At 39.3% G+C, this 144,179-nt stretch overlaps 1 protein-coding gene and 2 pseudogenes across 1 annotated transcript; all 3 read left to right on the top strand.

Moving 5' to 3' along the window:
• Positions 1-5,220: 5,220 nt before the first annotated feature.
• Positions 5,221-6,747, top strand: LOC150012090 (RNA-splicing ligase RTCB pseudogene; annotated as a pseudogene).
• A 34,503-nt stretch (positions 6,748-41,250) lies between these two features.
• On the top strand, positions 41,251-42,118 carry LOC150012089 (exosome complex component RRP42 pseudogene; annotated as a pseudogene).
• A 1,614-nt stretch (positions 42,119-43,732) lies between these two features.
• WIF1 (Wnt inhibitory factor 1) lies at positions 43,733-122,624 on the top strand. Its single transcript, XM_090275638.1, has 10 exons — positions 43,733-44,253; positions 44,751-44,890; positions 90,202-90,310; positions 103,439-103,579; positions 104,532-104,627; positions 107,536-107,631; positions 111,945-112,040; positions 118,000-118,095; positions 118,598-118,693; positions 121,773-122,624. The coding sequence occupies exons 1-10, from the start codon at positions 44,106-44,108 to the stop codon at positions 121,892-121,894; spliced, it is 1,140 nt and encodes a 379-aa protein (XP_090131764.1). The 5' UTR covers positions 43,733-44,105; the 3' UTR covers positions 121,895-122,624.
• The last annotated feature ends 21,555 nt before the right edge of the window (positions 122,625-144,179 follow it).

Genomic DNA, 144,179 nt, shown 5'->3' with positions numbered 1-144,179 from the left:
TCTTAAGTAAGTCCCTTTGACATTTCATATAACAATGGCTTGGTAATGATGAACTCCTTTAGCTTCACCTTGTCTGGGAAGCACTTCATCTGCCCTTCCATTCCAAATGATAGCTTTGCTGGATAGAGTAATCCTGGTTGCAGGTTGCCTTTCATCACATTGAATACTGCTTGCTAGTCCCTTCCTGCCTGCAAAGTGTCCTCTGAGAAATAAGCTGATACTCCTATAGGCACCCCCTGTAGGCAACTTTCCGCCTCTCTCTTGGCGCCCCCAGGACTCTCTCTTTATCTTCCTTTGGCATCTCAATCATGATGCATCCTGATGTGGTCCTCTCTGGATCCAGGTCGCCCGTGGCCCTCCGTGCTTTCCAGGACCGGTATGTCCATCTCCTTCGCAAAATTTGGGAAGTTTTCCTCATTTTTTTCCAATTCTTGCTTCCTCATTCTGCACTGGTTGACTGTTTTTTCTTCCTTATGTTCCAAATCATTGATTTGAACTCTGGTTTCCTTCCGTTCACCATTGGTTTTGTGTGGATTTTCTTTTGTTTCACTTAGCATAGCCTTCACTTCTTCTGCTATGCTGCTATGCATTTGCCATACTCAAGCATATCTGTCAAGACTGTGAGCATCTTTATCACCAGTGATTTGAATTCTGCATCTGTTAGGTTGTCTGTCTCCTCATCTGTTATGTTGGCTATCTCCTCGTCACTTAGTTCTCCCACTGGAGCCTTGATCTGTTCCCCTTTTTGAGCCATACTTCTCTGTCTCCTCATTCTGACAGGCTCCTGTGCTTGTTTGCCTCCGCATTCCAGGTAGAGCTGTTGCTCCTGTTACATTGTAAGGGGCAGAGCCTTAGGGATTCATCAGTACAGGACAACCTGTTTCAGGTGGTGCTGTATGTGGGGGAGGGGGCCGAGAGGGAACAGTGCCACCTGCCCAGCACTTGCCCCTTTTCCAGGCACCTCTCCCGCTTCTGAACTGGATTGGCGCCCCTCTAGCTGCTGCCCTTGCCATCGTTCCCAGAGTGGATAGGTCTGCGGATGTTCTAGGACCATGGGGGCCCTTTAAACAAGCAGACTCTGCTGAGATACCTGCAGTTTCTGTCTCCATCCCAACCCCCACTGGTCTGCATAATCAGAAGCAATGAGGCTTGATTTTCCCTGGTGCTGGGACCCTGAGCTGGTAGGTCTGGTGAGGAGCTGTGAATGCTCCCCAGGTGTCCCTCCTGACTTTTTAAAACGTGTGACTGTGCTTTCTGCCAGCTTGCTACTGCTGCCACTGATGCTGCCACCACACCGAGTTCTCTGCATCCGGGCTCCACCCCTCCTACCTGTCTGGGTGAGTATTTCTTCTTTATATCTTTGTTTGTTGGACTTCCATGCAGTTTCATTTTCTGGAACTTCTGGTTGTTTCTAGTTTTGAGGTAGTTGTATTCCTTCTTAGTTGTGGAGGGAGACGCAGCATGTCTGTCTATGCCTTCATCTTGGCCAGAATTCTAGATGTGGACTGTTTTTATTCTCTGCAATAATTAAGAAGGAAAGTGTCCTGTTTCAATTAAACCATTCTTAGATGTTTACCATCTAATTATTAAAATTGAGAGCAACATAAGAACTTAACTTCCCTTCATGAAGGATGTGAAACCTAGGACTTCGGTTTCCTTTAATGAAGCTTCTCCTTTCTTCTCTGTTTTTTTTTTTTTTTCAATTAGTCTGTAATCATAAAATACATCATTGTCTTTGTGTTAAATAGTATAAATCATCTTTTCAAGTAATTTTATTTCAGATTTATACACTATTTGTATGTATTCAATTTAACTCTATATATTTAACTTATTTATTGCTCCATTCCCTTCAGCTACCACTCTTGTTCTCATGAATCTAAATTTTTATTAATAGGTTGGGGTTCTGAAACAGGCCATTAGGACATTTATTTGGGAGGACAATCTGGTTTCTGAGTCCTTGGACACCTAAAAATGAATGTCCATACATTTATTACTGAGTCATGGTCACTGTGGTAACAAGTTATGAGCAAGAGCAAGGTTTTTATATTTTAATCCTACTTCACAGACAGATAGGCGGGATTATTTTGTTTCTTAATGGCATCTGATTTATTTTATTTTATTTTACCATATGTTCATAGAAGATTTTCCTTATTTGATATATTTTTCTGGTTAATTAGGAGGAAATTTGGAAGAGCTTTTTTTTTTTATTGTATTTTTTGTCACCATCTTAAGCAGAAAGTGAGAATAGTTCTGTGATTCTACAGCTGGATTTGGCAGCCTCAGAGTATAAGCAAAGAACATGGATGTTAGAGATTTCCTAAGCTTGAAGCCTGGCAAATAGGCTATGGCACAAGTTTATATACTGATGAGAGAGTTCAGAGTGTTCAAACAAGAGCACTACTGGCAAGCTGTTTATAGAGTCATACTGGGTAGGAAGGTAAATGAAGTTGCAATAGGTAGCCATTCTGAAAGAACAGGGAATGTTAAAAACTGAATTTATTATTGGAAAAACTGTTAAGCTCAGTGAGATATTGTGATCAGAGAGGGAAATGTCAGAATTGGAAATCTCATCGCATGTTAGTTGCCCATATCCCTTAATTCAAAACATTCAAATTTTATTTGAATGCCACAGTCATTATCAGTTTGATGCCATTGGTCCATTATCGGATTTTCTTTCTTTTGTCGTATAATTTTTAAAAACCATTTTATTTCTGGCTCATGCAAATATTGTATTTGATGCTTATTTTTTATAAGTTAGACTCCTAACCAACTTTTTGGGCTTTCTTATTTCCTACCCTAGTTCTTATAAGAGGGATAAGATACCAATTTTCCCCTCTAAGAATAATGCTACCACTGTCTTAACCATGAACTCTGGCTTTTAAGTATTCATTCTCAATGTAACAAATATACCAAAATTTTTGTAAATATGCATATGCAGGAGAACAATGTGTATGTCAGTTATGGAGCGGAGAAGAGTTAAAAGAATAGACTAATGTTAACTTCAACTTGGTAAACACATACTTGTTATGCATGCCACAGAACATTTAGGGGGAAAAAAAGGTCTTCATGATTTCCCAATTATATAACTGTAGCTTCAGCTTCACTGGAGAGGACACTCCAGCGTCATCGCAAGATGTCGATTCAACACGGGAGGAGACAGATACCGTGTCACTCCCGAGTCGGACTGCACAGCCATTCTCGGCGGTGCAGATAGACTCTTAAGAAGCTACACCATCGTCTCTCGAGACGGACGGCTGCTGAGAGAGAATTGTGTTTTATAATTTATGTTTTACTGCATACCCTGCAAAAGATTTTATGGGCTGCTTAACTTTAGTTGTGACAAACTCTGGTGTTTAAGTTCCAGATTGTGTCCTTTCTACTATTCCACATTGCATCTTTATTTGTGTCTTATATGCCCTCTGAAACTGTAACTTCCTTGAGGGCAGGCACTCATTATATTTGTGGCTTAAATTTGCCTGAGTCCATGTGTTTACAAGGACTTGTGTAGAAAGAGGTTGTAACATGAAGAATTAATTTCATTGCTAGACTGTAATTCCTGCCCCTTTATATTTAAGCCCATTTTATTTTATTAATTAAATATAATACAAATATTTATATTTATATAATATTAAATGTGGTAAGAATACTGAAACCCATTAGAAATAAAGGAGGAAAATTTAAATTGGAATTACACCTGTGGTTCAAAATATTGTATCAGAAAAATATAAATATTCAAGCAAATCAAACCCTCCCCCAATAAACTATGTATGTAGTCATTGGCACTTGAACTCCTCTCTCTTTCCAGGTTTTAACTTCAATTTGTACCAAGCACACCCACACATAATTACAAAACTGGAAACATTCACTACCTATGGTTTTGTATCTCATTCTCACTCAAACATTGCATCTTTAGCATTCCCTAGGTTAGTCAGTATAGGTATACTGTTAGTCGTTCATAACTGCATACTAGTCTAACTTCCCCTGTTGTTGAACATGTACTTGGTTTCTAATGTTTTTGCTATTTAAATTATTCTGCAAAGAACAGTCTTACACCTAAGTCTCTGTCTGTATCTTTGATCATTTCCCTGGGATAAATCCCTGCATCAGCCAGGATTTTAGCAGGAAATTGATGGCATATTCCAAGTGTTTAACTCAATTTAATGCACATCTCTTCATTTCAAAAAGGGACTGATTACATGTGGTGTGGGCAGGGTTAAGGGAATCAACAAGGAAGGCTGAAGAACTGAGGCAGGGACTGGCCAACAAGCCCTTGCCTTTCCCAGACCTGAGGGAGAAGGGATGTGTGTGGCAGTGGGCAGAGGGGAGGAAACAGTATTTGTGGAGCACAGAAAAAGCCTCAGCTGAGCAATACTGGCTGCCTCGCAGGGAGCTGTGCTTCTCCAAGTATGGTCCTTGCACCAGCAGCATCAACAACACATGGAACCTATTAGAAATACAAATCCTCAGGCCCTACCCCATCCTACTGAATCAGAAACAAAGCACCTAGGTGATTCTGATGTGCTGAACTTTGAGAACCACTGGCTTCGAAGAACAAAACCACTCATAAAACCATGGAAGCAGAGTTGGGGGGCAGGGAGTCAGGTGGTAGGAAGTGAATGTCCCCAAATTTCCCTTCTTCTTCCCCCTCTCTCCTTTCACTGTCTTCATTGGCTAAACCTAAGCAGAAGCTAAAAAGCAGGGCAGCCCAGAGATTTAACACATGGATGAGAAATAGTAGGACCTAGAGAGGTGGTGTGTGATATGAAGGGGCAAAAAAAGAATAAACAGCCCAATCCCTAAACTTAGAATCACTGGATCAAAAACATAAACAATTTTATGCATTTAAATACATATCAGGAAGTTGTTTTTAACATAAAAAACTTAAAAATATACACTTAAAAAAAAGATTTTACTTATTTTTAGAGGGAGAGAAACATCAATGTGTGGTTGCCTCTTGTGTGTCCCCAACTGGGGACCTGGTCTGCAACCCAGGCATGTGCCCTGACTGGGAATTGAACCTGCAACACTTTGGTTCACAGGCCAGCGTTCAATCCACTGAGCCACACCAGCCAGAGCACAAACATACACTTTTACTAGCAATAGCTAAGACTGCCTATCTGATGGAATTCTTACTAACTTTAAATATAAGTGTTTTTGAAAAAGTCTGTTCTGATTTTGTAAATTAAAAATGGTATGTCAGTTGCTACGGTAGTCACCGCCATGAGTCACAACTACAATGATGAGCAGCAGTTCTTGGAAAAGATAGATAAAAACTGCTGGAGAATCAAGAAAGGCTTTGTGCCCAACATGCAGGTTGAAGGGATTTTCTATGTGAATGATGCTCTGGAAAAATTGATGTTTGAGGAATTAAGGAATGCCTGTTGAGGCAGGGGTGTTGATGGCTTCCTGCCTGCCATGAAACAAATTGGCAATGTGGCAGCCCTGCCCGGGATTGTTCATAGATCTATTGGACTTCCTGATGTGCATTCAGGTTATGGGTTTGCTATTGGGAATATGGCAGCCTTTGATATGAATGACCCTGAAGCAGTGGTGTCCCCAGGTGGCGTCGGATTTGACATCAACTGCGGTGTCCGCTTGCTCAGAACCAATTTAGATGAGAGCGACGTTCAGCTGGTGAAGGAGCAGCTTTCCCAGGCCATGTTTGACCACATTCCTGTTGGGGTGGGATCCAAAGGCATCATCCTGATGAATGCCAAAGACTTGGAAGAGGCCTTGGAGATGGGGGTGGACTGGTCGCTACAAGAAGGCTATGCCTGGGCTGAAGACAAGGAGCACTGTGAGGAGTATGGAAGGATGCTGCAGGCTGACCCCAATAAGGTCTCTGCAAGGGCTAAGAAGAGAGGCCTTCTCAGTTGGGGACCCTGGGAGCAGGTAACCACTATGCAGAAATCCAGGTTGTGGATGAGATTTTCAATGAGTATGCTGCTAAGAAGATGGGCATCGACCATAAAGGACAGGTGTGTGTGATGATCCACAGTGGAAGCAGAGGCTTGGGCCACCAAGTAGCCACAGATGCCCTGGTTGCTATGGAAAAAGCCATGAAGAGGGACAAGATCATAGTCAATGACCGTCAGTTGGCTTGTGCTCGAATCTCATCTCCAGAGGGCCAGGACTACCTGAAGGGGATGGCAGCAGCAGGAAACTATACCTGGGTCAACCACTCTTCCATGACCTTCTTAACCCGACAGGCTTTTGCCAAGATCTTCAACACAACCCCTAATGACTTGGACCTACACGTGATCTATGATGTTTCTCACAACATCGCCAAAGTGGAACAGCACGTGGTGGACAGAAAGGAACGGACCCTGTTGGTGCACAGGAAGGGATCCACCTGCACTTTCCCTCCGCACCACCCCCTCATTGCTGTTGATTACCAGCTCACTGGACAGCCAGTGCTCATTGGTGGCACCATGGGAACCTGTAGTTACGTTCTTACTGGCACTGAACAGGGCATGACTGAGACCTTTGGAACAACCTGTCACGGAGTGGGCCGTGCATTATCCCGAGCAAAATCTCGATGTAACTTAGATTTCCAGGACGTCTTGGACAAATTGGCAGACATGGGGATTGCAATTCGTGTTGCCTCCCCCAAACTGGTTATGGAAGAGGCTCCTGAGTCCTATAAAAATGTGACGGATGTGGTGAACACCTGCCATGATGCTGGAATCAGCAAGAAGGCCATTAAACTGAGGCCGATCCCTGTTATCAAAGGGTAGAACCCTGACTGTGGCCATCAGACTCCAGGGGCCCTTACCGAAGTGGAAGTGGACTGAAATGCTCACCAGACATCAAGACTCAGAGACCTGAAGGTCGCAAAGTGTGCAGCTGTCACTGCCCATTATGTAATGGCTTCAGGAGCCAGGGCTGTAAAATTACCTTCTGCGAGGAGTCATGTGGCCCCATTTTGGAATGGGGTGTTCATGCTTCCTCCCAGGTTATCCCACAGATTCTTAGGGAAATCTCTTAGGGGGTGGGGATAAGTCAAGAAACTGCCTTACTTGTTCACACAAGTCTTCAGTCATCAGAGTGCACTTCTTTACACCAAGCTCTCTTTACATCCTGAGGGGCGTCAGGATGAAGAACATTCTATTAAATGAGGTTTTAGAATGTTTCTTTCCCGCCTTTTATCACTTTGTCCATTCAGCCACCCTATTCTCTCCCTACACTGAGCAAAATCCGAAATAGCATTCTTACTTGGAAAGTACCCTCAGGGTCACACGTCAGGATGTTAGATGATTGGATAATGGGACACACTGAGGAGGGACTATGTGTGGCAGTGTAAGGATGGGGACACAAGAGGAAAAAATTTTTCATAGGCTTGCTGCCTTTCTCATACTAAATGTAAGGCAAGGTTTTGACTTAACCTGCTAGATGACAGCAGCTGGTGTCATTCATTAGCACTGCTCCGGCAGACTTTTCTTGAATAATAACTTGCCCAAGAGCAGCAGAGAACCCTCACATAATGCTGAGTGTCTTTACATGGGTGATCAGATAATCATAAAGGCAGGAAGTGACCACATCTGTGATGTTAGTCATTGCTCTGTTGACAGGTTGCCTAGTCTTGTGCCACCTAATTAGATTTCATGTTAATGTACTGTGACACCTCAAAGATGTTAAAATCATAGGTTACTAAAGCCTCTGTTGAGTCCAAGTAACCAGTCAAATAGAAAAATAATAAAGTTGCAATATGTTGTTTAAAAAAAATGGTATGTTTAATTTGCATAATGAGACTATTTTTAAAAACATGTTTATTGCCATTTGCATTCTTCTGGGATATTATCTATTTATGTCCTTCACTATTTTTTTTCTAATTTGAAAGAGCTCTTTTTCAATACTAAGATGATTTCCTCTTTTTCTGTCATAATTGTTGCAGGCCTTTTTTCTCAGATTGCCAATGGTCTTTTATTTTGGATGTACAAAAATTTTACATCATCAAATTTGTTATTCTTTTTTTTTAAGTACATTTTCTTAATTATGCTGTTACAGTTGTCCCATTTTTTTCCCCTCTCCACCCAGCACCACCCTTCTCTTTAGGAATGCCCTGCCCCTTAGTTCACAATGGGTTGTGTGTGCAAGTTCTTTGGCTTCTCCATTTTCTGTACATATGTTCTTAACACACACACCCCTTATTCTGTTCCTACCAATTATGCTTCTTAATCCCTGCATCTTTTCCCCCTTTCTCCCTCTTCCCCCTCCCAGCTGATAACCCTCCAAATGATCCCCATACCTATGATTCTGTTCCTATTCCGGTTTGCTTAGTTGGATTTTGTTTTCATTTTTTAAATTCAATTGGTGATAATTGTGAGTTTGTTGTCATTTTACTGTTTATGGTTTTGATCTTCTTTTTCTTGAATAAGTCCCTTTAACATTTCATGCAATAATGGCTTGGTGATGATGAACTCCTTTAGTTTTTACCTTGTCTGGGAAGCCCTTATCTGCCCTTCCATTCTAAGTGATGGCTTTGCTGCTTAGAGGAATCTTGTTTGTAGGTCCTTGCTTTTCATCGCTTTGAATACTTCTTGCCAGTTCCTTTTGCCTGAAAAGTTTCTTTTGAGAAATCAACTGATAGTCTTATGGGAACTCCTTTGTAGGTAACTCTCTTCTTTTCTCTTGCTGCTTTTATTTTTTTATTTTTTATTTTTTATTTTTTATTTTTTAAATGTTTTATTGATTATGCTGTTACAGTTGTCCCAATTTCTTTACCCTCTGCACACCTCCATCCAGTGGACCCCTCCCTCCAGTTGTCCCCTACTTTTAGTCCATTGGTTGTGCATATAGTTCTTCTCAGCCTCTTCCTGTCTACTCCATTCCCTCCTACTATGCTTCTTAATTCCTGTACCATCTCCCTCCCTTTCCCCCTTCCCCCTCCTTACTGACCTCCCCCCAATATGTTCCCCATACCTATAATTCTTTTTCCACTCTTGTTGCCTACTTAGTTTGCCTTTGTTTCAATTCCCTAGCTTTTGTTGTTGGTTCTTGTGATGCAGTTTTCATTTTAATGTTCATAGTTTTGATCCTCCTTCTTCTAAACCAGTCCCTTAAACATCTCATATAACAGTGGTTTGGATCTAATGACCTCCTTCAGTTTTACTTTGTCCTGGAAGCACTTTCTCTGAATAACAGTTTCGCTGGATAGAGTATTTGTGGCTGTAGGTTTTGGATTTTCATTACTTTGAATATTTCTTGCCAGTCCCTTCTTGCCTGCAGGGTCTCTTTTGAGAAATCTGCTGATAGTCTTATTGGGACCCCTTTGTCCATGATTCTTTTCTTCTCTCTTGCTGCTTTTAAGATTCTTTCTTTATCTCTAATTTTTGACATTTTGATTATAATGTGTCTTGGAGTGGTTCTCCCTGGGTCCAGTTTTTCTGGAACTCTCTGTGCTTCCTGGACCTGTAAATCTATTTCCTTCTGCAAGTTCGGGAAGTTCTGCTTCATTACTTTTTCACATAATTTTTCAATTTCTAGTTCTTCTTCTTCGCCCTCTGGCAATCCTATTATCTGAATGTTCGATTGCTTATAGCTGTCCCAGAGGTTCCTGATCTTCTCCTCACTTTCCTTACTTTTTGTTTCCTCTTTCTGCACTAGTTGTGTGTTTGTTCCTTCCCTATGTTCTGGTTTGTTGATTTGATCTCTGGATTTTATTTTCTCACCACTTGTCTCGTATGTGTTTTTGTTCTTTTCAGTATGAGTAGCTTTCGTTCCTTCCCTGTCTTGTTCCAAATCTTTTGTTAATCTGTAAGCCACCTAATAACTATAGCTCTGAACTGAGCCTCCAAAAGGTTTTTTATTTGTTCCTCTGTCAGGTCCCTCATCTGCTGCCTGGTGAGCTGTGTCACCGGGATTTCAATTGTTGTCTGCTTCATTCTAACAGATTTGTGTTTAGCTTTCTTCCTGGGCAGGCTATAGGGGGCAGAGCCCCGTGCACTCATCACTGCCCGGCGACTGGCAGCGATCAGTGACCCGTGGCGATCGGCGACCTTTTTCACCCATCTGCGGCTCTTTGTGTGGATTTCTGCCATTACTCTCCATGGAGAGGCCAGGAGGCTCCTTCCCCACAGCCTCACTGTTTAAGGCAATGAGGGGGTCTGCCTTTCCCAGCATTAGAATTGCAAGCTGCCAGGTCTCGACTGCAGCCGGGATTGCTCCCCTGGCGTTTCTCGCAGTCCCACCGCTATTCCCGAGGCTACCTCGGACAGCTCAGCCGGACCCTTCTGACCCGATTCTGATCTCGCCCCTCCTACCCGTCCAGACAACCACCGCTGGTTTATAACTTCATATGTTGGGCTTCCATGTAGTTTTATTTTCTGGAATTTCTAGTTATCTTTTGTTTTGAGGTAGTTGTGTTCCTTCTTAGTTGTAGAGGGAGACTGAGCGTGTCAGTCAAAGCCTCCATCTTGGCTGGAAGTCTCATCCTCTCTTGATGCTTTTAAGATTCTCTCTTTATCTTGAAACTTTGGCATTTTAATTATGATGTGTCTTGGTGTGGTCCTCTTTGGATCTAGCTTGTTTGGGACTCTCTGTGCTTCCTGGACTTGTATGTCTATTTCTTTTGCCAAATTAGGGAAGTTTCCTTTCATTATTTTTTCAAACAAGCTTTCGACTTCTTACTCTTCTTTTCCTTCTGGCACCCCTATGATTTAGATGTTGGTACGTTTAAAGTTGTCCCAGAGGTTCCTAAGCATCTCCTCTTTTTTTCCATTCTTGTTTCTTCTTTTTGTTCTGGTTGAATGTTTATTTCTTCCTTTCATTCCCAATCATTGATTTGAATCCCAGCTTCCTTCCTTCACTGTTGGCTCCCTGTATATTTTTCTTTATTTCACTTTGTGCAACTTTTACTTCTTCCTTTATTTTTGTGCCATACTCTATGAGTTCTCTGAGCATCCTTATCATGAGTGTTTTGAACTCTACATATGATAGGTTGGGTATCTCAATTTTGTTTAGGTCTTTTTCTGGAGTTTTGTTCTGTTCTTTTATTTAGGCCATATTTCTTTGCCTCCTCAATTTAGCAGCCTCCCTGTGTTTGTTTCTGTGTATTAGGCAGAGCCGTTTTTACTCCATTTCTTAGTAGCTAGTGGCCTATGTAGCAAAGGCACCTGTAAATTGTGTGGGGTGGAGCCTTAAGTAATTGCCAGGGAAGAGCTACCTGCTTCACTGCTGTGTGGTTCTGTTTGTAGTGGGGGATTCAGAGGGGACAACACCACTGCCTGACTTCTGGCAATTTGCCTGGCTCTTATCCTGTTTCCAGTCACTTCACCCACTTTCCATATGTGATTGGCACCCTCCAGTTGCTGTCCTGGGGCTGTGTATGTTTTAAGACCAAGCAGGCCCTTTAAGTGACAGAAATCTGGCAGTTTCTTCAGTCACCCTAACCCCCACTGGTTTTTACAGCTGGAGGTAAGGGGGATTTATCTTCCCAGTGTTGGAACTCTAGGCTGTGCTGTCTGGCCTGGGGTAGCACTGCTAACTCCCAGGTTGACGCTCCTGATTTTTATCCACCACATGTGAATGTGGGACCATCGCTGCTGCCACCACCACTTGTCCCAGCCCCACCACATCTCTGCCCCATCTTTGCATCCCCACCCCTCCTACTCATCTGGATGAATGTGTTTTCTTTAAATCCGTGGTTGTTGGACTTCCATATAGCTTAAGTTTTGGATGATTCTGAGTGTTATTTGGTTCTGAAATCTGGTTGTAATTCTTTCTATGGTTGTGTGAGGAAGCAAAGCATGTCTACCTTCATCTTGACCAGAAGTTCCAAATTTATTATTCTTATTCTTTGTGATGCGTTCTTTACTTGGTTAGCCCTTTTCTATTTAAAAATAATTTCTTTGGACCATGATGATGAACCATAACTTGGCTTCTATATCAGTTTCCTGTTATTGCTGTAACGAATTGCCTTATAATTTGTGGCTTAAAGCAATACACATGTATTATCTTACTGTTCTGGGGGTCCAAATTCCAAAATGGGTCTCCCTGGATTAAAATCAAGTCGTGGGCAGGGCTGTGTACCATCTGGAGGCTCTAGAAGAGTACCTGTTTCTTTGCCTCTTCCAGCTTCTAGAAGCTGCCTTCATGCCTTGGCTTGTGGTCCTTTCCTCTGTCTTCAAAGCACATCACTCTAATCTCTGCTTCAGTCATCACATCTTCTCCAACTGAGACTCTCCTGCCTCCCTTCTTTACTTATAAGGATCCTTCTGATCAAATTGGGCCCACATGGATAACAGAGGAAACTCTCACTGTGTCAAAATCCATAACTTAATTACACTGGAAAAGTCTTTTTTGCCATTTAAGGTAACATATTCACAGGTTTTGGAAATTAGGTCATGGACATCTTAGGGGACATTATTCTGCCTACTACAGCATCTAGCACTCCATCCTAGCTGCCTGCCCAGCATGTTCCAGTGTGGACACCCACCTAGGTAGATTGATCTTACCTCTTCTAAGAGATATTTTCCAGACACTCTTTCCAGGTTGACATTACCTTTTGTTAAAGACCATTTTATCATCCCTCTCCCTTTTTAAAAATCACCCACAGGATATTAAACTATTTTGTTGATGATGATAATTTTTCCCATAGTCCAAAGAGAGTTTCTGTGTCTGAATTCTCCAACTTCATAGTTTATTTTCCTTTATACTTACCATTGAGCTGAATTCCATAAACTATTTTGAATATCTACACCTAATGTATTTATGAAGCTAAATATCTGTTAATGTCACACTATCTCTTATATTTACAGTAACCTCCAATTTGCATCACACTCAAAACATAAAACCTCAATTTTAGAGGAGCTCATCATATTCCAATATTCGTGATTTAAGAAATGTATCCCTATTCATTGGAATAAACATTTACTTTTTCACTCATTAGCACTGTTCTTAGCGTTGGGGATATAAATAAAAATAGGACATCATCTTTGTCCTTAAGGTCAAGGGGAAAACATAGTTCCAATCACCTTTGTCATATTTTTTCAATTCTAAAATAAAATAAGAAGTTTATGTATTTGTCTTTTTTCTTAACACATAAGCTCATTGAGAACTTACAATCCATGTCTTCTATGTGTATTTGTGTATGCATGTTTATAGATGCACTACATATTCTGAAAAGAGAAGGTGGTAGAATAAGTTTATAATAATATAATTATTATATTGGTTCAAATCCTGGCTCTATCACTTATGTGTTCCATGATCTTATATGAATATTTAACTTCTATGAGCCATAGTTTACAGATTTGTAAAATGTGGGTGGGAGTACCCACCTTACCATGGCTTTATAAGGATTAAATGAGATAACAGATGTAAAAGCACTCAGAATAGCCTGGCATATAGTCAATCCTCAAATGTGTGGGTGAAGTCAAAATCTAAAGTGGAGATGGTTTCCTTATATTGCAGAATTATTAATAGCACACACTCTATAGCCAGGCTGCTTGGTTTAAAATCCCAGCTCTACCATTTACTAGTTGTATGATCTTGACTATAAAGTGGGGATTATAATAATTACTATTATTTGAGTGATCACAAAGGTTATATGAGTTGTATACTCTAAAACATGCAGCATGCTCAGAGGAGTACCTTTCAACTAGTAAATGCCATATAATTGTTGGCTGTAATTATATATCTCCCTAAACGTATAGTTCCTCAAAATAATGTATTGTAGATATGTTAGTTACATTAACTAACATAGTTTCTCAACAAGGTATTTCAGCTTCTAGTACAGTGTGATATGATGAAGAGACCAGAGTCCTGAGCTGACCCACATTTATAAGCAAGACTGAACAGCGCACTACTCCTGTGAATTGATATTCTCCTCTGTGTAATGTCAACACTATTCTCTGCCTAACCCAGGATGCTGTTATCATCACCACATTAAGAAATGTAAGTATCACAGATGATCTAGGTTTAAATCCTGATTACTGGATATTTTACCTTGGATTAGTCACTGAGCCTCTTGCTTTCCTTTCATTACATATAAATGTTCTGAAATGGAGAAAAATGATTTCTGTAGACTGCATCACAGTTCTTCCTAAGGTGCGGGAGAACTTTTTAACTTAGGAAAATATCTTAACAGTGAGTTGAAATGCAAGTGGACCAAAGAACATCTATTAAAAGTGGGAATTTTAACTAAACTGTGCTTTATGGAGAAGTAAACAGAAATTAGGGATAAGGGAGGACATGAGAGAAGGAAGAGAGGATCAAAGGGGCATGAGAACCTAGTAGGATGCTGGGGTCTGGAGAAAGCTAGCCAATAGAAATTTAGGGTGAACAAATACTTTTAGAAAAAAAGAATGTCTAATAGTCAAGTCAATGTTTGCATTTCTTTGACGTAATCCCTCTTTTGTTCTCCAAGATGTCACTGAAGTTTGCTATGTCTGCATTTATTTGTAAGTGCATGAGTGAGGAATAAAGAACCAGCAATGGGGAGTGTGACCTACCCCACATTCACTTCTTACTGACACTGTGTGGATCTAAGAGTATAATTTGAGAATGACAATAGATTCTAAATTTCAGGCGGCAACGAAAAGCAACATGCATGGTGGCCCAGAGAAGCATCTTTTCTATACTATATTAGAGGGGGTGACCTTAAGAGGCTGAGAAAAAATTACAACTGTCAGAACATGGAGGCAGCTAGAACGCACAACTGGACTTTTGGTATATGCATGACATGAGCATGTCCTCTGGTCCTGGCCGGGGCTTCCCAGAGGACATGCTGATGGACCTAGCCTGTTACCAGGGGAAATTTTAATGTACCTAGCCCAATATGTTAACTAACCTGGTGTGTGTGTGGTGGGGGGGAAGCAAGGAGATGCAAATGATCTACTGAATATGTTGATAAGCAGACTCACCCTTACTGAATGTGTGGTTGACAAGTATAAAAAAGGTGCCTGCAGAAGTGTGGGTGGGACTCCTACGGGTCCACGAGGAAGGACCGGAAGTTCCCATTCCTCGTTCCCCATTCCCTTGCTCCTATGGGCCCTAGAGTTGGTCCAGGGATTGCCTTTCCCCTCCCTCCCTTCCCCGCCCCTTTTCTGGTTGCCTGCTCCCACAGTGGTCTCTGGGTGATTTCTCAGAGCAAGGCTGCTCTGACAACAACTACCTTATTTCCTCCTGTTGTGGTAAAGACCAACTGTGAAATATCTCAAATATAGGGTTGGGTTTTTTTGGTTTGTTTGTTTATTGCTCTTAATTGATTTAACAAAAATGCATAAAGTGCCAAATAAGTGCCAGGTACTATCCTAGGTCCCGGGGATATAGCAGTGAACAGAACAGACAAAATGCTTGCTCACAGAACTTAGTTTTGGGGAATGCTGAGATGGGGAGAAGAGAGAATATTACGTGTGTAAGTAAAAGATATATCAGATGGCAATATTTGTTACAGATCAAAATAAAGCAGGGGAGGGAGATGGGCAGTATCAGAGCAGGGTTAGGGAGAGGGTATGACTTAAAGCAGGGACGGAAAGGAAACCCTTACTGCAAAAATGAATTTGAGCAAAAACCTGAAGAAGATGAGGAAGCAAGCCTTGTAGATGTCTGAGAGACAAACATTTCAGAAAGAGGAAATAATAGATGCTCTGACCTTGAGCTGGGAGTGTGACTGATGGGTTGGAAAATCAGTATGGCTAAAGGGACATGAACTAGGAGAAAGTTGTAGAAGAGGTCAGAGAGGTAGGGGGGAGGGAGTGCATGTGCAGGGAAAGGCACGATTGTACAGGCAGAGGTTCTGAACCCTGACTGCACATCAGAATTACTGGGGGAGCCAGCTCAAAGCAGTCAACCCTGATGTAATGGGGCTGGGATAAAACTTAGCATGGGTAGGTTTTAAAAGAGTCCCATGTGATTCTAGTGTGCAGCCAAGAGTGACAACCACTAATGTGAACAAAATAAGCAACTGAAATGGCCAGGATAAAAATTAAAAAAAAAAATGTGTTAGAGTTCATAAAAGTGCCTGGCACACAGCAGCTGCTAAACATTAGTATATTGCCATGCGTAAGTATTTTGCTATGGTTTCATAAAAATATTTGATATCAAAATTATAACAAAAATGCTGCATGTTTATAGTATATTTGGTAAAATTCTGTTTAATAGTATCCTTAAGTTTCTGATGGAAATTTATTGAATGATACCTAGTGAATTAGAAAATATGCATAGCCATATTTTGTTTCTGACTCCTGAATAATAGCTTAATGCTTATCTACAAAACCTTGCCTGGTATGGGAAATAATGCCTATCCATGATAAGCTGTATGAAACTTCTGTAAGGGTGATCAATAACAATCATTCTTGTTATATATCTAGACAGAAGTAAAATGAGCAAATCTTTTCTCTACTGGGCTATTTACAGTAATTCTCTGTGAATTGTTTTACTGTCATGTAAATTGTATGCCATTATATGGAGTGTACAAATTACTTCTCTCTCTCTTTGTCTTTTGTTTTTTGCAAAAAAGAAAGACAGAAAGAAAGAGAGAAAAAAAGACAAGAAGAAAGAAAGAAAGAGAGATAAAGAAAATGAAAATATTCTGTTAATAATGGAAAAGAGTCTTTTTGTTCTGGAGTATTTGAAAAATAGCTATAAAATTGTGAATTTCAATACAGTGTTTCAAATATGTAGTAACTCTGGGAACTCTATAAAACTGAAATCCACCCACAACTTTCCAGAACCTAATAGCCACATTCACCCCCTAAGTATTGTTATTTTTAAAATGTATGTATTACAATCACAAGACAAATTAGATTAATAGAAAAAAGAAAAATAGATCTTTGCAGTATGACACTGGTAATACAAATCCACAAGGAAAGCTATTTTTGTTTTAAAATGGGTAACTGAAATAAGTGATGAGCATTTCAGTTTATACAGAAAAAACTGTTTTAACATATTTCTTCCATTTCAATTTGTGATATTTCATTATGAAAAATGTCAAGAATATACAAAAGTAGATAGAATAGTATAATCATCATCCAGCTTAGAAAATTCTCTCTGCTAATATTCTTTAGCCTGAAATCAGTTTTCTCTGATATTAATAAAGCCTCCCTTGCTTTATTATGAATAGTGTCTGCTCAGTATATATTTTTTCTACCTTTTCACTTTTAACCTACCCAAGTCTTCATATTTAAAATAGATTGGATTTAAATAGACAACACTATTGAGTCTTTCATTTTAAATCCAATCTGACAATTTCTGCTGTTGCAATGGAATAGTTAGACATTTATAGTTAACAGAGTTAAAGATATGGTTAGCTTTAAGTCTGTTATTTTACCATTTGTTTTCTATTTGTTACATTCCTTTTCCCATTCTTTTAGATTGTATATTCCATTTTATCTCCATTATTAATTTATTAACTATATCTCTTTGTTTTATTTTTTTAGTGTTTTTTTTCTAGGATTTACAATATTCATCTTCAACTTAATAGTCTTCTTTCAAATAATATTGTACTACCTCACATATAATGAAGTCCTTATTACAGTGTACTTCTGTTTCCTCCTCATTCTTTGTGCTATTGCTGTTACATATTTTACTTTAATGTATTATAAACTTCACAATATATTATTAGTTTTGCTTCAAAGAGTCAATTATTTTTAAAGAGTATTTTAAAAAGAGAAACGATTATCTTACATTTATCCACATATATAGCATTTCTAATATTCCTCTGGTGTAATTTTGCAAATATAACTTCCTTTAATATTTCTTGTAATGCAGGTCTTCTGGTGACAAATATTTTTCAACTTTTGTTTTAGAAATTTTTGTTTTACTTTAATTTATTGAAGGGCACTTTTAATAACTATAGAATTTTAGGTTGACTTTTTTTCTTTCAGCATATTAAAATCAATTTACTCTAGCTTGAGTTGTTTTTAAAAGAAGTCTTAAGTTTATTCCCCTGTACATAATATACCTTTTACTCTCTACCTGCTTTGAAGATTTTTCTTTTTATAACTCATTTTCAGCAATTTGATTAAGATATGCTTTGGTGTAGTTTTCTTTGTATTTATCATGCTTGCAGTTTGTTGAGTTTCTTCTATCTATGACTTTATAGTTTTCATTTAATTTGGAAGTACTTCAGACATTCTTATTTCAAATATTTTTTTTCTTCCCTCTCTACCTCCCTCTTTCTAGAACTGCAATTACACATATGTAAGTCTGCTTAATATTGTTTCACAGATCACTGAGGGTCTTTTTTGTTTTTTCCTGTCTTTTTTTCTCTCTCTGTGCTTGTGGTTTACAAAATTTCTAAATGCTATTGTTACTAGACAACAATTGGGATCCCACTGCCTAACACCACCCTCTGGGCAAAATCCCAGAGGCAAAGTTTTGGTGATAAAGGAAAGAAGTCTTTATTCAAAAGCTTCACAATTTTGGAATAATAACTTTCCACATGCATTAATCACCTAAGCCTATCAATTAAGGCTAAACTCTTTAACATCTGATCTCTCCTATCATTTCCCCCTATTAGTTTTAATTGTCTTATTTCTATAGGGTTATTTTACAAACTAAAACAACATAAGATACAAAAGCTACACTGTTTTGGAATAATGGCAAGCTTCTGCCTCAGAGCCTGTTTCCTCTAGAACAGCCAAAAAAAGAATAACCCTGTCATCCTCTGCCAGGCCTGCCCAATCCTAAACTGTGTCATAAGTTCCTTCCCATCCAAAATGCCATCCACTGGGAAATGCTGGCAGCTGCAGCAGGATCATCCTGGCATTCACAAGGAAGACAGCCCAAGAGAGCCAGAGAGCCCTTCTTTTATTTCAAATCTTCTAGCCCATAATTCCATGTGCTCTGGAGGCATTCAAATTCTCAGCCAGTCCTGTCCTAGCCTGCTTTCCATTGCCTAGGCAAACTTCTCCTATGGCCCCTCCTACTTCTCCCCAGTGATCTGATCAGATTTCTCTATGTCACTTTGTCTTAAAATTTAGGGATCTTTTTTCTATAATACCTAAATCTACTCTTAAGCCCATTAAGTGAATTTTTATTTCAGAGATAGCATTTCTCAGTGTAAAAGTAAAATTGTACCTTTTATTGTAGCTGCCATCTCTCTCCTCATTATATTCATATTTTCCTTTATGCCCTTGAACATATTTTACTCGGTGCTTGAAAGCCATCATCTGTGAATTCCAGCATTTCTGTCAGTTCTTGATCATTTTCTCTTGACTCATTTGCCTTCTAATGTATGTATTATCTTTTTTATTTACATGCCTGATAATTTATTTTTAATTTGTTTTTTATTATTTTTCTATTTGGTAATTTTCTATTGGAAGCTAGACAGTATAAATTTAATTTTAGTGGTTGGGATTTACATTTTTTTCTTTAAATAGTGTTGAATCTTGTTTTTAAGGAAATTAACTTATGTTTATATTAGCTTGATTCTTTTGAATCTTGTTTTTAAGATTTGTTAAGAGTATATCTAAGGTAGTCTTCTTTAGAGCATGTTTAACCTTGCTCTTAATGAATTATCCTTCTGGGGTCTCTACCAAGTGCCTTAGCTGTTCAACTGGGTCTCATTACTCTGATTGGTTGGAACTCTCCTGGCTCTGTGTAACCTCTGGGAATTTTCCAACTTATAGTTAACCAGTGTTCTAAAATTTCCCCTCTGTGAATTTTCAGCTTAGTATTCAGAAACAGACTCAAGGGGACTTCTATGAAAAATTCTTGATCTTTTTCCCTCATAATCTGTCCTCTAAATTTTTGCTCCACTAATACTGGCTGCTTCAGTCTCCCCAGAGTCTGTCTCCTCAGAAACTATCTTATTCTACTTATATTTCCTCTCCCTGATCCATAGTGAGGAAAGTACCTTCAGAAAAAAGCCAGATCAGAGTTGGAGCCATTCTCATGGCACGGCTCCCTCCTGGCTTGTTAATTCCCTCAATAAACTTCGTTTTCTGCTCACTGCAAAAAGAAAAAAGAAAAAAGAAAAAAAAAAAGAAAGAAAATAGCCAGAGTGATCACTGGGCTTAAATAATTTGTTTTCCTTTTGGGGGGGTTTACAAACTTACACTTCCTATTGTCCAGCATCTTAAAACATATGTTTCTTATATTTTCTCCAATTTTCTAGTTGTTTGCAATGGAGGACAACTCCAGTACCAGTTACTTCATCAGAGCTTGCAGAGAAGGTTTTAGTTTCAATAATTATCTACTCCTGGCCAATCTCGTTTCACCTATATCTCCAGCTTCACTCCCACTTTTCCAAAATATATCACAGAAAGTACCACTTTTAATTGGTGGCAGGTGGAATGACTGCAAACTCAGTTATGAGTAACTACTTGAAGGTGTACTACTCAAAAGTTGATTATGTGCCACAGATGCTAGAATGTACAGTCTGGGCATTAGTACCTTCTTTATCTTGCCTTCAAATCTGTGGTTCAGTGGCAGTCAATAAAGTACTTTAAAAATTTTTTTAAATAATTTGAATTCACTGTGAAGCAATTTCTTAAAGTGATGATATTTATTTGGATCTTCTTTTAAAAAGCCAGCATACTGGATTTGAATTACAGATTCTTAGCATAGGTATCAATTAATAATTATCTAAATGTTATATTCTTGTTACTTACTTATGTAGCTTAATTGGTTGAGTAGCTGTTAGGCAAAAAAAAATTAAGGAGCTAATGATTAATCATTTTTACACCTATTGTTTGGGTATTTTCCAAATTAAGGCATTTATTAGTTAATGTTTCTCTTTTAACTGTTTTAATTGCCTACAATAATTGAACTAAACATTTCTACATGTTAAAGTAGTTTCCCAGAGTAGGTTCAGAAGACTGCAGAATAAATACTATAAATGGTAAAAAGCCTTTAACACCCTAGCCAAAACACTAACCTATTGTAAACACCTTATAAAAAACATGAGACATATTTTCTGTCAATAGAAGTGACATTACAGTACACTTTTCTTCTAGGAATGTAAATGATGTTATTAAGAAAACATTTTTGCTCTTTCTTAGTAAATTCAGGTGGTAGTATAATATGAATGCTCGTATTTTATTTTACGTTAGAGGTGTAATGCCAGCAATAAATGGAAATACTTAAAAATTCACAGAATTCTTCCATTTTAGCACAAAGCTAGTAAGGTGGTTGTAGTAAAAAATCCATAGAATTAAGTGGTTAGGTTTTAATTTAACTACCAATAAGCTGATGATTGAGATATAGTCCATTTATTGTCATGAATTCTAGAAAAATGTTTTTCTATTTACAGTCCTGACACTATCACAGGAGAATTGTGAGAATGAGTAGCTCAGTCACTAGAGATGAGAACTATACTGTCATCAGTGCACTGAATGTCACCAGTGGTTTTTGTGTCCTAGCTAGTTTAGTGGTTCTCAACACTGAGACCTAACGTTACTATTTTGGTTGTCTTGTTTTGTGTTTCATCTGTGGGTTTTTTTCCCCCATGTTTTTAAACATTTCAAATTTTACATACAGTAAAATTTGCTTTTTTTGATGTGCATGTCTGTAATGTTTGACAAATGCATTGAGTCGTGTTATCACTACCACATTCAAGATTCAGAACAGTTATCATTTTCCCCCAGCCCGCAAATTCCCTCATGTTGCCCCTTTGTAATAAACCTTGGGAACTCCTATCCTCTGGCAACCACTGATGTGCTCCCTGTTTTATAATGACTTTCCAGAATGTCACATGAATGAAATCACACAGTATATAGACAGACTTTACAGACTGACCAAAAGCTGCCTTTTTTAAAATAGATATTCTGTTATTCCCACTTTACTATCCACAAATAGAATCCAAAGACAACATTATCTACTCTAACACATATATTTTTAAAATAATAAATATATAAAGGAAACAAAAAATCAATTATAAAATAATATGTATTCAATTCTGGCCAAGATAGGGGCATAGGTAGACACACTGTGTCCCCTTTCACAACTAAGAAGGAATACATCTATTTCAAAAATTGTAAAATATCAACCAGAAATTCCAGAAAATTCAACAGAAGGGAAGTCCAGACAGGTATGAGGGGCAGAGCTGGGATGGAAAGGAAGCAGGGTGGCGCACAGGTGGTGGTGGCAGCACCAGCAGGCAGCAGTGTGGTGGCGACACTAGCAGCACCAGCGGTGGCTCCAGGGTTGTGACACCCACAGGCGGCACTGGTGGCAGCAGCACCTGCACCAGCAGCAGTGGCGCCAGCGGCAGTGGTAGCATAGAGGCTGGGGCAGGCTGGTGGAAAGTGCAGTCAAACATTAAAAAAGTCAGAATGGAAACCTGAGGAACTATCGCAGCCCTGGAGCAGAACTGACAGCTCACGTTTCCACTATGAGTGGAAAATAAAGCAACATTGCTTCTGACTGTGAAAACCAGTGGGGGTTGGGGTGGTGGTGGTAGCTCCCAGTCCCTCAGCAGAGTCCCTTTGTTTACTGGAAAAGGGTCGAGTGCTGAGAAGGCAACATTGTTCACTCTCAGACATCACCACCCCACATACAGCATCACAGCTCCACTCCTTACAACATAACAGGTGAGACAGTTCTACCTAAGACACAGAGGCAAACACAAGAAGCTGTCAAGATGAGAATACAGAGAAGTATGGCCTGAAAGGGGGCACAGATCAAGGTTCCATTGGGAGAACTAAGTAACAAGGAGATAGCCAACCTAACAGATGCATAGTTCAAAATGCTGGTGATAAGGATGCTCACAGACTTGACAGACAAGATTAGGTATGACAGAAAAGAAATGAAGTCTATACTAAGTGGAACAAAGGAAAATCTACATGAAACCAGTGGTGAAAAGAAGAAAACCAGGGTTCAAATAAATGATTTGGAACATAAGGAAGAAATAAACAGTCAAACAATACAGAATGAGAAAACAAGAATTGAAAAAAAATGAGAGGCTTAGGAACCTCTGGGACAACTTTAAACATGCCAACATTCAAATCATAGGGATGCCATAAGAATAGGAAGAGCAAGAAATTGAAAAATTATGTGAGAAAATAATGAAAAAAAACTTCTCTAATTTCGTGAAGGAAATAGACATACAAGTCCAGGAAGTGCAGAGTCCCAAACAAGTTGGACCCAAAGAGCACCACACCAAGATACATCATAATTAAAATGCCAAAGGTTAAAGAGAAAGAGAGGGTCTTAAAAGCAGTAAGAGAAAAGCAGAGAGTTACCTACAAAGGGGTGCCTATAAGACTATTAGCTGATTTCTCAAAAGAGACTTTGCAGGCAAGAAGGAACTGGCAAGAAGTATTCAAAGTAATGAAAAGCAAGGACTTAAAACCAAGATTATTCTCTCTAGCAAAGCTATCATTTAGAATGGAAAGGCAGATAAAGTGCTTCCCAGACAAGGCAGAGCTAAAGAAGTTCCTCACCACCAAGGCATTATTATATGAAGTGTTAAAAGGACTTACTTAAAAAATGATAAAAACTATGAACATTAAAATGACAACAAACTCACAACTATCAACAACTGAATCTGAAAAAAACAAAAACAAAAACAAACTAAGCAAACAACCAGAATAGAAACAGAATCATAGATGCTGAGATCATTTGAAGGGTTATCAGCTGGGCGGGGCAAGGGGGAAAAATGAGGAAATGATGCAGGGATTAAGAAGCATAATTTGTAGGTACAAAATAGGGAGATGTTAAGAATAGTACAGGAAAGGGTGAAGCCAAAGAACTTACATGCATGACCCATGGACATGAACTAAGGGGGGTGAGATTGCTAGAGGGTAGGAGGGTAAGTGGGTGTAGGGGAGCAAAGGTAAAAGAAATTGGGGCAACTGTAATAGCATAATCAATAAAATTTACTAAAAATAATACATATTCAAAATGGAAATGGTTGAGCACAGCTATTCTTGACATAATAAAGTTATCAGATGGTTGCATCTACTTTAATGAAAAAGTTTGACTTTAAGGGAAGTAAGAAGATCAGAAGCTTCTTTATATAAAAAGTACAGGGAAATGAAAAAAGCAGAGGTGGGATGTGATTTTTCCAAAACATGAATAATTCTTGGTAAAGATCCAAACAAAATCAAATACAATCTTACCACTCACAGAATTTTACTATTCTCAGTATTTGCATTTCTGGAAAATTCTGTGTATATTAAAAACTGTGTTTATATGTAAAATGGAGTTATATTTCTAGGTTCAGATAATTATGAATGAGTTGTCATCTATATGAATCTCCAGTGGGGTAATCAAAAGATGTGTAGACTTTGGGACGATTCATGTGTGGTCCTGTCTGGTACATAGGAGGACATCTACCATCCCTGGCTCACACCCTGTAAGATACCAATAATATCCTCACAAATTTCCAAAATGCCTGCTAGTGGGTGGCTGTTTGACTCATGGACTAAGATGAAGTAACTCTCATGCTATCCAATACTCTCATCTTGTATTAATGTTTAGCAAATTTTTGATTACCAATTTACTTCTGCACATACCTTTATACTAAGAAAGAGAAGACTTGGAGTGCAGACTTTTGCATTCTACTCTCCAGAAATACATTCTCCATAATAGAAAGTAGTAAAGTATCATTTTGGTTCATCCCAGTTCTGTTTTGAGTTGGTTGAGATCCTGCTCAACTTGAAAATAGCAAAACTGAGATTTGTCTGCGCAAAATTAACTTCCTATTTTGTGTTAACTCTACCACAGCATCACCCCCTCAATAGTTCTACTTCCACAATTAGTGAATCTCCCTTGAAGTTCTGAATGTGCTTTTTTAAACATTATTTAGGAGTGCATGTTTTTAAGGTTACTATGGGCACAAATTCTATTCAGTATTTTATCTAAATAAAGCCAGTCACATTATCTGGCATTTTTTTATTTTTATTATTCCTATGAACAGAGAAAAAATGTATCATGTTGAGATGGTCCAGGGAAAGATGCCTCAGGAAACCTGGGTACTTTCAAGAATGAGTGCAAGACAGAGAATGTAACTCTTATTTGGTTATCAGTTATTAATAAGGCAACTTCCATAATATATCTTATAAAATCCTTGGTACAACTTTTTAAATTATAAAGATTTTTGTTTACTTGTATATGGGAAGAGTTTTTAGAGTCCCAGTACCCCTTGATATTCTAGTTGTTGCTGCTAGAGTAGCACAGATGATGAAGCTAGACCTATACCTCCATTGTCCATTAATGGTAAAGTTCATTGCAATATCTAAAGGGCAAAGCAAAATTTCCTCCTAGGAGTAAATTATATTAGTGATAAATGTCCGAGGTATTTATGCCATTATAGTAGTCTAAGTTAAGAGTAAATTTTTTCCCTGGCTGTTGTGGCTCAGTGGGCCCTGGCTGGTGTAGCTCAGTGGAGTGGGCGCAGGACTGTGAACCAGAGGGTCGCTGTTCAATTCCCAGTCCTGGACATGCCTGAGTTACAAGCCAGGTCCCCAGTTGGGGGACGTGTGAGAGGTAATCTCACATTAATGTTTCTGTCCCTCTCTTTCTCCCTCCTTTCCCCTCTCTCCAAAAATAAATAACATTTTTTAAAAAAGAAAATAAGTAAAAAAAAAAAAAAATAGCAAACTTTTGCAGACTGCCTGTAGTAAGTTGGAAGAGGCTAGTAACTTATAATAAGGAACCAACCAAAGTCATTTGGATCCAAATATTGCATTGTCTTTTAACAAACCCTCATAAGATACCTATTGAATTTCAGGCACTTTATAGCCAGAAGTAGTACTTACAATGAATCTGAGTTGAAGTAGTTAATCAAACAGTGTCCTCAAATACATGAACTCAGTTGATGGGGAAGGAGAGGGAGGCTTTCTTGATTCCACAATCTTTGTTCTTTCCATTACTCTACACTGCTTCCCAAGTGGTACTAAAAGCTTAAAGAAAAGGAGAAATTTTGTGCAGACCATAACTATATTGTCAAGAGACTCCAGAAAGCATGTAATTCCTTGGTATTCTTGCAAAAAATGAGAGGTTTTTGTAAAACTTTATTTTAACAATCCTGTTGATAGTTAACCTTTAATAACGCCATTGCAGATTCCAAAACAGCCATCATTCATGCGGGAACATGCCATTTTGATTCAATCTCTTTACTTGAAAAAAACAACAACCATGAAACACCTTTCAAACAAAGGGAAGTAGCTTTACTACTTTTTCTTGTAAAAAATTTAAATAATACAATCAAATGATATAAAGAAGAAAGTGAAAATTTAGAATAACTTAACCATCTAAAGTTAATCACTGTTCACATAAGTAGTGTCCAGATACAGCAAATATGTTAAAATACATAGACATATTTTAACCATAGTGTAATTATACTCTTGATTATACTATAATTATCCATGCTGTTTTGCACCCCTTTTCAAATTTAAAGTAATGAGAACTTTTTATGTCAACAAATTCCATTAGACATCATTTTAACTTGCAGCATGACATTCCACTATATGTTCACTCACTTGTTCAATTTTGATGATCATTGTTCCTTAATTCCTTAATACTGTAAAGTTTGTCAAGAACATTCCTGTGTATATATGTTTTATGCATACCTAAGTATTTCATAAATTCTCAGAAATAAAAATTCTTGTTAAAGAGTACACCTATCTAAAATGTTGATACAAAATACTATATTTCTTTCTAGAAGGATTGCTCCAATTCCTACATTCACCAACAGCAAATGCTATCAATCGTCTTCATCTTTACTCTAGTAAAAGATAAATGAGAATATTTCATTGTTTTTATTTAATGAATTTTAAAATATTTATCAATTACACCTTACATTCTATATTATTTTGTGTTAGTTTCTGGTGTACAGCATAGTGTTTAGACAATCATATACTTTACAAAGTGTTTCCCCTGATATTTCCAATAGTCAACTGACTCCATACATAGTTATTACAGTATTATTGACTATATTTCTTATGCTGAACTTTATATCCCCATGATTTTGTGACTTCCAATCTGTACTTCTTAATTCCTTCATCTTTTTGACCCAGTGTCCCAACCCCACTCCTCTCTAGCAGCTATCAAGTCTGTTCTCTGTAGCTATGAGTCTGTTTCTGTTTTGTTTGTTCATATATGTTGTTCTTTAGGTTCCACATATAAGTAAAATCATTTATGGTATTTGTCTTTCTCTGACTGACTTATTTCACTTAGTATAATATTCTCTATTTCCATCCATGCTGTTGCAACTGGTAAGATTTTATTCTTTGTTATGGTGGAATATATACTATTCCATTGTATATATGTCTCACAGCTTTTTTTACTTACTTGTCTATTGATGGGCACTTGAGTTGCTCCCATAGGTTGGCTATTATAAATAACACTACAATGCACACAGGGATGCATATTTTTTTTAATTAGTGTTTTGGGTTTCTTTGCATACATACGCAGAAGTAGAAACACTGGGTCATAAGGCAGTTCCATTTTTAATATTTTGAGGAACTTCCATACTGTTCTCCACAGTGACTGTACCAATCTTCCTTCCCACCAACAGTGCTTGAGGGTTCCCTTGTCTCCACATCCTTGCCAGCACTTGTTGTTTGTTGATGATAGACATTCCAAGAAGTATGAGGTGATATTTCATTGAGGTTTTAATTAGTATTTCTCTAATAATTAGTGACATTGAGCATCTTTTTTATATCTGTTGGTTATGTCCTCTTTGAAGAAGTGTTCTTTTTTTTTTTTTTTCAGGCCCTTTATTCCTTTTTAAATTAGATTGTTTATTTTTTGGTGTTGAGTTGTGTGAGCTTTTTACAAATTTTAGATATTATCCCTTTATCACATGTATCATTGACAAATATGCTCTCCCATTCGGTGGGTTGTCTTTTCATTTTGTTGATGGTTTCCTGGCCTATGCAAAAGGTTTCAGTTTGATGTAGTCCTACTTGTTTATTTTTTCTTTTGTTTCTCTTGCCTGAGGAGATACATAAGAAAAAATATTACTAAGAGAAATGTCTGAGATTTTACTGCTTATGTCTTCTTCTTGGATTTTTATGGTATCAAGTCTTTTAAATATTTAATACATTTTGAGTTTATTCTTATATATGGTGTAAGAAGGTGGTCTAATTTTATTTTTTCTGCATGTATCTATCTAATTTTCTGAACACCATTTACTGAATAGACTGTCTTTACCACACTGTACATTCTTGCCTCCTTTGTCAAATATTAATTGACCACGTAGACATGGGCTCTCTTTTCTGTTCCATTTATCAATGTATCTGTTTTTATGCCAGTACCATGTTGTTCTGACTACTATAGTCTTGTAATATAGTTTGATAGCAGGTAGTGTGATTCCTCCAACTTTATTCTTGTTTCTCAAGATTGATGTGGCTACTTGGGTCTTTTGTGTTTCCATATACATTTTTTAAATATTTGTTCTAGTGCTGTGAAATACACCATTGGTATCTTGATAATATTTTCATTGAATATATAGATTGCTTTGGGTAGTATGGACATTTTAATAATATTACATCTTCTTATCCATGAGCACAATATATGCTTCTACTTACTTGTATCTTCTTCAATTTCTTTCTTCAGTATCTTATAATGTTTCAGGTATAGGTCCTTTACATTCTTGGTTAAATTATTCCTAGATACTTTATTTTTTGATGCAATTTTAAATGGGATTGTTTTCTTAGTTTTCCTTTCTGATAATTCATTATTGGTATATAAAAAATGTAATCTATTTGTGGAGATTTGTTTTGTATCATGTTCCTTTACTGAGTTTATTCATCAGTTCCAGTTGGGTTTTTTGTGTGAAATCTTTAGGATTCTCTACATACAGAATCATGTCATCTGCAAATCATGACAGTTTTAATTCTTCCTTTCCAATTTGGATGCCTTTTACTTCTTCCTCCTGTCTGAGTGCTGTGGCTAGGACTTTGATTACTATGTTAAATAATAGTGATGAAAGTGCACGTCCCTGTCTTGTTTGTGATCTTAAGGCATATGATTTCAGTTTTTCCCCATTGAGTATGATGATAGCTGTGGGTTTGTCAAATATGGCCATTATTATTTTGAACTATGTTTCCTCTATTTGCACTTTGCTGAGAGTTTTCTTTTAATTATAAATGGGTGCTGGATTTCATCAAAAGTTTTTCCTGCATCTATTGATATGATTTTAAGATTTTTTTATTCTTAATTTTGTTTATGTGGTGTATCAGGTTAATTGATTTGTGGATATTGTACCAACCTTGCATCTCAGAAATAAATCCCACTTAATCATGGCATGTGAGCTTTTTAATATACTGCTGGATTTGGTTTACTAATACTTTTTGAGTATTTTACATCTATGTTAATAGGGATATTGTCCTATAATTTTCTTTTTTTGTAGTGTCTTTATCTGGTTTTGGAGTTAGGATAATGCTAACCTCATAAAATGAACTTGGGTCTCTTGAAATTTTTGGAATAGCTTGAGAAGAATAAGTGTTTGTTCTTTGAATGCTTGGTAAAATTCACCATTGAAGCCATCTGGTCCAGAACTTTTGTTTGTTGGAAGTTTTTTGATTACTGCTTCAGTTTTATCAGTTGTAATTGGACTGTTCAGATTTTCCATTTCTTCCTGATTTCATTTTAGGAGACTGTATATTTCTAAGAATTTATCTATTTCTTTCATATTGTTCAGTCTGTTGGTATAGAGTTGTTCATAATATTTTCTTATAATTCTTTGTATATCTGTGATGTCAGTTGTTACTTCTCCTCTTTCATTTCTGATTTTATTTATTCAGGTCCTCTCATTTCCTTGGTGAGTCTTGTTAAAGGTTTATCAATCTTGTTTGCCTTTTCTAAGAACAAGTCTTGGTTTCATTGATATTTTGTAATTTTTTAGACTCTATTTTATTTATTTCTGCTCTGATCTTTCATTTCTTTTTTCTTCTCATTTTGGGCTTTGTTTGTTGTTTTTTTTCTAGTTCCTTTAAGTGTAAGGTTGGATTGCTTATTTGAGATTTTTCTTTTTTCTTTTCACCTGAGGACTTTTTTTCATTGCTTTTAGAGAGAGAGAATGGAGAGAAGAAGCGAGAGAGAGAACCATAGATGTGGGAGAGAAGCACCAATCAGCTGTCTTTCATATGTGCTCAGACTAGATATCAGCACCTAGACCAGGGATTGTATGCAACCAGATCAAGGGTCACAGCCACCTGGACCAGGGATCAAATCTGCAATGTGAGCATATGGCCAAACCAGGAACTGAACCTGCAATCTTTTTTTTTTTAAGTATATTTTATTGATTATGCTATTACAGTTGTCCCAATTTTCCCCCTTTGCCCCCATCCTCCCAGTACCCCCTTCCCTCAGGCAATCCCACTCTCCTTAGTTCATGTCCGTGGGTAGTGCATATAAGTTCTTTGACTTCTCCATTTCCTATCCTATTCTTAACATCCCCTTGTCTATTTTGTACCTACCAATTATGCTTCTTGATCACTGAACCTTTTCCCCATTCTCCCCATTCCCTCCCTGTTGATAACTCTCCATATGATCTCCATACCTATCGTTCTGTTCCTGGACTAGTTGTTTGCTTCGTTTGTTTCTGTTTTTGTTTTTTTAGATTCAGTTGTTGATAGTTGTGAGTTCTCATTTTATTTATTTATTTTTAATATGTTTTATTGATTATACTGTTACAGTTATCCCGATTTCCCTTCCCTCTGCTCCCCTCCATCAAGTGACCCCCCTCCCTCTAGTTGTCCCCCACTTTTAGTCCATGTCCATTGGTTGTGTATATAGTTCTTCTCAGCCTCTTCCTGTCTACTTCATTCCCTCCTACTATGCTTCTTAATTCCTGTACCATCTCCCTCCCTTACCCCCTTACACCTCCCTGCTGACCTCCCCCCAATATGTTCCCCATACCTATAGTTCTTTTTCCACTCTCGTTGCCTATTTAGTTTGCCTTTGTTTCAATTTTGTAGCTTGTTGTTGGTTCTTGTGTTGCAGTTTTCATTTTAGTGTTCATTGTTTTGATCCTCCTTTTTCTAAACCAGTCCCTTTAACATCTCATATAATAGTGGTTTGGATCTAATGAATTCTTTCAGTTTTATTTTGTCCTGGAAGCACTTTCTCTTCCCTTCTATTCTGAATGACAGTTTTGCTGGATAGAGTATTCGTGGTTGTAAGTTTTGGATTTTCATTACTTTGAATATTTCTTGCCAGTCCCTTCTTGCCTGCAGGGTCTCTTTTGAGAAGTCAGCTGATAGTCTAATTGGGACCCCTTTGTCCATGATTCTTTTCTTCTCTCTTGCTGCTTTTAAGATTCTTTCTTTATCTTTAACTTTTGACATTTTGATTATAATGTGTCTTGGAGTGGTTCTCCCTGGGTCCAGTTTTTCTGGAACTCTCTGTGCTTCCTGGACCTGTAAGTCTATTTCCTTCCCCAAATTGGGGAAGTTCTGCTTTATTATATTTTCACTTAATTTTTCAATTTCTAGTTCTTCTTCTTCGCCCTCTGACAATCCTATTATTCTTATGTTTGGTCTCTTACAGCTGTTCCAGAGGTTTCTGATCCTCTCCTCATTTTCCTTGCTTCCTGTTTCCTCTCTCTGCACTGGTTGGCTGTTTGTTCCTTCTCTATGTTCCGGTTTGTTGATTTGAACTCTGGATTTTATTTCCTCACCATCTGTCTTGTATGTGGTTTTGTTCTTTTCAGTATGAGTGTTTTTCAATCCTTTCTCGTCTTTTTCCAAATCTTTTGTTAATTCTTTAAGCCACCTGATAACAATGGCCCTGAACTGAGCCTCTGACAGGTTTCTTATTTGTTCATCTGTCAGAATCTTCACCTGTTGCCTGGTGAGCTGCGCCACCGGGATTTCTATAGTTGTCTGCCTCATTTTGACAGGTGCATTTTGCTTTCTTGGGCTGGCTATAGGGGGCAGTGCCTGTGTATTCATCTCAACCCAGCAAGCAGCGGCAATCCAAAACCTTTTTCGCCGTGCTGTGGTGCTTTGTCGTCACTACCCAGCGACCGGTGGCGATCTGCAACCTATTTCGCGGCACTGTGACACTTTGTGAGGGGGCGGGGGTCCAAGATGGATTCCTGCCGTTATTCTCCACTGGGAGACTCGGGTCTGTCCTCCTGCCCTCTGGGCCTCACTGTCTGAGGCAATGCCATGGCTGCTTTTCCCAGCGTTGGGGTGAGGAGCTGCTGGGGCTCAACTGCAGCCAGGATTGCTCTCCCTGCCGCTGTCCCTGGTGCTACTGCAAATAGCACCGCCCACCTTCGCTCCTCTTATCTGCCCTACAAGCGCCGCTGGTTTATAACTTCGTACGTTGGGCTTCTGTGTAGTTTTATTTTCTGGAATTTCTAGTTATCTTTTGTTTTGAGGTAGTATTCCTCTCTAGTTGTAGAGGGAGACTGAGCGTGTCTGTCTAAGCCTCGATCTTGGCCAGAAGTCCCTGTTCTCATTTTAATGTTCATAGTTTTGATCTTCTTTTTCTTAAATAAGTCCCTTTAACATTTCATATAATAATGGCTTGGTGATAATGTACTCCTTTAGCTTTACCTTGTCCGGGAAGCTCTTTATCACCCTTTGATTCTAAACGATAGCTTTGTGTGATAGAATAATCTTGGTTGTAGGTCCTTGCTTTTCATCACTTCTTGCCAGTCCCTTCTTTCTGGGTGAAGTTTCTTTTGAGAAATCAGCTGATAGTCTTATAGGTACCCCTTTGTAGGTAACTCTGGTTTTCTCTTACTGCTTTTAAGGTTCTCTCTTTAACCTTTGGCATTTTAATTACGATGTGTCTTGGTGTGATCCTCTTTGGGTCCAATTTATTTGGGACTCTCTGTGCTTCAGGACTTGTATGTCTATTTCCTTCATGAAATTAGAGAAGTTTTCTTTCATTATTTTTCAACTAAGTTTTCAATTTCTTGCTCTTCCTCTTCTCTTTCTGTCATCCCTATGATTTGCATGCGGACATTTTTGGAGATATCCCAGAGTCTTCTTTTTCTCTCAGTTTTCTGAATTCTTGTTTCTCCATTTTGTTCTAATGTTACTTGGGTAGGCTATGTAGATTCAAGGAAGGCTACCATAACATATGTTTCCCAGAGCCTTGCCTGTTTGAAGCAGCACTTCCTGGTCTTTGCTATTTAGTAGTTGCACCAGTGGTGAAATCAGTCTAGCATCAACACACGGAATTTGCAGGAATTCATTTTTGGTTACTTCTGCTATGATGTTAGCTACTTTGGCTGTGCAGGTAGACTGTGGAATCAATGGACTTGCAAACAGTTGAAGTATTCTACTTCCTTGGATTTTTTCACTTGTTTCCATATCATTTTGAGCCAAGGCTTGAAGCAGACGATCCAAGCATCCTTCTAAACTATCCTCAGTTCTGTCAACAGCTGTTATCTTCAGCTTCTTTAAGGTATCACTGAGATTATCCATGTTCCTCCTGAGGGTGAGGAGCCGGCTGGGAGAGGCGAAGGGCTCCGGTGCCGGCAGTGCGGCGCTGTGTCCTCCCTCTACGTGTGTTCCTCTGGCAGCCTGGGAGGGACCCCCGGGGTGCAGCCACTGGGGAGGAGCAGCAGCTTCTGCTTCTGCTTCTGCTGCTACTGTTGCTGCTGCTTCTCTGCTGTTTCTGCGGGCAGCCTGAACCTGCAATGTTTTGATTATGGGCCAACGCTCCAACCAACTGAGCCACACCAGCCAGGGAAAGATGTTTTTCATTTCATGAGGTAGCCCAAGAGTGCTATAAATTTCCCTTTTAGGACTGCTTTTGCTGTGTCCCATAGATTTTGGGTTGTTGTGTTCTTGTTTTCATTTATTTAAAGGTATTTTGATTTCTTCCTTGATGTCATTGTTAAACCATTCATTTTTTAGTAACATGTTATTTAGCCTCTGCGTGTTCGTGTTTTTGAGTTTTTTTCTTATGATTGATTGATTTCTAGTTTCATACCATTATGTTGTTCCATAGATCCCTTAGACCATCCTCATTTTTTAAATTCTTTTTTCTGCTCTGATTGGGCATTTTCTGCTACTTTGCCTTCCAAATCACTGGTTCGATCCTCTGCTTCATCTAAACTACTGTGTATTCCCTCTACTGTATTCTTCATTTCAGATATTATATTCTTTCTTTCTGACTGGTTCTTTTTCATGGTTTCTATGTCCTTTTTTATAGTGCTTACTTTCTCTTTGTTTAAGTTCTCAATGATTTCATCTACCCTACGCTAAGTTCCTTGAGCATCCTTACAACCATTGTTTTGAACTCTATCTGGTAGAATCTGGTAGATTGCTTGCCTCCATTTCATCTAGCTTTGGGCAGGGGGGTTCTTTTCTTTCATTTGGGGCATAGTTCTTTGTCTCCCCATTTTGGATGCCTCTTTGTATTTGTTTCTGTGCATTAGATAAGAGCTGCTATATCTCCTAGTCTTGATAGGGTGGTCTTATGTATTGGTACATGTTCTGTGAGACCCAGTGGTATTGTCATCTTGATCAACTGAGCTGGATGCTCCAGAAATGTCTCTTGTTTGGGTTATGTGACCCCTGCTATTGTAATTGAGTCTTGATTGTTGTTGACCCATTTGTGTGTGGGGTTTACCCTGAGTCTGGCTGGCTGTGAGAATCAGCCTCGACCACCATGTATGAGCTGCTATGTGTGTCCAACCACATGAAGCAGAATTTGCCTCAGCATGGTCTGGAGCATGCTGAGACCTCCTTTTGAATGTACCATTTATGAAGCTAATTGGATCCTGCTTGGATGTTGTCTGATGCTTGCTACTGGGTGTGTTGGTTCTGGGGCCTTTTGGGAGGGACTCTGGTTCAGATCAATGTCATACACTGCCTGTGACTGGCCCTGGGCAACTTGTTTGGAGCTACAAAGTGATCCACAGTTTGTGGCTGCCTCTGCTGGGCCTGGGTGTTCATGAGAAGAAGCAAGCTGCACACCAAAGCCAGATTCCAACAGCAGTGAGCTCAGGAGCAGGTCAGCAAAAGGCCCAAGGCACCTTAAGATCTGCCTCTGCCTTCCTCCACCCACCTCTGCCTGCTGGTTACCTGTTCGACTCTGTCAACAAGTGAGGTACGTTCTCAGTGAGTCACCAGGTAAGGGCAGGTGGTGTTCACCAGATTGATACAGATTCAAGCTCAGTGTTAGTACTGGATCTGAGGCCACTCAGTAGACTTTCTAGGGTACACTAAAGCTAGCTGCCACCCACTGGGTTCCTGCAGACTTTTGTAGTAGGGTGGGATTTCAGGGAGTCATCAGGGGTAAGCCAGCAGGATTTATCAGGCCCAAACAGACCAAGATTTGGCCATGTGAAGGAAGGGCTCTGCACCACTTGGGCATGTGAGGTAAAATGACTTCAGTCATAGAGTCACACAATTCAGTCTGTCATGGATTCTGCCTGAACTTCCTGGAGAGCACAAGCTGGCAGGGCCACTGGAAATCTGGAGGATGGGGCTAGTGAATCTCCCCAGCCCTCAGCCTCAGGGGTAGGTGGAAGGAATGACCCCTATGCCAGAGCCACACAACTCCGTCTGTCCCAGATTCTGCCCAGACCTCCTGGCAAGACAGAGCTCAGCAGGTGGGTCACTGGGAGTCAGGAGTGTGGGACCACTGGGAGTCCAGTGGGCAGGGCTAGTGGATGTCCTGTAAGGAAGACGTGCTTTTCAGACTCACAGGAAGGTGAGGGGAATGGCCCCTACCCCAGGGCCAAAGAACTCACTCACTGGTCCTCCTCCCTACCTCCAAGTCTGCCTACATCTCTACACCCTGGGCCCAGACAGCTGACTCCTCAGCAGGGCATGATCTCCAAGGGTGAGGCAATAGGGAGTCCAGAGGGTGGGGGCTCTTCATTCCCCCAGATAATGCGGTATGGAGGAGAGTGCTCCACTCAAGAAAGATGGCATCCACAGTATGGGAGAGGGACTCAGCATAGGGACTCTGGTGGCTGTCCCTGCAGTGCTCTCTCTGAAACTACAAACCCTAGTCTCTCCTCACACAACTCTAGTCTGCTCTGTCGGAGCCCCAGGTAAGTGTCTGGGAATAAGATTTTGTGTGCTGGCCCTTTAAGAGGGCACCCAGGTGTCAGTAGACCCTCTCTCTCTGGCAGACAGAGTCTCCACTGATTTTCACAGGCAGATGTTATGTAGGTGCTTCTTCTGGTCCCTGGTGCTCTAGGCTGGGGAGCCTGGCACTAGGTTGAGACATCACCCTCCTCAGAGAGAACCTTTGTATCTGAGCTAACCCTCTGGATTCTCAGCTGCTGCATATGGGAGCAGGGCCGGACCTTTTTATGTCTCCACCCTTTCTACCAGTCATGATGTCTACTTCTATAAATCTTTGGTTTTAAGACTTCTCTTCAGCTAGTGTTCAGTTGGTTATTCAGGTTAATTGTTCTATATTTTAGTTGTAATTTCAGTTTGGTCCTGGGAGGAGGTGAGTGTAACTGCCACCTACTCTGCTGCCATCTCTGGTCTCCTCAACATTTTATTTATCTTTAATGTTGTTTCTTGTATTGTCAAGCATATGGAATACAGATATTACAGATACACATATATAGATATGTAGTTATATGTATACAGAGACCACAGAGAGAGAGAGAGAATGAATACATATCTTTGATGTTTTTCTTAGAAAAATTGCCAGATGCTCACCTAAATGTTTTTCTAGAATGTTAGTGAACCATCATGATTTTAAGATTTTCTTTTCCCAACTGACATACAAACTAAAAGTCTTCACCCCACCCCTCAGGTCTTTGTCATCCCTCAGCCTCATCAGAGGCAGAAAGACTCAGGGAAGGAAGAAGTGAGGGCTGCCTGAGGAGGCAGCAGTCACATAGATGCAAAACAACCCTCTCAAAGGGTTGGGCAAGGGTGGTGCGCCTGCTTCTGCTCCAGGCAAAATGGCCTTATCCAAGCTGTATGTCAAAATTGTCTTGCTCCTTTCTGAGGTTCATTCTGAATTCAGCCCCTTCATACAGTAGTTCTGTTATTCATAGAATTTTCAATGCTTCTGGTGTCTGTGTTCTAGGACATCTGTGCCTATGATAACTCTCTGGATGTAGGGATGGGTGAAGATCTAGAACTCAGATTGGCAAGTAAGTCAGACAGAAGAAATCAGTGGGGAGTAAAGCTGTGGAGAATTCAGAGATCAGTGATCCAAAGAAGAAAGCCCTCCCACTCCTCTGTTTTGAGGATGGCCTCAGATCCACAGGGGAGTGAGTAGATTCCAACCCAGGCTTTGAGTCAACTGTTCAGACCCCTGCTTCTAGGATTCATAAAATACCAGCTACTGATGGAGCTCTGGAGTTTGCAAAGTGCTTTCAGATGAATTATGTAGTTGTTATTGAAACAATATATTTGTATTCTGAGTTTCTTTTTCTTATAAATTGGTAGAGTTTCTTTGTATATTCTGGATAAGAGTCCTATAAATCCAAGTATTTTCTCCTATTCTGTAGCTTCTGTTTTCAATCTCAATGCTATATTTTGACAAAAAGTTCTTATTTTTAATATAATCTAGTTTACCAATTTTTTATGGTTAGCGATTTTTGTGTCCTGATGAAACATTAATATTTTGCATTTCTTTAAAAACTTTTAAAAGAAATTTAATAAAACACAGTTGACACATCATAAACTGCGCATATTTAAAGTGTATGATTCAGCTATTGGGAGTGATGGACTATGTACATTATCTTGATTGTGATGATAGTTTCATGGTTAAATACATATGTCAGAACATCAACTTTAATAGTACAATAATATTTTATCCTATGCAGGTATTCTAATTTGTTCTCCATTCTTCTAATATTGAGCAATAAAATTGTTCCCCCCACCCCCATGATACAAAAATACTTGTTTAGTGTCATAGGGATGCAATAGCATGGATGAACAGAAAATAATGGATATGGTTTGTGGAAGACAAGCTTGCGTTAGGTTGCTTGGCAATGCCATCCCGTGAGGAAAGAATAGCGAGAGCGTTGCACAGGATGACGAGGAGCACTCACACTGGGCTCTGCTTCAGTAATGAGCTGTCATGTGTTGTGATGTACAGTCTTAGGTGATAAAGTATGCAAGCAGCATAGCAAAGGGTGCTGGCTTAGGGTGGTGACAGCTGCCTCCTTTGGGAGAAATTGACTGAAGCTGGAAAGAAAGGACCTTTCTCTTCTTAAAAATGGCCTTTAATTACCTTTAAAAAAAATCAGAAAATATTTGTGCAAAAAGTGAAATTTGTTCCATAGTTTCAGGTTCCACTCCCCACAATTAACTCCTGAAACTATTTTGGCATGTAACCTTTTTAGACATTTTCTATGCATAGTTTTATATACATATAAGTTATACACATACATGTTGTTTTCTTTTTTAAAGATAGGACTATGTTAAAAACAATGCTTGGCTACTTGCTCTTTTCACTTACTATCTTGTGGCCCCCTTTCCCTGCCAGTGTTCTCAAACACAGTTCAGGGTACAGCTGATAGGACCCAGTCTCAATCTCAACACCTGTAGCCACCAAGACAGCTGGCTGAGATCACGATGCAGAATGGCTGGGAAAAATGACAGGATCCCTTTCTACAGCAGGCTTTGCCCTTGTTCACACATAACTGCACTTCCAGCCCTTCAGGGATCTTCCCCTTCCTGTCCCATTGCCCCTCCTCCAGGCCACACCTTGGAAGCCTACAGAAGCCCAGCAAGTCAAGTAGATGAATGAGGCAGACTCAGTGGGGGGAGCATTGTAACTGTAAGAAGTAGAGAATGGCAGTCCCTATTCACACCATTACTCATACACATCCTTGTAAGGAGGGAATATTGCCAGAGCTCTAAATTTTCCTTGAACAGGCCATGAGGAGCCAGAAAAGGACTTGGAAAGCTAGAAATCCAGATTTTTATGAGAAATCTTCTTATTCTGAAATGCCAGCAGCTAAGTGTTTTGAATGTATCTAGGCCTTTACTTTTTATTTTTTAAATAAACTTTATTTTTAATAATACCTTTAGATTTACAGAAAAATGGCAAATATTGTATAGAGCTCCCATCTACCCCATACTCAGTTTTCCCTATTATTAACATTTTACATTGGTATGATACATTTGTCACAATAAGCCAATATTAATACATTATCATTAACAGTTTATTCAGATTTCTTTAGGTTTTTATCTGATGTCCTTTTTTCTGTTACCAGGATCCCATCCAGGATAGCATATTACATTTAGTTGTCATGTAGCTCCTCTTGGTTGTGACAGTTTCTCAGACATCCCTTGTTTTTGATGACGTTGACAGTTTTGAGGATTTCTGGTCAGGTATTTTGTAGAATGGCCCTCAATTTGGCTTTTCCGATATTTTTCTCATGATTAGACAGGCTATAAGTTTTCAAGAAAAGGTCACAAAAGTGCCATTCTCATGACATCATATAAAGGGTACATACTATCAACATAACTCATCACAGTTGATGTTGACCTTGATCACCTAGATGAGGTCAGGTTTGTTAGGTCTTTCCACTGTCAAGTTATTCTTTTCTCCCCCTTTCCATACTGAATTCTATGAAAGGAAGTTACCACGCACAGCCCACACTTAAGGACTGGGGAGTTATACTCTACCTCCTGTGGACAATGTCTCTCCATTAATTACTTGGGATTCTTCTCTGCACAATCTTGCATAACCAACTTCTACCTACCTTTTAGCTTCATCTAGCCACTCCCTCTGTCCCCCACTCCAGACTCATTATACTGCAGATCCTTGATGGTACCATGCTTTCTCTAGTTTCTTTATTCTTGAAATTGCTGCTCAATGTGCCTGGATAACCCTCTCTTGTCTCCCTCCTTCGCACGTTCAATTGTCCTTTAACCTTCAAGACTGCTCAAGTGCCCTGCACTCCTAGAACACAGTCTGCATCTAGAGACTTCCCTCAGAGTCCCAAAATACCCTGTGTATGTCCCCATCATGGCATTCCTTCTTATTGTTCATTCTTAACACCCTACTTGTTAGACTGAGATTCCAAGGGCAGAGGCTGTCTCTCTCTCTCTCTTTTTATTTTAATTGTATTTTTTTCTAATGGGGCTATCTTTTTACTCGTCTTTCCCCTGTGCCAGTACAGTTCACACTTCAGACACTTAGTCAATTTTTTTTTTTTTTTTTTTAAGGAATGAACTAAAAAAATATATATATATCATTCAGAATCCCAGTTATGAGATTTCTTCTTTAAACTTCTGGTCCTTCTGTCTTGTTAACAATCACCATATTTTGCCTTGTATTATATGGTTACCTGGGTGCTTGTCTTTTTCATTTTAATAAACTCCAATGTTCTTCAAGCACTGGGATCACGTTTTGTTTTTCATATAGTTTCATGAAGTTTCTAACTGCCCTTATCTTTCCTGTCCTTTCTATGAAAGTGTCTTGCACAAAATAGGTATTTAGTAAATCTTTTTGGCATAAATGAATGAGTTAATGAACAAATAAATGAACCTCCCTGAAAATGAGAATAAATTACACAAGAAAAGGAAGAATAATGGACTGGAAAATAAATGGTAGAATTTTCAAACTAAATTAAGTTGATTTGTAATATATTATTTCATAGGACATTATTTCCAAGTTTTATCACGTGCATATAAATATTGTATTTTTATTCGAGTGGAGAAATTAAAAAACATGACTGTATTCTAAAAAAAAAATAAACAAGGCCACTCTCACGGCTTCTTAACGACAGAAAGGAGAGTCAAGCCTGATTTACCTCTTAGATGGCCCTTCCCCCCAAAAGATATACCCTGTTATTCTTGAAAATATATGATTGGTGTATAACATGACATATGCTTTTTCCTTCACTTTAAAGACCAAAAGCGTTCAAATCCAAGATTTCTTAAAATAGCATTTTTCTCTATAATAAAATGTAAGTTTTCTAATTGTCCACTGTTGAGAAGTGAACAGAGACCAACCATTCTGGAAGGAAAAATAATTCCGTACAGCAAGCTATATTACCATTATCACCAACACCAAACTGAACTGCTGAAGAAGAACCTCACTTAGAGGAATTTGAGTTAGGAGGAATTTTAGTACCTTTCTCTACCAAAAAGTACATTTCAGGAAAGGTACTTTTCAATTACGAGTATTTGATTAGAATTACCTGCAGAGGGCGTCCTTGCACCAAGAGCCATAAGGGTTTGAGCTACACTAAGGAAAAATATTCAATTAAAATCACACTTTCTGCAGTCAAAAAAAAAAAAAAAAAAAGTGTTGTATTTTGAATTTATCTTTAGCTTGTAGACACTTGGCATTACAATGCTAAAGAGCTTTAAAGATTTCTCAGTATATACGAATACATTATATAAGTTAATATTCTCTGAAATAAAAACTAACAAATTTTTGAAAAGAAGTTAACTAGTTTTATTTTAAAGGGAGAATGGATGACACGAGTCATGGCTCTGCAGCATGGCGTCCATGGCACTAAGCGAGGCGGAGAAGGGGTACATCATGCACAGCGTCTAGGAAGACCTCCGTGTGGATGGCCGAGGGTGTGAGGACTACTGAGGTGTGGAATTGGAGACCGATGTTGTGTCCAACACCAGTGGGTCTGCCAGGGCCAGGCTGGGTCACACGGACATCTTGGTGGGAGTGAAAGCAGAAATGGGGACGCCAAAGCTGGAGAAACCAAATGAAGGTTACTTGGAGTTCCTTGTGGACTGTTCAGCCAATGTTACCCCTGAATTTGAAAGTCGAGGAGGAGATGACCTTGGCACAGAGATTGCCAACACCCTCTACCGGATATTCAACCACAAGAGCAGCGTGGACCTGGAGGCCCTCTGCATTAGCCCGCGGGAGCACTGCTGGACTCTCTACGTGGACGTGCTGCTGCTGGAATGTGATGGAAATCTGTTTGAGGCCATCTCCGTTGCTATAAAGGCTGCTCTCTTCAACATAAGGATACCAAGAGTTCGTGTTCTGGAGGATGAAGAGGGTCGAAGGATGTTGAACTGTCCGATGACCCCTATGACTGCATTGGGCTAAGTGTGGAGAATGTCCCCTGCATCATCACCCTGTGCAAGATTGGCTATCGGCATGTGGTGGATGCCACTCTTCAGGAGGAGGCCTGCTCCTTGGCCAGCTTTCTGGTGTCCGTGACCAGCAAGGGAGTCGTGACGTGTATGAGGAAAGTGGGGAAAGGCAGCCCGGACCCGGAGAGCATCTTTGAGATGATGGAGACCAGCAAACGGGTGGGCAAGGTGCTGCACACCTCCCTGCAGAGTGTCCTCCACAAGTAAGAAAGCCCACGTGGCAGAAAGTTGGATTCCTGGGCTGATTTGCACATCGACCCCCAACTACGGAGTGTTGGTTTCCACTTTTCTGTTTAAGACGAAGTTTGTATATTCTTCAACTATTACGAATTTAAAGCAACATTTGTATGTGTAAAATTAAAGCCTATTTTCTGGTCAAAAATTATAATAAAGGGAGAATGGTTGTGAAGCTTTGGATTCACACAGACTTAATTATGATTTACTTATCAGGTATAGCAGCTAAGTGCATGTGCTTTGAAATCAGAGCACCTGGGATTTGAACCCTCACTCTGACACTTACTAGCTAAGTAACCACAGTCAACTTACAGGACTTCTTTGAGCCTTGTTTCCCCATCAATAAAATGGAAGTAATTATTGCATCTATGTAAAAGAGTTGTGAGGATTAAGTAAGCACTTCAAATAAAAGTGCTTTTAAAATTCAGACACTGCAAATTCAAATTGTCATAGACTTACCTATTTCTCTTTAAAGATCAACACTTGTACAGCTGAAAATATGTCATAACTGGAACCGCATACTCTGTTCGTTTTAGTAACTTCCAATGACCTAACATTTATTTAATTCAATGCACACACATGTTCAGCTTCTCCTCTGTTGTTTGCGATTGTTTTTCCCTCTGAAAGTGCCCACTACTCTATGAATCCTGGAGTGAAACACCACCCCAGCCCAGATACTCAATCCCTGAGGCATCTGTCACAGCATCTGGGTGCTAAAGAACAAAGGGAAGTAAACCACCCTTTTCTGAGTCTGAAATCTTTCTTAAAAATAAATAAATAACCTAAACCGTTTGCTTCTGTTTTCTTTGCTCCTCCAAGGGATTAGGTAAGGGGAAAGTTATGTCCCTTGGGCTGGGGTCAGGTAGTGTGACAGGCAGAAGCTCACTGCCAGCCAACTACCCTTCCAACAGGCAAGGCCGGAGCCTTGGTCTTATCCTCAAGCGCTTGTGATTTCAGTACAAGGGTGTTCCCCCAAGTTTTTTGAAACACCATCAAATATGAAGATATTCACTTTTGGAAGCCCTACCCTACGGGGTCAGGGACTCCTGTCACCCAGAACCCAGGGAACTCTTTCTGGCACTGCCGGAGGGTTAAAGGACGCTGCATAGTGTCTGAGAAGTGCGTAGTGAAAGCCCTGCGACTGAGTCAAGTCTGGTGCCTGCCATCAGGGGTACCACTGGACGCTGGAGTCTCGGGTTTTACATGCATGGGAACGCGTCAACTGTCTGCATAGCGCGAATCAGACGATAGGATTTGCAGAGCAATATAGGCGGAAAGGAAGAAGCGGAAGAATATATATACTCTTTCATTTAGCACTGGGGTAGAAATGGGAGTCCTTGTCGTCGTCGTCGTCATCATCATCATCATCATCATCGTAGGCACTCAGTCAAGCCCTGAGATCTCAGCTCAGCCCATTTTCCTCCACCCTTGCCTCGCCCAGCTGGAGGCACAAGCAAGTGTAGTCCCAGGGGTCCCTCTAAGCACCCCTTCCCACAGCCGTCTCCACCATGCGCCCTTTTGCGCGCGCTCGCACTCGGCCCTCGGCTGTCTAAACACAGCCTTCAGGGTCCCGCCCCGCCCCGCCCCGCGCGTCCCGCAGCGCCCACCAGTGGCGGCCGGCTGAGCCTCGTCACTCCTCGCACGCACCCCGCTGGCGCTCGCCCGCCCTTCTCGCTCTTCCTCTCTCGCTGTATTTAACCCTCTGACTGTTGGCCTCGCCGTGCGTGCTGGCATCTGCGGCTTTGCCAGCCTTAAGTCTCTGCTGTCCCCTCTAGCCCCCGCGCCCACTCCTGTTGTCCCGCTCGCACCCGCCCTTTCCCTCCCTTCTCCTCTGGCTCTCCCAGGCTCACTCGCACAGGAGCGGGAGGTTACGTATCCAGCCAGCCGTCTAAGCCGGAACAGCTCCGGCTGAGCGAGACCTAACCGCTCCAGGTTGCGGTAGGTGCTGCAGAAAGAATTTCAGCGGCGAGAGCCACCAGCGAGGAGGTCCGGAGTAGCATGGCCCAGAGAAGAGCCTTCTCTGCCGCCGCGCTCGGGCTCTGGAGCATCCTCCCATACCTGCTGGTGCTGCGGGCGGAGGTCGGGCAGCCGCGGGAGGAAAGCCTGTACCTGTGGATTGATGCTCACCAGGCGAGAGTACTCATAGGTAAGGAAGGCTCCAGAGCCTAACACCTTCCTCTGCCTGTGTTTTCACTCTCTTTCAAACTCTTCCATTAAAGAAGGATCGATGCATGCATTTAGTCTGTTTTTAAAACTTCATTTCCAAGAAGATTGCTCCCCCATCCAATTAGCTATTTGCCATCTGAAAGTATATAAACTTCTCTCTCAAGGAACCTAGGCTCATCTCATGCTCTGATGGTGCTGTTGCTAGTTTCTACAACCCTCCGTTTTTAGGTGGACCCAGTATTTATTAGCGTCAGTTAACTCCACGTCCACTCCTTTTCTCTGAAAGCGTGTGCCTGTTGGCATAACGTTCTTATTACATCCAGAGGAAAATTAATTGGTACCAAGGCAGGTGCTTTGAGAAATGAAATGACCCATACTAATTCTTTGGTGTTCTTGCATGCAGTTGCTTATTTGGATTCTTTTAAGTCCACCTAGTTTGATAGTTTTTTTTTGTTTGTTTGTTTTTAAACAAACCAGGATTTGAAGAAGATATCCTGATTGTTTCAGAGGGAAAAATGGCCCCTTTCACACATGATTTCAGAAAAGCACAACAGAGAATGCCAGCTATTCCTGTCAATATCCATTCCATGAATTTTACCTGGCAAGCTGCAGGACAGGTAAGTACTGATAACCAGGAAGGGTGGAGAAAATTACCCTCTCGTATTTCCACTGCCTGATGGCAGGTAGAAATAATACTGTATAGTGTGTAGTCTGGTACATTTTTATAATTTGTAAGAGTGAGTTGGCATCTGATCTCCAAAGCAAATAAAAGATTAACTCCCATTTATTTAAATGTCACATAAATTAAGGATTACCAAAAGAAAAGGGTAAGCAAGTTGCCTTAGCTCACTATTTTGATAAGGCTTAGTGTCTTCAGACTGTTAGAATGTAAAGACCTCAGGTACCAACATCACTTCTTTCTGTGATTATTGACATTAAAATTTAACATAATATTTAAAGGCTCAATTTTTTCCACAGCACATACTAATCACTAATCATTTATACTTTACAACCACTTTTAAAGCTTATGAGTATTTTTGACATTGTGCATTTGAAAAATTGGTATGTTTAATGTTATTCACTGGAATGATGTGAATGTTATATATTTCTGGTAGAAGTTCACAGACTCAAAAAGAACATTTGTAAAATATTGCAGGATATTGATTTTTTACAGTTACCATTTAAATAATTTTATAGATAAAAAGAAAACTTCAATTGCAATATATTTTTATAAAGAAGTATTCCTTTTATTTCCTAGCATATTAGCTGCTTTTATATGTTACCTTTTGTACAGTTTCAATACCTCATAAATTACCTCTAATCAAATGATCTCTAATAACAAATGGTAAGTAATAAATTCTTTTGCTCATTGTTTGTTAAAATGTGTCTACTATGAAAATCATTGTAATTTTAATTAAAATCACATTTTCAGGACTTTTTTTCTAAAATTACTTAAATGGATATTTTCATGAAGACTGTGATCCAGAAAAAAACACTTTATAAAAAGTGACTATTTTGAATTGAGAAATCACTTTGGTTCCCTTTAATTACCTGTTATTTCTCTCTTTCCCCTCAGATCTGTTCTCTCATCTTTCTGTTCAAAAGTAGATCAAATCTAAACCCTTTGACACTCCATTGTTGCTGAGAGAGAGAGAGAGAGAGAGAGATGTTTCATATCTACTGAAGTTTATAGCAAAAAGGCCACCTTTTTGATACCCCCATTTTGCAGATAAGTTCACTGAGGCTCTTACTGCTCTGTAGGGAGATTATTGCTTTTCTTCCTGCAATTCCCTCTTTATAGATACCTTATGGATAATTAATTTTGGAATATTGTGAAACAAGTAAGAAATCAATAAATGGGCTTTTTATTATCTTTTTGTTTCATTTGAATCTGTTTACTTGTGGTTAGCAGATGGGATCAATACTAATTCTGTGTTTTTAAAAAGAACAATTTCCTTACGTGTAATTTTATGGATTCATAAAATCCATAAGGTAGCTTGACTTGCACCCCTCCCTAAATGAAAGGGTTTGGTAACTGTAGGAGCAGCAGAAAATGTCAACAGCTCTTATTTACTTATTGTCTATTTGTTTATTTTTTATCTAAGTTTGTCTTTCAAAAAATAGAATTTGAAGCAAAGCCCAAATTTCATGTTATTTCCCCTGTTGCTTTATAGCATAGAGTGTGTTTGCAAACGTTGACATACTGTTGAGTACAAAATGGATTGCTAATCAAACAACTTCAGGAATATGGCTTGTAGGGGGTTAGAGAAGATGGTAGAACTGGAATGGAGATGAAGCTTCTAGAATCCTTTTCTCTCCTGTCTGGGTGTAGATTAGCCATGTGGATTATCTCATTATGCAGGACAATGTTAGCACCTCAATTAAATTACAGTATCTTCCTCTCTGTGCTCAGTCTGCTCTGGATAGGTCACCACAGGTGGCCATGAACTCTGGTGCCTGTTTTTCTTAGATCAGAGGGTACTGAGGGAGGAGGATCTTTACAATGCCAAACAGCAAGATGTTTAAAAATATTATTTAAATCTGACCCATTTTACTCATAATTTTTGAAATGCATGGAAATTTTGTGGGTGGGAAAAATAATGACTTCAATACCAATTAAATGTTTTGAAAGGCAACTCCAGCTAAAGCCAAACCACATCAACACATCTACATGGAAAATGAAAAGTTCATTCCATGATCTAGTTATTTCATCCAAATAATATCAAGCATTTAGGGGTTTCAACACAAGCACACACATAGCTGATTAATGAAATTTTAAACTTAATATTTGAGTGTTTTGGCAACATGTGAAGAAAGTTAAAATAACTTTAGGATTGAACACCTCATAGAGTCAGTAGGTGTTATATACTTCCAATAAATGATTAGTCCAATAACCCAAGGTGTTCTTGAGGCCATATAAAATAACTTTCATGTTCTACTTCAAACAAATGCAAGTAAAAATTACAGTGATATTAATTTCTCCACATCAAGTTGGTCAAGTTTTTTCTAAGTGTTTTTTAGTAAGTGAAGAATTGTACATATTCATATGTGGCTGATGCATGTTAGCCTTTTTACAGGGCAATTCGGATCTGATGGCAAAAGGTTTGGTACAGATCCTGTGACTGAGAAATTTTACTTGCATAGGTTCATCCTAATCATAGATATGAGTAAAGACTTAAATATGTAAGCAGACATAGGAAAAAACATTTGATAAACTTCTGATCATCCAAGGCAACGATTTTCAACCAATGTGCCACAGGAACTTTAAAATGTACAGTCCCTTAGATTGTCAAATAAAAATTTTAAAAAGATAATAGCCAACAGAACAATACCTACCTGTTCAGTATGAATGAATCAAAATTATACCTATTTTTGGTCAGATTGGTAAAAATATATATATTTTTGGTTGCCATAGAATTTTAGTAATTAGTTAATGTGTGCCATAAGATGAAAAAGGTTGAAAATTGTTACTCCAAGATGTAAACATTAGTTACATCTGCATATATTACATTTTGTTTTTTCCACGAATGTGTATTTATAATTTTAAAATTATTTTACATTACATTGTGTGTAAAAGGGTACACTTTAGAGTTGAAAGTTGTATGGTGTTCTGTATTATATTTTATGTATATTTATTATTTAGTATCATTTTTACACTACACATAACTCAACAAAATGGTAAAACAAATGGTTTTCATGGCTGATTAAAACCAGATCCCAAAAATTTCACTAGTGCTTATTGGGTCATCACCAGTATCTACTGAGATCCCTGAAAATCTGCTTTAAAATGTTTTCCTTCCTGAAATCAAATTCCTCTTCCTAAAGTCCTCATTTTCCATGGAAAACCTTGTCTCCACTTTTATTACCCATTTAAAATACTCATTATCTGTCATGTCCCTTCTCAAGGCCACTAGATGAGAGAATAATTTCTACTAAAGAAGCTTAGGCTTGGATTTCAGTAATGAAGGAAAAATACTCTTTGTTACTGTATATAACTGTTAATACTGTAGTTGATATTTTTCAATGAGGCATTCCTTATTCTAACTTTTTTCTGAATTTGAGACAGGTAGGGGCCATAAGCAACCATCTTAGTTTTCTAAACTACACACTAATTAAACCTTTTACTTGAAAAATAAGCCTTTCTAAACCTAATGACTTTCAAATAAAGTTTTAATGAGAAGTTTTGTTAGACAAATCTGAATTCTAATATTAGGATACTACTGCTGATTTCCATATGAACCAATTTAGTATAAGGCCAACATTTTTTATTTATATAGATCATACAACAAATGTGTGTTTGATAAAATCTTATAAAATTTATAAAGATCAAAGAGACTTCATGTTAAGAACTAGAATATATTCTATCACCTGCATTACAGTGCCAAGGTACTATGAGTCTAGAACCTAGTTGGGCATCTTTTTTGTGTGTTGGCTTTTTCAGTAGTGGTAATAGATGTCGGCAGCCGTCCATCTCGAGAGACGATGGTGTAGCTTCTTAAGAGTCTATCTGCACCGCCGAGAATGGCTGTGCAGTCCGACTCGGGAGTGACACGGTATCTGTCTCCTCCCGTGTTGAATAGACATCTTGCGATGACGCTGGAGTGTCCTCTCCAGTGAAGCTGAAGCTACAGAGCCTGGGCAGGGTGATATGGAGGGTCTGCTGTTGCCCATGCAGCAGACCCCCCCCTCTCTTCGCAGCTGAAGGGTCCAAGGGAAAGACGGAGTCAATACAGCTTGGCTTCAGGTGCGCCGCAGGAGTTGCCGGTGTTGACTACAACGTCAAACCACCTTAGGGACTCCGGCTCCGGATTTTCTGTCGGGGTTTACTCCCTTAGCCTTTCCCCTGAAGAGGTATGCCGCAAGGCAGCGGAGGTTTTTTGGAGTCAGAGTTTTCCTTCTCTGGGTAATAGATGTAAGCTGAGCCATTTATACTAGGTTTCCAACCTTCTTGTGACCAAAGGCCTGGATTTCTGAGATGGTTGGCAAGGGCTGGGGTGAAATTGGTGTCTGTGGAATAGCAATTCTCTGGGTGAAGATAAGTGGCCAATGCTAACTTCAGAACTACCGCCTGGATTACTAGCAAGTTCTAACCACTTGTGCCAGCAGGTTCAGATCTTAGAATAAGCTTTTTATCATGTATAGGGCTCACAATTCTTTTAACCACTAGAAGTCAGTGATATACCTTCATCTTTCTCAATTTCAGGATGTTGAAAAACAAAAGTTAAAAGTGTTACTGTGGGTATAGGAAAGGAAGACCAGAATTTTGTCTTGTGTCCTAGGGAGATGGCTGGTCATGTGGCTATAGTAGAAGAATTGATTTAATTGTGTTAAACTGCAGAAACATGGATCTTTGTTTTATGTATAACCATTGAAAATAGGAAATATTAAATATGCTGAAAATATAGTGCATCAAGTGGAATATTTTCCAACATGTAAGATTAATTATAAATGTGTTCGTAACCCTGATTAGCTTCCTATCAATTAAAAACATGACTCTTTGAATTATTGAAAACTGCCAAAAATACTAACAATAATAATGCAAAATCAAGTCTAAAGAAAGCTGGAGACTGTTGCCTGGATAGTGGTGTCTTTATGAATGATTTCTGTCAGTAGTACCCAAATTCAGCTTTAAAATGAGGAAAGTTCCACTGGGGAAAAAAAGAAAAGTTATAAACAGACTATTTTCCTGACAACACATTCCTCCTCCACCACCTTTTTTTTTCTTTGCTCTTAAAAAAAAAAAAAAAAAAATTACTCTATTGTTTCTGTAATATCAACTGGATACATTTCTGTAATACCAACTGGATAATCCAATTCTGTCATTAAATTGCCCCTAAAGGGCCAGATAGCTTGTTTTTGCAATGCAGTGTTTGATATGATGTAACGCTGGTCTCATTAAATTGGCTGCAGTTTGCAGTCTCAAATTTCCCATTAGACTGTTTGAGTTAAGGAGACCTGTATTAAAATACTTTTTTCCTTCCTTTCTCCCCTTGACAAAAATCAAAGAAAAACAACAGTGAACTTAAATTCAAGTATCTCCTCTCCCTCTTCAAAGGAACTGCCAAATACCCTTAAACACCTCCTTTCAACTCTGAAGTTAGGGTAACACTTATTACTATTATTCTTATTTAAATCCCTTAATGTATACTATCCACATTTTTTCCCTAATGGAGTTATGATTGTTTTGGTAGTTACAATCCAAGTGGCTGCATACCTTTGCACTCCTGGGATTTGCCATCATACCTTCGCCATGGTTTTATATCACCAACTGGAGGAAATGCCTTGTTTTTTGACCTCTGTTCCATGGTTTCAAAGTGGGAATGTGAATATGTTTACATACCTTGGGCATGATTTTTTTAAAGGAGGTACTCATATCAAAAGCGTAGCTTTAAACCTTTCATGTTTAGATTGTGCTGTGCTGTGGCGTTTTGCATTGTGATGTTGTGGACATGCCACTAGGGATCAAAGAGTAATTCTGCAGAAAGCCCATTTCATTTAGCAAAGCAGGCATGTGCCAGCCATCTGTTGTATCTGCTGATAGAAAACAGCAGTAAGTTTCTCAAACTTTTGCCAGAAAAAAAAAAGAAAAGGCTTTATTGCTTAGAGGAGATGAGTTACAAGGTACCCTGTAAGCAACATCTGGTTCTATAGCAATTTACATGGCATAAATGTAAACTCCACTACGTCTTCCTTACACAGTGGTGTAAAGGCGCATAAACAAACCCTTCACTGCTATTCTCCGTGATTATTCCTGACTTTAAAATGCTTGCACAAATAAAAATCTTTTAAATTGTTGTGGTGAAGTGAAAGGTATGATATTCAATAAAGCATTTTGTTTTGGATTAAATTCATCTAACTTAAATATCCCTGATGAATAGGATGGGTGTTGTGAAGGAAAAATCTGGGGGATTAAGAGTTTAGTGAAAATGCTTCATCCTGTAGCTGGAGCTCTGTCTGATCAGTGCCTCTTTTGCTGCAGTAATTAAACCAGCTTGTCCCACTTGCCAACATGGGAGTAAATTGGTTACATTCCCTTACTGGATGGGAAGTTGTTTTCCCATGCAGTCTCTGTCTGCCTCAAGCACTCACTCAATCAATCAACGATCACAGACACTGAGTTAGTCACAAACCAAACAAAAAAGAAATAAACATGGTCCTTGCCCTCAGGGAGCTCATAGTCTGGGAAACAAAAATTCATCACACTCAATGAAATGGGGTTAGAAAGTAAAGATTTGGCTCAGAGCATCAGGACAACCTCTCTTTTTCCCTGCCTGGAGGAGGAAGGGAGCCGGGAGCTCCTCATTGAGCAGGTGTTGTCTAAATTAATTCCTAAAGGTAGCTTAAGCATTCATGAGACAACTGCCTTCCAAGTGGAGAGCTCAGGATGTTTAAGTGCATGGAGGCCTTAAAGGGGAATGCGTGTTTCAGGTAATAATGAGGGGCCTAGTGTCTCACCTGAGAGGTAATGGAAATTCAGTGAAGGGAATTTCAAGGTCAAGTAATGGATAAAGATTCTGGGGGGTGGAGAAGATAGAAACAATTCAGGAAGGTTTCTCTCTTCTCTGCTGTGAAGAGAATGGACTTAATATTCTGAAAGTTTTTCCCCAAGTGTACTAAATCAGTCTTTAGTTTATGTGTTGGGTGGACAGTAGCTTTTTCACAACCACTCTTTAGCTTTTTTGTTTTTTACTAAACTTTTGGAAGAAATTGTGATAATTAGTATCATCAGCTCCAGATTAATTTATTTTGGGTGATTAGGACATGGAACTATAAAATAGTGCTTTTTTTGAGTACATAGGATTTTAAAAAGTCAATTTAATTTTCTAATGGAAACTGGAATGTTGAACTTAATGTAAAACAAAGCTTAAATAAGGAAAATAGTGTTAATTTGAAAAAGCATTGACTTAACATCTATTCTATACTATTTAAAGTAACATGAGAAGTATAATAAAGGTATAATAATTACATTTGACTAGGGATCCTTTAGTTTAAATAATGAATAGTTCGAACACTAGAAATGGATTTATTTAAAATAAGCCTGCTTCAAGTAATCTATTTTCTTTTAAAATGTATTAATTAAAACTTGAAAGTCACAGGACAATTTCTGTTCTTCCCTCTTTTTCTCAGATAGACATATGGATGTTTATCCTTCTGAGCTGTACATTTTGTCTTCTTTTTTAATTTTATGGATAAATATGGTTGAAGACTCTTGGAAATTTTCAGGCATCTCTAGAACCCCATTCACCTGAACAAAATATTGCAGGGCAGCTGTGTGTTGTGAGTCTAGAACAAGGGACAGATTAGGGAATGAGCTCTTATGGGCAACAATGGAAAGGAGATAAACCTAGTCCTTGCTTAGCTGCTCCTGACCAGAACTCACATCATGCCCTGGGGGAAAAGCACTAAGAACCAATTTCCTGCCCTTGAGAAAATTAGAAGCTACCTGGAGAGGCAGATTTATATAAACAGATCACCTTAATAATTCCTGTTATGTGGTACTGTGCATTCCCAGGTTCTAATGTTGGGAGAGGGGATGCTTTTAAGGGAACGGGAACAGCTTGAGGCAAAGCATGGAGCCCCAAAATACATTATTTAGGGAACTAGTACTTGGGTGTGGCTGGAGTGTATGCACAAAGTAGGAAGTGAAGAGGTAGGCAAAGGCTAGGTCCTAACGGACTTTCTCCAGCTGTAAAGCATTTGAGACTTACTCTATAAGCAAAGTTAAGTCAATCCATGGAAAAGTATGAAGCAGAGAATAGGGTCAGAGTTACATCTTTAGATTGTCTTGTCAACAGGATAGGAAATAGCTTCAAGGGGAGTTGAGTGTGAGATATAAGATACAAGATCAGGGGAGAAGGGAAGGGAAAAGTGGATTGGGGAAACATTTAGGAGATAACAATCTGAAAGTCTTGAGATACCGGGCAGAGGGGGCACAGGGGAAAAATTTGGGACAACCGTAATAGCATAATCAATAAAATATACTTCAAAAAAATGAAAGTCTTGGTGCTGGGAAGGAGTGACTCAGTTCTTCCCATTCTCTGCTTCACTAACTTGGCAGTATCCCTGTTAGCCTTTCTGTCCCTCTTTCCCCAATCTTATCGTACCTGCCGCTGGGCCTTTGCACATGAAGTTTCCTCGACCTAAATACACTCCTGCCTGATTTCTGTGTGGCTTGCTTCTGCATTTCCCCCATGTCTGATCAAATGTCACTTCCTTTATGAGCCTTTCCCTGACTTCCCTCTCTAAAACAACAATCCCACCACCTTACTCTAGGTCTCTATCTCTCCTGTTTGTTTCTTCATGGCACTTAGTATAATGCTTATATTTAATTTTAATGGTTTGACTCCTGTTCAGTGTAAGCTCATGAGAGCAAGGACTTTGTCCTGTTAACCATGTAACGTAACTCCAGGTGTGGAACAACTCCTGACACACAATAAGCAGTCGGAAACTATTTGTTCCGTCGGCAGCCGTCCGTCTCGAGAGACGATGGTGTAGCTTCTTCAGAGTCTATCTGCACCGCCAAGAATGGCTGTGCAGTCCGACTCGGGAGTGACATGGTATCTGTCTCCTCCCGTGTTGAATCGACATCTTGCGATGACGCTGAAGCTACAGAGCCTGGGCAGGGTAATATGGAGGGTCTGCTGTTGCCCATGCAGCAGACCCCCCCTCTCTTCGCAGCTGAAGGGTCCAAGGGAAAGACGGAGTCGATACAGCTTGGGTTCAGGTGCGCCGCAGGAGTTGCCGGTGTTGACTACAACGTCAAACCGCCTTAGGGACTCCGGCTCCGGATTTTCTGTCGGGGTTTACTCCCTTAGCCTTTCCCCTGAAGAGGTATGCCGCAAGGCAGCGGAGGTTTTTTGGAGTCAGAGTTTTCCTTCTCTGATGTACCCTGACTGGAAGATCGAACCAGCGACACTTAGCTCGCAGGCCGACGCTCAATCCACTGAGCTAAACCAGCCAGGGCAAAACTATTTGTTCAATGAATGAATATATGAGGTAGGTCCCATTATTATTTCCATTTGATGGATAAAGCAACTGAGACACAACGGAGCAAAGGAAACACAGTAAGTGGCAGAGCTAGGATTCAAACCTAGACAGTAGGGATTCAATCCTAGCCCTTGCTCTGATAAGTGCTAAATAGAAGTGTGATCATAGAGCAAGCCTTGGGAACACAGAGGAGGAAGCAGCTAATTTTGGCTGAGGAAGCAGGGGGAAGCTTCACCAGAGAACTAGGAGTTGAGGGACATGCATGAAACTGTTTCATCAACTGAGGTGGGAATGAGGCACAGTAAGAAGGGCTGTCCCAGGCAGAGGCAAGGGAGTTGTGAGAGTGCATTCTGGGAAAGGCTAATGGTGCCTGGGTCTGGGGACTGATGGATGGAAGGCAGGATATAGAGGGCCAGGGCAGGAGAAGACGAGGCTGGACATTTGGTAAGGCCAGATGGAGAAACACTAGAAGCCATGAAAGGTCACTTAATTCTTTTACCTATAACAAAAACATTTTGGGCCCTGGCTGGTGTGGCTCCATGGACTGAGTGCTGGCCTGAGAACCAAAAGGTTGCCAGTTCCATTCCTGGTCAGGGCACACACCTGGGTTGTAGGCCAGATACCGGGTTAGGGGCATGTGAGAAACAACCAACTGATGTATCTCTCCCACATTGATGTTCCTCTCCCTCTCTTTCTCCCTCCCTTCCCCTCTCTCTAAAAAATAAATAAATAAAATCTTAAAAGAAAAGCAGTTTGGATCACCTCCAAACTACTTCTAAATTCTAAAATATTATGATTCCATTTCTTAAGTAAAACATCTTCAGTCAATTAACATTTATGGTAATATCTTTATATAAACTGAAATAGCTCTTTCTATGTTTTTAATAATCAAGACAAATTCTCCCCTAAATTTTCTTGTCAAATTTAAAAAGATTTATCATAAAATACTCCTTATTTTTCCTGTTAATAATAAGAATCAATATTTACACAATGCATATTCTGGGCTGTGCACTCTTCGAAGCATGTACAGATATCTCATCAGATCCTCACAACTACCTTGAGGTAGGCACTGTTATTATCCCTAATGTATAGATGAGGGAACTAGAACATAAAGAAGTCAAATTACTTGTCCAAGACGCTGTAGCCAAGATCACTTATGTACATGTTTATTTATATACTTTGGAGATCTTCCTTTGATAACTTCTTGAATATCTTCTCATTTAAAAAGAATACAATTCAAAAAACATGTATTAATACTATTATGTCCTAGGTTCTGAGAATATAAAAATTTTAAAAGATTTGATTTATTTATTTTTAAAGAGAGGGGAAGGGAAGGAGAAAGAGGGGGAGAGAAACATTGATGTGAGAGAAACATCAACTGGCTGCTTCTTATATGGTCCTGACCGAGTACCGAACCTGCAACCCAGGCATGTGCCCTGACCAGGAATCAAAGTGGTGATCTCACTGTGTGAGACAATGCCCAACCAACTGAGCCACACCAATCAGGGCTAAGAATACAAATTTTAATTGTTATAGTTGCCTTCTAGGAATTGACCAGCTGGCGGTGAAGACTATGGCATCAATAAGGCAATCATAATAATTGTGATAAATGCTCAGGGCCGACATTATAGTTGGACAGGGTTTTCATTTAGATAAGAGAATCTGACCAAAGCAGCAAGTTCAACCTGACCAAGTTGAAATCCAGCCCACACTTCATTTGTCCAGTCTTATAGCTGGCCACAGAGCTTCACTGCCCAGAGAAGACACTTCTACCTAATTAGGACAGAGCCCTCATATGGCCTAGATGTGGCCCCCAATAAATACCTAAAGAAAATCCTATGGGAGCATAAAGCGAGAGGATTTGCCATTGATCAGGGAAGTTTACAACTATGTATATTCTGGAAAAGATATCAAAGAGGAGGTAACATCTAAACTGGGTCACAAAAGATGTTCAGTAGGCAGACAGTGGCCAAGGCAGGTGGGGATGGACATTTTAGGTATGAACTGCATGGCCCATAGGGAGGTACACAGGATTTAGAATCATTGGTGTAGTTGGAAAACGACAGTTCAGAACGTATAGGGTTTATGGAACAGATCTGAATAATATAGATCTAAAAAAGGGTATGCCATAGTTCAGGGGTCCCCAACCTCCGGGGCTGCGGACCAGTACTGGTCTGGGCCTGTTAGGAACTGGGCTACACAGCAGGAGGTAATGCACTTGAATTATCCTGAAACCATCCTCCCACACACACCCCCGCCCCGGTCAGTCGAAAAATTGTCTTCCACGGAACCAGTCAGTCCCTGGTGCCAAAAATTTTGGGGACCACTGGAATGACTTGTCTTATAGAAAATGGGGAGCCATCAAAAGTTTAAAAATGGATGATAATATTTTATCTTGTGAAGGATAACTTTAGGGGCAAATGGAGGGTAAGAATGGGGTGCCTGGCTGAGGACTAGGAGCCAATTAGGAAGTTATTTAAGATACCGTAAGAGATGACAAGAGTGTGAACTAAGGCAGGCAGTGGGAGAGAGCAGAAGGAACAGACTCGAGAGCTATATCCCAGTGTAGTTGACAGGACTTAGTGAATGTGGGTGTTATGGAGATGAGAGAATAGAAGATGACTCTGAGATAGTTGTGCAGATAGCTATGTCTTAACTGAGAAATCAATTACAGGAGGTTGATGAACATTTTGAGGTTCAAAGACATTGGCATCCATTTGGAAATTGCTCAGTGTGAATTTCTGCTCAACATTCAGATGGTAAAGTCTCACATGCATATGAAAATGAGTCTAGAGCTAAGACTTGAAGTGTAAAATAGAAGTACTGATTTGGGACACTTTGGATCCCTCTCTTCCTTCTTTTGACCTCAGCTCAGTAAATATTTATTGAGTGCCTACCTAATGCTAAAGTTTGTGCTGAATGCTAAAAAAGCAAATGTAAATGTGTATGAAGCTTGACCTCCAGGAAATGACAATAATGTAATTATAAATGTGTTAAAATTGCAATATTAACAAGGTGCTATGAAAGTACTGAGGAGGGAGCATTTACTCTGCTGGGAGAGGAGTGAATTATCTGCATGGAGTTTCTTGGTGGTTTTCAGGGCATAGCCTGGGAAATGTAAGCCTAAGATAGGCACCTTTGAAACAACTTAGTTACTGAACTTAATAGCTTTTATGTACTTGAGACAGTTTGGCCTAATGTATTCTGGCTCTCACTTGCACTTTTTGGAAATAAATACAAGGGACCCTATACCACTAGGTGACAGAGCAAGTCAGCTCTCCCAAATTAAACATATAGAACTGCCCTTGAGGAAACAGTCCGTGGGAGGATTCACATCTGAAGTCAAGTCCAAGTAGGACATCTCCTATTAAGACAATAACCAGATGGATCACCAATAGACTTGTAAAATTACTGTTATTTGGCTTTTGAGGACTTAGTGAAGCAATTTAATTCCTAACATTTGTTAAGTTGACTCAGCATTCCTATTTCTAGTTGGAACTTGATTAGGATTTGAGATTATCTTTATATTTCTGTTACTTACAGCAGTAGCCAGCAGATGGCAATGGAGAAGTCACTTCTTTGAGAAATTTTCCAACTCAACATATTTTAAGGCTGTGGGGGTGCTCTCTAACAGACCCAATTGTGGGGTACTATGACCTTTATGTAACTGATTGCAATAGACCATTAATATATTGAGTATGTTAGAAAAATAACTCCTCGAATTCAATGCCACTCAAAGCATTAAAACTCATATGTTTGAGAGCTCATCCTAAATAACTAAAAATGCAAGTGATTTCAATATACACTGATTACCTGTTTCTTCCTATTAAACAATTGTTCGATTTCATGCAGGAATCAAGCTTTGAGTTATCTCACCATATGCATCCAATTTTTTCTTTGCCTTCTCTGGCTGTATTTTTAGATGTCATAGAACAGCAGAAGTTGGAAGAGATTCCAGGGCTCATCCACCCCATCAAGCCCAGCCTTTCTCTGAAGCATCCATGAGTTATGGTCTCTAATCCTCTAGTTGAACATGCTCAGTGGCAGGGAAGTTACTAAAGCAGAATTTATTTCATAATTTGGATTGTGTTAATCATAGAAAATTGTTATCTGTCATGGTTCAAAACCTGCCTTCCTGGTGTAAGTTGAATATCTCAACACTACCAGTCTGTGGACTTACGTTGGGAGAGTCCTGCCTTGCAGTTATACCCTGAAGATTGATTGGTCACCTCCATTGCTGATGTAGGGCCACTGGTTGACTTACTCCTACTATTCCTCTGGCAAAGACCAGCTCGTCGGCGGCAGCCGTCCGTCTCGAGAGACGATGGTGTAGCTTCTTAAGAGTCTATCTGCACCGCCGAGAATGGTTGTGCAGTCCGACTCGGGAGTGACACGGTATACTCTCCAGTGAAGCTGAAGCTACAGAGCCTCGAGAGACGATGGTGTAGCTTCTTAAGAGTCTATCTGCACCACCGAGAATGGCTGTGCAGTCCGACTCGGGAGTGACACGGTATCTGTCTCCTCCCGTGTTGAATCGACATCTTGCGATGACGCTGGAGTGTCCTCTCCAGTGAAGCTGAAGCTACAGAGCCTGGGCAGGGTGATATGGAGGGTCTGCTGTTGCCCATGCCAGCTACTTCTGTGAGTTTTTAGAAGGACCCTATACATGCCATCCTGGAGGGAGGTGTCTTGATCTCTGCGACTGGGTGGGGCCCTGGTGAGAGGCTGCTTCTCAGGTCCAAGTGTAGCCTCTTCTTGCTCCTAAACTGTAAAGACTCAAGGGGCCGAGCTGGTCTGTATTCTCCACAGACCTTATGGCCTCAGAGCAGCTTGTTGTTCTTTGCAGAAATGAGGAGCCTAACTCTTTCCTCAGTTTGGCATGAACTCTGTCACTTGGTACCTAAAGCAGCATGGCTTAAGACCCTGACCCCAACTGAAGACACCAACATTAATTTCCTGCAGCCCATGTCCCAGAGAAATTAGGCCTCATCCTAAGGGCCAGGCCTTAGAATCTCTCAGTACAAATGTGCATCTCTGCTTGCTGTCCCCTTACTTCCTGGGCAACTGCATAAACAAACACCCTATTAGCAGGTCCCCTGAACCCCATGCATGCCACAGACCACCAGAGATACAGCTGAACGCCCAATCCTGATTGAGATTCCATAGGAATGTCTACTCACATCTGTAATTCCTGGCCTTCATCCCTCCCTGACCTCTGGAGCCTGTGGGAGTATGCTTTAACCTCTTTCTGATTGGCAGCCCCCTAACAGGCATTTGAGGACAGCTCACATTCCCTTCACATTGTGTTTTCTCTATCCCAGCATCCCCAATTTCTGCAGCTACTTTACTTAAGCAGTTCTGCATTTCTTCAAACTTGACTCCTAAATACTTATCAACAGCATAAAATTGTCAGAGATGAAATTTACTGGTACTTTACTCTCTAAACTCTGATAAGAAAAGAGTTCATTGCTACATTAGAGATTAATTTTCTTACTTCTAGAATTGTGAAATCAGTGTTTGGTCTATAAACCCTATGTGGTAAAGAAGGACAATAGAAAGGAGGAGGAGAGAATGAGAACAGGAAAATAACTAATACCTATTAAGTATATTCTATTTGCCAGTCATTGTGTTAATCACTTTTCATCACTATCTAGTTTAATCTTCACAACAACCCTTTGAGATAAGCACTACATATCCCATTTTACAAAACTGGCAGCTGAGTCACAAAAAGCTTAAGAAACTTGCTGAAGAGCACACAATTAATGGGTAATGGAGCCAGGATTTAAACTCAGGTAGTCTGACTCCAGAATCCATAATGAAACTGCAACTTGAACTCTTTGAAATAGAGATTTTCTGAACCTGCATCTATATTATTTAGATATTTAATTTCATGCATACTCTGGACTCTGACCAATATGAGCTTACACTGTTCAAGGAGGTTAAAATAGCATGGCTTTAATAAATATTAGGTCAACTCACTTAATATTGTCATTTTTAGTAGTCAAAATGGTTGAATTTCATGTGATTTAACCTAATAAGAACTGAGAATTACTGGACATTTACTACGTGCCAACAGTTCTTCTCAGAAATTTACATAGATTATCTCATTTAATATTTGGACCAATTCTATGAGTTGAAGGTACTATTTTTATCTCCACTAAAACATGTAAGAAGACTGAGATGTAGAGAAATTAAATAACTTGCCCAAGTTCATATCTTAGTTACCTGCAGAGCCTGGGTGTGAACCCTGGCAGTTGTATGTGTATTATTTCACCTCTAGTTTATAAAAGGGTAGCCAATTGTCTGCCCAAATCATTTGTAAAAGATTTTTTAAAATTTATTTTTAGAAAGAGGGGAAGGGAGAAAGAGAGGGAAACATCAATGTACAAGAGTCACATTCATCAGTCGCCTCTGGGCACACCCCTAACCTTGAACCTGGAGAGCAATCAGGCATGTGCCCCAACTGGGAATCAATCCGGCAACCTTTTGGATCACAGGACAAGACCCAACCCACTGAGCCACACCAATCAGGACTTTCCAAATCAATTTTAAAAGAAGAGTTCCATTTAGAGAGACCCATCTTACAAGGTAAATATCAAATCATCTAAGTCAAGATACAGTTCAGAAGCCAGGAAGAACTAATACAAAAACCACTTGACTCCAGACTGGCTGAATGTCTTTGGTTCCCAAAGTTGGATCATTAAACTTATCTTATTTCTTGGATATCTGCGGACTTGAGTTTGGAGTATTCATTGCATGTCCTATGTTATCCAGGATTTGAGGGAGCATTTACTCATAAACTGAGGGAGAGAGTATAAACTGGCACAGCTCTCTTGAATTGAAGTAAGAGTGGTCCTGTCTTCTGCTAAAAGCAGTGATACCTTTTGGTATTACACTTAATAGTTTAAAACATGCTTTCGTTTATATGATCTCATAAGGTTCATTTAGTCCTCACAATAACTGAAAAATCATGCATTAATTAAACTGTAGATAACCAAATATGAGGAATAACTGTATAATTTGCACAGAATGGCCATTTGCCAAAAGTAAAATAACTCAAAGCTGATCTTTAATAGCTGTGCATTTTTCTGTAATGCACAAAAGATTTTTGTGTTCATGATTTTATAGAAATGCTTTTGCCTTTCAATAAAAATAAATAAGGGCCCATTCAATAAATACTATTTAAATTATAAGGAAACTTTCAGTGGAAAATATAAGTGGATTACCATTCCATTTCATAGTAAGCATAGAAATAATTACCCTTAGTTTGTTTTTTATATTCAGTATTGCAAGATATTTTTTTTGTCATCAATTCCTTGAGAAACTGTGCATACCCAGGAGTCTTCTGGAATGATATTTATATGATTGTAGAAAGTTTCTCCTTGAGTATAAAACACTTCAAGTTAAGAGAGGTGATAAAATCTGCCCTTCTGAGTAGTCACGGGCCAGGACTAGGCAAGGTAACTGAGGCACTCAGGGTGCCTGTGTGAACCAAGGAGTAGGCGCCTCTGTAAATTTGTGCTCTGTCTGCATTGCTTGTCTCCCCCAGTCCAGGCCCAGATCATACTGAAGAACATGATATGTGATAGGTAATTTTATGTGTCAACTTGCCTGGGCCACAGGGTGCCTGGGCATTTGGTCAAACGTTATTCTTGATGTATCTGTGAAGGCATTTTGGATGCGATTAACATTTGACTTGGGTGGGCCTCATCCAATCAGTTGAAGGCCTGAACAGAACAAAAAGGCAGGCACTCCCCGGAAAAAGAGAGAACTCCTGTCCAACTGCATGCAGACTGAAACAGTGGCTCTGCTTGGGTCTTAAGCCTGCCTGCTCCCAGACTGGAACTTAAACCATTGGCTCTCCTTGTTCCCAGGCCTTTGGACTCCAAATGAACTACTCCACTGGCTCTCAGTCACTAGCCTGTCATCTTCCATAATCACATGAATAAATTGCCTATAATAAATATCTATCTATCTGTCTGTCTCTCTATCTGTCTATCCTATTTGTTCCTTTTCTCTGGAGAACTCTTATCATGATTTTATGTCTGAGGTGCCCAACAATGGGAGAACATATTACCAAAGATGCAAATGGTAGCATAGGGCCAGATTTTGATCAACTTAGACTTCTGGGAAGCCATGGTTTCTTCAAGTACTAAAAGGAAAAGATTAATTTACTGTTTACAGCAGCAGCAAAATGCAGTTGCATAATGTGTACAAAGTACTTGACACATAGTAGACACCGAAAAAGTAAGGTCTTTTCTTCCCTTTGTATTAATGAGCTGTTAGTGGTAAATGGGAGCCATGAGGCTGAAGTAAGGGAGCCTGCCAGACCCCAGGCTGGGGAGTCTGCTGGCAGGATGCCCGAGATCCACTCTCAGAGCTGGCATCCCCCCTCTCTGAACTCAGTGTCACACTGAGCTGGCCTGAGACCTGGCTTCTGCCCCAGCTCCCACACCATTTATCTGGGACCTCAGATGAGTATTTCATTTTCTTTCTCATCTGTAAAATAAGGGAGTTCCTTTTGGTTCTAAAAGGTCTGTGATTTATTATTAGTCATTATGGTTTCCACATTGTTCTTGGTTTTGTGTTGAAATCCAAATCACAGAAAGAAAAATAGCCTGGACAGTGGGGTTAATTGTACCAAAAAATTAAAACAAACTTTGAGCAGAATTAACTTTTCAAAATACCGTTTGCCTGCATTATACTAATAAAAGCTACTAAAATCTATCTTAGGCAACTTTTATCTGTTTTTCCTACTGGTTTGGTTTCAGTCCATTCAATTTGACTAACAAACTGACTTTAAGAGACTGAGGCAGGTAAACAGGATGGCCATGTTACTGATATTTACAAGACTTTCTCAAAATAGTAGCCTGTGTAGACACTTAAAATAGTTATTATTGGCAGGGCTTTCTACAAAGAACTGAGGAATCAACTCTGAGATTTTGTCTCTCTGTTGCAAATTGAGTTTTTTAACATTTCAAGCTGTCTTTGTAGTAATTATAACTTGCAAGACCCATTACTTACTCAAGAACATAAACTGGACTTCATTAGAGTTTGCAATGCTTAATTTCCTGGGTATAACTATTTCTTTTTATGAATCCTTACAGAGTTTTATTTTATGTTCATTACTTTTTTCCATCATAAACTAGTATACCCTCTAAAACTTTTTGAAAAATAAAGAAAAAGAGAAAGCAGAATGTATAGTTAACTCATGTAAGAAAATTTTAATACTGGTGTTTTTCCATCTAGTATTTTTCCATTGAACTAACAGTTTCTGTTCTTTTTTTGTTTGGTGTTTGCTTAAAGACAGTGAGGCAATTTCCCATGTTATTACATAGTCTATAAATGATTTTTTAACGATTGTACAGTATTCTGTAGTTTATTTAAACATTCTCATTTAGATTATGTCTTTGGATAATTTTTCACTGTTATAAGTAGCACTGTGAATAGCAACTTGATGCATAAAACTTTTTCCACATTAGGGTTACCGCACATGGTAACCCTGAGTTCCACACGTGGAATTTCTGAGTCAAAGCATCTGATCATCGTACAGGCTAATGGCACATACGCTATGCTGAATGGCTTGTAACAGCTACTCCATACTCACAACAGAATATGCAAGGATGTCCTGTTTAGTATTATTTTGTGGCTTATTTCTAAACCTCCAAATGAAACTTTCCAATGGTACTGATCATTGTGGATTTGTGCCTGCATTTTTAAGTTCTGACAGGCTTATCTCAGTGGGAATTTCATACTGTAGGGGGCAGTGGGGGATCAGGAAGTGACACTTCCCCTTTCTGTACAGGGATGTTAAGGTCCATCAAGGTAAAATGTTCTGCATGAGGACGATGATTAATTGTGAGCATAGGTCTCTTCAGAGAAATACTAATTATAAGTTATACTTCTAGTCTACAAATACAAAATTAATGGATGATTTTTAAAAATTACAATAGGTAATTCTTTTCAACATAGCAAGGAAACATTTTTTACTAATTTTAAGTGAATATGAATAAGTATTTATATGAGTTTCTCTGCACATATATAGCTATATACTTATCCAGAAATATTTTGAAATAGAAATGATTGGAACATTTATTTTCATACACATATTCTTTAAAGTTTTTATATACTAAGTAATTTATTCTCCCAACACTCAGTAGCGTAATTTCCTCAATTTGATAGGGACAAGGCAGACAGGGATTAGCAAGTAGAGAGTTGTTGTCCTCAGTGGCTAGAACATAGCACTTTCTAAGAGGAAGAATGGTATATTTGTTGCGTTTATCAAAATAAGAGAACTCTGAGCAAATAAACATATTTTTATGGGTGGCCCATAAAAGGGAAGGCAAATTCATTTGCTAATCAGAGCTCCCAGAGTGGAAGAAGGGGAAAGAGTAGTATATACAGGGAAGCCTTTAAGAGAAAGTACTCAGGCACCCTAACTGCTGGTTTCACTTGAACCAGCGGTCTGGATATCTTAGTAAATACTCCACATTTTAGCCTTTGAAGAGTCTGTTAACTTCTGCTGCATTTGCTCTCTGTGGAGTAAAATGTTCCAGGGGTAAAAAGAGCCTGGTAGGTAGACACACATTACGGTTTATAAACCTCTGGCTTCTCTGCTGCAGAGCATGTTCTGCAACCACTTCAAAGACGGAGCCCTCATGTGCTTCTTTGAGCAAAATCTCCTGTGGTGAATGAACACAAGGAAAACAGAAGGGAAAGAGGCAGGTCTGATGGAGGGAAACATTCTCAAACCATGCTGTTGGATCACTCTAAGTGATCTTGTCCATTGGTTATTAAAATGCATCTCTACATTTTGAAAATATCAGAAATTGATAAATGCAAAAGTGTGCACCAGAGGATGTCTGTGTAGCAAATTTCCAGGTTTTGCATATGTTTCTGAGATGATTACTCATTAGATCTTAGATCACTAAGAGCACAGAACTAATAGACTGAGACTTTAATATTGAGAACTAACTCTTTACTGAGCCTGATTCTCTACCTAGTTATTCATGCAGAATGAACTGTATTCTTCACGTACTTGGGACTGTATGTTAAATCTTGGATAGATTTGTCAGGGGCTGCCTCCACTTAGAATCATAAACTCTTAGAATGGAAGGGACCTTAAAGATTCCTTCAACCACCTGCTTTTTCAGATGGGAAGACCGAGGACCTGAGAGGATGACTAACTTACTGAGGATCACTGGGAGAGATAGCAACAGAGCAGGCAAAAGAGCACATACCTTCTGACAGCTAGAGCAGAGTTTTTCACCTTGTTTCAGTCTGAAACAACATCACCACATCACAATTCAACAGTCCCATAAAATGTGGAAGGAAAGAATTGCCTACAGTTTTTCTCCCAGAATGGAGTATGAGGAAGTCTGTTATCCATTTTAATAAACACACATGCACACTTTAATATTTACTTTTGAGGTGATAGCTGGATGGGCTGGTTACAGGCACTGCTGACTGCTGAGTCCTGGCTATGTGATACATTTCATCCAGTACAATGCCAAGGATATGACAGATATTTATAACAATGGTAGTCCCCTAAATCTCAGGCTAATATCAGTGTTGATTTTTTCTCTTTAATTTCAACATTAACATAATGGAAATGGTTGGTAGGGCAGCAGTATGGTATCATAGAAAGCATCCCGAGCCAGTCCTGATGGATGGGACTTGGAAATATAACTTAATCTCCCTGGCCTGCAGTTTCCTGACATGATCTAGGACATGCTCTGAAGTGTCTTTTTGTGCCATTTTACCTTAGAGGGTCTTTGTGAAGACTGACTTGTTTACAGAGCTCTCTGAGATCCCTCATTGTGGAAACTCCAGAAGCATCAAAAGGAACTATATGAGGTCTCTCTGGAAAAAGTCCAGCCATTGTTAATATAATGAGAACAGTTTGTGCCATGTAACCTGGCAGCCAAGGACAGTGGACTGGAATGTGCATGCATGAACAATGACGACTTCACTGTACTAGTCAGTGAGGGCAGTAGATACTGTTGAGTGAACATGTGTACTGTATGGCTGTAGCATTAAAAAAAAACTGAGCGAGTAGAGCAATGAATTTGCATCCAATCTGCATTAAGCTTGAACATTCCTCTGTGGAAACTCTTAGAATGATTTAGAAGGCCACAGCTATGGGCAACTGGTGATTGGCAGCTTCATCACAATGTGTCCGTTCATGCATCACGTTTTGTGCAGAGGTTTTTTTGGCAAAACATTAAATCACCCAGGTGATTGAGCCCCCTGCAGCCCAGATTTGGCGCCCTGTGACTTCTGGCTTTTCTCAAAACTAAAATCACCTTTGAAAGAGAATAGATTTTGGACCATTGATAAAATTCAGGAAAATAGGATGGGCAGCTGATGGCAATTGGGAGAACTGTGTGAGGTCCCACGGTGCCTACTTTGAAGGGGACTAAGGTGTCATTGTACTATGTACAGTGTTTCTTGTATCTTGTATCTTCTTCAAAAATGCCTCTATTTTTCATATTACATGACTGGATACATTCTGTACAGACCTCATACAAACGGATTTTTCAATGAGAGCTGGAAAGTGTTAAATATATATCTTGTAAAATAATATTGTTTTTACATTACTTTAAAAAGTTGGCCTACGCTGGCTGCTGTGGCTCAGTGGATTGAGCGTCGGCCTGTGAGCCAAATGTTGCTGGTTCGATTCCCAGTCAGGGCACATGACTAGATTGCACATCAGGTCCCTAGTTGGGGGCGCAAGTGAGAGGCAACCACACAGTGATGTTTCTTTCCCTCTCTTTCTCCTTTCCCCTCTCTCTAAAAATAAATAAACAAACAAACAAATAAATTTTTTTTTAATTGGCCTGACTCTCTGCTAACCTATTTCTAAGAGCTGGGTGCAAGATTGTCTTTGTCTTTTATCCACTGTTCATGGAGGAAGAAATGCATTATGTTAGCGCATGTGCTGAACCTTATGTTCTCTTGTTCTCTTAATTCACTTTAGAATGTTGGCTCTTTCCTGGAAATGAGTTCTTTCCCTTAGAATCCACCAGTCCTAGAATTATAACACTTCTCCCTTTCTTTCCTTCTTGCATTTAATAAACATGAATTTTACCCATGGTACTAGAACTTCTATTACTTTAATTTCTTTTAATAATTTCACCAAAGTGATGTGGGTGATGTGGCACAAAAGAAAATTGAGGAAAAACACTAAAGACAGAAATACATGAGAGATAACTCCAAGTTGAGTCCAAAAAAAGCTGATGGGAAAATCATCAATAAATCAACAAAAAAACAAGTGTTTGTGAAGATGTGGAGAAAAGAGTATGATTTTACTTATGTATGAAATCCAAAGAGCAAAATAAACAGAGACCAAAATAGAAACAGATTCATAGATATAGTGATCAGACTGATGATTGCCAGAGAGGAGGCAGGTTGGGGATGGGTAAAGAAGGTTAAGGGATTAATATTATTTTGTGACAAATCCGTAGTCACAAAATAGTCACAGAATGTAAAGTACAACACAGGGAATACAGTCAATAATACTATAATAACTAAGTATGGTGCCAGGTGGTTTGGCTGGTTTGGCTCAGTGGATTGAGCGTCGGCCTGCGAGCTAAGTGTCGCTGGTTTGATCTTCCAGTCAGGGCACATCAGAGAAGGAAAACTCTGACTCCAAAAAACCTCCGCTGCCTTGCGGCATACCTCTTCAGGGGAAAGGCTAAGGGAGTAAACCCCGACAGAAAATCCGGAGCCGGAGTCCCTAAGGCGGTTTGACGTTGTAGTCAACACCGGCAACTCCTGCGGCGCACCTGAAGCCAAGCTGTATTGACTCCGTCTTTCCCTTGGACCCTTCAGCTGCGAAGAGAGGGGGGGTCTGCTGCATGGGCAACAGAAGACCCTCCATATCACCCTGCCCAGGCTCTGTAGCTTCAGCTTCACTGGAGAGGACACTCCAGCGTCATCGCAAGATGTCGATTCAACACGGGAGGAGACAGATACCGTGTCACTCCCGAGTCGGACTGCACAGCCATTCTCAGCGGTGCAGATAGACTCTCAAGAAGCTACACCATCGTCTCTCGAGACTGACGGCTGCCGACGACGGGTGCCAGGTGGGTACTTGAAATATCAGGCGGATCGCTTTGTAAGGTATATGCTTGTGTAACCACTATGCTGTAATATAAAATAATACTAAATGTAACCTGTAATTGAAAAATAAAAATTTTTTAAAGCAAGGGTTCTGTGGAAATATACATTCTTTGGGAGGGAGATAAATTAGAAATAATTGTTAAAGAAGGATTTGATTTTTTGGAACAATGTGATTTTGGAGGGATTGGGAAGAGTAATACAGAGTAGCATGAACAAACAATAAAGCTTGGGATTGAAAAAAGTAGAAAAAGAAGTAGACAATGTACTAGTCCAAAGCAGGAGTGGGGAGGGAATGTTGAGAGAGAGGCTACTTGTGAATGCAAGACTTATATTTATTTATTTTCTAAATATTTTTTATTGATTATACTGTTACAGTTGTCCAAATTTCCCTTCCCTCTGCTCCCCTCCACCCAGTGGCCCCCCTCCCTCCAATTGTCCCCCACTTTTAGTCCATGTCCATTGGTTGTGCATATAAGTTCTTCTCAACCTCTTTCTGTCTATTCCATTCCCTCTTACTATGCTTCTTAATTCTTGCACTAACTCCCTACCTCTCCCCCTTCCCTCCCCCCTCTGTTGACCTCCCCCCAGTATGTTCCCCATACCTATAGTTCTTTTTCCACTCTTGTTGCCTATTTAGTTTGCCTTTGTTTCAATTCCCTAGCTTCTGTTGTTGGTTCTTGTGATGCAGTTTTCATTTTAATGTTCATAGTTTTGATCCTCCTTCTTCTAAACCAGTCCTTTTAACATCTCATATAACAGTGGTTTGGATCTAATGAACTCCTTCAGTTTTACTTTGTCCTGGAAGCACTTTCTCTTCCCTTCTATTCTGAATGACAGTTTTGCTGGATAGAGTATTTGTGGCTGTAGGTTTTTGCTTTTCATTACTTTGAATATTTCTTGCCAGTCCCTTCTTGCCTGCAGGGTCTCTTTTGAGAAGTCAGCTGATAGTCTAATTGGGACCCCTTTGTCCATGATTCTTTTCTTCTCTCTTGCTGCTTTTAAGATTCTCTCTTTACCTTTAATTTTTGACAATTTGATTATAATGTGTCTTGGAGTGGTTCTCCCTGGGTCCAGTTTTTCTGGAACTCTCTGTGCTTCCTGGACCTTTAAGTCTATTTCCTTCCGCAAGTTCGGGAAGTTCTGCTTCATTACTTTTTCACATAATTTTTCAATTTCTAGTTCTTCTTCTTCGCCCTCTGGCAATCCTATAATCTGTATGTTGGATCTCTTATAGCTGTCCCAGAGGTTTCTGATCCTCTCCTCACTTTCCTTGCTTTCTGTTTCCTCTTTCCGCACTGGTTGACTGTCCCTTCCCTATGTTCTGGTTTGTTGATATGATCTCTGGATTTTATTTTCTCACCACTTGTCTCATATGTGTTTTCGTTTGTTTCAGTGTGAGTGGCTTTCAGTCCTTCCCAGTCTTGTTCCAAATCTTTTGTTAATTCTGTAAGCCACCTAATAACTATAGCTCTGAATTGAGCCTCTGAAAGGTTTCTTATTTGTTCGTCTGTCAGATTCTTCATCTGCTGCCTGGTGAGCTGTGTCACCGGGATTTCTATAGTTGTCTGCCTCATTTTGTGAGATTTGTGTTTTGCTTTGCTTTCTGGGTAGGCTGTAGGGGGTGGAGCGCCGTGTACTTGTCACTACCCAGTGATGGCGGCGATCAGCAACCTTTTTTGCTGCACTGTGGCAGGGGTCCAAGATGGATTCCTGCTGTTATTCTCCGCTGGGAGATCGGGATCCGTCCTCCCGCCCTCTGGGCCTCACCATCCGAGGCAATGCGGGGGGGTGGGGGGCTTCCATTCCCAGCATTGGGGTCACGAGCTGCTGGGGCTCCACTGCAGCCAGGATTGCTCCCCTTGCCGCTGTCCCTGCTGCTACCGCAAACAGCACTGCCCAATTTTGCCTCTCCTACCCGTCTGATGAGCACCGCTGGTTTTTAACTTCGTACATTGGGCTTCTGTGTAGTTTTATTTTCTGGAATTCCTAGTTATCTTTTGTTTTGATGTAGTTGTATTCCTTTCTAGTTGTAGATGGAGACCGAGTGTGTCAGTCTAAGCCTCCATCTTGGCCGGAAGTCCCCTGTGTGTCTCGCAAGTCTTATTTTTAAAAATTATAGTTTATGTATATCATATTATTTTCAGGTGTATAATACAGTGATTTGACTACTATATACTTTACCAAGTGATCACCATGATAAGTCTAGTAACCATCTGTCACCGTACAAAGTTATTAAAATATTATTGATTGTATTCTCTATGCTGTACTTTATATCCTCATGACTTATTTATTTTATAACTACAAGTTTGTGCCTCTCAGTCTTCCTAATCTTTTCCATTACCCCACTGCCCTCCACTCTGGCAACCATCAGTTTTTTCTAAAACAAAATGAATGAATGGACAAAACAAAACAGAAACAGCAAGAGTCTTTTAAGGTCAACCATAGATTAGCACAGCAGCGAAGGATCTCTGCATCTAACAGGAAGCATTAGGGCAGATCTTAAACTACTTTCTGTAAGAACCCAATTGTCACTTTGGCTATTTAGTGTTTCAACATTTTGATGGCCCACACTTTATCTCCCTCCAGAGTTTTCCTTGCTACAGTGAAATCTTATTTCTTTTTGATATACTTTTCAGGACTTGAGAACAACGGCCAAAATTCACTTATAGCAAAGCAGTACTGGTTTCCCAGAATGATATATAGAAAAGAAACCCATCAAGAACTATAGACAACAATGAAGTTGGAAAATGATTAATCTGAATATTTAATTTTCAAAAACATTTCCTCATAAGACTTTTTAAATGGTTTTCATAAACTTAGACATGCTTTTCTGAATCCTAATTCATTCATATTATTTAAAATAAATACTAGTATTATGTTTAATGTATGGCATGAAGAAAGAATTTTACACACAAGTTTTGTAATCAAGTTGACTTTTTCCATATAGTATAAAATTGCTAACTCATATTCAGCTTATGGTAAACTATGATTTTCCAAATCTGAGTTGCTGTCTCAGTTGCCCCATTTATGCTTCCCATTATGCAATCCATTATGCAGTTGGTTTTTTGAGCCTGAAAATTTTATTTTAGTTTTAATGTTGTCATATTTAATTGGTCAAGAATTTTTAGATACTTTGTTCAGGGTATTAAACCATAGTTAGTGTAAGAAAGTCTACAGCTTTTGTGAGCACCTTCATATTTTGTTTATAAGAGTCACTAATAAGAATATCTAACAGATTGATTTCCAAGAACAATCTGAATGGAACACTACCCAGTGTGTATACGAGCCTGACATAGGTTTATACTTTGGGTGTGGCTCTTAAGTTGATTGTTTAGCCATCCCATAGAATGGTAAAGATTGGACTTCCTCATTGAGGGAAGGAATCAATAATGACTTTGAAATATGGGTAGACTCTCTGTAGCTTCCTGTCCTCTCTTTTGAGAAAGAATGATTTAGTCAGGCTCTGTTTGCTTCTTGTGTCTGTATGTTGATGTGTAGATTATTCTTCTGGATTTTAAAAGAGCCATGATAACAGATGCTGATGTTATCTGGTCTGTAATTTCCAGAGCCATCTCCCCCACAACACACACACACAAAGGTGAATACAGGAGACCAACTTCTCAGTGCCTTTTAGCTTCCACACATTCACACAAATCATGATTCAGATCATATCAGTCCTGCTGATTTGAATACATCCAATTTTCCCATTGGTCTATTTCTTTTTCTCTTTATGTAGCCTTTGTCACAACATGGGACCAAAATCAGTTCACTGATATATTCTTAAAGAATATTAAAACTGAAGATGTTAGAAGCCTGATCCTTCTCCCCATTAGTATTACTGGTCTGCTTTGATCATCCCTTCTTTTGTGTGTGTGCAAGACAATTGAGATTACTTTTATCAAATAAAAGGGGAAAATTGAAAATAGATTGGTAAATGGTTATTTACCAATGTATATGTCTCTGCCTTTAGGAATTATAATCAAATAGAGGAGATATGGGTCTAAATATCACTTTTTAAAAATGTATATGGGTACAATGAATGAGTTGAATCAGTAATGCAAATTTTAATTTGAAAGCTAGCGACATGTTTTCACATGGGGAAGTTCTGTATAGCGGCAGTGGCATCACGAAGGTTACTTGAGCAGTGGTATTTTGAACTAAGGAATCTAAAGCTATATAAATGTGCTGGAAATTAGTTTTGGCAAGTTTTAAATATGTTCCAAAAGAAAAAAAAAGATAACAGGTAAAAAAACCAAATCAGGTGACACTGGGGTGGGGGAGGAGGCCAGAATGCAAAAATAATTCCTTTGATGGGTCCCTTTATTACTCATTGCCTTTGGCTTTGTCTCCTCACCTCACTTTAAAGATCTGATATTTAGTCCAAAAAGATGGGACTAATCTTTTTTGGATATCTCTTATTCTCTCATCAAGTGTTCCTTCAATTCAGACTTCTTTGTTTTCTTAGATCAGAAAACTCTTGTTTTGCTTTGTTTGTTCGCCCTTCTTCCCAAGGTGAAGCCAATTAAGTTACATGAAAAACCTATATTTTAAATTTAGTAATAATATAATTTAACTGAGAGGGACAGAGGCAGGCAGGCGGCGGGGGATGGGGCTGGGGGGGAAGAAAGAGAGAGAGAAACAGAGAGAATATAAATTTTAGATAATGTAGATAATGGTTTCCTCACCAGGTCCCAGTCATTTGAGAACTTTGTATGAAAGCACGCCCTTGCTAAATGAATATATTTTCCACTTACGTTTTTAACAATGGTTTGTTGGAAAGTCTTTTCCTTGATATATTTTTGAAAGCACAAAAGCCATGCAATTAAGTAAAAAGTTACTGTCTTTTGATTAAATTGCTTTACATAAATGAGTGTCTAATGGATTTGGGGGAAATATTTATCCTTTTAAGCTTTCCAAAAATCCTGCCTATTAGGTACCTACACCCTAGCTTAGGGGCCTGAGCAATTCAGGGCTGACAGTAGCTGTGAAAAGTTTCATAGCCTTTTAAGAAAGTTCAACGTCTATGTTTGGGGAAGAGATATATGTATTATGCAAGACCACTAGCTAATACAGAGATTGTTCCATATGGAATTCATAAAGGTCCAATTACAGGACCATCACTGTTTGCCATGGTTTTAACTTATGTAAGTTATTGATTATACTTTCATGAGATCATAATCAAAAGGTTATTCTTTGGTAATGGTGTGTTAGAAGAGCTTTATCCTGAACTTCAAAGCTGTCCTCTGAGCCCCAAGAACAAAGGCTTAGAAGTTTGAACCAGGGGCAGGATCAGTCTGTATAAGTTAACGACGTTCCAGACCATCCAGGAGCTGAATCAACCCATCTACGTGTGTGAACTTCCTCTCATCACATCAGATCAACAGTCATCACTAAAAGATGACAGTTGATTCAGCTTTAATGTGTCTTTTTAAAAAATGAATCAGCCTGACTAACTATGGTTTCTGCTCACATCTGCCCCATAACCGTTTATTTAGACCGTAAAGCACTGTCATTTACTGTGCTTCTCGGAAGAGAGTGATTATCATTAACTAGGTTTACATCTAGGAAGGGGAATTGCAAGTACTAAAAAACTTACAGAAAATAATTCTTAGAAATGAGGAAACTATGTAACATATAATAATCAAAAAGTAACAAAGGGGAGTGCAGAGTTGTCCTAATATTCTGGCATGTTTCAAGCGGGCAAAATAGAAAGACTGTGAGGTTGGCTAACATTACAATGGAATATATGCTGTCCCCTTTTTGGCTCTTAAAATCTTAGTAAGGATCTGTGGCTTAAAACTATACACGAAATCAGCAAAATGCCACCATGTATAGTCGCATAGAGCAACCCTTACTCTTTCTCACATGGCCCCTACAGCCCTACCGTGTAGGCTACTTTCTCCCTGGGCCTTTGGATAAATCTTCAGGCAGATGCTGGAATTGCTCTAGTCAGTCAAAGATAATAGAATGTCTTCTGATTACTGTCGTCGTCGGCAGCCGTCCGTCTCGAGAGACGATGGTGTAGCTTCTTAAGAGTCTATCTGCACCGCCGAGAATGGCTGTGCAGTCCGACTCGGGAGTGACATGGTATCTGTCTCCTCCCGTGTTGAATAGACATCTTGTGATGACGCTGAAGCTACAGAGCCTGGGCAGGGTAATATGGAGGGTCTGCTGTTGCCCATGCAGCAGACCCCCCCTCTCTTCGCAGCTGAAGGGTCCAAGGGAAAGACGGAGTCGATACAGCTTGGGTTCAGGTGCGCCGCAGGAGTTGCCGGTGTTGACTACAACGTCAAACCACCTTAGGGACTCCGGCTCCGGATTTTCTGTCGGGGTTTACTCCCTTAGCCTTTCCCCTGAAGAGGTATGCCGCAAGGCAGCGGAGGTTTTTTGGAGTCAGAGTTTTCCTTCTCTGATGTACCCTGACTGGAAGATCGAACCAGCGACACTTAGCTCGCAGGCCGACGCTCAATCCACTGAGCTAAACCAGCCAGGGCATGTCTGATTACTGTAGTGCTAAGATTATTCTCATTTCAGTAATTAAAATATCCACTTTTGGGTAGTAATTAAAATTCTGATCTTTATTCATAGTCAAAACTCCTCCCCACCCTTAGCTGCGGCCTGGAAGGCACCATGATTGCCTCTTCTCACTAGACCACCTCCCACTCCTGCAGGGCTGGAAGGCTGGTGTGCAGGTGGCAAGCATGCAGAAGAGACAAGAGATAAAAGGCAGGGCACTGATGTCACCACCTACAGTGTTTACCTCTGGCCTCAGAGGATGTTTAGAGCTGGATCTTGTTACTATGGGCCCTTTCCTGGGTTCCGCCACTAGGATCATCTGACCATCTGCCTGTGGTAGGGCAGTTCATCCCCTCTGGCTAGATATGCAGCCCCTCGAATACTCCGGTCTTGCCACACTGGCCTCCCTGCTATTTCCTGACCATTCCTGGTACTATCCCACCTGGGGTACTTGGCACTAATCAGTCCTTCTGCTGAAGTGCTCTAGCCCCAGATATTTGTTCAGTTATTTACACAAGTTTTCTAACACTCATATTCACCTACCTGTATGGCTATAGAAACTTTTCTGACAAAGAATAACAGATAATATGTTTTGTTTTAAAGTACTGGTTTCAGTCAGTAGTATTTATTGTTTTATTGTCTAGTACAGTGTTAGACAAGGCGAGTGCTACAGGAGTCTTAGTCCCTGTGTTTGAAGAACTCTGATGTATGTATAAAAAATAACTTTAAGAAAAACCTCAAAATTATTTTTTTAAAAAGTCATTTCCTAATGTAATCAAATATCCAGTTAAATTACGAACTATCTCTCATAAATATCATACATTTTATAAGGTCTGTTCATTTGACTGAGAGTCCAGGAAAGGTCACACATTAGGATTGGTTGATAAGTCTCTTAGGTCTCTTTTAATCTATTGGTTTCCCACCCATCTCTCTCATTTCTTTATCCCTACAAAGTTTTGGTGAGTAAACTGAGTTTTTGGCCTGTAGAGTTTCTCATAGCCTGAATTTTGCTGATTACATCTTTGTGGGTTAGTTCTACTTGTTCTTCTGTCCTCTAAATTTCCTGTAAGTTAGTAGTTCAATAAGACATTTCTAATTTGTTTTAATGCTAAAGAAATAAGATAATTGCAACTTTGTCTATGTATGCTGACCTGAACTGTAAATTCACATCTGCAATAGCAGAAAAGGAAAACATTTTCTAGACTATTTTCACAGCCCCCTGCTCTTCTTTTGCACTCTTCTCCCTATACATAGAGCACATAGCTGATGTCCTTCAGGACTGTGAGAAACCCTTGGCCACCCTCATCCAGCCCCAGACAACCAGAAATCCCCAGACTGCTCCTTTCTACCTATGGGTTCTCTCACTGTCTAGAAACTTCTGCTGCCACACCCCACCAATAAGAGTGGCCATTCACTTGTGTATTGGTCCTGTTAATAATGACTACCCACTTGTTGAATGCTTACTGTGTGCCAACATTTGATACCCACTTTACACATTATTTATTTTAATACTTGCAACAATGCTGTCAAGTAGGTGCTGGCCTCTCTTCAGTGCCTCATGCTTGCCAAAGCCCTGTCAGAGCTAATACACCTGATCTTTCCTGAGGTAAAAATGCTGCCCCCTTTTCCACCTGTTTAATTTCATTACACAGATCCCAGTTGTGCCATTCTTTCTTAGGTAGGCCTTTGCTGAACCCCAAGCAAAATCAACTTACATATTCTCAAAGTGTAACATACTTCGCCTCTGATGCACTTTATTATAGTCTTAATTTTATAATTATTTGAGTAATGATCAGCTTTCTCCCAAGCTGAAAGCTGGACAAATTTCTCCATGAGGACAAACACTAGGTCTGTTTTTACTCATTGTTGGCATTGTGGGCATACACAAGGCCTAGCGCCTGGCAAACTCAGTACCTATGTGTTACATGAATAAGAGGCTGAGACTTTGCCCAAGGCCAGCTAGTAAGTAGTGGCATTAGAATTCAAGCTAAGTGGGTCTGACTGTACCCAAAATGTCACCCTGATTCACCCCTGCCTGTGGATGTTGTTATTTGGACTGTTAGCTGTCTCCGTGAGAGCCAGCGCAGGACCAGCATGGCTCCTGTGCATGGCTCCATTACCTTCCATTTCTTGCTGACTTGTGATTGGGATCCCAATGTCCACCGCTGTCAATCAAGGCTTCCATAAGTATACTTGAGTTTCTTTCTCATTTAATGTCAGAAATTGTATGACTTGGACTGAACATGGTCAGCAGCCGTCCGTCTCGAGAGACGATGGTGTAGCTTCTTAAGAGTCTATCTGCACCGCCGAGAATGGCTGTGTAGTCCGACTCGGGAGTGACACGGTATCTGTCTCCTCCCGTGTTGAATCGACATCTTGCGATGACGCTGGAGTGTTCTCTCCAGTGAAGCTGAAGGCTACAGAGCCTGGGCAGGGTGATATGGAGGGTCTGCTGTTGCCCATGCAGCAGACCCCCCCTCTCTTCGCAGCTGAAGGATCCAAGGGAAAGACGGAGTCAATACAGCTTGGCTTCAGGTGCGCCGCAGGAGTTGCCGGTGTTGACTACAACGTCAAACCGCCTTAGGGACTCCGGCTCCGGATTTTCTGTCGGGGTTTACTCCCTTAGCCTTTCCCCTGAAGAGGTATGCCGCAAGGCAGCGGAGGTTTTTTGGAATCAGAGTTTTCCTTCTCTGATGTGCCCTGACTGGAAGATCGAACCAGCGACACTTAGCTCGCAGGCCGACGCTCAATCCACTGAGCCAAACCAGCCAGGGTCACTGAACATGGTAAGACATGATTTACCTTTTATTTATTTATTTATTTTGGATAGGACTAATTTGACTTAAAACTTACTCATTTTTATAAACTGTTTTTGAGCCACAAAGAATATGTTAGTCACTGGGGATTCAAATAGGAATAAAGTCTCTTCCATAGAGGAAAGTTTAATGGGGAGGACAAGTAAATAAATTGTTACTCTAAGTACAACAGTAAAGATAAGGAAAAGTGTAGGAAAGAAGCACGTGGAGCTGGAAAGCTTTACAAAGAGGTGACATTTCACCTGAGCCTGGAGAAGGAAGTCAGTTTTGCAGGGAGTGGACATTCCAGGGATAGAGTAAGGAGCAGGGTTCATGAGAGAGCATGGTGGTTCAGTGGACCCAAAGCTTGTTGTGGCTGGATCAAAGACGTGCAAGGGAAGACGTGAGAGAAGAGGCAGGTAGGTGGGCGGAGCCAGATATAAAGCTGTAGCTAAATTCTGTGATTAGAAACTATTAAAGGTTATGAGTGGAAGCAGTGATATGGTCCAACTGGCATTTAGGAAGAAAACTGGATGATGGTATAAACTGGAGGGGATAAATCCTTTAAATTTTTTTCATTTTTCAATTACAGTTTATATTCAATATTATTTTGTATTAGTTTCAGATATACAGCATCATGGTTAGACAATCAAATACTTTTCATAATGTGCCCCCCTGCCGATATTTCTAGTACACACCTGGCACCACATGATCGATAACAGTATTACAATATTATTGATTATATTCTCTATGCTGTACTTTACATCCTTACAACTATTTTGTAACTATCAATTTGTATTTCTAAAAGGAGGGGATAAATCTTGAGGTCATGGGTTAATAAGGAGATACTTTAAGCGACAATTACAGAAACATGGGTGAGAAATATCTGACTTTTGGTAGTGACAGTAGGAAGAAAAAGAATGGAATAGATATGAGAAATCAATGAGAGTTTGTGGAGATGTGTGGTGAAAGAAAATTTAGAAAGACTGCCAAGTTTATTTCTTGGGCAATCATATATATAGTGCTTGCTATCTAAAGAAAGGCAATGTGTGTGTGTGTGGGGGGGGGACTAGATGAAAGAAGGTGAAAAAATTAGCCAAAGAACATATATGCATAACCCATGGACACCAACTATAGTGTGGTGGTGGCCAGAGGGGAAGGGGAACTAGAGCTGGGAGGAGGGGGACAAAGGGAGAGAAAATAGGGACATCTGCAATAGTGTCAACAATAAAAATAAAGAAAAAGAATTGAAAGGATATATATTTTTTAAAAATAAAGATAGGTTCATTAGGAAGATAATGAGTTTGGCTCTGATATGTTAAGTCCAAGGGGGAGATGTCTGGTAGACAGTTGTCAATATGAAACTGGAGCTCAAAAAAATGGATCAACTGGAGATAAAATGGGAGATCACTGAAATGTAGGTGTGAAATTAAAGTCACAAAACAGATAGGATACCCCAAGAACAGAGCAGAAGCATGAAGAGCAAACCAGAAGTTGTTTCCTGAAAACACCAGCATTTAAGGCAGTATTTCTTAACTGTTTTTTGGGTCATGGACTTCTCTAGGAATGTGATGAAAGAGCTAATGTCTGCTCTCCACTGAATCATATACATGTGAACACAAAAACACTAGGGGTGCATTGGGCCCACATACGGAACTCTTTGTAAGGTGCAGGTATACAAAGAGAAGAACGTGAAGGTCATTAGAGAAAGATTCATCAGAGAAGGAAAAGGAAAACTCAAAGAGACTGTCGTTGCTACATATAGGTCAAAAAAGAAGAGACAGAGAAGTTGATTGTAATAAAAATTTTCAGAGAATACAGGAGAAATTAAGGTGGAAAGTGTTCAATGGATTTAACAACTTGGACGTCATCAGTGACCTTTTATAAAAACACTTTAATAGTAATGGTGACAAAAGCCATACTGTAGTAAGCTGAAGACTTATGGGCAAGGACACTGAGACCATGACTATAGACTCCTCTGGAAGCATTGTAATGCCAGGAAGGAAGAAAGATAGCCTGGTAGAGATATAGTTGGGTTTTGAACCTTTTCATCACATTAATATATATGAGAGAAGATGACATTATTTATGGAGCCAATCTCCAAGGATATGTGAAAGAAGCAGAATTAAATATGAATGTGGCCTTTTTGTTGGTGGATGGAGAACTTGAGAGGATTCACATCTAGCAATCTCTGTTTTCTTTGAGGTCATCAGGTGAGTGAAGATAGCAGGACCTGGAGGAAGGCTTTGGGGAATCTATGGAATTGTGTGTAGGGGAAGGGAGAGACTAGTGATGTTTAAATGAATTGCTCAGGAGTATTAGCGGGCAATTGAAGTTGGCCACATAAATTTAACCAGTTCTCAAATTATGGATTTTCATCATCAGTGTTCTCTAGGGAATTACTTCAGTTTTGTCTCAGTTTCTCTTTTTCTTAAGGAGGCTGAATCATGCATGTATGAGTAACAGTTTTAAAATAGCAACTACCTAGAGGAATTTAGAAAATTAAAAGGCTAATTGTGCTATATGTTCTAGGCAATGGCCTTTTCTCAAGTATAAAAACAATTTCTAGTGATGACTGTTAGTTCAATCTTCTCCTAGTAAGACTTGTTCCCTACGTTTTGGACTTTGAAAATCTGTAACTATAAAGTTACGGACTTATTTTTCTCTGTTTGACTCTTAGATAGGAACAGAACAACTGTTCACTGGATATATCTTGTAATGTATCATTTTGATATGTGAAATTGCAATTATATGAATAAAGAAGTGAAATCAAGGCATATTTCATAAACTTTACCAAAGTAGTTTAATAGATTTTTTCAAAACATAAAGGGGGGAAGTCTATTTTTTTTTCATCACAAAAGTAAGTTAATACTGTCCATGTGTATTCAATAAAAAAATATATCAAGGAATTTCAGAAAAGTACCTGAAGGTAAAAACTAAGAAAAATATGACCTAATGTTAAATCATTTGAAAAGAAATATTCAAACATAAATCTTGATGTGAGAGAAAAAAATAGAAAAATATTCCTTTTCCTTTTTCACAACTGATACCTTCCTCTCTCTCTCCTCTAGAACACCTGCATTCATCGGGCCCTCTCATATTCTCCAATAATTATTCTGTCTTAATATCTAGGAGAAACTTAGAGCTGTGCTTCCAAGATCCTCCACTCTGTTTCTTTGCCCACGCCTTCTGTTTGGATTGTCCTTGGTCCCCTAAGTGCCAGCTTTACCTACCACTTGTAATGAAGTTTTCTTTCCTTGGTCCGTCACCTCACCCCACCCAGTATTGCTTAATGCTGTCCTCAGTGCCTGGTTTTCAGGTTGGCATGGACTTTGTGAATGCTTGCATTAAGGCAGGCTTACTGTGAGAAGGAGCCATTTGTCCCAGAAGCCTTGAGAGGGATAATGAGGCATGAGGTTTTCAGAAGCCCCACTACTGCCTATATTACCCTTTTCATGGAAACTCTTTGCTGTCTGGTGAAAGCAGTGTGCTGACTGACCAGGGACTGAATTTATTTAGAGCTTACTTGTGTTTATACTGTTACCCCCGCCCTTTACAAAAAAACAAAAAACTTTTCCATTCCCTAGCGCTTTATTCTTCTATTTCTTTGTGACCCCCTCCCTCAACATTTAAAAATGAAAACCCCTAGCTTTGGGTTTTATCTAATACAAAATAGCAACACAGCACTCTGTTGTGCTGCTTTCTTGTTTCGGAAGAGGGTGAGCAGACAGCGATTTGTCAGATATCTTGGTCTGTTTCTGGTTTGCGTGAGCAGCGGCGATCCAGACCGTAGGAGGAAAAAAATGGAAATGTCTTAGATACTTCAGATTCATGTGAGGCCAAACCGAGTGATCTCCTGCCAGCTTTAGTTTACTAAACTCTTGTCCTGGATGTGTTTACTTGGACTTTAAGCTTGAATATTACCATTATATTCCAATAACTTCACTCCCTCCACCCAGCCCTCTGATGGTGGTCTAATGTGTATAAAAACAATTACTAGAACAGAAGAACTAGGCCAATTGAGATTTTGTCTTTAAGCAATGTTCATTTAAATGTCAATGTAAGCCAAGATCAGTGAAATGTTTAAATAACTGCTCTGCAAGAGAAGGCACTTTTTCTTTTTGTTTCTAAAACAGGCTCTTCTTAGAGGCATTTTTAAAGGAAGTCAGGAAAAAAGCCATCATCAATATTTCACAGTTTCCAAGTGATGTTACAATTACATATTGTAATTTACAGAAGACAAAATTCATATAAATTTACACAATTTTACAAAAGTTATAAACTTTAAAAATTATATAAATTACATAAAATTATAATTAAATGTAATTTATGGAAGGAGACCCAGTGGGTAATATGAACCTAAAGAGCAGTGGACAAAGTCATGTTTCAGACCTGCACTTTGATTTACACTGCTTACAGTCTCTCCGGGAGTTCCATTGCCTCAGTTTTGTATAAGAGCAAGTATAAAACAGTTACAATCTACACACAGATTGGCTGGATATCAAATGTCAATGTTCCTTTGACTGCTCTTTAAAAAAAATTTTTCTCTATTCTTTATGTATGCTGTGGTGACTAGCCAAATAGCAAAGTAAACCCAGCGATTCCACTTCTGGGGATATATCTGAAGAAACCCAAAACAGTAATTTGAAAGAACATAAGCACCCCTATGTTCATTGCAGTGTTATTTACAATCACCAAGATATGGAAGTAGCCCAAGTGTCCATCAGTAGATAAGTGGATAAAAAGCTGTGGTACATTTTCACAATGGAGTACTTACTGACTCAACTGTAAAAAAGAGGGAAATCTTACCTTTTTCAACAGCATGGATGGACTTGGAGAGTATTATGCTTAGTGAAATCAGCCAGTCTGAGAAAGACAGATACCATATGGCTTCACTTATATGGGGAATCTAATGAACAAAATAAACTAAGAAACAAAATAGAAGCACTCGTAGATACATAGAATAGACTGACAGCTGTTAAAAAGGAGGGTTAGGAGGGCTGGGTGAAAAAGGGGAAGGAATTAAGAAAAAAACACATGGACACAGACAACAGTATGGTGATTGCCAGAGGGGAATGGGGGTGTGGGGAGGTGGAGGAGGGAAAACAGGGATAAATGGTGGCAGAAAGAGACTTTACTTTGGGAGGTGAGTGCATGATGCCATGTGTAGATGATGAGTTACTGAGTTGTACATTCAAAACCTGTATGGTTTTATTAACCAATATCACCCCAATAAATCCAACATATAGAAAATCTTTTGACCCATAAAAGTAATTTAGCAATTGCCAAAACAGAAAAGCTACTTCCTGTCTGTGGAATCAGAGACTAATGCTGTTTCTAAACAACAGTGTGTTCAGGAATATGCTTATGCTTCTGGATGCTTCTCAGATTATTCATTCATCCAGCAAATACTTATTAAATGCCTTGCTTGTGCTCAATGCTATGTGACTCTCTGGAAGAGTGTTGGGCCCTGGCTGGTGTGGCTCAGTGGTTTGAGTGCAAGCATGGGAACTGAAGGGTCACGGGTTCAATTTGCATTCAAGGTACATGCCTGGGTTGTGGGTCGGGTCCCCAGTTAGGGGTGTGAGAGAGGCAACCATACATTGATGTTTCTTTCCCTCTCTTTCTTCCTCCCTTGCCCTCTCTCTAAAAATCAATAAAATATTTTTTTTAAAAAAGAGTTTTGGAAAAAAATGCAGTCTCATTCTTAACCACAAAGAATTCAAAATGTATATGATGATACATGACCTACACCTGTGAAAAGTTTAATAGTCATGCATGGTGATATATGTTTAAGGGCCAAGCTGATTTAAGTCCTATCACAGGTCAGTATAGGTGAAACACTGTCACAGAGGCATGGCGATGGTTTGTTCAGAGCAGATCAGCTGAGTTGCAGAAAAGGACCCCTGTTGGAGAATAGTAATCTAAAGAACAAAATAAGTGAACAAAATTGAAGCAGACTCATAGACACAGAGAGTGGACTGGTGGTTGCCAGAGGGGAGCAGGGTTTGGGACAGGGAACAAGAGGTGAAGGGATTAAGAAGTACACATTGGTAGTTACAAATAGTCACAGGGATGTAAAGAACAGTATAGGGCATATAGTCAATCGTCGGCAGCCGTCTGTCTCGAGAGACGATGGTGTAGCTTCTTAAGAGTCTATCTGCACCGCCGAGAATGGCTGTGCAGTCCGACTCGGGAGTGACACGGTATCTGTCTCCTCCCGTGTTGAATCGACATCTTGCGATGACGCTGAAGCTACAGAGCCTGGGCAGGGTAATATGGAGGGTCTGCTGTTGCCCATGCAGCAGACCCCCCCTCTCTTCGCAGCTGAAGGGTCCAAGGGAAAGACGGAGTCGATACAGCTTGGGTTCAGGTGCACCGCAGGAGTTGCCGGTGTTGACTACAACGTCAAACCGCCTTAGGGACTCCGGCTCCGGATTTTCTGTCGGGGTTTACTCCCTTAGCCTTTCCCCTGAAGAGGTATGCCGCAAGGCAGCGGAGGTTTTTTGGAGTCAGAGTTTTCCTTCTCTGATGTACCCTGACTGGAAGATCGAACCAGCGACACTTAGCTCGCAGGCCGACGCTCAATCCACTGGGCTAAACCAGCCAGGGCCATATATATATAGTCAATAATATTGTGATTACTATGTATGGTATCAGGTGGGTACTGGAAATATACTTTGTAAAGTATATGATTATCTAACCACTGTGTTGTACACCTGAAACCAATACAAAATATTGAAAGTAAACTGTAATCAAAAAATTAAAATAAAAAATAAAAAAATTTTGGAGCCAGACTGGAGGACACTTAACAGGCTAAAGGCCTTATCTTGGAGGTCAAGGGAGACAGGAGAGGATTGTGACATGGCAAAAGTTATGTTTTAATTAGATATATTCGTTCATATTATGGCAGATATTTTAAAGAGGAAGGCAAGATGATATTTCATTATTATTTCATAATAATGTCAATATGAGGAAATAAAAGCTGGGTTAGGATAGAAACAGTGAGCATGAAAGGATGGGACAGAATCAAAAGGTATATAATATGAGAAAGGATAAGATTTTGGTGTCTAGCTATCAGGAAATGGGAAAGAGGCAGAAACAATAACAAATTTGGGGTTCATGACCTTTGTTATTGGACAAATGATAATACTCTTGGTAATGAATTAGGCTCCATGCAGGCCATGTGAATGGTGCACACTGAATGTCACTGCCCGAAAGGAAATAGTTCCGTCTGTGAAAGTGCATGAATTTTATGACAGAATAAAAGGAGAAAAGAGCCGAGGCCTGAGTCTTAGCAATTTTCCATCATCATGAGCTGAGGGGAAGAGAGTTAATGAGGAAATGTAGGAAAATCAAGACATGGAAGGAGAGCCAGTGTCACACAGAATCCAAGGATGATGAGTTTTGAGTATGAAGGATAAAATTTTGCAGACAGGTGACAAGAAAAATGCCAAACAAGAATGTAAGATCTGGCAATTTTGGGTCTAGACATTCAGGAGTCATTATTTTAAGCATCAGTCATGTTTATACATTTTCTTTGTGAGTTTAACATTGAACTATTTTCTTTTCTTGGTCATTTTAGTAGATTTTTTCTTGCCCTTCACATACAGTGTAGGGGCTATTTTATATCCCATTAGTAATTCTCATACTCCATGCCCTGTTCATCTGGACACACTTCTATGCTATAAAAATAGGAAGTTGTTGTGAGAAAGAAATGAACAATGACTGGAGTATAGTAAACAGTCAACAAAAATTACTTCTAAAGTTTGAAACCTCAGGCATCTGTATGTTTTGCATCTCTAAACAGCCTCAAATTTTCTTCGGGACAAATATGATACCTTTATTGTCAGTGTTTTCCCATGAACACTCGGGTCAGCATCAGGATACCTGAAGTTAAAAGAGGTTTGAGAGCCTCTTTGAAAGCATTCATGGTTGTATGAAGAACTTTTGATTCTTAATTCAGAGGTTCCTACAATTATTGTGCTTACTGGATTAGGTATACACCATAAACCCAGAACTTCAAAGGTGGAAAAGAAATACTGGATTTTCTCCATTCCTCCCAATGGTTAATGCAATTCTCTGCTTCCTTTCTCCATGTCTACGCTCTCCCCTACCCCCCAAAAGAGTGCCAGAGTGAAGGCCTTATGAGCTGTCCCACTTTGCTGTATAATGATATTGTCTTCTTTTCTGGAAGAAACAACCTTAATATTCAGCCAAGTCTCTTAGAAGAAAGTTAAATGGATTCCATCACTTCTCTCTTGATAAAATGTGCGTGTCTTTTATACTTCTCCATGAAAAGAAAATTTACTGCATGGCCAACAAGGCCAGCAAGATTTTTCAGCAATTTAATTTAGCAGTGAATTATTCTCCTGAATAGACCCATTCTTTGTTTGAATACAAGGCAATCTTTCATGGGTTTTTCAAATAAGCTCCCTGCTTGCCTCTACCTGTGTTTCCACTAGTATCATTTAATGAAACAAAATGTACTTTTTCCTAATAGAAGTTTCATGCTCTCCAATATGCCACCTCCCTGTTGCAGTTCATGCTCTGACTTTCTTTTATCTAAGTAATAAATCTATAATTTGTGAAACTTGTTCCCAAACCTTAAGGCTGGCACTCTGTTCTCTTTGGCATAGAATTTAGGTTTTTCCAGTGGAGAGATTTGGGACTAAGAATATTTATTATATTATAAATAAAGTAAAAACAGAGAGGCCTGTCTAGATGTTAGAATATGATATTACAAATCTATTACTTATTTCATCAGCCATTTTCTATAATTTTGAAGGAAATATTTATATTTTGAAGTTAAATGCAGAATATACTTCATCTATACCTCATGATGATAATAATCAATAGAAATATTTATATGGTATTGGTGATTTTAGAAGATCTCTTTATAATGTCAAACTTTGAAAGAAATCAGTGTCCAAATTAGAGACAAAGTGTTGTCAATTTCTAAGTGGTTTTCAAGTTGAAAATTTTAATAAGGCAATAAAAACAATACATGAACAAACCCCCTTTTTAAAAATTACCAAGTATAAAGAAAATTACATATTTCAGAAATTATATAAACACTATCATCTTCAACAAGAAAGACAGACAAAAAAGTTGACTCTGGCGACTGCCTTTCACTGATAGGATCCAAGTAAGAAACTGTTACAACCAGTTCTTAACCTGTGATACAATCTTAGAACTGCAGTAGAAAAACCTACTGATTTTAATCTACTGATTCTCAAAGAAATCAAAGAGATGCCCTAACTCCTCTGTGGTGTGAAATTTCTTATCGATAAGATCAGAGTATTGGCTGTCTAGAGAAGTCCATTAAGCCTAAATGCATCATGTTGAACAGTCATGCCAACACTAATTATAAACTCTGATACTGAATATAGCGGATTCCGTGCTTCCCAGCCTACTTAATGTGGCTATACTCAAAAGCTACAACAGGAGACCCAAATGCTCCATGGCAGCAACTTTCAACTGGTGTGCTGCAAGAATTTTTAAAACATGCAATCTATGACTATCTACTTAGAGGCACTGATCTCTTTTCCCTTTGATTGTCAAATTTAAAAAATGACAACAGCCAACACAACAATAGCCTTATGGTGTGAATTAAACAAAATTATACCTATTTTTTGTCAGATTGGCAAAAAACATGTTTTTTGGTGTGCTGCAGAATTTTAGTAATTAGTTTATGTGCTCCATGAGATGAGAAGGTTGAAAATCATTGCCCTGTGGGGTTGTTTCTGGACCCTGAGTGAAATTGTTTCAGTTCCACATTCTTTGAACGTCATCAAACATTTTTGGAATAGACATTAATAAACTACTTTAATAGTGAGTGAGTATTCTTTTCTGGAAGTACACGTTCAAGAAGATATACAAGAGTTTTATATGAGTACAGCCCCACTAAATAGAAGTCCAGGAAGAATATTTCATCCATGATCAGAGAATTATACAAATATCATCAGGCACTTAAAGTGAAAGCAGAGTACATGATTAAGGTTTTTAAAAAAATAAACATTTATTTCACTGTAAAAGGTAAGGAAACACATGTAGAAAATTTGAAGAGAAAAAAGGAAAAGAAACATGTATCAGTTCTATATAATCATTGTCTTAATCTTCCTCTAATATTTAATATTTTTTCTTATAATATATAAAATGGTTCTAAAAAACTAATGGAGTACAAATATACAATGGAATACTACTCAGCCTTAAGAAAATATGAAATACTACCATTTGCAAAACCATGCATAGATCTTGAGAGTATCATGCTAAGCAAAATAAGTCAGATGTAAAAGGACAAGAATCATATGATTTCACTCATATGTGGGATATAAAACAGAAAGCAACAAATGAACAGCAAAATAAAACCAAAAACTCAGAGACACAGACAACAGTATGAAGGTCACCAGAGGGGAAGGGGAATGGGGAGAAGTCCAGAGGGTAAATGTGGCAGGCTAGACTTTGAGCGGTGAGCACACAATGCAATATACAGGTGATGTATTATAGAATCATACAATTGAAACTTATATAGTCTTATTAATGAATGTCAACCCAATAAATTTAATTTTAAAAACTTATTGAAATTATATTAATTTTATAAGTGTGATTTTAAATATACCACCCATATAAACATAGATTTAATTTATAATGTGATAAAGCAAGACGATATAATCATGGAGCAGCAAATGATTTATTACAGGGTATTGGAAGCGGTATAGCTACTTAAAAGCTTTGTTTTCAAAGTGTTTGCTCTCCATCCACTTAGTTCTTTTCCATTGTTATGTGTACTGTTGATTCAAATGTTTAGAATAAGTCTTGGCACTTGGATATTTGTTGTGTCAGTGTTGCTAGGTATTACTGTACTCGGTGATATAAATGATTCAAAATTATTAATTATAAGCACATCCAGCACTCAATCTGTTTATAATATCAACTAAAATATATTTTGGAACAAAATGTTAAATGATAAATATTATCAGTAAAGTGTAAAGGGAAGTGTAACTGGGAAGTCATTTAAAATACCAGGATTTGCAAAAAGCTAAGTAGTTGTCCGCTTTTAATAGTCATTCATGTTCCTTCAGGGACAGAAATAATGTTCTCTCTTTGAAGGAATTCATTCCAAATTGAACTATCTTTCCTCACAACACTCTTTCATCAGACTTCTTGCAATCTTCTCCCTTCTCTTAGGGGAAGAACTGACTGTCTTATGACCTTTTATCCTCAGAGCCCTTCCAATGATTACATTTAAAAGATTAATTCATGAAACTCTCACCCTTCTAGAGTGGCCTTCTGTAAGCACTGCCACAGTCAAAGGGGCTGCAGTGAGAATCTGGTCGATGAAGGTGCTCCTTTTGGCCCGGTGAAACCAAGAAGTGTTTTTCACCTCATTGCAAGTGTAGATAATGTCCCTATAGCAAATGAGCTCACCCCTTCACATTATCATCCTCATATGAGGTTCTTAAAACCTAACCCATTTGATACTGTCCTTTAAAGCAGAAAGTTGTGTGAATGTCTACCATGTATCTCTTAATATTGTCTATGTTGGAAAATAAATTTTATACTGCATATTAGAAAAGCCACATTCTTTTTTAACCCCTCTCTAGCTCATATTTATGTAATTAATTTTTCTTATTAACCTGTCCAAATTCTGGTTCTCTCTCCAGATAACTGCAGAACCAGTCAACTTGCCTAACTCCATTTTAGCATCTGCCTGATATATTGATTGTTTTATATTCCTAAATAAGAACATTGCTTCTGTTCCAAACTCTTTTAATAACCCAGTTGAGAATTCAGTTGAGAATCAAAGATAAAGCTCTGCAGTGAGGTTATGAATCACTGCTTCCTATATTTCATGGTTGTTCAACTAGACTGAGTGGGAAAATGAAAATGTTTACAATGTAATGTTTTATGACTTGTTGTCGTATTATAGTGGTGAATTTTGCATTTTCTCTCCATAATTAAGTAGAGATTTTAAATATAAATCTCTCAGGGAATGGCACTGAAAAATGTTAACAGCAAGATCATTAAATTTTGGATTTTAATATCTTCTTTTGCCAATAGATTTCTGCTCTCATTATTCCTTATTTATTATTGCAGCTTTCCAAAAAGAATTAAAGAATTACCCAAGAAGCGGAGATGAATTTCTAAGGGCTAGTTGATTATTTTGACATTTCTTGTTTCCTTGGGAGCATTTCTTTCAATCCTTTTAAAGAAGGGCAACTAACTAATATTGTTAAACTAAAAGTTTACTGTGTTGATATTTTGGGTGAATGTTATTAATGTTTTTAAAAGATTACTTCTCTCCAAACAGAGAGTCTAATTCTAGAGCTCTAAAACCCAGAGGGTGAATTCTACCTACACGATATTTTAGATGTTGTGTGCTCCAGAATTCAGAGTACCCATAGAGAAAAACGTCACTCTCCCATCAAAGGGAAGATGAGTTGAAAAGTGCTTTCTTACTCTGTGGTTTCCACCATACTGATCATCAGTGCCTTTTGTTGCAGGCAGAGTACTTCTATGAATTCCTGTCCTTGCGCTCTCTGGATAAAGGCATCATGGCAGATCCCACCGTCAATGTCCCTCTGCTGGGAACAGTGCCTCACAAGGCCTCAGGTGGGTAGTCTTTACCCTTAAAAATGTAACGATGATGAGAATAATTTTTAAGATCCAGATGTCACCCACTAGATTATGGAATACTTTCCTGAAGAGATCACCTGAATTTAGGACAGCTCAGTTGTTATGTCTTTATATCATTTGGGCAAAAAATTAGGATGGGAGTGAAGAAATGGTGGTTTCATAAATTCCTGGAAAACTCTAGTTAGCCCCAGTTCATATAATTCCAGATTTTTTTAAAAAAGAAGAAAGAAAGAAAGTCGCCAGGTGAGGTACCTAGGCAGTGAGTGTGGATTAATGTAGTGCACATAAATGTGGCAAAGTTGGTGACTGGGGGCCAATGGGGTAAGCTGAGAAAAACTTCCCCAGAGTGAGTGTTATACAGTAGTCCCCCATACCTTTACCTGTGGTTTTGCTTTCTGTGGTTTTAGTCACCCTGGGACAATTGTGGTCCAAAAGTGTTAAATGGGAAATTCCAGAAGTAAACAATTCATACATTTTAAATTGTGCACTTTTCCGAGTAGTGTGATGAAGTCTCACACTGCCCCCTCCGTTCAGCCACAACATGAATTACTCCTTTTCCCAGTATATCCATGCTGTATATGCTACCCACCCATCTCAGTTGTCAGATTGTCTATCTCAGTACTTGTGTTCAAGTAACCCTTATTTCATGCAATAAGGGCCCCAGAGCACAAGAGTAGTGATACTGACAATTCTGATATGTCAAAGAGAAGGCGTCAAGTGCTACCTTTAAGTGAAAAGGTGAGTATAGTACATTAAGTTATTTTGAGAGACCACATTCACATAATTTTTATTATAGCATATTATAATAATTGTTCTATTTTATGATATTTATTGTTATCAACCTCTTACTATCCCTAATTTATAAATTAAACCTTATCATAGGTATGTATGTATAGGAAAAAGAGTATATATAGGGTTCGGTACAGTCTGTGGTTTTAGGCATCTACCAGGGGTCTTGGAACATATCCCTGACTATATTAAATAGGAATTTTCCATATGAAAAAGTGGAAGAAGGGGGTTTAGTCTTTCAGAGCTAATCATTTTTACTTGCTAAGAAAATAATAGTATATGATATTTAGTTAGAGATTTTAGTTTACAAAGTACCCATTCACGTATGATCTAATTTGAGTTCTGAGGCAGTTAAGGCCAGAATTACAGCTCCATTTTACAAATTAGAAAATTAAGGTTTATGAGGTTAAACTGAGTTTCTCAAAGTCATATATTGGTAATAAGCAGTGGAGCCCAGATTTTATGACTTTTGGAAAAATACAGATCACTTAATGTTAACATGCTCAAATATTTCCATCCAGTCTTTTTTCTAGGAACATATATATTTTTCATAACTGTGGTAAAATTATATATTTGGCTTTGCCTCATGACCTTTTTGCTTTTAATATTTTAACACAAGCATTTTCCTGTGTTATAGGTTTTCTTTTTCAAGTTATTTTTAATGCCCTTATAATATTCCACTTTGTGAACATACCATAATTTACTTATTCATTCCTTTATTGCATGTTACTTAGATCGTTTTCAGGGTTTGAATCTAGAAATATCACAATACAGATCCTTTTTAGGTAACAGATGGTCACTGGGCAGGAGTTCTGGTTTTTTTAATTTTTAATTCACTGCAGCTGCCAACACAGAGCTCCACACAGCAGGCATTCAGAAAATACTTGTTGATTAATGTATCAAAACCTTGTGCTCATCTCATTATTTTGGTAAAATAAATTCTTAGATCTATGAACTTTTTAAAAGGCTCTTAGAACAATTACTTTCCACAAAGCTTGCACCCATTTGTACGCTAACTAATAGTGTGGGAGAGTGCCTGTTTACTGTATGTACCCTCATCAACACGAGTTATTAATCATCTGAACTATTTTGCTGATTTAAAAAGTGAAAAGTGGTTTCTGAGTGTTCTTTTAATCTGACTTCTTAAAATTCCTATTGAGGTAGAACATTTTCTTTTATCTAATAGACGATTTAAAATGTTTGTGTACCATGCTCATTTTTATATTGAAATAATAGTGTTTTTAGATATTTGGAAAGCTCCCTATATGATAAGTATATTTACCTTTAATGCAATTCTTTTAAATTTATTATTTATGTATATTTTTGAGGCAGGTGGAATATGCAGGGGCTTTAAAATTCTATGTGGTCAAACCTATCTTTTCTGATTTTTTAAATTACTTTTATGTTTGGAAATTAATTCCTATTCTATGGTTTTATAAAAATTTATTTTGGCAATAGTATGAGGTAAAGCGCTACCCTGAATTATTTTTCTGAGTCATCAAATTTACCAATTTGAGAGGCTGACTTGCTCTTTACTTCATATTAACTTCTGTTATACATCAGGGGTTGTTTTAGAGCATATTTCTTGTTCTAACATTGTAATATTTGTACTTTTATAATACGTTTAAAAATAATTGATAGCATAACCTTTTTTTAAAAAGATTTTATTTATTTTTAGAAAGAGGGGAGAGGAGGGAGAAACATGATATGTGAGAGAAACAGCGATCAGTTGTCTCTCTCATGCCTTCAACTGGGGACCTGGCCCACAACACAGGCACGTGCCCTGACTGGGGATCGAACGGCGACCCTTCGGTCCGCAGGCCAGCGCTCAATCCACTCAGCCACACCAGCCAGGGCTGATAACATAACCTTTTTAAAAAATTAGTCTTATTCTTCTGGAGGAATGTTAGAATGATTTTGTCAGATATCAAATGAAGAACTCATTAGGAGCTAATTTAAATCTATGAAATAATCATGAAATCAGGCACCCTTACAAAGTCCATTTTTAGTTTGCAGTTGTCTACTACTTCCAATGGCCAGCACTGCCACATCCCAGCATTATAAGAGTTGGAAACTGAGGAAGCACAGGGTTTTCCTAATTTCCTGGCATAAGTGCCAGTGTGGATGTAGACAGAAAGAGTGACTCTGAGTGTCTCTTGGATCCTCCCGGTGCTGCAGTGTGACTAACAGCCCTCCCAGAGGATCTGCTTCCAATCTAGGTGGGCTTGAGGTCCTAGGAAGCCCATGTGAGTGAACGAAGCTTGGGGTTCTGGAGATTCATTTGCCTATGATTTGTAGCCTCGTGGACACAGATATCCCACTCCAGAAAGATGGATATCCCATTTGCACTCAGATGGGATTGCTGGGGCTTTACCGCTTCACAGAGACAAGAAAGACATTCTGGATTCCAAGTTTTTGGAATGTGGCCATGTCACATGTCTGACACCTTGTCACGTGTCTCATGCCATGTTCCTTTTCAGTCAGAGATAATTTTCTATTAAATGTTTCTTGATCAAATATTTTTCTTTAGAAATATAGAAACTGTCAGGAATAAAACAAATACATAACATGCCTCTCAATCTCCATTTATATTTTTGAATATTTCCCTTTGTCTTTTTCTGATTATTAAAAGAATACGAGCTCATTGTAGCCCATAAAAATTCATAATTAAGTTAATTACACAGTTACACCTACTCAACTTCCAATAAGTCTTGCATTTTTGAATTTCTAATTTAATGCTTGTATCTTAAATCTTCCCAGTTTCATTCACTTTTTGTGTGTAGTGAAAAAAGTTTACTGAATTTCTACTTTTCAGGGTGTTGAAACAAAAAGATGTTGAATATATGATGTGAGAATATTTTAATAGATCATGTTTAGATACATCATGTTCTAATAGTTTAGAATCTTTATGAGTAATAAAATTTAGAGGAAAGAATGGATGATGCTTTGGGCAAAGTGACGTGGAAAAGAACAAGCCTCTGGGACCAGGTGACATGTGCACAAGCACACACACACTCACACACACTCTGCATGTATAGCTCCTTCCCCACACACATAGGTTTTGGAGGCAGATGTAGGATTTGTTTGCAAAAAATGCAGGTGCAAGAAGTTTATGGGAATTTCAGCCCATTGCAGGGCAGTTATTCATTAGCCTCATTAGCTCAGTCCCCACAGTAGGAGCAGTGAGGGTACCTTGAATTATTAAAAAGTAACCAAATCAGTGTGTCTATGGTCCTAAGCATTCAGGTAGTGTTCATTATTCTCCTGGTCTATTTTATACCCCCAAGCTGCTAAGCTGTTCTTTTATCCCACAGACTCCTTATATGCCTAAACATTGAAAAAGAAAACTCTTGATCTTTAACAATTATGAAGTGCCTGCCTTCTGGCATCTGTAGAGAACAAAAACAGGAAATACAAACTGCAGGGTGGTTCCCTAAAATTACTGAGTTGGATAACAAAAAACATAAAATTTCCATAAAGCCAAGGCTTTGCCTCTTTGAACACTTTGTCTCTGTCATACCATGAAACCAACAGAGCAATGGTGTTTCTCAATCAGGACTTTCAGGAATCCATTGTCTAGAAACTTTAAAATAGGTGCTTTTGCTGGAAGGACTATCTTCTTGGTGACCCAGTTCTTAGCAGAAAGTGAAGCTCAGAGTAGGTGCCCAGTATTTGCTGAGAGAATTAATGACTGTCAGCACAGTTTGGAGCACAGATGACTATTTGTGTGGGATGGTTTATAATCATGGAGCAGTATATAATCACATTGTGCTGAGAATGAGCTCTCTTCCATCTTTCTCACCTTTTCCCTTGTGAGGGCAGGGGCTTGGGTAACCAGAGACTGAGGCTGTATGAGCACCATATCCATCTTAGTGTGGAAGAGATATTTAATCACAATATGTTCATTGTTTACTTGTATAAGAGTTCATTTATATGGAATCAATTGTACATAAGTGTGTACTTGAATGCCATGTGAATTATGTTCAGTCTGCTTTAGCTTTTCTGAGTGTTTTAATTTATCTTGGTTTTGATCATACAACCTAGACTGCACTAGGTTCTATAGCATCTGGCCTAATTTCATCTGGCTTTTGGTAAAAGTGGCTCTCTACTCCTGTGATATTGCTGCAAAAATACAACATAACTTTCACATTTCTGTTAGTCCTTAGAAGTAGAGAGACTACGCTTTTTCTGCTTTCAATGTCTCTTCCTTTGTACATGTGTTTTTCTGAGTACAAACTGATATAGTAGTTACGTAGGTTTAAGAGTGTAGAATAAATGTAAGGTTCCTACTTTGCGGGGGGGGGGACTAGAACATAATACCTGTGATAAGTGAGGGAATACTGTACTGTATTTTATTCTATCTCCCACAGTCTGATGAATTTTTGTCTCTTCCGGTGTATGTGTGTGAGTGTGCATGTATATATGTGCAAGTATGTGCTATGTATATAAAAGGTGTATGGGTGTGTCACCCACAAGGTACATCTTTTCTATCTGTCAGTGCCTAGGTTGTGACAGACAAATACTAGATGCTGAGATTACAAAAACAAATATAAGGATTTCTGGTCAAGACAGTGGCATAGATAAACATGGATTATCTCCTCACACAACCACATCAGAATTACAGCTAAAATATAGAATAACTATCACTCAGAATTATCAGAAATCAAATTGAATGGAAGTCTGACAACTATGGAATTAAAGAAACCACATCTATCCAACTGGTAGGAGAGATGAAAATGTGGAATAGGCTGGTCCCACATCCATGTATGGGGTGGATACAAATTTGGGAGGAATATGTCAGGAGTGAGAAGACCCAGCCACACACCAGGTCCTGCAGCCCAGGGTTCTGGTGACAAGGAAATAAGTCCCCATAACTTCTGGCTGCAAACACCAGTGGGGTTCGAGTCAGTGGAAGAAATTTATGGAGTGGTGGCAGCAGCAGTGGCGGCAGAGGCAGGCTAGCAGAAAGCACAGTCACACGTTTTAAAGTCAGGAGGGACACCTAGGGAGCGTTCCCTGCTTCTCACCAGACCTGGCAGCTTGTGGTCCCAGCACCAGGGAAAACCAAGCCTCATTGCTTCTGACTGTGCAAACCAGTGGGGTTGGGGTGGAGGCAGAAACTGCCAGTCTCTCAGCAGAGTCCGCTTGTTTAAAGGGCCCCCATGGTCCTAGAACGTTCGCAAACCCACCCCTCTGGGAACGATGGCAAGGACAGCAGCTAGAGGGGTGCCAGTCCAGTGCGGAAGTGGGAGAGGTGCCTGGAAAAGGGGCAAGTGCTGGGCAGGCAGTATTGTTCCCTCTCGGCCCCCTCCCCCACACACAGCGCCACAATGTGATGAAACAGGTCTCCCTGTACTGACAAATCCCTAAGGCTCCACCTCTTACAAAATAACAGGTGCAGCAGCTCTACCTAAGACACAGAGGCAAACAAACACAGAAGCTTGTCAAGATGAGGAGACAGAGAAGTATGGCCCAAAAAGGGGAACAGATCAAGGTTCCAGTGGGAGAACTAAGTGAGGAGGAGATAGCCAACCTCACAAATGAGGAGCTAGCCAACCTAACAGATGTAAAGTTCAATACACTGGTGATAAAGATACTCACAGGCTTGACAGATATGCTTAAGTACAACAAATGTATAAGGGAAGAAGTGAAGGCTATACTAAATGAAATGAAGGAAAATCCACACAAAATCAATGGTGAAGAGAAGGAAACCAGGATTCAAATCAATGACTTGAAACACAAGGAAGAAAAAAACAGTCAACCAGTACAGAATGAGGAAACAAGAATTGAAAAAAATGAGGAGAGGCTTAGAAACCTCTGGGACAACTTTAAACGTGCCAACACCCAAACCATAGGGGTGCCAGAAGAGGAAGAGCAAGAAATTGAAAGCTTATTTGGAATAATAATGAAGGAAAACTCCCCAAATTTGACAAAGGAAATAGACATACAAGTCCAGGAAGCACAGAGAGTCCCAAACAAGCTAGACCCAAAGAGGACCACACCAAGACACATCATCATTAAAATGCCAAAGGTGAAAGATCAAGAGAGAATCTTAAAAGCAGCAAGATAAAAGCAGAGAGTTACCTACAAAGGGGTGCCTATAAGACTATCAGCTGATTTCTCAAAAGAAACTTCAGGCAAGAAGGGGATGGCAAGAAGTATTCAATGTGATGAAAAGCAAGAACTTACAACCAAGATTACTCTATCCAGCAAAGCTATCATTAGAATGGAAGGTCAGATAAAGTGGTTCCCAGACAAGGGAAGGCTAAAGGAGTTCATCATCACCAAGCCATTTTTTGAAAGGGACTTATTTAAGAAAAAGAAGATCAAAACTATGAACAGTAGAATGACAACAAACTCACAACTACCAACAACTGAATCTAAAAAATAAAAACAAAATCCAACTAAATAAATGAGAATAGGAACAGAACCATAGGTATGGGGATCATCTGGAGGGTTATCAGCTGGGAGCGGGAAGGGGGAGAAATGGGGAAATGGTGCAGGGATTAAGAAGCATAATCGGTCGGTACAAAATAGACAGGGGGAAGTTAAGAATAATATAGGAAAGGGTGAAGCCAAAGAACTTATATGCATGACCCATGCACATGAACTAAGGAGGTGGGATTTGTTGGGGGGCAGAGAGGTACTGGGTGGAGGGGAGCAAAAGGAAAAAAATTGGGGCTACTGTAACAACATAATCAGTAAAATATACTTAAGAAAAAACCCACAATGAGACATCACATTATGCTTGTTAGAATGGTTATTAACAAAAGACAAGAGGTAACAAATAATGGCATGGATGTGGAGAAAAGAGCTCATCTCTGCACTACTGGTGGGATTGTAAATTGGTACAGCTACTCTGGACAACAATATAGAGGTTCCTCAAAAAATAAAAAATAGAACTACCATATGATCCAGCAATTTGACTTCTAGGAATACATCCAAAGGAAATGAAACACTAATTCAAAAAGATATCTGCACCCATATGTTTATAGCAGCATTATTTACAATAGAAAAGCCATAGAAACAACCTACATGTGCATCAATGAATGGTTTTTTTAAAACTTTTTAATGATTAAAAGATTTTACTATGACAAAATGTCTTCAAAATAAATCACTATAACATAAGCACCAAAAGAGCATGGGTTTTTATTTGGCTTCTTCACAAAAGTATCCCCAGTGTTTAATTTAGAACAGAGATTGGCACATGGTAATCACTCAATAACTATTCATTGAATGTATGGACACTTTGTATTTTGACTCAAACTTGTATTTAACCATTTAGAGGGAGAAATTCATCTTGAAAACCCTAAAGAAAGTTACTTGTGGTGTATGTTCCTCCTTGAAGTTTCTGTTGGATTTTGTATCCTCATTTTCTCTACCCTGGTACTGTTCAGAGCCATATTTTTCAGAACCACAGGCCAGGGAGCTTTCTGTGCATCTCATTACTTTTACTGACTTAAAGGCCATATTAGCAAATAACACATTTTCACACAAGCACTTCAAACCCTCCAGGAGCACCCCCAGATGACTAGAGCATGTGAACATGTAGTCATACTTTAAGCAGATTTGTAAATGATTTGCTTTTAGCACATCTGAATATATGCACAAATTTAGTAATTGTTCTTAACTGAAGTCCCCATAAATATAATAACAGAGTTTTTGATATTTAATATTAAAAATGTTTTGAAAGTTGACAGTACAGGTAAACAGAAATGAAGAGTTTGCTTACAAACTCTTTCAAACCAAGATTCTGAAAATGAAAATAAAACTTAAAAGCATTTTTAAAAGAATTAAGTGAGCTGCAAAGTGGAGGCTGAGTAAGGTCCAGGAAAAAAATACACCTGGAATAAAATAGTTTGGATGATGACATGAGATGAGGAAGATTCTAAAAGTTCTACCTTTAAGTATCTTTTCAGATTCTTCCATCTTTTTATACCTCAGGGCAATTACTGGCCTACCATCCATGCAAAGGATTCATGAGAACAGGCTTGATTAGAAGGAACCAGTGAGCTAAAGCTAGTTTTTAAATTATATTTTATTGATTATGCTATTACAGTTATCCCAATGTTTTCCCCCTTTGCCCTTCTCCATACGGCACTCCCCACTACCTCAGGCAATTCCCCACACCATAGTTCATGTCCATGGGCCATGCCTACTACTTCTTTGGCTACTCCATTTCCAACACTGTATTTTACATCCCCATGGCTATTCTGTAACTACCTATTTGCACTTCTTAATCCCCTTGCCTCTTCAACCATTCCCTTACACACCCTCCAAACTGGTAACCATCAAAACGTTTTCCGTGTCCATGATTCTGTATCTGTTTTTGTTTGCTTAGTTTGTTTTTTAGATTCAATTGTTGATAGATATGTACTTGTTGCCATTTTATCGTTCATAGTTTTGGTCTTCTTCTTTTTCTTAAATAAGTCCCTTTAACATTTTGTATAGTAATGGTTTGGTGATGATGAACTCCTTTAGTTTTCTCTTGTCTGGGAAGCTCTTTATCTGCCTTTCAATTCTAAATGATATCTTTGTTGGGTAGAGCAATCTTGGCTGTAGGTCCCTGCTTTTCATGACTTTGAATATTTCTTGCTAGTTTCTTCTTGCCTCTAAAGTTTCTTTTGACAGTCTTATGGGAACTCCCCTTTAGGGAACTAACTGTGTTCCTCTTGCTGCTTTTAAGACTCTCTATTTATCTTTAACCTTTGGCATTTTAATTATGATGTATCTTGGAGTGGGCCTCTTTGCATCCATCTTGTTTAGGACTCTCCTGGACTTGCATGTCTATTTCCTTCACCAAATTAGGGAACTTTCCTTCCATTATTTTTTTCAAATAGATTTCCAATTTCTTGCTCTTTCTCTTCTCCTTCTGACACCCCTATGATGCATGTTTCAGAGGCTGCTTACACTATCCTTGTGTTTTAGATTCTTTTGCTTCTTCTTCTGATTGTCTTTTGCTTCCTTATGTTCCAAATCATTGATTTGATTCTTGGCTTCATCCCCTCTACTGTTGTTTCCCTGTAAATTGTTGTTTATTTCAATTAGTGTATCCTTCATTTCTGAGTGGCTCTTTTTTATGCTGTTGAGGTCCTCACTAAGTTCCTCGAGCATCCTGATCACCAGTGTTTTGAGCTCTGAATCTGATAGATTGCTTATCTCCATTTTGTTTAGTTCTTTTTCTGCAGTTTTGATGTGTTCTTTCATTTGGGCCATGTTTCTTTGTCTCCTCATTTTGGCACACACACACACCCACCCACCTCATGTTTGTTTCTATGTATTAGGTAGAGCTGCTGTGACTCCCTGTCTGGCCTAATGTAGTAGGTGTTCTGTAGGTTCCAGTGGCACAGCCTTACCTATGACCCAAGCTGGGTACTTGAGGTACACCCTTTGTTGGGCTGAGTACACCCTCCTCTTGTATTTGGTTGCTCTTGGCAGATCAATGGGAGGGATTTACCCAGGCCAGTCAGCTTCAAGGGATGGCTGTGACCACTGATCACCAAGCTCTGCCCTTCTTGGAGGATCAGCTGTGTAAGGCAGGATGGTGGTGCACCAGCATGGTCTGTAGTTGTCCACTGGGTGTATAGCCTCTTCAGTGTCTCAGGTGGTGCAGGCCAAGGTCAGTCCCCATCTGTGTTTTGCTTAGGGCCCATCCTGCCTAAGCTATAAAGCAATATGAGATAGCTGCTTCTTGTACTGGGCTTGGAGGTTCCCAGGCAAAGCCAAGCTGTGATTCTAGGTTGGTTGCTGCTAATGACAGGCCTGGGTCCCTTAGCAAGTGGTATGGGGGGCTGGGGATCACTGAGGCTGGCTGTTGCTTTTTTGAGAGGCTTTAGGAAGTTGTGAAACATGAGCCAAAACCAGCGATTCATATTGAAAAGAAGTTTGGGTGGGCCCATGAATTGGGTAGGACATAGTCTCTGGGGATCTCCAGGGTAGGGCAAACAGTATTAGCTAGGTCGATGGAGTCTCAGATATGGCACCTGCCTTCCAGCTCTGTGGCTCTGTGTTGGGAAGGTTCAGAAAAGGGGCAATGGCCCACATTTCTGTCTGGGAGAAAGCTGTCCTTCAATTCTTGCCTTGATGCCAGACACTTCACTTTCTCCCTGAATGCCACTGGTGTCCTTCAAGTTGCTACCGCAGTGCTGGAGCTCAGAGGGAGTGAGTCTGATTAAGTCCTTTTGTGGGTTCTTTAAGAGGAACTGCTTGGGACTCCAGCAATTTCTTCCACTGACTAATCCCCACTGATTTTTTCAGCCATAAGGAGTTATGGGGGCTTATTTCCTGGCACTGGAACCCTGGGCTGGGGGCCCTGGTGTGGGGCTGGGACTCCTCACTCCCAAGGTATCCCACCCACGTGTGGATGTGGGACCAGCCAGTTCCATGTCTCTGCCTCTCCTACCAATCTGGATGTCTGTGGTTTCTTTAAGTCCATAGTTGTCAGACTTCATTCAACTTGATTTGTGATGTTCCAGAGTTATGGTGGTTCTATATTTTACTTGTAATTTTGATGTGCTTGTGTGAGGAGGTGAGCCATGTTTACCTATGCTGCTATCTAGTTTTTGGTGAGGAAAGATTTGACTTTGAGTGGCAGGCACACAATGCAATATACAGATGACATGTCATAGAATTGTACACTTGAAACCTATATAATATTTTGTTAAACAATGTCACCCCAATAAATTTAATTAAAAATAATAATAATCAAGCAAACCAAAAAAGATTCGTGTGAAAGATAAATAAAATTTTATAATTGAACAAAGTCAAAATTATGGAAGATTTAACAGTTGAAAGAAGATAAATAAAATTTTATAATTGAACAAAGTCAAAATTATGGAAGATTTAACAGTTGAAAGAAGTTATTCGTCAGCTCCTTTGCTTGTTCCTGAAATGGAAATCCCTACAATGGATTTTTGTGTTTTGTATGTTGGATTTTTCATATATAAGACTTCATTGAACTAAGCTTTCAATAGGGATGATTTTACTTTGGAACTTCAGACACAACTTTGGTTTTCTCTCTTTTTATTTCTGTTTAAATATCTGTATATACTTTCCATTATTTAATTGATTATTTGCAATGCCAACATCTTAAGATTCAGGAGAACTGGAAATCCATGTTATTTTGAGACTGGCACAGTAACGAACACTGACAATGCCAAAACCTTGAGAGGAGTTTTTGGTTGCCAAAGCACGTTAAGAAGATTGTATGACCAGTTTGTGTGCAAAGCCTTATGGAAAAGAGCAGACAAATTTCCAGCACATTATTTCTTATAAGCCTAGAGGAAAGGTTTATGAAAACTCTAAAGGAAATGCATTTTTCTTGGCTTGGTATAATTTTCTTAAAGTTGGCAGTAACTATTACCTGCTATACAAAAACAAAATGAAGCAAAATTTCATGTGTATACCTATTAACAATATTTCTTCCTATTTGTAAGGAAGAAATAAAGTCTATCAGATCAGCCAGATCAGTCCCAGCAGACATGTTGTGATAATCAAATGGATTTTAGAAATGTACATAACCAGCCTCTCAGCCAATGACTTAAGCCAATGTCAACCCAATGACATAGATATTCCACAATTTCTCGCCCTGTCTGTACAGCAGCATTGTTAGTTCCTAAGTCAACACATACACCCCCAAGTGATTGCTAGACTCACAAAATAGAAGTGGCCTCCTCTTTAGGAACCTAAACCATTACATACAAGTCTATCATGATATTATTTCAGCACATCAAACTCTCTTCTAGATCACCAAGATATGGACACTTCTTAATATTAACAAATAGCCTGAGAAAATATTAACTTCATTAACTTAGTCCAATGATTGCAGTCTAGTCTGAGTTACAGATTATTTCCAAAACAACTCTTATGTCACTTTCAAGCACAGAGTAAAAATAAACTAGTGGGCTTTATTTAATGGATTCTGAAATGTTGACTTTTAGGTGTTTTTGGATTGTATAGAGGCTGGTAAGGATGTCCACAAAGTTTCTTCCCCTAATTAATTAATCTATGTTGCATATTTGTACCTTTAATTTGCAGAGAAAATATTTTCAAGATAGTGCAAGCCAGATTACAAATAAAATACCCCCAATTCCATGTTGGTAGGGTAATTCATTCTTTCTCTACCCAGCATCAAGTACAAGTTCTGTGGAGAATGCCCAGGTGATCAAAATATACTCCCTACTCTGATGGATGTACACGAATGTCAAATAATAAGATGTGAACATTGTTGCTTTGTTCTTTGTCTCTCTTACTAAGATTTCTGTAACACTGGAATGGACTAGGTAAACTGCTTGTCAATACTTTCTTTTTCTTTAGTTGTCCAAGTTGGTTTCCCATGCCTTGGAAAACAAGATGGAGTGGCAGCATTTGAAGTGAATGTGATTGTAATGAATTCTGAAGGCAACACCATCCTACAGACACCTCAAAATGCTATTTTCTTTAAAACATGTCAACAAGGTAATCAGTGATGGTAATTCAAGAGAAAGCTTATAAGGCTTCCAGGTGAGATTTGGGTTAACAATTATAGGTAGGTAAGTAGGTAGGTAGGTAGATAAATATTTGTATAATTATAATCACACTAATGGGAAGGGACAGTGATAAACACAAGGGTCAGTAACAGGACTAAGAAAGACTTTCTCTGCTTTGACCCCACTCACAATTTTAGGAACTCTAATACCTCTTTTCAAATGCCCTGTCTTCTACCTCCCTCCTCCCCCTCCTCCAACATATATCTTTGGGATTCTCCAAGGGTATTTGACCTATGGTCATGAATTTTCCCCCTCTTCTTTTTCTGGGTCCTCATAGCAAGGTTGGCAATCATTACCAGCAACTGCCACCTATGAAGACAAGACTCCCCACAATCTGCCCAAAGCTTGGTGCTGCTGACCTCCATGGATGATGGGATGCCACCATCATGCTGGGCAAGGGCACCTCACCACCACACCCCGAAGCCCATTTAAGTATGAAGGCCTGGCTCCTTTCCCATCCTGATGTAAGCTTTTCCAGCATAGAATTAAGCTCTGGGAGCTTTCAGTGCTGTACAGATGTACCAAGAGGTCATTCTATCCTGTGACAGCAAATATTGAAATACTGTCAATCATTCTATTCTAGATGAATTTACGGAGGTACAGTAGATTGACAGGTAGAGATGAAGGCAAAATAAGCCTTGCTTTGCCTTCCATGAGCCTCCTACTCTTGGAAGTAAGATTGAGAGCTGCAAAATCTTACTCTGAAGAAGACGGAGCAAAGTACAAGTGGTACAGAGAGAAAGTGGTAGAAGTATCCATATGCAATAAATTATGATCACTGGTGCACTGGGGGAAAATGACCACTACCTCTTCAGGCTTGCTATAATTCATCCAACAGGATTTCAAAGATGCCCATTTAATCTTGTTTCTCTTCAATGAAGCTGAATGCCCAGGAGGGTGCCGAAATGGAGGGTTTTGTAACGAAAGACGTGTGTGTGAGTGTCCTGATGGATTCTACGGACCTCACTGTGAGAAAGGTAAAGACAGCTTCCTTGCTTGCTCCCTAATGAAATGGATGTCATACAGGAGCCCTGCATGTATTTTTTTAAAGTATATTTTATTGATTATGTTGTTACAGTAGTCTCAATTTTTTCCCCTTTGCTCCCCTCTGTCCAGTACTCCCCTTCTCCCAGCAACCCCAGCCCCCTTAGTTCATGTCCATGGGTTGTGCATATAAGTTCTTTGGCTTCACCCTTACTGATATTATTCTTAACATCCCCCTGTCTATTTTGTACCAACAAATTATGCTTCTTAGTCTCTGCACCATATCTCCATTTCTCCCCCTACCCCCTCCCAGCTGATAACCCTCCAAATGATCCCCATACCTATGATTCTGTTGCTACTCTGGTTTGCTTAGCTGGATTTTGCTTTTATTTTTTAGATTCAGTTGTTGATAGTTGTGAGTTTGTTGTCATTTTAGGGTTCATAGTTTTGATCTTCTTTTTCTTAAGTAAGTCCCTTTGACATTTCATATAATAATGGCTTGGTGATGATGAACTCCTTTAGCTTTACCTTGTCTGGAAAGCACTTCATCTACTTTTCCATTCCAATATTCATGTGTACAAATAGTTAATGATAGTTATACATTAGCTTGCTGGATAGAGTAATCCTGGTTGCAGGTTGCCTTTCATCACATTGAATACTGCTTGCTAGTCCCTTCCTGCCTGCAAAGTGTCCTCTGAGAACTCAGCTGATGGTCCTATAGGCACCCCCCTGTAAGCAACTCTCTGCCTCTCTTTTGCTGCCCTCAGGACTCTCTCTTTATCTTTCACCTTTGGCATCTCAATCATGATGCATCCTGGCGTGGTCCCCTCTGGGTCCAGCTCGCTTGGGACCCTCTGTGCTTCCCACACCTGTATGTCCATCTCTTTCACAAAATTTTGGAAGTTGTCCTCATTTTTTTTCAATTCTTGCTTCCTTGTTCTGCACTGGTTGACTTTTTCTTCCTTATGTTCCAAATCATTGATTTGAACATTGGTTTCCTTCCATTCACCATTGGTTTTGTGTGGATTTTCCTTTGTTTCACTTAGCATAGCCTTCACTTCTTCTCTTATGCATTTGCCATACCCAAGCATATCTGTCAAGCCTATGAGCATCTTTACCACCAGTGTTTTGAATTCTGTGTCTGTTAGGTTGTCTATCTCCTCATATGTGAAGTTGGCTATCTCCTTCTTGCTTAGTTCTCTCATTGGAACCTTGATCCATTCCCCCTTTTGGGCTATACTTCTCTGTCTCCCCATTCTGACAGGCTCCTGTGTTTGTTTGCCTCCGCGTCCCAGGTAGAGCTGTCGCTCCTATTATGTTGTAAGGGGCGGAGCCTTAAGGATTCATCAGTACAGGGAAACCTGCTTCACCACATGGGGGAGGGGTCCAAGATGGAACAATGCTGCTTGCCCAGCACTCGTCCCTTTTCCAGGCACTTCTCCCACCTCTGCACCAGACTGGCACCCCTCTAGCTGTTGCCCTGGCCGTCATTCCCAGAGTGAGTGGGTCTGCCGATGTTCTAGGACCATGGGGGCTGTTTAAACAAGCAAACTCTGCTGAGAGACCAGCATTTTCTGCCTCCACCCCAACCCCCATTGGTCTGCACAGTCAGAAGCCATGAGGCTTGATTTTCCCCAGTGTTGGGAGGATGAGCTGCTAGATCCGGTGAGGAGTTGGGAATGCTCCCCCAGTGTGCCTCCTGACTTTAAAATGTATGACTGCACTTACTGCCGGCCTGATGCTGCTGCTGCTGCTGCTTCCACCACACCACATCCTCTCTGCCCCAGTTCTGCCCCTCCTACCTGTCTGAATGAGTATTTCTTCTTTATATCTTTGTTTGCTGGACTTCCATGCAATTTCATTTTTCTGGAACCTCTGGTTGTTTCTAGTTTTGAGGTAGTAGTTGTATTTCTTCTTAGTTGTGGAGGGAGATGCAGCATATCTGTCTATGCCTCCATCTTGGCTGGAAGTCTCCCTGCATGTATTTTTAACAAATTCCCTGAAATTATTTTTCTGGTCACATTATAAGGATTCCAAAATCTTTAAAGAGCTATTGGAAGGTATCTCTTCTAGCGGTGGGTTTCTGTTAAATCCAAATATGTTGTGACAGGGTCGGAGAACCTTGACACAGTGTCTACATTTTTTGTGGCCATCCTCCCCCCAAATATTAATTATTATGTGCACTATGATTGGACATAATCTTATAAAAGTCTTTAAGTTTTTTTCCCTTCTAGTTAAATAGTGTTTCAAAAGCTAGTATTATGATTGATTTGAAAGTTTCTACCTGCAATTAAAAGTAGTTTAGTTCACAATCAAGTCTACACCTAAGTTATGAAGTTGCTATAGGGAATGAATATAGAGGATGAATATCATTTGCATAGTGAGTATATCCATTTTAGTGAAATCACTATTAAGGAAATTATATAAAGAAAAGAGATAAACAAGAACATATGTATTAACCACAAAGTACTTAAATACCAAGAGCTTATTTGACCAAAATAATGAAAATATTTTTCATCTTCAAGAAGGATTTTTCTTGTTTGCATTTATTTTGGAATTAAAAGATCAAGAAAACAACAGGAAAAATTATTTATGGTCTTAAGACCACATCTTAGTTGAAATGATAATTCTGGGCAAATTTTGATCAGCCATTCAGATGGGAAAATTTCAAAATTTTCTTCTATTAAATTGGTTAAAAAAGAGTCTGATATGAAAAAATAGTCTGATTTATAGCACAAAAATAATTTTTAATATAGAGAACTTGCATCTCTAAAGAGTGACCATTTTTTTATCAACCACAAATCTTGAAAATGTAGGCCTGTTATATTACTGACATTTCTAAAGTGCTCCTGTTCTAAAACCCTATTTGACCTTAATCAGAGCTCTCTCTCTCCCTACTAGCCCTTTGTACACCACGATGTATGAATGGCGGGCTTTGTGTTACTCCTGGTTTCTGCATTTGCCCACCTGGATTCTATGGAGTCAATTGTGATAAAGGTAACAGTTTTTTTAAAGGACAGAGTTCTTTTTGCTTTCTAAATGTTTGATAAAAGGCATTTATTTAATACATCATCACTCTTCATAACAACAGCGCTGTAAACAGGGCGTGTCACTTAGCTGGCTGCTGTAATAACTTTAACCACAACTCATAGTGTAGCTTAACACAGTAGTTTATTTTCACTCACAGATTTCTCCTGTGCAGGAATACCTGGTCAGTGGGCAGGGCAGCTTTTCTCCATGCAATGACTCAGGGACACAGGTGCCTTCCGTCTATGGTCCTGTCTAGAGCTTTGGAGCTCTTTGCATCCAGCCAATAAGCAGAGAAAGGGAGATAGGAGTAGGCACTGCTTAAAAACAAAACAAACACAAACAAGCTCAGAAGTGACCCACAAAATTTCCACACCTATTTTATAGGTAGCAGTTAACCCCATGGCTAATTCCCTGGCTGTACAGCTGCCTTCCACTGAAAACTTTTTGGGAAGGGAGCCTGTATTTATGTGAGCAACTAGCTTTCCCTGCCACATGGGTTTTGGTATGTCCTAATCAGTTTTATGGGTGAACTTCTAAGACAGAAATGAAACAATCTGCTCCAAATGGCCTGACCTAGAAGTTCACTGACCCCCAACTCAATGCTTTGTTTATAGATCACATAAACCCTGAGAGATCGGGTTCCTCCTTCCTATAGTGCAGCATCATCACCAGACTTTACTCTTGGAAAGTAGGTTCAAACTTGGCCCTAAACTACTGCTGAATGATTCATACTCTTTACAAGATATCTGTCTATTTTTCCAGGTTCACATATTTTATGGAAAAAAATTAAATAATGTCCTGTACAGTGTATTCATTGAATGAAGTTGTCCTTGTGTCAAAAATGCTAATTGTATAAGAAGAGCACTATTTTTTAAAACAAATATAGACTTGAAATAAAATGAGTGCTATTTTTGAGAAATGTCTTTTTAGTGATAATGCAATTAGCACCAATTAAGATTGGAATGAGCAGCTTTTTTAAAAAAGGAAAAGCTAAAGGAAAGCGCCCTTTGCGTGAATCAGGATAATAATTTTGGTTACCTGCTATTATCTGATATAGAGTACTTTCATACAATTATCTGATTTTATTCTCAACAGCCTTTTGAGATACGTAGTTTTATCCATCACATTCCCAGATAAATGAGGTTTATGGAACCTGAGTAGATTGATCCATATTCACATCCTTCACTGTCTATGTTGACACTCAGGTCACCATTTCATGAGTGACACTGGATCTGGGCAAGTAACTTGATCTCTCTGTGGGTCATGATTTTCCCATTTCTAAACTGGAAATGAAGCCATTGACCCCTCATCCCCTACCATGCAGTTAATTGAGATAATATGTGAGACCATCTTGCCTTTAATTTTCAAGAAATCTTGTAAAAGCAGAGCATTGGATAAAAAATAATTTTAAGAATTTGTATTCATAAAGCACTGATGGCACTGATAATAGTTAACAGCCAGTGATTGATATTCTTTATTATGAATCTTTTTTTACTTGTCTATATTTAGCATTCAGCTATTGCAAAATCGGGCACTTCTTGAAGCAGAAATAAATTTATGTTATATGGAAACTATTAGGAAATAAAGCAAATCCTTCAGAGATTTGGATGTAGAATTCAAGTGTTAACAGGTTTAATGCGAACATTTGTGAGGCATGCTTACGTAGATATGGCTATTACTGGTACAGTTGCACAGTGAAGTGTCAGTTGCACTCTTTTTCTTTCTTTTTTATTTTTTTTAAGATTTTGTTTATTTTTAGAGAGGAGAAGGAAGGGAGAAATAGAGGGAGAGAAACATTGATGTGCGAGGGAAACATTGATCGGTTACCTCTCACATGCCCCCAACTGGGGACCTGGCCCACAACCCAGGCATGTGCCCTGACCAGGAATTGAACCAGCGACCCTTCAGTTCCCAGGCCCGTGCTTAATCCACTGAGCCACACCAGACAGGGCCAATTACACTGGTTTTCTATTGGTGTGGTTTCACAAATGCTACATGATGACTGTTCAGGGAAAATAATCTGAATTCCGGTACACTTTCCACTTGGTAATCTTTTACCTTTTAGATGAAAGATTTCCTCCTTGTTAGATTCCATTAATTTTTAAAATTCTTTTAGAAAGTCTATTGAAATTTTATTTGGTCTCACTGGAGATCTGGGAACATTAAAAACATTTTTTTTACTACCTCAACAAAAAATGTTTTTACTGTCCAGGAGGGAATATGGAGCTTCTGAAAAATGGTTTAATTACTGGCATGGAGCTAGACCTTAGCACTACATATTTAAAGAAATAATAGAGATTAATTTTCATTGGCTCTTGGGACATCTTCACAAACTTCAGAAATGGAGTAGTTAAGCATGGGCCTAGTGTACCCTCAATGCCTGTGAAAGTCACTTAGTGTCTGTGGCTCGCTTTTCTAGTCAAGAATCATCACACAAAGGAAATGTAGAGGAGTGTGGTCAGGAGAGCAAATACTAAGAGTGTGGCCAAATTTTATAACCAGCTTTGTCATATTCTATAACTTTCAAATAACCTCCCAGGTTCACTGAATTCTACATGTTAATAAGGGATGGTGCCCAGAGGGCTATGGCCAAGTGGACACTGATCCTGATGTTTTCACATCTTATTATCCCCAGGAAAAATGGGGACAGGTAGGGAGACAGAACTAACTCACTCACTCTCTCTCTCTCTCTCTCTCTCTCTCTGTCTCTCTCTCCACCCCTAACAATACTAGCACCAAGTAGCAAAGGGGAGACTCAAAGAGCTGGTTCTCCCAAATCCAAATTCTAAATCCTAAATCCTATACCCAAATGCTGCTGCTCCCCACACCCCACATCAGTGGGCTTGATTTTTGCCAAAAATGGCACGTCATTATCTTAAACCGGGAGATACTTGGGATTTGAAACAAAAAGTGTTCTCATTTAAGAGGCATGATATTCATAGAACATTCTACTTGGACTTCTTTTTCACAAAGAAAGCACACACTTATAACTATAGGATTTCCTTTCTGGTTTTCCTACTGGAAGCTTACTTCAGCTTTTGTTCATCTATAGCCAAGTTTGGCCTGTTTTATATAGGACAAGAACACAAAGGACATACAACTGGAATTGCTGAAAATCCAAGCTCTTATTTTTAATCTCTTTTATAGAATGAGCCAACTTGTCTGTTTTTAGTCTTTGCTCCCCCCATCCTTATTTCTGTCCTCCCTCTATTTTAGGTGCCACTGAGCTGCCACATTCCAGAAGTTGACACCAAGGTTTTAGAGTGAATTACACACAGTCCGATTTTTACCTGGATAATCCAGTGAATTGGACTTCCACAATAATATATCCAAGTTCTTCGTCCCTCTGGCTCACTCACTCTGCTGCCACTTCCCTGCCTGTGGGGTCTGACAAAGATCAACAGGCTGTCTTTTTCTGAATATAATTATCTCTTCTTCCGAACATCATAAAAGTCAATTTAAAAATCCTATTACAGAAGATGAATCTCTGCTCTTATTCTGGAAAGTAAAAAAGTTGCTTTCTCCTTTGTCTGATCCTAATACTTAGGACTTTTCCTCTTTTTATCTATTTCAACTTTGAAAATTTTCTCCTTGCAAGTTTTCTCCATTTTCTTCCTCCTTTATTTTAAAAAATGTGGGAGGGTTTCAATGGAGCATCATGTGGAAGTAGGATATTTCTTCCCTCTAGACAGTGTATTTCCCCCTTTCACTATTGCAAACAGTTTTTAAGGCGAATCTGGCTCAAGAATATAAGTGAGAAGCTTTATAAAAGGTCCACTAAGTGACTCCTTAACTGGAGAAGAAGGAGACATGAATTGGGTTTGGGCGGGCTGAAGACTGAACATGCATTGTAGTTCAGAACAAACTTCTTTGAGGGTTAAAAACAATGTTTTAATTTCTAAAAAAAAAAAAAAAAAAAAAATTGGGAATGGGGCTTATAATGATCTCCTTTTTAGGGCATAGATGTTTATAATAAAATTGAAAAGATAATTTTTTCTTACACACTGTGCCTCTTTTCACTAAGAGAGAAACCCCTCGGGTAGGTACTATGTAATGTGTATGGCCTCCTGTTATGTTGTGGGAGTCTGCAAGTGCTCAAGCACTCGCTCTGATTCCTGTATTTGTTAAGTGGTGTCCTTGACTACGTAAGTAAGTGGGTGAGTAGCAGATGCCTCCAAAGTGTCACTTAACTGTAAGTGAAGTTTTTTTTGTTTGTTTGTTTGTTTGTTTTTAGATTTAACCTACTGTCTAATGCAATACCCTGTTATTCATTCTAACAGCAAACTGCTCAACTACCTGCTTTAATGGAGGGACCTGTTTCTACCCTGGAAAGTGTATTTGCCCTCCAGGACTAGAGGGAGAACAGTGTGAAATAAGTGAGTATTGACCTTCTGCATTCTCTTTGATTTGTAGGGACCTTAGAAACTCCATCTAACCCCTTCATTTTATCAATGAGCAACGTGAAGCCCAGAGACAATGAATCACTTGTTTAAGGTCTCAGGCCAGTGGTTTCTTTTCACCAGATTCAGCCCCCATTCGTTTGGCCAAAGGTGGGGCAACGAGAGACAAAGCTCAGCCCAGATGACTCAGAGCAAACACTGACTGAGTTATGTCTGGGTTTGGGCTGTTCAGCCTGTTGTGTTGTTCTTGTTGGTGACTTTGTCCCCTTCTAACTGTGCAGAGCCCATAGTTCCAGCCTAGAAATGTAGACCAGAGCTTTGGGCCAGATGGAATGGAATTGGCTCACTGACCCTCATGCATAGAGACTTCTTTCTCTGCTACTCACTGCCACATTTCCTAAACTATAGACTGAGCCTAGTAACCAATCTAAGAGAAGAGGACAGATTCAAGAAAAAGGAGCAAAAGGGTGCAGAGCAATAAAGAAGAACAAACTATTAGCATCCGCGACATGAAAGAATCACACAGATCTTACATTAAGTAAAAGGAGCTAGACACACAAAAAAAGTGCATACTGCATGATTCCAGTTTTATGAAGTTCAAGAACAGGCAAAACTAATGGATGTGGTAGAAACCAGAATAATGGTTGGGGGCACAAAGGAACTTTATGGGCTGCCAAAAATGCTCTATATCTTGTTTGATGAAGTGCCACGTGAGTGTTTTATTTATGTGGAAAAAAAAAAAGAGCTGTAAACTTAAGATTGGGGCTTGTTATGCCTTCACTATATATTTTTCATGCTCCAATAGAAAAAAAAAATTACATGGGGAATGTGGTAGAGAATCATTGTTTGAGGAATCAAGATATCAAAGTGCTTGTCCTGTCTTTGCCACCTACCACCCATGTGACCCTCAGCAAGTCACTGAAGTTCTGTCTTAAACTCGGAAATGAGCCAACCCAATTCTAGATTGCTTTGTGATCCAGAAGGCAGATAACATCAAAGCTCTGTTCAGGAAGGCGCAGAAGCAGTGTGAGCATGTCTGCTGGGGGTGCGTATCCCTGACTTTCTGGATGTTCTGGAATATGGCGTTTTCATTTCCAGCTATATTATATCTGTAAAACACCACTGTTTGGTATAGCCATAGTTTCTAAAGTTGTAGTGAGTTCAAAATTGAATAATACGGACTTCCTATTTTTAACTTTCAACCTCTAATTTATTTGTGGGTTTTTGTACTTTAATGAGTACTAGATGAAGTAACCATTTTTTATAGAGTTCAAATGAAATACCTCTGTAGTTTCCATAGAACATGTAATTAATTGTCAGGATGTGGTTTCTGCTCTTATTAGTTACCCGATTCTGATAAAGATATCTGTGAACTTAGTCCCCTCAATTTTCTCCCTGTACTTACTCTCAGACTTTGCATAGTTAGTTGCTTCATGTTTATGAAACTTTATGGGCTCATTTCTCTTCATGTAAGTATGTCCTTTCATGCACCAAGGTTTATGACCTTTCCATTGGCAGAGACAGTGTTTTCTATTCCTGTTTTTTTTTTTTTTCTAACCACACCAAAAAATGTGGGCCTTTGAAAGCTCCTGATTATCCCTATCACAAGTTATATCAAATTCTTTTAGGAAATTTTCTGTCCTTGTTACAGGAACCACATTACTAGAAAAATATGGACATGAGTCTTGAGTAGAAAAGTACCACTGGTATGTAATAGAGGCAAAACATTGAATTATGTATTTTTTTAATGAAAACCTGTGCTTTTATAGGATACATCAGAAAATAAAGGAGAAATTTTAAAAGCAAACAAGAGATAACTTCCAACTATAATAACTGCTTTACAATTCTTTGAATTCTGGAATATTCTCTCATGGCTTGACCACTGATGAAACAGTTTCTTGAGCTATATAATACTTATTATTTTATGTATTCTTATTTTTAAATTGAGATCTAATACACATACCATAAAATTTACCATTATAAAGTATACAATTTAGTATATTCACAAAACCATGCAGCACTTCTATCTAAACCAGAACACATCATCACCTCCAAAAGAATCCCTTTAGCAATCACTCATTTCCCTCCCTCAAGACCCTGGAAAACACTAATCTATTTACTCTGTCTTTAGACTTTCCTATTCTGTTTCTAAATTTTCCTACTCCTATCCATATAAGTAGAATTATATAATATATGGCTATCTGTGTCTGACTTCTTTCACTTAGCATGTTTTCAAGGTTCATCCATGTTGTAGCAAATGTCATTGTTTCCTTTTAATTGCTGGATAATATTCCATTGTATGGGTATACCAGCCACATTTTTGTTATCCATTCATCATCTGATGGATATTTGGTTGTTTCCACTTTGGAGCTATTATGAATAATGCTGCTATGAACATTCATGTACAAGCTTTTACATGAACACATATTTTCAGGTCTCTAGGAGTGGAATTGCCAGATCATAAGGTTTAATTTTTATTTTTTTGAGGAACTGTCAAACTGTTTTCCCAAAAGACTACCATTTTACATTCCCACCAGTAATGCACAAGGGTTCCAATTATTCTACATCCTTGCCAACACTTATTTATTGTCTTTTTGAATGAAAATATGTATTTTGATGTTATTTATATATATTTTTTCTGACCTCTAGTAGGATTGATGTCTTCTCAAACTTCATTCTGACTTGATTATGAGGTACACTTGTAGATTAACAAATAAGACCATGATTAGAGGTTATCTGGATGTAATTTACATTTATTCTTATTTAAGGTTCAGAAACTTCCCCAAAATTTTTAATGAACCTTCAATTTAAAAGACCACACAAGTTATTTCTAGTCTATGGTAATGGATTTTTAAAATAACTTAATGGGTTCTTCTTATTATAAAACTTCTCTGTAAAAAATTTAGAATATCTAATGAAACGATTACAAATCACCCATAATCCTCAGACACATATATAATGGTTTTTGGTACTTACTGTAAACTTTTAAAATCTTTTTTTATGTGAAGCAGAGTAGCAAATTTAAGTTATCCCATAATCCAATGGGGGGAGGAAGTTTAATGTCTTTATTTTGTCATATCTTATCTCATTGTTCTTACTGGCTTATCCACTGGTTATAGTAAAAATGCTAATTGTTTAAGCTTAGTCAAATCTGTTTGCCTTCCTGCAATCCCTGGCCTCTTTTAAGTAACCTCTCAAATTGACTCAGTGTTCCACTGTCTGATGGATAGAATTTGGTTGCAAAATATTTTCAGGAAAAGGAAATGAATATTAAAGGATCTTAGAAGACTATGAATTTTAATACAGTCATATCTTCATGAGATTTTAGCATCATGAGGTTTGCTCTAGGAATGGCCTTCTTACAGTAGCCTGCAGTCACATTTCTGTTGGGTGATAACCAGGAGAGAATGTCTTCCTTCCCGGCTGCAGTGAACCTAAGGGCACTCACTTCCCTCTTGCCAAGAAAATAAAAAGGTTCATGGAGTCAATGAAAAAGGTCTCTCTGCACATCATTCTCTGGTTATCCATTGTCCCTGGTTACCAAGTTTACTTCTCATAGAACATGGGGACATTTGGGCTTACCAAGTATTTCACAATAAGTCCTCTTTCTTTGCTGCCATATAATTATTGTCCCACATCTTGCTTACTTGAAAAACCTCAGGGCATTGCAGAATACTGTGATATGATCCAGTTTTGTGCATATGATGGAGCCAGATTTTTTTAATGCAAATAGAAATTCAGAGTTAGGTACTCCTTTTCTTTAGGTAAGAGTTGGAATTTTGATCAAGTAGTAAATGCTATTTTTTGTATACAAACCTAACAAAAAGGATCCTTTTGGATTTTTAATGGCCAATGAAAAGGTGGTATTCTGTTATAAAGATTGGCTGGTGTGGCTCAGTGGACTGAGCACCGGCCTGTGAACCAAAGGGTCACCAGTTCAATTCCCAGTCAGGGCACATGCCTGAGTTGCAGGACAGGTCCCCAGCTGGGAGCATGTGAGAGGCAACTGCACACTGATGTTCTCTCCCTCTCTTTCTCCCTCCCTTCTCCTTCTTCTAAAAGTAAATAAATAAAATCTTTAAAAATATATACACTAAATGATTATGAAATTACTCAAAAAAAGAAACATTGTGAATTTAGGTTTTAATGTTTGAAATGCAGGATGTGGCAAAATTAAGTTTATAGTTGTTTGTATGGAAAATAATATGATAATTTAAAATTAAAATAAAAAAATTTTATTAGGTGTTCTGGAACACCTCATGCATCAGAAAAATCTAAAGGTCTAATGGCATTCTAGGTTTTTGAGAGGCTCTAATATCTCAATATTAAGTCTATATTGTCTCCATCATGACTAAATGCTGCTTCATTTGATTTATATATGAAAAAAATCCTTCTGAATAAATAAAAAGTAAAGTGTGTTTTTAGCAAAGTGATTTTCATAGTGGAATTCACTTTGTTTATCAAGCATAGTGCTAGCAGTAAAATACATAGTAGTTCACTTCTTTCAAAGCTTTGTTTGACCATAAAAAGAAGAGCTTAGAGACTGAAAGGTGGTTGTTTTAGTATAAAGATTTCATTTCCATTCCTTATGCATTGAGGCCTTTGTAATGAGTATTCTGCTAAAGTGGAAAAGAAAACAATAACAAAAAGAAACATCCAAAATATCCTTCACTACCAAAATCTAATGGCTGTTCACTGTCTTTGCAACATCATTATATCAGTTATAGGATGTGGTTTCAATTCTGCATGAACAAACCTTTCTCTTCCACTTCTTCACACACACACACACACACACACACACACACACAAATCAGCTTTAGGGTGGCAAATTCTAGATTGCAGAGGGAGGACAAGTAGCCTCTGGAGTAAGAAGAGAATTATTATATAGTTTTTACATCTAAGGCCTGATTCCAGCTCTAAAATTCTGTGATTCAAAAATCTGTGAAAACATTAGCAATACTCAGTTGGCATATAGATAAAAGAAAGAATGATATATGATTAGGACCTAAGACATCCCAGAAAAATGCATAGGTGTGGCACTAGGCACCTTTTGTGCCTCCCTTGACATCCTTCTCAGCCAGCCTTTCACTCCAGCCACTGCTGCGACAACCTGTTTTGCACAGGTATAACCTGATTGCACCTCATCTTAGCTGTTCCACAGCTCCTTTGCTTCCCATCCAGGAACTCCTCTGAGTCCTAAAAATATACAGCCTGTACTCACAATTGCAAAATGGAAGCACAAACCATCCCATGGTTTGACCCTTGACCAGTGGGGGACAGGTGCTGAAAAATAAATGTCCACTCTCACTGCTTTTCGGAGGAGTTGAAGGTGCCATCTACAGGGCTCCTCAGAAGGACGCAGCAGGATAGAGCTTGCCTGTCATAGCGATGATCCATCCACAGACATACTTTTGTGTTGACTTTCCCTCCTTCCTTGATTCATTCTTCCCACCCCCCACTTCTGATTCCTAGGATCACTTCCCCAAATAAGCTGTCTGTGTGCAAGCCCTGCTTTCTGGAGAACCCTAGGCTATGGCAGATGTCATCAGGTACAAAGTGACATTCAAAAATAAGAACTCAGAGAAATCATTTACAGGGTCATCATATCTTAGCTTTTAGTATATCTTAAATTACAAATTTTTATGAATAGTTAAAATATTGTTCTGTTCATAAAAAAGTAATGTAAATATAGTATGTGGGCAACACATTTATTATAGAAAATATATATTCAAAATTGTAAGTAAAAATACTAGCCTATTTATTCCAAAAAACACAATTCAAACAGAATCAAAGCCAGATGAGATCTGAAATAAGTGGAAATAACTGCCATTTAATAGCTTTATCCTCCCAAACCTTTGTAATTCCTTTGAAAAATGTAATTACCTCTGAATGAAGCACTGAGTTCCTTGCTTATTTGCATTCTTCTCTGTTTCAGGCAAATGCCCACAACCCTGTAGAAACGGAGGTAAATGCATTGGTAAAAGCAAATGTAAGTGCTCCAAAGGTTACCAAGGAGACCTCTGTTCAAAGCGTAAGTACCCCGAACGCAATCAGTCAGGGTATGGGACAATTAAAGTAGCCACAGTCCTGTAGTACGTAACTGCTGGGCCTACAGCACGTTGCCTATGCATCAGAGTTGACCTTTCTTCACTGACATATATGTTTCATTTATGTAGACCAAAGACGTATGAAATCCACACATGTATAGGAAGTTAGACACATTCACACACACAATGGAACTTTTTAACCCTTAGGAGTTTTCTTAAGGGAAATAAACTTACACTGCTTAGCAGTTTCAGAGTCCTGCCGAGCATCTTTTGTGAATACGAAGCATCAAGCTTAGTTTGAGATCACTCTCAAGACTTTCTTACTAAGTCCCAAGCCAACTTGTAGCTGAAGATTGACTTAGAAAAAAAAATTAGGGGATGAAGCCAAAATGGACACATTCTAAAGAACTGCAAGAAAAACAGCTGTGTAATTCTGTTGAAAAATGAAAGCTCAGGAATCATTCTTTTTGTCTCCTTTGATTCTAGCTGTCTGTGAACCTGGCTGCGGGACACACGGAACCTGCCACGAACCTAACAAGTGCCAATGTCAGGAAGGCTGGCACGGGAGACACTGCAATAAAAGTGAGTGGGAGCCATCTGGGGAGCCAGCCTCTTGTCTGTTCCTTGGCTCCAAAGACTAATGGACAACTTGTAACTCAGCCTGCTTTCCGCTTCATTCAAAGCAACTTCCCTGCCTCTTCTCCCCATGCTTCCTCCTGCTGCCCACACAGTCTAAGCTTTAGAGTGTAAAAAGAATGCATCACTGTGAAATATCACATCTGTAAAACATCACCACAAATATTTTCTAGATTAAATTAGTGAATCAGGTTGATTTGTTAATACAGGGTATTAAATACGAAAGAAATGACAAGTAAAACTGAGATTTTAAGTCAAACGTGGAATTAGTATCTACGTGGCTCTGATTTTATCATTCAAGATTTATCAACTAGCATAGAAAACACGAAGAGTTTTGTTCTTTAAAGTCTTTAAATTGTATGGTATATTATGTTTGAAATGAGTTCTTTTGAGGGAAAGAAAGGGTCTGCAGAGTATGGGAGAGATGCTATGATGGAGTCGCGTTTTTTCAAATTTACTATCAAAAACTAACTAGCTATTGAGGTAATGACTGGCCCATTTTATACACAAAAAGAAACTTGCTAAATGCAACCATTTCATTTTGATTGATATATTCTCTGTGCTAAGCATGAATCTGGACACTGGGGACATATCAATAAACAGACAGAAAAGGCACTGCCTAGTGGAGCCCAGGTTCTAATGGGAGGGACCAGAGGTGGATTAAGGTTGGCTGAGGCCCCGGGTGCAGAAGAAAATATTGGGCCCCTTAAAAAAAAGAGAGAGACAGGGAAAATAAAAATACATGTTATCTATATTTTATGCAGCATAGTAATGAAACCAAACTTAGTGTCATTAGAAAAAAATGTAAAGTTGGGGTTTTGTGGGGCCCTTCAGAAGTCGGGCCCAGGGTGTGTGCCTGGTGCACCTGCTATTAAATCCGCCTCTGGGAAGGACAGTCAATTTGCAAGTGAACCCAAGAACCAAGGCATTTTTGTATGCTGGAAGCTAGGACTCAGTCTCCCAAGCAGGGGTCCACTGTCCACTCTGCTTTGAGGAAAGAGAGACTTCAGTCACACAATATCCTGCAATAACACAAGTCTAGACTGTGTCTATCACAGTGATTTCCAACCTTCTCATCTCATGGCACACATAAACTAATTACTAAAATTCTGCCGCAAATCAAAAATATATTTTTGACAACCCAACAAAATATTAAGACATACGTACCAGGAAACTTTCTTTGGACTAAAAGACCTATAGAAAACTAACCATTTCTAGAGCTATTTTGGAAAAGAGTAAGCCAAACCCTTGTTCTGCCCTCAACTGTATACAAACTGTAAGGCTTGTCCCAGAATCAGAGTACCCTTTTCAGAAGTCCTAGAGGTGAGGTCAGACCTGCATCCTAGAATTCAGTTACAAAGGTCTTCCATGACTCACATCTGGGCCCTGGTGACCACTGAGAGCGATGGGAGGACAGCACGAAGTCCACTGTTCCTGCTGACACTCCTGGTCACTCTTCCAAAAAGAAGGCAAGTTAGGGGCCATCACAGAAGACGGATCAGCAATTGAGACAGGTGTGCCAACCCCAGATAGCATCCCCACTTGCAGACTATGCTGCTGAAAGTTCTCTCATGAGTGTACTTCCTTCAGGTCAAGGCGTTGCATGTCAAGAAGATGCCTGTGCTTGGTTAAAATGCAAACATGTTTTCTGAGAGAGGCCACCCAGCCATTTTGTACATTAACTAAGGGGATCAGGCTGAGAAAATGAGGTTTATTGTGACTAGAGGGAGGTAACAAGGAAGCTCTAAGGCATAGAGTTCTTCTATGAACAGACTCCCATGGGCAACACGTTGGGAGGTCCCAGGCACCCAGACATCTCAGTGGCAAGGAGGATACTGGAGACAGACTTCTCTGCTAGGCTCACCCTCACCAGCAGGGAGGTTTGGGCTGCATGGGTGGCAGGGCGAACGGCAGGGTAGGGATTTACTCTAGCATATTGTTGGCTCATGTTTTGGCTATTCCATGAGCTACTAGCCTACATACTGACAATTCAAAGAAACACATTCAGGCACAAAGTATTCTGTTCCCCGTACTTACGTAATGGCATGCTTGCATTTAAAAACCACAAGGAACAAATGAATGCAAACTTGACTCTAATGCACAGGAAGACAGAGAACAATGTGATTGCTGTCTTGGATCAGTTTTAGGAAATCAATAGAAATGAGTCCGTGTCCCAAGTACCTCCAAAAGCTCAAAAGTAGGAGAAAGGGAGGTCTCAAGTTGTGTAACTCTGTGCTACGCTCTACTTAACAAAAACTGAGCTAGAAATAGATAGATGCCCACCTTGACTAAACTCACAAATCCTCATTGATAAGGAGTCATTTCAAACCATAACCTTTTTTTAATATGTACAACAGAAGTCCTTAATCCTTACAAAATTCCTATTTTGGCTAAGTGCAATAGCCACACCCTGTCCGGTGGTCTACATCAGGGGTTCCCAGCCTTCCTCCTCCCTGTCCATGGACACGGTTGGCATTACTGCCAGAGCTCTGCCTCCTGCCTCCCCACCCTCAACCCCCAACCCCAGTCTGTGGAAAAATTGTCTTCCACAAAACGGGTCCCTGTGCCAAAAAGTTTGGGGATTGCTGGTCTCTATGAAGAGTGGAGGTTGTTATATTGAAAAGTATAATCAAGGCTAGTTTTTGTAATGCAATGAGAAGGACCAATCACCAAATCCTCTGCAAAAGTATCCCTACATTCAGACCTCAGTGCTGGCTCCTCACCAGCCCTTAGGTGGAGAATATCCTTCCATTCAATCGCATTCAGCCAAACTTTGCATCAGGAGTTTCTGCATAGCCAAAATACATGGTGAGGCAGATATCCCATGGACTTAGCAAAATAGGTTTCTTTTAACAGAGATTTTTGAACCTGTAACATCTCTTCCAAGGGGTAGCTTTTTGTGGTTGCTGTGGTCTTTCACTTTGGGTTGAAAAGGGAAAATGGATTTCATTTGAATGGTTAATAATGAATCTGAAGAGCCTGTTTTTGTAGTTGCTTTTCTTTTAAGCTGTGAATAATTTTGCAGGGTATGGAGCCAGCCTCATGCATGCCCCGAGGCCAGCAGGCACCCAGCTCAGGCAGCACACGCCTTCACCTAAAAAGGCCGAGGAGCGGCAGGATCCACCTGAATCCAATTATATCTGGTGAACTCCGACATCTGAAACGTTTTAAGTTACACCAAGTTCATAGCCTTTGTTAACCTTTCATGTGTTGAATGTTCAAATAATGTTCATTACAGTTAAGAATACTGGCCTGAATTTTATTAGCTTCATTATAAATCATTGGGCTGATATTTACTCTTCCTTTTAAGTTTTCTAAGTATGTCTGCAGCATGATGGTATAGATTTTCTTGTTTCAGTGCTTTGGGACAGTCTTTATATTATGGCAGTTGATCAGGTTAAAATTTTGTCTTTTCAGGGTGTAGTTGGCAGGCAGTCTCCAAAATCACAATGCATTCATGGTGTCGAAGGGCTGGGGGTATATCAGAGAAGGTAAATGGAATGAATAAGCATAAATCACAAGGGTTTGGATCAACCAGTTAGTTGTGCTGAAGTTGTAGCATTTCAAATTTTATTGTCATGTATTTAGACATTTGTCACATTTTTTAATTGCCCTTATTTTTAAACTCTCAGTACATTTGACCTTACTATGATTCCAGAGAATTCACTATTAAGAAAAAGAAAGAAAGAAAGAACACTGTGGTGGTGGCATTTAAACAATATAATATATTGTAAACAAAATAAAATAGGGAATATAATGTATGAACTTTTGGCATTGGCTTGAAGCAATATAATATATTGTAAACAAAACACAGCTCTTACATAATAAACATTTTATACTGTTTGTATGTATAAAATAAAGGTGCTGCTTTAGTTTTCAGAGTGTTGTACGCAGTGGTCTTTGCATGTGCTATGTGGAGAAAATAAAGTTGGTTGCAGTCAAGTGGTGGTTGAAACCGCAGCACCCTTAAAAAGAGAAGCTATTCCACTGTCAGACACTGTCCTAGCTCTGCAGCTTCATCTCTCCTTCCCAGCTCTGTCTTCATGGCAGCCACACCACACAGCACCGTGTTGTCACTGCTGGTAACACTCCTATTTGTCCGCTCTCAGCTTAGTTGTGATTTCTTTCATGTCTTCTCTAACCAGAATGTGTCACATATCCCATTCATGGAAGATTTTCTAAAGGTGTCAGAATGTCGCAAATGAAAAGTGCTATCATTTATTAAAAACCTATTGATTCCCACAAACATTATGTGTTATCTTACAACCCTATGAGACAGGTATAATTGTGCACGTTTACAGACAAGAAAACTGAGTCGTGGTGACATGAAGCAATTTACCCAAGATCATACATGATAGGATATGGCTTCAAATAATAGGGACAAGCCCTGGCGGGTGCGGCTCAGTACACTGAGCGCCAGCCTGCAAACCGAAAGATCACTGGTTTGATTCACAGTCAGGGCACATGCCTGGGTTACAGGCCAGGTCTCCAGTTGGGGGCATGTAAAAAGCAACTGTTCGAAGTATCTCTTGTTTCCCTCTCTTCTTTTCTTCCCTTCTCTCTAAAAATAAATAAATAAAATCTTTGAAATAAAAGGATCCTTGCTTTAAAAAAGAAAAGAAAAAAAAGGGACAGGTTTCAATCCATGAAGCCTTATGCTCTGCAGTTCTTTCTCCTTCCTTTTTCTCAGCAAATACAGCAGAAAAAAAAAACCCTCCACAAATCCTAGGTAGCCACCTTCAAACCTATTTTATTCTTCTCATTCTCCTAAGGGAATGTGAACTTTATTATATAGGTATTCTAAAGTCTACAAGTTTTCCCATGTTAGGGAGTAGCAATGATCAGTTGTGTGAATTAGGGAAGTGAATATGGGAGAGGCTGGAAGCAGAGTGAACACACCTTGTTATGGTGCTAGACCTTGACAGTCTTTGTCCTCTAACTAGCCAGAGCCCAGAGTGTCAGCCTGTGGTCACACAGAGCTTGCAAAGCAGACCAGGAGCCAGGGAGCTTACCTTGGGATCCTAACCTAAGAACCAACTTTTTTACTTGAGACTTTTAAGTAAAAATCCAATTGCATAATAATGGAAATCTAAGTGGCAGAAAGTTAAATTTGGGGATAGGATGATAATAATGATAATAATAGCTAACATTTATATAGTGCTTAGTTTAAGCACCTGCATTAACTCATAGATGAAAAAATAGAATGGCGGGAAGTTAGACTGGAGGTAGTGTGACAAACTGCAATAGGCCAGGTTGATCATCCCCACACCATTCTGATTGTGTACCCCATTACAAATATTTGAACACATAATCTTATGTATATATGAATATTATTTATTTACATATGTAACTACCAATACATGCATTATAAAAGCCAGGAATGTTAAAAGGAAGAAATAAAAATATAAAAAGCTCTAATATTTTCTTCACTTACCTGAAACATGGTTTTGCATACACCCTGGAGTACACACACACCATAGGGAACCTCAGGTAAAGGGGAGAGGTAATAGAATCTGAAATGACTTTACTGTCAGAGAGGAAAGTTTGGAGTCAAAGAGATTTCAAATCTAAGCAGGGGTCTAGATGACCGATTGAGTACAGGAGTTAAATAGAGGAGTTTGGATAGTGATGCTAATGCCTGAGAAGGAACAAGTGTGGGTTTCCAGAGATGTTGAATTTAAAATAAGTTTAGGACATCTTGGTGGAGAATGCCTTGGAAATATAGTTAGGAGCTTAGGCCAACAATTTATTAAGTATTAGTTATATCATAAATGAATAATACTAATTATATGTTGAATTACTTTTAATAATACACACACACACATATAATAGCTTTGGTGAAGTGCAGTACGATTTGCTTGTGTTTTGTTGTGTTTTCAGATTCCATACATAGTGAACCTCCCTTGTTGTTTACCTATGTATATGTGTATTTGTATAAGAATACATCCTTTACTCTTTGGCAAATTGATTGAGCATGTCATCCCTCCCCTCCCACCATAACCATGTGTATTATGAGTTTTCATCCAAGATATACCTGTGGTTACTTTGTCAATTTATGTAGAATCACAACAGTGGAGGTCAGTTCTTGAAATGAAGGCCACTAATCTGGGGTATGAAATAATTGTTGTTATGTATATAAAGTTACCACAGGAAACGATGAAGGGGAGGAATAGGAAGGAGGAGGAGGAAAATATTTATATAAAATACCTCTAGCCCTGGCTGGGCAAAGTTTGTTGGAGCGTATTCCCGTACACCAAAAGGTTGCAGGTTCCATTCCAAGTCAGGGCGCATACCTAGATTGGAGGTTCTAGCCCCAGTTGGGGTGCATACAGGAGGCAACCGATCATTGTTTCTCTCTCACATAGATGGCTCTCTCTCTCTCTCTTTCAAATCAATAAAGAACATATCCTCAGGTGAGAATCAAAAAATTTTTTAAAAAAAACCTCGAAACAATAACTTAAAAGTTAAAGTAGTAAGGAGTGAAGGCAGTCTGAAAAGATGTATACCAATTGGCTAGATAAAATATGTAGGAAAAATGAGCTTAAAGGAAATATGGGTTAAACCATAAAATGGGTCTGGGAGGGAATCCTGCACACTTGGGCAAGGTGAACCATATATTTAGCTCTAAGCTCTGCTCCAGCCACCTCAAATAGGAAACCATAAACACAAAAACTAACTAGCTGGTCAGGAGAATTTAAATTATACAAAAAAACTTACATTTGGGCTAAATCAAGACGTACAGTTCTTTGGGAAAGCTACTTCTGGGCATCCCTTCCATTTGAAAGTTTTTAAAATATCTCTTCCATGTTTATTTATAAAGGAGTACATGAATGAATAAGAGGGTTGTTGTTGTTGTTGTTTTTGTTGTTTTTAAAAAGGTGGCTGACAGAGTTCAGCTTCTCACCTACCATCTCAATTTGTCTCTGACTCAAAAATTCTGTGCCCCACCCAGCAAACAGAAACTCTCTGGTTAAATCCAGCCAAACTACGAAGAGGGAAATTCATTAAGCATATTGTTGCTTGAGCATGCTCCTTGAAATTCTTAACACCTCCCCAAGTGGCTTCTCAGAGTATTCCCTTCAACCATATGCAGTACTCCTTCCTTTTTTTATTTTTAAGCCTTTATTTATTTTTTTTCGAGAGGGCGGTGTGAGAGAGGAAGAGAAACATCTTGACACAAGCCCTAACCAGGGACTAGACTCACAACCTGGGCATGTGCCCTGATTGGGAATAGAACCTATGACTTTTTGCTTTGCAGGCTGACACTGGTCAGGCCTGCAGTACTCTTTCTAAAAAAAGTGCTGGTAACCAACTTTTTTCCCACCTCGTTCCAAGTCCAGTGAGTTATATAACACAATTTTAGCTTGATATGCTTAGGCCTAGCCCCAGTTTTGATAGCCCTTACTCTAATTGAGAGCAGAAAGCAGTGTCACCTGTGGGTTCTTATAAAGAGGTAAGAGTACCATGTAGTACGTACACAATGCTCTCAGTAACATAAGGTAATAACAGATAGGGCTGTTTCCATATTCTTGGAGAAGGCACAAATCATCACAATGGGGCACAATTTAATAAAAACATTTCTACCAAAGTAGGGTAGAGGAAGGGGATGGCCTAGTTAGGTGAGCAATTTTTAAATTGGATAAATGAGAAACATGGGCATTTCAGAAGAATTTCATAAGGAATAAAAAGGAAAGAAAACAAATGACTGTCCGAAGACAGGATTGTTGTCGTCATAATTTTTAGGTGGTTTATGCAAGTGGTACAAAGATAAAAGTTTAATAAGCATATTGAATAAACATCCTCCATATGGCTTACTATAAGAAAATAGAAACCATATTCAGGAAACTGACATCATAAAACAAAGTATTCAGGTGTTCAGTGAGATTTTTAAAATTCTAATGTGAACTCCAAATGTAAATCAATTTTCTACCTGTTTACTTGTTTATTGTCAATGAGAGTATAAACATCACAAATGAAAAATAGTTTCTATTAAGCATTAGCATTCCAGGGTTTTTCCTTGGTAACACATTTCCTAATCATGTTCAGTTTGCACACCCGTTGAAATTACCTGGCACCTCACTGAAGTCCAAACCAAGAAAAAGGCTACTCTAAGATGACAAATAATTCATAAAATCCACAGAAGGATCAATCAGACTTGACTCACTGCGGGGTGCATACCCACCTTTCTGCTCTAGTGGATATGACATTGGACAGTCTCGCCTTGTGCGTGGTCCTGAGGCTGGATTGGGCAACATGGCTGGGAGAGAAGAGCAAGAGGAGAGCAGGGAGCTGGCCAACTATAATCCAGGAGAACGACCAGCTATTTAATTTGAGGGGCCCAGAGAAAAGTTTAAATGTGGGACCCCTTGTTCAGAAAGTATGACGAGCCCTGGCTGGTGTGGCTGAGTGGATTGAGCGCCAGCCTGTGAACCAAAGGGTAGCTGGTTTGATTCCCATTCAGGGCACATACCTGGGCTGTGGGCCAGGTCCCCAGTTGGAGGCACATGAGAGGCAAGCACACATTGATGTTTCTCTCCTTCTCTTTCTCCCTCCTTTCCCTGCTCTCTAAACTTAAATATATGAAATCTTAAAAAAAAAAGTATGATGAATTTCAAAATGGTGACAGCAGAGCATTAAACCAAGCCCGGAGGTCTTCTTAGTGCAAGGCCCTGTGGCAGCTGCACAGTTCACATATCCATGAACTTGGCCTTGTCCAGGAGCAAGTTTTTAGGTCCGTGTACGAGGAAGTTTAGGTAAAATATCTGCCTCTCTTTAGGCACTGGACAAATGAGCTCTTCCCTTGCCTCCCCCTCTCTCAACTCCAGCCTCATGGCATTCTGTCACAACTCAAGCCTGGACAATGGGAGGACCGTTAGCCATCAAACCAGCTAAGTCAATAACCATTGACTGAATTTCTCCTGTATTAACATCGCAAACATAAAAATAGGAAAGAAAGTAGAGGGCAAATTAAGGGGATAAAATTTATTGCTTTATGCTTCAATCCAGTCAGATTCTTTGAACCTCAGTTCCTGCTTAAGAAAGAAAGAATTTGTAACTTTAAGTTTATAGCTCACAAGGGAAAGATATTTTTCAGAATTCTGTGAACAATTCATTTTAACCAAAAAGATAATCTTGGGTCATTCCAACTTATAACTGCTGTTTTTTATTAGAAGACAGAAAGGCAGAAACCTGGCTGGAGTTGGGATCTTTAAACCCTACGACAGAAATGAAGTTCATCTCCACCCATGGAAGCTTGATTTAATGAAGAGCCTTATGATACTCTCCAGAAACCCCAAAGACAAATGTCCCCAAAGCCCAAATTAGTTTTGCCTTACTTCAGGGACACACCCAAAACTAAAAAAGCAAAGCTGTATTTTTTTTTTTCTACTTTGTAAAGATGAATATTTACTCTGAGTCTGCATTTGCACCTATAACACAGCACACTTGGGGAAGGAGCAAAGGCTGCCTCTGCAGAAGCTGGCCAGCCACGGGCTCCCAGGCCACCGGGCACCTCATTGAATAATGAATCCTTGGCTTGTGTCACAAGAGCTAAACTGCAAGTACCCTACTGGAGTTTTAAAGCTGCTTTGCTTTTCAGTCATTTGGACAGTCTGCCCTGGCTTGTTTATTTGGATTACGTACTACCTTGTTTCTAAACCAAAACCAGACTTAAGAAGGCAGCTTCAGAGTAATGAGCTGAGGTGAGCCCCAAGGCTGCAGCCGCCCTGGCTCCACATTTAAGCCACCCTTGAAATGATGTGAACACAGGTTATTCCATGACAACTTGTCTCCATCTAAATGGCTAAAAACTTTAGGAAATTACTATAGCAGTTACACCTTTAGAAGAAGAAAAAATGACCTTTGAAACAGACCATCAGGTTGAAATTGAAGCAAGTTGTAGCTTCCCTGGCTTTGCCAAGTGGCCGCACTTTTACATGTGTGCCAAGCAAGCCGAAACCAAAATCTTAGGGAGGTGCCTTATTGAGAATCCTAGCAGACTGGAGTAATAGCAGAACCAATAAGGTGGCTTTCCACTAATGAACATTAGCCCAACACTGAGGTAGCATTCCAAAGATATTAGAGAATTGTTCTGTGGAAATTCTGGTTCACAGCATCTCTGTGGGAGGGTTATTGATTCAAAGGAGAAACTGACACTAGGATTTAACAATCACAAACAATTTAGAAGTTATAATAACCCTGGTGTGGGAATTCTCAAATCATGTCCTGGAGAACATAATTTTGCTTAAGATGTTAATAGGCATTATATGAAAAAGAGATCCTGGAGTCAAATAAGTCTAAGATTTGGGGAATTACAGTAAACGAGGAAGATGTCTTTAGAGTAGCCCCACTCAGAGTCTTCACTATACTACTGTGTGTTGTACATCTTAAAGAGGGCACTAACATGCAGCATTCCCCAAGCTTATTTGATCAAATAGAACTTTTTTTCCTAAAGCATTTCCCAGAAATAAAATTCCACACAGCACACTTTGGAGAACATAGCCCTAGAATAGACTGAAGTGTCTGAAATTGGGTCTTTACTACATGCTTTTTTTTCTTCAAAAATTTTAATGTTATCCTGTCTGACGCTTATTCAAGGAAAATGGAAGTTTGTAATTGGCAACACAAAGAACTTCTGTTTTAAATAGTAAGTTGGCTTTGGGTAATTTGCTTATTTTTCTCCTATGTAGTAACATTGTTGAAAACATTTCTTACAATGATGACTTTCCATTTATTTAGAGATCAACCAGACACTCTAACCCATACACCAGGGTACATATAAATGAATAAAATTTACTTGTAATAAGTAAATAGGAGTAAGTTTGAAATCTTTCAACTTAACAGGAAACCGAGTGGAGATGGAAATGATATCCTCTTGCTCTCACATTAATAATCTGTGTCTTAGGGTCTTATACACAGTAGACTCAAAATAGATGCTTATTGGATTGGTTCATTCAAAAACCTTATAACTATATTCTCTTTTTCTAAAATTCCAGACTCATATAATCCCCAGCCAACTCCTCTTGGATTCTGAAATCCAACAGGGAAAATCATTTATTGAACAAACGCTACTGAGTTTCTTCAGGAGACACTCTGTCTGAGAGAAGGTGGGTACCTTGCTTCAGCTCATACTTTTACCTGTAAGTGGTTTCTTCACGAGCCAAAATGCCACTTGCCTTGGCCTTTCTGCTAAGATAACAAGGAAATGGCCATGGAGAGAAACTCTAAAAACTTTTCTTTCACACAACTATTAGTGACTTTTTTAAATCCCTAAAAGACCTTTGGACAGGCTTCTGAAATTAGATACCTACTGTCAAATTGCAGTCTAACAGGATTACAGGTTAGACTTGGGTCTCAAGTCACATGTTATAAAGATGTAAAAGCCATCGTTTGGAGAAACACAGTTTGTAACATATACTCTGATAACAACCTCTCTGGGGTCCCCAAAATATGATGGCAAATACTTCATAAAGTTGATTAAGGGATAACAATGTGCAGGGGCTGGCATACACCAAGTAATACCCAAATAAATGACTGTGGTAATAATGGTGGTTGTCTTTAAATATAAAGAAAAGGAGGAAAGATAAATAGCAAATAACCATTTGAAAGCACATTCAATCTCATTAGTTAGCAATCAGGTAGATGCAAATTTAAAAAAAAATTGGGATACCATATTTTAGTCACTCCACACAGTACCAAGAGTTAGAAGAAAATGTGAAGCAACAGGGAAACCCGTTCACTCCTAGTGGAGACATAGATTGATACAACTGAGTTGTAAAGAGTCTCACATTATCTTGAAAAGTTGAGCATATGCATCCTCTATGATCCAGCAATTCTACTCCTAGGTACATACTCTGGAAAGACTTTGCATATAATGCCTCAGGAGTCATGAGCAAGAACGTTTGTCACCGTGTTGTTAGGAAAAAACTCAGCTGCCCATTAACAGATGCTGGATGAATAAATGGTGGTATATACACACAAGAGAATATTATACAGCAATAAAAACAGACTACGGCTGTAGAAATCAAACACTGATGAATTTTAGAAATACAATGTTGAAGTGCAGTAGACTACACACAACATGACTCCATTTTCAAAAGAGACAAAACTAAATAATATGCCATTTGGGGACACATACACACAAAACCCAATGGTTTCTTTGTGAAGATGCTGAGAAATGAGATTGGGAGGAACCCACAGGGGTTTCAAAAGATTTGGTGACATCCTATGTCTGAAGCTGGGTGGTAGGTTCAAGAGTGTTTATTTTGTTTCTCTAAACATATACTCTGGCATGTACAAATTATTTCTAATAAAAATGAAAATAAACCCTAATAGTCACAACATAAAAATCAGTAAGGAATGTGATCAGGTAATCCTCAAAAGAAGAGATGTCAGTGACTAATAAACTGATTTTTAAATCTTCCAATTTACTAGTAATTAAATAGTTGTAAAAAAGTTTATTGTATCACAGCAGCATGGATGGAACTGGGGAGTACTGTGCTGGGTGAGGTGGGCGGGGCAGCAAAAGACAGATACCATATGATCTCACCTATAAGAGACACCTAGAGAACAAGGTGAACAAATGAGCAAAATAGAACCAGAGGCATAAAAACAGGGAACAGACTGTTAGTTGCCAGAGGGGAGAGGAGAAGGGGAAAGGAGGAAAGAAGGAGAAGGGTCTATTCAAGGAACTAGTATAAATGACCCATGGACGTGGACTGCGGGTGGGGACTGACTGTGGTAGCAGGGGGTGGGCAGGAAAGAGTAATGGGGGGAAATTGAAACAACTGCAATAGAACAACAATAAAAAAAAGATAAACATTTTTTATCATAAATTTTTTAAATGAGTAGCATTTTTCATCAATCAGATTGGCAAAGATATTTTTAAAATATTTAATGTGTGTGTTAATGCAATGAGATGGACATATCTATACTCTGCAGCTAAAAGTGTTAAGTCAAACAACTTTCTAAAAAGCTATTTAATGATACATGTCAGGAAGCCTTAAGATTTGTTCTTTTGACTCAGTATCAAAAAATAACAAAAGATTTAGTCAACAATTTAGACTCAGTACAGCATTGCTCACAACAGCCAAAAATGCAAAACATTTATCTATTCATTTGACAAATATTTGTTGAGCACCTACTATGTGCCACATAGTGTTTTGGGCACCTACAATACATTGGTGAATAAAATTAACAAAAATCTCTACCTTTATAGAATTTACATTATATAGGGAAGAACAGATAATAAATAGTAAACTTAGTAAATAACTAAAGTAAAATAGTTCATGAGAAAATACAGTATTCCCTCACTTATTGCAGGTATTACATTTCAGACCCCCCTGCGAAGTAGGAACCTTACATTTATTCTACACTCTTAAACTTACATAACTTTAACAACATACGTATACAGTACAGCAAAATCCCATGATATACCCAAAAATCCACAATAAATTATTAAATATAATATTTTTAAAAATCCCGCGATACAGTGAGGCCGCGATAAGTGAATCATGATATAGCCAGGGACTACTGTAACAGGTGCTGTGAAAAAAGAAAAAAAGCAGGGCAAGATAACAGGGATCAGAAATGGCTGGAGGAAAGATGGAGAGAAGCATGTTGCTTCATTAAGCAGATAATACTTAAGCAAAGATTTGAAGGAGGTGAGATATCTAGTTAGTGGGTTGCTGGGCATTCCAGGCAGAAGGAATAGTTGGTGCAAAGGTCCAGGGGCACAAGGCCTGTCTGGCAATTAGAGTAACAGTAGAGATACTAATGTACCTGAAGTGGCCTGAGCAGCGAAAGGAATAGGAGATGAAGCCAGAGACCAGAGAGTTAAGCACTGGAGCAGTTGTGAAGGGCCTCAAAGGACTTAAGCTTTTACTCTTAGCAAAATAGTGAGCCCTTTCACAATTTGGAGCAGAGAGCCATGATGTGACATATTTTTAAAGGATCCAAACGTTCAAACAATAGGGAAATAACTAAATAAATGACAGTAAATCTTGTTCTTGTTCATAGTGGAAACTCAGAAAATATTAAAGAACAAATGACTATAATGGAATTATATACAACTATTTAATGTTGTAATGTCAAAGAATATTCAGTGACAAGGAAAAATACTTATTACACATAGTAAATGAAAAAAATCTGATTAAAAATCGCATGTAAGTTATGGCTCCAATTTTAGCTAGCTAGCTAGATAGACATATAGCTAAACACACAAATAGGTAACAGAAAAAAGAAATAGTTAAAAACTATAATGAAATACCATCAAATATGAAATGGTTTTAGGTGGCAAAATTATAGGTGTTTTAATAGTATTTGTTGTACTTTTGAATTTTCTATAATAATAAGGTATTACTTTTATAATCAGACCAATAAACATAATTTTTAAGTACCTACCATAACCACATAATATTCTTTATGACTTTTATGATAAATGTCAGAAAATATATCCACTGATCAAAATTATTTTCTGGGTTCCCAGGAAAATAAAAGGAATTTACATTCATTGGCCGAGTTTAGCAGCAGGCAGCCTGCAGCTCATCAGTGTGGCTGTCACCAGGGGTTCAATAAATCCACTGGAATCACTACAGCATTTCTAATAGGATCATGGAAACAATTTGGCCGGTAAAAAACAAATGATTAAAAAGTCATTACAGTATCTACACAGGCAGGAGAATTGCCTAATTTAATCAGGAAAGTCACTACAAAAGACCAAAATAATTACAGTGTAAATGGATACCCAAAATAAGGGAATCATTTGATTTTAATGATACCTTGAGAGAAAATTATGGGTGCGGGTGAGTTTGCCAGAACCGTGTAAAACAGCTCATTAGCACCCTCGCTGGACTCAATTGATTTGCTCATGTGGACCTGAGGCATCCCATCCCCCCCCCTCCTGGGAGTTCCTTCTGGTTAATTTCATTTTGGAGTCTGCATCTAATGTCTTCAAGTGTCTGAGTCTCACTTAAGGCATGCATAGGACAGGTTTCCCATGAGTCACATTCCCTTTCAAGTTCCTATAAGGCTCAATTTGTAGCAGGATTTCAGCCTTCTATAGCCAAGAACATGTGAAACCACTAGGAAAACAAACAAACAAACAAACAAAAAAACAGTGGTAATTTGGTTCACGAGGTACATGGAGTGATGAACAAAAAAAGAGTCCTAAAGAGAACCAAAAGTGGGATTCCCACAAAACCTTTGAAAAGCTTCTTGAAATGTGCTTTCCCCTCCTTAAAGGTAAGGTTCCACGTCTACTATTTCCAGAGGAGCTGGTACAACTCCCTCCTTGTACAGCCTAATCTTCAAACCCAACATGTCTTACCTAGCAAAGGTGGCTGCAGAATTAAATTGTTGCTCATTTAATCATGCAACAGATATTCATTGAGTTTCTATGATGTGCCAAATGTAAAAATGAATGAGTCCCTGCATTAAGAAGTGAATTGTTTAGGATGGAAAGCAGATAATTTACTAGCCTTCTGTGGAGTAGAGGGTGTTCTGGGAACACAATGAAGACAGGAAATGCCTCAAGTTAATTCCTAAACAAGTTGGACAGGTGGAAAGGGGGCGATGGAATAGTTTTTATAGTGTCTGACATAAACCATTCCACAAATAAGCCTGAAACTGCCGGCTTTTATTGTTATTGCTGTTGTTTCATTTTTATGAAAACAGCTTTTCCCTCTAATTATAAATGTAATGCATGCTAAGCACGAAGTTCTAGTATTTCACTAGCTGGAGATAATAAATCTTGCACTCCAAAGGTCTTAATTTGGGTTTTTAGTCTGCAGTTAGGATCATCTCGTTTTTTTTCCCTCAAACAGCCAGGATTCTTAGAGGAAAGGTTAATTGAAAGAGAAAGCAGCAAGATTTTATACTAAATTCCCTCTTTTAAACAAAGAGGCAATAAATTTTCTTCCTGCAGAGCTTAGAGTTGAGCTTTTGGAGCTACTATCATCATATTATATTACTAATACAGATCCAGGAACTCCAAACCCTTCCTTTCCTGACCACCACCTTCCTCATTGCAGAATGTCCATACTCATAGGAAATCAGAGACAAACTGGAACAAAACCCCACTTTATTAACATCTATGTGGAAGTTTAAATAGGACTTCTTGTTTTCTTTGTCCATTTTCTCCAAAATCTAAATAATGTTCAAGTGTGACTCTCAGAAAAAGGATGCTGAGACACAGACAGACAGTGAGGGTGAGAGAGAAAGAGTGACAGGTACTATAAATTCTATGAAGCAACTGTTGTCTAGTTTACCCCCCAGCTTTTTCTTCAAAAAAGATGTATTATTTAGGGTATCGCTAGCTGCTGTAACTAAAACCCCCACAAATTTAGAGACTATCCAAATAAGTCAATTTCTGGTGGGTGCCCTCCTGGTGGTAAGCAGCTTTCCTCCACACAGCAACTTGGGGACCCAAGCTCCTTCCATCTTCCAGCTCTGCTTCTGGACTTAAAATTTTTTTTTTATCATAGTCCACAGTGGTATATTAATTTAGATGAATTTTGATTAGTTTTTTATATAATGGGGGAAGAGGTTTAGTTAATCGAGAGGAGGCAACACGATAGAGTAGGAAGGACACAGGTTGAGAAACATAAATGAAATTAATTCGTAATACTACCCAAGTGCTGACTCTGTGACAAGTTCTACTTCAAGAGCTTTGCCTTCATTAACTCTGTCAGTCCTCCTAATGGCCTCCAAAACTCCTGAACACAGGCAGTTGGTTTCAGAACCCATGTTTTAACCATTACAGGTTATTCCTTCTCTAAATGGGTTAGAAATCAGGATCTACCCTTTGAAGTCTATGCATACTTGCACAAGTTACTTAATTTCTCAGAGTCTGTCTTCCTAATCAATTTGTTATTAGAACTAAATAATATGAGGTCAATGACATCATAATAGGTTCTCAGGGAATATTAACTCAGTCATTAAAATATTTTTAAGCTCTATATGTAAAGCACTGTGCTAAGCACTGGGTTATTCAAGCCTGATCAATTTCATGTCCTCAAGACCCTAAAGTCTAGTGGAAAATACAGCCATCAAATAAGCAATTGTATGACTAATTAACTATAACTGGGTAAGCTCTATATAACAAGTCCAGGGTGACAGATTCAACCTTGTTCAGAGGGAGATGATCCATAGCAATGCTTAAGTGAAGTACAGAAAAATGGTTAGAAATCCTACTTTTGTTATGTCTAGGCTTAAAGGAAAAGAAACTAATGAGGTCACTACCGTTAACTTATTATTCTACCTGTGTTTTTTCATATCTGTTATTATTCATTACTAGAAATCTTATACAGTATTCCCTCACTTATCACAGGTACTATGTTCCAGACACCCCCGCGAAGTAGGAAACTTACATTTATTCTACACTCTTAAACCTACGTAACTTTAACAACATACGTATACAGTATCGCAAAATCCCACGATATAGCAAAAAATCTGTGATAAATAATTAAATATAATATTTTTAAAAATCCCGCAATACGGTGAGGCCATGATAAGTGAACCGCGATATAGCAAGGGACTACTGTAATTGCATTTCTGAATCTTTTAGAAAAAGGATTTATATTACCAATTATTTTATTTTTTAATTAAAGTTATTGGGGTAACATTAGTTAACAAGAAATTATTTTAAATGTACGGAAAATTACAGAAAATAGTGGAACCATCTGGCTTATCAGCACAAGCCTCCAAGAGAACTTCAGACCTCTGAAAGAATGTTGATAATGGCATTGCAGCTGATGTTTTTGTCCTAGGGCCCTGGATTAAGCATCTCAAATAGGAAAAGAGGCCCAAAAGCTGGTCTCAAACTCCCAGAAGTGCCATTAAGGGGGGTAGGATCTTTCTGAGGTGAAAAAAGATCAAGAATCCTGGGAAAAATAGGGATTATAATGTGGTTGTGATGGGAAGGCATTACTACTGGAATGGCTTCAGGTCAGCCCTGGGGGTTAATGAAAATAGAGCCCAGCCCCTTCCTCACCCCTCCCCTCTCCACAACAACAATGCAGACATGTTCTTGGTGGTACCAGGATCCCTTCCATAGAAGGAAGGGTGGCAACTTGAGTGATTCTCTTGATTAGTAGCTACAAATTTAAGGCAGGCTTCTGTTCTCACTAAAATTGTTACTCACATGGTCAATCTTATGGATTAGCCCAGGGCTACTTGAAATTGTAATAAGGTTTACATGGTAAACACTCTTCTGAAACTATGATACAAAGGATCAGGTATTTCTCCTGACTGGTCTGAAAGGATATCTCTTTCTCAGTTATAAGTCAAAAGATAACTTACACAACTCAATGTTGGGGACCCCCGATCCACAGAGATCCCCTGGTGTCGCAGATGAACTGAAGACTTCCCAGGAGCTTGTGCTAGGGGAGAGAAGGCCAGCAAATGTCTGAGAGACAACAGCCTCAATTGCTTTCCTCCAAGGTCTTTTATTGAGAGCACTAAGCTTAAGGGCATATAACAGGCACGAAAAGCTCATCAACCAATGTTAACAGTGCTGATTACAGAAAACAGATATTGGTCAGGAATAACAATTTAAGGAACGTTGGTATCTCCCTCAGGTCAGGGTGTGTTGGACACAAAGACTTCAGATGGCCATAAAATAAGGAGAGTAAGTTCATTTTGAGTTAAAGCTAAAACCTCTGCTGCTGGTACAATAAAGCGATCAAGAGAGGTAAAAGGATAGGGCAAGCTTTAAGGGACATAAAGCATTTTCTCATGGCCTGATCCCCACCAGGGCCCACTGGCTATAGCATTGAGGCACGCATGCACCCAGCTTTTCTGGTTTTCCAGTCAGGTCTTACAGGTTTTTTTTCCTTCGCCTGGCCTACACAGGGCTCCAAGTCTTCATACTTTCTCAGGGGGACCCTAATATCTCCTCCTTTTTTGTTTGATATCACTGTGACAGTGGTTAAACCAATGAAGCCTGCCACCTGTTTCTCGTGAATGTGGTCCCGCAGGATCAATTGCAGATATTTCTCAAAACACACAATATTGTAATAATGAGTAGGCATCCAGCAGCTCCCATTACCTACACTCTTAAATTAAGTCCATCAAACCAGGTTTTTGGGTTCAGCCACTGGAGGTTGTCATTCAAATTTTGGAAAATAATTTGCTCAGTCAGTTTTTTAATGTCCTCAAGTTGTTGATGTAACTTCAACTGCAACTGATCAACTTCACCTTTCAAGTTGGTGGAAAATGCCTCTTGCAAGTGGTGGTGTATTTCTTCCCAGGAATGTTGGCTGGCATTCCACTTTAGGGGAGTAATGCTGAGCTTGGAGAAGGCTGGATCACAGGTAAATGGTCAGAAACATAGGCAGTACCTTCAGAGACCCACAGCCAATGGTATCCTCCTTCTAAGGGTCAATTAGGAGGAAGCCAAGTTCCTCCAGTCCATTTAGTGTCATTGTTGGAAAGTGAGGGTTCCATATTCCACCAGGTATGAAGCATAAACACCAGTGGATCAAGGATATGGTTCCAATTCACATGGTCATTCTCTGAGGCCATCCCGAAACCGCCAAGACACAAGAAGATAGTGAGAATCAAAACAATCTTGGTAGAATTGGCTGATATCACAGAAAGATATGCTAGAAATCTATTTTCTGGGGTGTCAGTGAACCCATTATCAGCCATAACCTTTTCAGCCCTTGTGTTAAGGGCCTTCAAATCCCTGCATGTTACCCCACAGGGCCCAAATGGGGCTTCAGGGCCTGTCAGCTGGTCCCCCTTTCTCCATTGATGGGTTCTGGTCCTCCAATGTCTGTCAGCATCACCTCCACTAGCTGGTCAGTCATCTCCTCCCAGATTCTGTCACTTTGTGTTATCCACATGCAACAGTGTGGATGTTGTTGGCCTATGGCAGGGTTTTACTCATCTGGCTGGAATCCACAAAGGTCCTGTGGGGGACAGAACACAAGCATACCCTCTTCCCCATGTTATCAATTCAACTGGTCCTTCCCATTTTCCATTTCCAATTGGGTCCTTGTATAGGACCAGAGTACAGGGACCATTCTTGTCCTTTTTGGCAAAATATCTTTCAATGGGGGTTTGTAAGGAATCATCACAATTTTAAAAAGTATAGGTATATACAGCTATCATTAATAAATTTTTTGGCGAGGCCTCCTGGCTCCCCCTTTTTTGTTTATTAAAGAGAGTCTTAAGAGTATGTTGAGCTCACTTGACAATTGCTTGGCCAGTAGGTTTATATGGTATTCCAGCTTTATGTTGAATTTTCCAATTTTGTAAAAAAGATTGAACAGATCTAGCAATATATCCTGGACCTTTATCAGTCTTAATTTGACTGGGGCATCCTGAAAAACTAAAAACCTCTAGCTAATGGACTTTGATATGCCAGGCTGACTCGCCAGTGAGAGCAGAGGCATGAAGAGCGCCCGAGTAAGTAACTGTGAAAACATGGATATACTTTAGTTTTCCAAAAGGCAGATAGTGAGTTACATCTGTTTGCCAGATGGAACATGATTCAAGACCATGAGGGTTAGTACCCTGGGATGGGAGGGACTTGCCGTTGGCCTGACAGTCAGGACATTAACGCACAATTTGCTTTGCCTGGGATTTGCTGACGTGGTAATGGTTCCTTAGGGCCTGACTGTTCTGATGAAAAAAGTTATGTGAGTTGGCTTCTCAGTCAATAACACTGACTAAAGCATCGGCCTTGGCATTGCCATCAGCCATAGGTCCAGGCAAACCAGAGTGAGAGCGGATATGGGTTACCAACAGGGGATGAATCCTCTTGTCTCTAAGACTTTGAAGGGTAACAAAGAGTGAAAGCAATTGAGGATCAATATTAGTTTTTAGAAATGCCTGATCAATGTTAAGAACAGTATAAACAGTATAACCCAAATCACAAACAAGACTGAGAGGTTCTGAGAGCCAATCCTGGAGTGCTAAAATAGCTTCAGAAATTTCCATTTGCTGGGTTGAAGAATGTCCTTATGAGACAAAACTTTCCCATTTACCACCTTCCTGCCAAGTGATGGCAGCTTTACCAGTTTTTCCAGATCCACCAACAAACACATTGCGAGCTCCCTCAATGGGTGACTGGATATACTTACTCTTCAACCTCATGTTAAGCATGGGGATATTTTGTAAGAGTTTGTCTGGAGGGAGGTGTATCACGATCCCTCCAACACACTCTACTAAGGCACAATGAAAATCAAAAGACTGAGAAAACAATTGATGTAGATATAATTGGGTAAGGGGGAGGTGAATGATTGCTAGATCATGTCCAAAAAGTTGGACCAAGCACTCTCTCCCCTTAATAATAAGAGCACATAGGGAACTGACACCAGTGGTAATAGTTCGCTTGGGTTGATGAGATAAGAACAACCATTCAATCATACCCTACGAAGGAAGCAATTGGCCCTTGAAGCCAGTCAGCATATCTAAGGTTGGAAAACAGAAAAGTCAGACTGGAATGGAGGGATCAATTCTAGACAATTGTCAGCGCTGAAGGTGTTTTCCCACCAGCTCAAGTCTTTAAGGGCCAGAGGGGATAGAGTCTGGGGAAAGTTAAATTTGGAGTCCTCTTTAAGAGAATCAAACAGATAATGGAGCTGGTGGGTGATAATTCCTAGACTGGGATGAACCTGATTAATGCCATCAAGCAGCTTTTGAAGGGAATTGAGAGTTGAAGGCTGTGGAAACCTCAGTTCTAGGGCTTGTGGACTGATAGTACATGAAAACAAGAGATAGCCTAAGTATTTCCAAGCCTCACAACGCTGGACCTTGTTAGGAGAAATAACTAGTCCAGCATGGAAGCATTATGTTGCAAGCAAGTATAAGCCTGGGCCAAAGTCTCTTCTGTTGGGGAGGCGAGCAGGATGCCATCCATATAGTGATAAAGCAGAATACCACTAACTTGCCGTCGAATAGGTTGCAGAACTTGATGAATATAATGTTGACAGATAGTGGGACTATTAAGCATGCCCTGTGGAAATACTTTCCACTGATAACATTGAAGAGGCTGAGAGCTGTTAAGAACTGGGACAGAAAAGGCAAACTTTTCCCTATCCTTCTCTCCAAGGAGGATAGTAAAGAAGCAATCCCTCAGATCAATGACTATTAGAAGCCAATCCTTAGGGATACAGGCAGGATTAGGGACACCCAGTTGAAATGCTCCCATCAGCTGCAAAATTTCATTAATCTTTCTAAGATCATGAATTAGTCTCCACTTCCCTGATTTCTTGGGGACCACAATAACTGGGGTGTTCCATGGGCTGCTGGAAGGCTCAATTCGATTGGCATTGAGCTGTTCCTGAACCAATTTCTTAAGGTGGTTGAGCCTCTCCCCTTTCAGCGGCCATTGATCAACCCAAACCGGCATGTCAAACAACCAGATAAGGGGAAGAGAAGCAGCACAAACAGTGGCCACTAGGGAAAAGGCGATAGGGTGATCCACATTCCCCACTGGGTTAAGAGGTCCTATCCCCAAATATTGAGGGGGGCTGGAAGAACATAGGGACTTATCCGCCCCTATTGGTCCTCTGGATCATAGCATCTTAGAGTCCAGAGGCTTCGGAGAGGCTGTGAAGTTCCTCCAATTCCCTGGATAGTAATATCGGCTTCAGTAAGGGGCCAATCAGGTGGCCTGTGCTGGTAGGAAATAACAGAAATATCAGCTTCAATATCCGTCTATCCATGGAAGTCCCAGCCTCTAATGGAGACCTTCAAGATGGGTTTATTAAGTTCAGTGGAGGCTGTCCAAAACACTGACTGATCATTGGTACTTCCGAAGCCTCCATCCCCTCTATCTGTTGAACATTTGGAACAAAATAAAGGAGTAGAAGAAGTTGAGCAATTCTCGTCTGAGATGGTATAACATGGTAGCTGGTAGTAGACAACATAACTTGAATTTCTCCCTGAAAGTCTAAGTCTATAACCCCAGGTTGGACTATGACACCCCGACAAGTAAAACTAGATCTTCCAATCATTAGACCAACCATCCCTTTGGGTAAAGGTCCCCACACTCCCATGGGGGCCTTAACAATCATTCCCTGTTCTTTTAGGATGAGCTCTCTGGTGGAGACCAGGTCCAGTTCTGCGCTACCTCTTGCGGCAGCATGGAGGTCAGTAATGTGACGTTTGCCTGGTTCCACAGCAACTGCTGATCATTCCTGACTGCTGGGCTCCTGTTTGGGTTTGGGGTGCCAGAGCTCGCACCCCTCTTCCCATTTCCCTGAGGAGGGAGAAGCTTGCCATCCTTTTCATATTTAGATTGGCATTGATTAGACCAGTGCTTCCCTTTGTCACAATGCAGGCATAGCTTAGGCGGGGGGCCACAGTTGTCCCCTTCCCCATGCTGCGACATTCCTTCTGTGTATGGCCAGGTTTCCCACAATTAAAACACTTAAATGTTGCCTCAAAGAGCAGCGGTGACTGTGGCTGTGGTAGCGGCAGCAGCAAGACTAGCCCTATGCTCCTCTGTTCCTATGTCCTGACAAGCCTTAACAAATTGACTAATATCAGTGGCCATCAACTGGATAGAGTTAAGGGCTGACCGGCAGTCCCGGTTGGCATTGTCATAGGTCAATCAGAGGAGTAAAGCTGTAGCTGCCTCTTCACTCTCAATCTGTTTCTGAATGGCTTCCTGGAGTACAGTCAACAAAATTTAAATAATGTTCAGTAGCTCCTTGATGAATGTTAGCGAAGGAGCCTTAGTCCTGGTGTCTGGAACAAGTTTAAATGCTGAAAGCCACAAGTGACCTTTGAGCAAACACCAGTGGATTCATCTTAGCCTGTTCCTTGGGGTTGACAAGTTGTTCTACCCCCAGAAGCATTTTAAAGGTGACTAGACTCCCACTCATATTATTCTCCATAGCCTGCATGCAGCATTTCTCTTGATATTCAGATTTCCAAACTGATAACTGAATGGGAGTCAGGACAGTCTGTGCTAACGCGGTCCAGTCACAGTGGGCCATGTGATACATTTCCATAATAGCGGTGAGGAGCCCAGAAGTATAAGGAGATTGAAGCCCATGCTCTTTAATACTTTTCTTAAGATCCTTATATACCTCAAAAGACATGGGCTCATGAGTGGGTTTTTCACTGCTCTTCTGATGCTTAAAAACTACAGGAAATGCTTGCATAGCTAGCTTCACGATCCCCCGCTTGCATGGCCTATAACAAACATTTCTGCATTATGTGGGAGCCTTTAGAAGGAATGGCAGCAGTTGATGGTGGCCAGGGAAGCAACTCCACCGATGGAGGGGGCAGATGTTGACCCAAACTATCCAGTTTGTCGTCCCACTCAGGGGCGCTCACTTTCGGAGGCTCCCCCAACCTCTGTAGTAAACTTGAAATCAGCCTCTTCTTCCCCAGTAAGGGGAACACAACCCTTGTCCTTTGTGCAAGCATTCTCAGGCTAATCATAAATACTTTCCTCAACATTATGAGCCCTGGTTTGCAAAGGCACCAACACCACACTAATCATTCCCCAAGTGACCAAATTTTGAGCTCTGACGTGGGTGCAACCATCCTGGAGCCAAGTCAGTTTCTGCCCAACCCTTCCCCAAACATCTAGATCTTGTGTCCCTCTATCAGGGAACCAAGGGCAATGATCTTTGACAACTTTTGAAAGTGCAATTAAAGTTTTTTCCTCTACTTTGCACAATGAGTGTTCGCGCAATTGTTGAACTACTCGGAAATAAATCTGTTCCTTAGAAAGTCCATTCCCCATGTTTCCTTTGGCACTGAAAGAATGGCAGACAGACTAGTTTCAGTTTTGAAATTCCCCAATCGCCTGCTCCACCACTAAACCCAGCTAGGGTTTCTTAAGTGGCGAGAAATAAAATGATGGAGAATGGAAAGGGAGAAATGAAACCGAAATGGCTGAAATACCAGCTTTAGACCTTCCCCTTATCTTTGACACACTGGCAGATATACCAAAAGTCAGTACCACTGTCACCATGGGATGAAGGTGCCAATTCCCATTGATCTAGGTGTGCCATCCACGGTGGTGGTTCATAGCATCCCGGCATGGGTGAGGCCCAAATATAGACCCCTGGCCCCACGTTGGGCACCAGGCTTTTGGGGACCCCCGACCCACAGAGATCCCCTGGTGTCACAGATGAAATGAAGACTTCCCAGGCAGCTTGTGCTAGGGGAGAGAAGGCCAGCAAATGTCTGAGAGACAACGGCCTCAATTGCCTTCCTCCAAGGTCTTTTATTGAGTGCAGTAAGCTTAAGAGCATATAGCAAGCACGTAAAGCTCATCAACCAATGTTAACAGTGCTGATTACAGAAAACAGATATTGGTCAGGAATAATAATTGAAGGAATGTTGGTATCTCCCTCAGGTCAGGGTGTGTTGGACATAAAGACTTCAGATGGCCATAAAATAGTGAGGGTAAGTTAATTTTGAGTTAAAGCTAAAACCTCTGCTGCTGGTACAATAAAGCAAT

Source organism: Furipterus horrens, unplaced genomic scaffold (genome assembly GCF_987537825.1).
Source record: "Furipterus horrens unplaced genomic scaffold, mFurHor1.1.pri manual_scaffold_4, whole genome shotgun sequence".
Taxonomy (NCBI): domain Eukaryota; kingdom Metazoa; phylum Chordata; class Mammalia; order Chiroptera; family Furipteridae; genus Furipterus; species Furipterus horrens.
This window is presented reverse-complemented; position numbering and strand designations above follow the sequence as displayed.

Bases quoted from the DNA above. Each gene is read 5' to 3' on its own strand.
- WIF1 (XM_090275638.1), top strand. From the start codon at position 44,106: ATGGCCCAGAGAAGAGCCTTCTCTGCCGCCGCGCTCGGGCTCTGGAGC. The intron at 44,891-90,201 runs GTAAGTACTGAT...CTTTTGTTGCAG, and splicing joins CCTGGCAAGCTGCAGGACAG to GCAGAGTACTTCTATGAATT. The intron at 90,311-103,438 runs GTGGGTAGTCTT...CTTTTTCTTTAG, and splicing joins AGTGCCTCACAAGGCCTCAG to TTGTCCAAGTTGGTTTCCCA.